Below are 104311 nucleotides of genomic sequence, written 5' to 3'. Positions count from 1 at the left end.
GATAAGGTCTCCCCTCAGCCTCCTTTTCTCCAGGCTAAACAACCCCAGCTCCCTCAGCTGCCCCTCATAAGACTTGTGCTCTAGACCCTTCCCCAGCTTTGTTGCCCTTCTCTGGACACACTCCAGCACCTCAGTGTCCTTCTTGCAGTGAGGGGCCCAAAGCTGGACACAGTATTCGAGGTGCGGTCTCACCAGGGCCGAGTACAGGGGGATGATCACTTCCCTAGGCCTGCTGGCCACACTGTTTCTCATACAACCCAGGATGCTATTGGCCCTCTTGGCCACCTGGGCACACTGCTGGCTCATGTTCAGCCGGCTGTCGACCAACACCCCCAGGTCCTTTTCCTCTGGGCAGCTCTCTAGTCGCTCTTCCCCCAGCCTGCAGCGTTGCATGGGGTTGTTTTGACCCAAGTGCAGGACCCAGCACTGAGCCTTGTTGAACCTCATACAGTTGGCCTCTGCCCATCGATCCAGCCTGTCCAGATTCCTCTTGGTGTCTTTATTTTTTCCACTCTGCAGCTCTAATGCTTGAGCATTTGCCTTTTAAACAAACAAACCCCTACACTACTGTGTGGCTCAGTTTTCTCTTTCCTCATGGAAATGCTGGAAACCCCAGCGCCTGACTGCTGCTGGCCACATCGCGGTGATGCTGTGGAGCAGAGCCATCCCTTGCCACTGGTGGGCTCGGGAGGTGCTGGGGTGTGCAGCTCAGTGGCAGGGCTGGGTGGGCTCCAGCTGTGCACAGCTGTTGTCTCCTTCAACGTGATGATGGCTGGAAGAGCTCCTGAAGTACACCACATCAAGGTCCAACGTGTAATCCAGCAGCATTCAGGGTGGAAGGGGAAGGATAGAGGTTATACATTTCCAGGGAATCACTGATAATGGTGCTGGAGATGGTACTTCCTTCAAAAATGCCCAAAACCCCCCAAAAGAAGTTGGGTGGGAGGAAAGGAAGATGTATGAAAAATGGTGTTGGGGGAGACTGTGCCAGGTTTGCTCTTTTTGTTGTCTAAAGACAAAAAAAGGTGTATGCCAGTACGTTCCCCAGCTGGCTAGCTTGCAGGGAGAGGGAATCATCCAGGAGGGATTTGTTTAAAGTGTTTCTTGAGCTGTGCAGCAGCCTGTGGTGCAGTGAGGTCCCTGGGTGGCCTCCCACGTAGGACCACAGCCTGGGCAGCCAAGCAACTGCAAAACACCCCCTGGGCTCACACCCACCACCGGCCGAAGACAGCACCTTCGTGAGCTCCAGTCCCTGGCCTGAAGTGGGAACGTCCCCCCCAAGGGGTTAAAACCATCCCAACCCGGCATTACCGTACAACCCAATCACATAGTTGATTTTAACAACCTTTATTGAATCACAATTAGCTGCAATCAACACAACTGAGCCCTTTAAGTCAGCTTAATTCCCTTAGCTTAATGGGATTTTTGCTCTTTACTTTGAGATTACTATCCAGCAATCAAGGAGGCAAGAAGTGCCCGAGACACACAGCGGTGCTACGCGTTTAGCAAGGCCACTGTTTACACCCTGCTGAGGCACCGATCCTACTCGATGATGGTGATGGCCTTCTCCGCAGAGATCGCTTTGATCAGGGTCGAGGTCAGCTTGGCTACCATTTTCTTCTCTCCTACTCTTGTTGGAGTGCATATTACTTGAGACTTAATGATCCTACCGGGCTCTACATCCCTAAGGAAAAAGAAAAAAACAAATAGTCCCAGCATGAGTTATGGTTCTTATTTGTTGCTTTTAAATTGTTTTGCTTAAAGAAATAGCCACTGTGTGTTTTTAGGGTGGGTGTTTCCCTTCTCCTGTGACCAACATGCAGCAAGTGGGGCTCAGCACAGTGGTGCTGGCTGGTGGTCCCGGCGATCCTGGGGACCTTTCCCAGACTTCCTCATCCTGCTGAAACACTAAATTCAGCTCTGAAGGAAGTCAGCTGTGTTCACACTGGCTGGGCAGCACCTGGCGTCACAGCAGGAGCGTGGGGAGACCCCCTGTTGTGCCTGAATGCCCTGAACACGCCAACCTCCGCGTGGGTCCTGCTGCTGCACGGACTGTGCCCAAATGTGGCGCGGTTTCAAACATAGCTTGCAAAGGGCCCTGTTACTCCAAATCCCCTAGCTGCTTCTTCAAAGGAAATTAAAAAAAAAAAACAAAAACAAACAAAGCAGAGTCCTGCCACGCTCATTTCATACTGGGCTCATCTCCTTACCCCTCATCAAACTCCGTCATCTTAAATATGCCCAAGCCCTCCACCAGCAGCTTGCAGTTGTTGAGGGGCACGTTCAGCTTGTTCTGGAAGACGAAGGCACAGGAGAACTCCTTGTTCAGTTTGGCGGTTTCTGGCATCTGGTAGAGGAGGAAAGAGAGAAACAAACCCAAATACCGGGGATCAGAGGGGTAATAAAGATGCCGGACCCGCTGCAGGTTTGCTCCTCACCACCAGCATGGTGGGGGATAACTCCCTCATATCCTTTCCACCCTCCTGCGGCACCGTGCGCTCTGCCCTGCCAGCGGTTTTCCCAGCTCTTCTCTCTGGTTTCTCAACAGGTTTTTCCTTCAGGAGGCAGAGTTGCAGGGTCAGAGATGGGCCCCATACAAACTGTCCTCTTTCATCCCCTTCCCTCCAGCAGCCCCTGCCTGCCCATTTTAGATAGGGCAATAAAATCTTCATTTCATGGCTGCTTTCAACCTTCACGTAAAGGCTGAATAGCCAAATAAAATGCCGAGGACTGAGCATCCCAGGAGGCAGCTGTTTGGGAGACCTTCCTGGCAATGCTAACACCACCTTGGTGTTAGAGTGAGCAGGGCTTTAACCCTCGTCCCCGAGGAGCTGGGCTGGCGGCTGTCTCACCTGGAGGGTGATAGGGGGGTACTCGAAGTTCATCGTCATCTCGTTGGTGAGTTTGTCATCTGTTCCCTGGACCTCAGCAATGGTGGTGACGTGGATGAGCACTTCATCTTCCACTGAGGCCAGCGTCTTCATGTACTCATCTGCTGCAATTTTCAGAGGGACCTGCGTCTCTGCAGGAGAGAAAGCACAACTCAGTGCTTCATCAGATGCCCAGGAATTGGGTGGCAAAGTCAGCTCTGGTGGCCAGTGCCCCGGCGCGTGGGATGAGGCATATTTGCTGAGACCATCCAGCTTTGGGCCCGACCCAGGGGCCCCGCGGGGGAAAGCCCCGGCTGGAAGAGTAGTACCCGGCACGCGCAGCCCATGGGACGGGCGGCTGAGCCCACACCATCTCCCTGCCAAGCCGAGCACTGGCTCGGGCTCACATCCAGCGTCTTGGCAGCCCTTGTCCCCGGCTGCCCCGGCACTCAGGAGGAAGCAGAGGAGCGTGAGGTTGGGTACGTTTAAGCCCATGTGCCTTGGGGTTTCTCTGAGGCACTGCTTGCTATAAAATTAGCGGCTTTTGTTTCACTTCAGATTTTATCTTTAATTGCCTGGACAAACCTCCAGTGGTTCAGAAAGGCCCTGGAGTCAGCAGCACTGGAGCCTGAACATTGCTTTAGCCGTGAGGCTTCCTGGCTTCTGGGAATAAAAAAAAAGAAATGCCTATCCTTATCTCTAAATGTATGTAGCTACATTTGTGTCCTACCCTGCTGCATTTTGACAGCCACAGTATACGTGTGAAAATGCTCACTAATCACCAGCAGCAACGATTTTTTTTTTTTTTTTTTTTTTGCGAGAGTGACTCATGCTTGGAATGAGCAAGTGCTGTTAATTATTCATCACTCGTTAGTCTCTTGTTTAGCAAATTTCAGTCACATTGCTGGGGATCAGAAATACAAGCCAGGTTGCTCAAAGATATGCAATGAACAGCAAACAGCTCTTGGGATCAGCCAGGCAGGCAGCCGTGAGGTCGAACTTTGCTTGGGCAAAGAATTCAGAAAATAACACTCACCAGCATCACCACCAGCTGGTCAACGTTAGAGTGGCAAGCACAAGAACAAAAAAAGGCTGAGATTTCTAGCCATCTAAATCCTGTGAGAGATCTCACCCATATGGATGCACCCGAAGCCTGTGGTGGCATCTTTGATGATGCTCACACAGTGAGGACAGGAGGGAGATGCTCCAGCACACCTCGCTCGCACCGTGAAAACGTCTGTCTGCCCACACCGATGTATTTCTAACCATCTTGTTGAAGCTGCAGCAGGGACAGGGCCTTCACGTTTTGGTCCCTGCTATGGTGGGATCCCAGTCTGTAACTGAGACTCCCAAATGCAGTAACAAGAGAGGTAGGTAGCAGGCAGGCAATTTCTGCTCTTTGTGCTGTACAGAGGCATGCACTAACCTATAGTGGAGCTATTATGAACCAGCTTGAGTGAAACCCCAAACTGCCACTGTAAATAGCCCATAGAACACAGTGAGCCTACCAGATTTGCCTTCAAGCTTGACAGTCTCCTTGACATATCCAATGGTGGCCTTGACTTTCCCAGTATAGAGCTGTAGCTGGCAGGAGCTGGCAAGATTGATGGTCCAGCTTCCAGGAGTAGAGGTCTTCACTGTGATGGCCATTTCAAGGGGATTTCCAGGATACAAAGCTCCTTTATTGGTTATCTGAAGCTGCAGCCCAGTCTTGGAGACCGTCTCAGGCTTGGAGTGCTTGTCATCCACGGGCACAATCGATGCGAAGCGTGCACGAGGTATTATTCCTGAAGGGTGTAAGAAGGAGCAAGCCTTCTGCATGGACTCCCTTTCCTCTTTGGAGCCTGGATGAAGAAAAAAGATGGGTGATAGTTGTATCTCAGTCTCCTCACCCAGAGCCACCTTCCCTTTATTTATGCTTCTGCTGCTGAGCAGAAAGAATGTCAGGGCACCTCCAGCCTCTGCTCAGGAGACCCTCTTGGTTTACACTACCACCAGATCTAACTGACAGCAAGTCTTATGAGGAGCAGCTGAAGAAACTAGGGTTGTTTAGCCTGCAGAAAAGAAGACTCAGGGGAGACCTTATTGCTCTCTACAACTACCTGAAAGGAGGTTGTAGTGAGGTGGGGGTCGGTCTCTTCTCCCAAGAAACAAGCAATAGGACAAGGGGAAATGGCCTCAGGTTGCACCTGGGGAGGTTTAGGTTGGATATTAGGAAAAATTTCTTCACCAAAAGGGTAGTCAGGCACTGGAACAGGCTGCCCAGGCAAGTGGTTGAGTCCCCATCCCTGGAGGTATTTAAAAGATGGGTAGATGTGGTGCTTGGGGACATGGTTTAGTGGTGGGCTTGGCAGTGTTAGGTTAATGGTTAGAGTCAATGATCTTAAAGGTCTTTACTAACCTAAATGCTTCTAAGATTCTAACTGTAGCATTTTGGACTGGAAGAATTTCCTGAAGGAGACACTTTTAGAGGACGGATGCTCTTAAATTTTTCAGCCTAAGATTTTCCCGCTCCTTACTGGGAAGGGTTTAACAGTCTAGCACAACATGGATGGATCTGAGAACTGTGGGGAGTGAATATCGGGGGTTTTTTGTTTCCGATATGGTCTGGGGAATGCAAAGACAAAAAGAAGAATGAAGAAATGAAGCAACAGTGAGTCTGACCACTAGGTTGGTCACTCAGCCCATTTCTTTCGCTGTCTGCAAGCTTGCTCACACCCATCCTTAAAGAGCAGCCTATAGGTGTCACTGCGGGCATGAAGATGCCCAGGAGCAGGCTGCCTCCCCCAGGTCTTCAGGCCTTACACAGGGTTTGCCACTGCAGCTGCCCCTGCGGTTTTCTCCTGGAGAAAACACACGTTGTGGGACGATGTACACGGCCAGGGGTCTCCTCTTTGGCACTACTTTAGAGCACGGGAGCAGTCACCTTCAGGGAACTTGTACTCCGCGGTGATGTCTTCCCGCTTGTCCTGCCCCACGGCTTTTGTGCTTATGTTCACACCAATGCCTTTGGTGTCCGTGCTAATCCTGGTGTACTTATCCACGCCGTTCACCTTCTTGACGACCCAGTAGACTTCATCAGCATTCACTTCTGCGTACACAAACTTGCCATCGAAGGGCAAATACACATCCCCTTCTCGGATAGCCTTCAGCGGGCATGGACCACACTGGAAAATACCTAGAAAGCACATTCAACACCATTTGCTTTTCCAAATATGAGCAGAGCCTCCAATTTTTGTTCCACCCTCAGACCCACCCAAGCAGGAATATGTGGCCATGGTAGTTGACTCTTTCACCAACTCAGTGATGAATTAAAAAAACCCCCCTTTATCCCATAGCTCTTTGGGCTTTTTTACAGATGACCAAGGTCTGGTAAGAGCTTTTATGTGTTTCCCCTCACTTCTTAAATAATTTTAAGGTTTGAAAGTCGTGACTTGGTGATGGAGTCAACTGAGCCCAGCCACCTGTGTTTGATCTCCTGGCAGTACTCCATTTTCTGCACAGCCTTGAGGGCTAATGTTTTCTTTCCTGCCTCCAAATTCCCTGCATCTGTGCAGGGAGGGTAGTCACCGATTTTGGCAGTCATTTCTCTCATTTACCAATGAACGGACTCATGACTTCCTCAGGAAAGCTCTACAGAAAGCATCTTTACTGGGGAAAGCTGTGGCACCTATTACTACAGACTGCTTTGAGTCCTCAACTCCATCAAAGAAATCAGAGGACATTGGAAAGCGAAATTAACACCTCTGATTTCCAGCTGTGCGCTCTAACCTCTGAAATGACATTCAAGTCCCCGCAGTGTCCTGCAAGGTTGGTTTTCTGCCTGCCGAGAAACACTGTTCCTCCAGTCCCAGGCTGAGATGGCAGGCGTGAGACCTCCGGCTTTAGGATGTCACTGCCCAAGTGTATGAAGGTGTGCATGGGGAGTATGTGCTTTGCTGACCAGGTACCATGGTTTTCATAAGAAATGTCCCTGCCTCCCTTGGGAGTTGCAGAAGAGCCTTTCTAGGCAATTCCTACCTTGACTTTGCTCCTGAGGGGTTGAATCGATTGCCTGCCAGCCGTCAAACCCTGCCGGCAGGTCCCTCCGCTTCATCCAGACGTCATTCCACACGTGGAAGTTCCTGCGTGCATTTGGGTTGGAAAGAAAAAGAGTGAGCTGTTACAGCCAGAAAAGTCACAATCATCTCCTCTCTTAATCTTTAAATAAGGGCAGGTTTAATGGGGTTTTGCATGTAAGCCTGTGAAACCCCAGGCTTTCTCCCTCTCCCAGGCATCAAACATGAAACAGTAGGGAAATTCTCAAAGGAAAGGCTGTTGGGCCTGGGAAAGGTGACACTGTGGGGCGGTGTGGGGGGTAGGAGGCATTAGCCCCTCCTTGGCAGTACCAAATGGAGTCAAGGGAGATCCCGTTCAGCTTTTCTCCAGATTCATTCAGGTAAACGTCAACTCTCAGGTTCTCCTCTGTATCGTGTGCTGAGTTGAAGTTACTCACACAGCGGCATGGGATCCCCAAGCAGCGCATGACTGTGGCACAGACAGACAAAACACAGGGTCACAAAATCACTCAGGTCGGCGGGTGCCTGTGGAGATCGTCTTGTCCAACCCCTCTGCCCACCCAGGGCCCTCTAGAGCAGGTGCCCAAGACTGTGTCCAGACAGCTTTTCATTATCTCCAAGGATGGAGACTCCACAACCTCTCTGGGCAACCTGTGCCAGTGCTCCATCACCCTCACAGTGAAAAAAGCTTTTTTCCCATGTTCAGACAGAACCTCCCATGTTTCAGATTGTGCCCGTCACCTCTGGTCCTGTCACTGGGCACCACCGAGAAGAGCCTCGCTCTGTTTGTCCCACTCCCTCCAGTCGGGTATTTATACACACGGATAAGACCCCCTTGAGCCTTCTCTTCTCCAGGCTGAGCAGTCCTGGCTCCCTCAGCCTCTCCTTACATGACAGGCTCTGCCACCTCTGGCACTCAGAGGCACAGTAGTTTGGCTTACTAGCACAGTAATTAGAATATCAGAGAAGGGAGACGGTTCACTGTTTACCTGTAGTGAGGACTCCTGCGAAGACCCAACATTGACCATAACAGACTGGCTTCTTCGTGTTGTAATACTTCTGCAAAATCGAGACGCTCCCAACCCAATCCATAGGGGAGGTCCCGCTGCTGTAATTCCCTGACCAGTTCCCCATCAGGACACCGCTGTCGTCATTGGCATTAACCTGTGGCCACACACATGCAAAGGAGAAAAATACAGGGATAAGGCTGAATGAGGCTTAAACACCGGGGTCTCTGCCCACCCTGTGGCTCCTCAGGTGCTCCACAGCCCTGTGGAACCCAGCAAGGCTGCTGGTGCTGGCTGCGGGCTCCTCTGGTTGGAAACTCTCCACCTGGCTATCTAGAGGGAGGTGGCATGGGGCAGCCAAAATGCACTCTGCATCTTGTATCTTAAACCCCAGGGCTCCAAGAAGGGTCCCACCACAGAGAACAGTTGCCCCCTGAAACACAACCCTTGTGTTGACCCTGCCAACGCAGCTGCTGAGGAAGGACAACCACCGGGGCAGCTGCAAGCTTTGGAGGTGGGGAGACGCTGTATTTCGCTCGCCTCTTGCCTCCACCCAAAATGCCTCTGTCTCTTTCCTTGTGGTTTCCCAAAGGAACCCATTTCAGATGTATCCTGAAATGGTGTTCAAGGCCTTGGGGAAAGAAGAGCAAGTAAGAAGGAGGAGGGAAAGCTGGAGAGGCAAAGGACTTCTCTGAGAGAGGCGTACCAAAGCAGACATGGCTCTCGACACCAACACAGGATCCCCCGTATTGCTTATCTTGAGATTACTTTTGTCCAGCAGATACATGCAGGCGTCCAAGATGAATTCCTCAAACTGTTTTGGAGAGAAAGTGGAGACATTTTTATATGCCGCTGTAAAACAGAACTTGCTCAGTCACTATGAAGTCTATCTAAGTACTTGGAGGAAACTATCTGACTGGTCCTAACTTCTAAACTTCCTTATGATATTGAATTCTCAAGCCTATGGGGCTTCCCAAAGCTATTCTCTCCAACGAAGGGCTTAAATGAAAACCCACCTTGGAAGACATAAGCCTGTCTCACGTGTCTTGCAAACACAGTTGAAACCTGACCCAGCAATCTTTACTCTTGTGAGTAGTCCTAAGACACCTACGTCATCTCCCTGCAGCCCTGCAAATTGCTCACAAGATTAATGAAAATTTAAGAGTGCTACAGATACTCAGTCTATTGACACAGGTACAAAATGAACTCTGGGGATTAAAAAAAGTACATAAATGCAGATTATTACAGCCAAAGATTCCTAATTAGCAATTGCTGATAAAGCTCCCTGAGGTCCAATTCACAGAGATGCCAAACATCCAATCCAAAAAAGCTTGGCAGAATATCAATATCAATTCTCATTGCTTAATGGGAGAGTAAATATTAGGATAGGAACAGCCCTGTGGACAGTGCCCTTTGGCCCCTTCATGGAAAAGGCTTCCGCAAGAGCACTTTTGCTGGGCTATCTATATCTTACGTCTTGAAACTGCAGACTTATAAAACAAACTAAAACTGAAAAAGAAAACAACAACAACAAAAAAACCCAGATTCAAACATATTTTGGTGGGGAAGTCTATCTGGATAGGGTGCAGGATGCTCCGTTTGGGTGCCTGTATGCTTTCTACAGGGTGCAAATAAACCTGCTCTTGCATCCACCTTTTATCTCTAGCCTGAGCAAGTTTGTCATTCCACTCCACTGGAGTCATCTCAGAGGCAGCGTGGAGCAACACCCTTCCTGAGAGGGCAGGCTGATTGCGTCCTGCACCCAACAGTTCTCTTTGCAGTTGATGAAGGCATCACTTGAACAATGACCACCTCTGCCAGTGCTTTTCCCCTGTTTTTCCCCGATCATGATGCAATAGGTAAATAGTCAGATGCTTTTTTCCCCCCATCAGCCCTCTCTGCGGCTCACGAGCTGGTTACCAACCAGAGAGCAGGGAGGACTCCGTACGGGAATCTTTCCAACCAGAAATGCTCCATCCCCAATTCCCATGTCCTTTGCGAGGGGTCTCATGATCTGATTATAAGCGTGCCATTAAACCCTGTTCTAAAGCTGTGGCTGGGGAAAACACTTAAGTACACAGATTGCTCTAAGCAGGTGAGCCCTCCCAGTGAAGCTGGCAGGATTATTCAAGCACTTTGAGCTACTCATGGGCTTAAACTGTTTTTAGGTCTGATTCACTGAAACAACTGCCTAAGGGAGTAAGAGGAAATAAGGGTAATAACACCGAGAAGACAGCTGTGTTTTACCTGCCCAAAATTCCAGGGTCTACCGTATATGTTGTATGCAGACCCAACATAGATGTAGCCTGTATCATTGAGCACGTACTCCTTTCTCTTAGCCTCATCATCCAGGAAGACGGCATCAGCTGGAACAAAAAAAAAACCTCAGATGTTAGGTGGTTTGTACACACACTATACAAAGTTTTCCTTGGAAAGCTAAACTGGGGGAGCTGATGGTCTGTAACATTCACACCAAATGATGACCATGTAGCACTCACATTTTTTTTTCCTATTGTGGAAGAATTTCCTATAAGACTAAGCTTTATTTTACTCCTGTAGGTCTATTGCTATATGACCACTGTTTTATTTTAGTGAAATGCTTCTTTCTGAACAAACACTTTAGTGGACTAGGTAGACAGCAGAGAGAACTGGGGGACTGATGCCAAACAACACCACATGTTTTTTTGTCTGGTTATTTTTTTTATCTGGATTTTAAGCTAACCCAGTCATCTCAGTTAACCTTTGGCGTGGCCCAGGGAAACAGCAAGGGGTGACACAGAGGTGCAAACAGAGACGGCAGAGAGATGCACCTTAACCCAGCACTGGGGCCTCCCCAGCCAGGAGCTGGCTCATTGCAATTGCCCAGCACTGGCTCCATGAGAACGCTGCTTGTGATGTTTTAGGGAAAAAAAGCAATGTATGTGGGAAAGAGAGGAGGAAAAAAGTGAGGAAAAGCTCCCCCAGGAACAATCCCTTGGAGCAGTAATTATCACCCCCAGTCGCACGACCGCTCACCTTCACACCAAGGATTGAACAAAAGGTAGACAGCATTATTTTCGGACTTGTAAATGTTAGTCCCAGTCTTGACGTTCAGGGTGTATTTTCCCACCATGGCCCTGGGTGAGCTGGTGACAGACAGCAGGCACTGGGGAGGCGACAAGGAGAGAGGGCGTGACGGACCTTCCGCCGTGGCCAGAGGCACAGCACAAGCACCGAATATGGTGGCCACAGGGATGTGGGGGGGGGAAGAGGGATGGGGCGCATCCTGCGCGCGCAGTGGGGGAGCAAGGAATTAAACAGGGCAAGGCTGCTGCCTGCCTAAAATTTCAGGGCTAAGAGAAAGCAGGGCGGGGGTAGGAGAATTTTCTCTGTCGCTCCCAATGGGCTCGGTGTTGCTGCCCTCCACCATTGCACCGTGTGGGAGCACGGCCCGTGGGTTCTACCTGGTTGCCACTCTTCTTGACAATGGATATTTGCCACCCGCTGGGGTCCTGCTCCTGCTTCGCGTTCAGTGACATCAGGGTCCCCCTGGTTTTCATTGGGCTTTTGCCTGGAAACAAACGCAACAGGAGATGCGGGAGGGTTGCACAGGTCTACAATGACCACGCAGTGCCAGGCGGCAGGAACAGGCAGCCGGAGGGTGCCGGGGCTCTCCCGCTTTGCCTGACGGCCGCGAAGGGGAGATCTGCTTACCGATGCCGAAACGCAGTGCCAGCTTGTCGCTAGCCTTCAGCTCCCTGCTGAAGCTTAGCTGGAGCTGAAAGGCCTGCCCGCGCCGCACCACCAGGTTCTTGATGTTGTACGCATCTGTGTGGTGCAGGCGGGTGTTCTGGCTCTTAAGATAGTCAATCCCAGTGACCTTCAGATCAGTCCCTGGAAAGCCATTAGCAGAGAGGGAGAAAGAAAAAAGAAAAGGGGGTTGATGGTAAATTGCTCAGTAGAGACAGTTTTCTTCTTCTTAATGGAGCCCTGTAAGTCATCAAAACATCTAAGCGTCCAGTGGTCTAGCACAAGTAATCACACCAAGGATCGCCAAAGCTAATGGATGATACAACAGTTTTTATATATATATATATATGTACATATGTATATATGTAGTATATATGTATATATATATACATATGTAGGTCTGGGGCCAGGAGCCAGTTGTGCTGCAGAGGTGTTGCCCATCTGGGGGGATGCTAAATGTGGGGGGCAGTGCTCTGCCCCCCTTCACGCCAACTGGTGCTTTTGCCGTTGGACTCCAGCACAGCTTTGGACTCCAGGGAGAGTCCCTGCCAGGTGCCCCGCTCCCATTCATTCCCAACACAGCAGTTCATTTCATAGGACACAGCATTTAAAATCACCATCTCCCAGGCTGCTCAGCCCTCCTGCCACTCCGGATGGGAGCAGGGCTGGGAAAAGGTCTCGGGGCTGCAGCGTAGGAGCGGGGCTCCAACAGGCACAACCCAGTGCTGTGCTTGAGTAAAGAGTGAAGCCTTTGAGCAAAGACTGAGCACAGAGAAAGCCCTCAGCTTTCAATAAAAATGGGGATTTGGAGATCACTGCATCAGGCTTTGGCAGGGTGCCCAGGTGTGATCGGGAAAGCCAGAGCATGCCAGAACACGGCCCAGCTATATATCTTTGGAAGTGTCTAACCTGTCTTGTACCTGCCCATTAAATATTCTTAAAGGATAAATCCTGTGTAAACAGTAGGGAGTAACAATACCTCAAAAGCGCTTGGCTCATGAGTGATTCAGACGAAGATATGGGAGAGTCAAGGAAATTTAAAACCACTTATAGTAACTTCGAAATTAGCTAATCAAAGGCATAATGGTTGAAGGGATTAGTTCACAAAATGTTTTGACAGATTCGCACGGTACCAGGCAACTGTGCTAACTTACGTATCGACAAGAGCCATTCCTAACATCGAAGAGGCTGAAATCTGCTGGTAGCTGCTGTGGCATGAGAGATGCCACAGGCAGGGCCGGATCCAGGGCAGGCTGAAATCAGTGGCACGCTTCCCCCTGCGACCTGTGCTGGGCAGTGACTGCAGCCTTGAGTAAACTGAAAGGAGTGCCCATGGCTCCCCATGAGATTACTACCTCCATGTGTTTCTTCTTAGTAACTATATAAACCATATTTATCTTAATTACATAACAGTTATCGGCAAATAGAATTAAAATTGCCCATCACCTTTCATTAACTGATTTCATTTTTGAGTGCTTTTTGTTTGCTTGCTGCCTGCCAGATGCCAACCTTGGGCTGATGTTTTGCGCAACGGGTGTTGCGTGTGCATGTGTATGTCAAAAAATTGCAGCTGGAATTGCTTAACCCTCTCAAAAAGGACAAAGGGGAAGTGAGTCTTCCTCAGCATTAACAAATCTCCAGCCATCAAAGCTGCTTGACCTTGTTCCTTACAGAAACACTGGTGCTGAGCTGAGAAGCTACCAGAAAACAGCCCTGCTGATGGCAGAGGGCTTTGGAGGGATGTGGGAGCTGAATGCATAGGATGGCTGTGGGAAAAGGCCTTGGGGAATCCATCCTTCCAGCATTTCCTAACTTAGGGACGGCATTTCCATCCCCTGGACATCACCGATGTTGAGGATGCACAGAGAAAAAACGCAGAGAACAGCTGCCTTGGAATATGCCCTGACAGTGCAGAGCACGGTGCCAAAGACCTCTCCTTGCAAGCGCTGCCTGTCAATTGCGCTGTGCTTACTCCTGTGCAAATACAGTCGCGACACCTTATGATGCAGCTGGTGCGGTGTCCACCAAGAAATGCCGCGGAGCGAGCCAGCGGTGCACCCATTGCCGCGTCTGAGGGGGCTTGGCCACCACCCGCCCTCCTCGGGCAACCCCCAGGGGACACTTTCAGCTTCCTGCTCTGCCTCCTGCCCGGGGCAGGGCGCCCGCATGCCCTGTGCCCCACTGCCTGCAGGCGCCGTGCTTTGCCAACACATTAATTAATGATCTGTAGCAGAGCTGGGCCTGCCAAGAATACGCCTGCTCATGGGACAGAGGCTCGAGCTGCAGGAAGCAGCCCTGGCTGTGCTCGCTCCTGGGGCAGGCCAGAAGCAAACCCAAATCCTGCCAGATAACTTTTTCCTTTTTTTAGAAGAAATTTCAATACAGTATTTTTATTTTTATCTCCTAGTTCCATGATTTATCCCTTCTAGAGCTCCTTCCTACACTTACCTGCTGGCCTCATCATATGCTACCTTCTTGGGAAGATGTTCAGAGCTTCGAGAGCACAGTGATCACCCAGAACAAAAGGGCTTTGCACTGGTAAGGATCTGGGGCCTTTTTTCCATGGGGACGAGGCGATGGGTTTTAAAAAATATATTAATATGGAGCAGAGCATTTATAGCGTGCTGGGCTTCAGTGAGAATAAGGGCTGCTCGGACGGACAGGCGGGAAGTGGGATGGGAACTGTAGTTTTTCAAGAGAAAGCAAAGTTTGGATGCCTGCATTTACTCCTCATCCTTGCCCAACCTCCAGCAAACACTCTCTCATGTCCCAGAGACATGGAAAACAAAATCCTGCCACTCTATGTCTTTCTCATCCCTCTCCATCGCCCCCACCGTGAGCTGGGTGCCCACAATGTCACCCACAGCTGCCCTGCTCGAAAAGCCCAATCCTCCTACGTCCTCTGGCTCTGCCTTCCCTTGCTGGTGGCCTGTAACTGGGGGCAGTGAATCAGCTGAGAGGTCTTTGCGTATACGCTGACTTGTCCAAGAGTGCGCTGTTAGTAAAGAGTTAAGAGAAGTCAATCCAATCACATCCTAAAGATGCTGCTGTCCGAGACTTCCTGGAAAATTTCAGCTCATCCACACCCAGAGCATGGAGGTGTGAAATGGAAGGGCTCGGAGCAGTGTTAGGACGCCCTTCCCCTTGTGATGGCTGTGGACCCCAGCTCTGCTGCAGGCACCACCCAGCCCGCACCCACAGCTGCTCAGCTATGCCCCAAACCCTAGGGGTTTTGGGCATCCTGGGGTTGGGCTGGCCCCAGGAGTGCAGCCAGCGGTGGTGCTTCGGCAGCTGCTACAGGAGTGACTCAGGCACCTTTCTAGGTAGGTGCAGGGTCTTCTGACAATAGGGCAGGCAGGATGGCCATGGGACGGAGCTCAAGTCCAAATAAATCCCCTTTTCAGTTATTTTGAAACTTCTGTCAGATGGTATCAGTGATCACTAAAGAGCAATAATCTACACAACTGAGTAGCCTGAAGGAAAGAAATTCCTTTCACCTTGACACAGAACAAGTTTAGAAAAGCTGCGTTTCTTTCCTATTATCACCAATAGAGCCAGATGTCTGCAGGTTGATGAAAAGTGATGAAAAGTGGGTTGCATTTTTCAGTTGGCTTACCGATCCATCAAAACCAGAATTTGTGCAGCCGGCGCAAACCTATCCCCTGTGAGCAGCGGTGGCACTGAAACACCTTTCCCCAAGCTGTCACCCACAGCAGCTGGAGGGGTGAGAAACCCTCCACCTCCACCGGAGCTGGCATCCTCCCCACAGGAGACCTGCCAAACTGCGCATCTAACATAGGCTATGGTATTGAGCATTAAAGACTCACCAGCGTTATTGCTCATGGTTCTTGTCGGCGTTGCGACCCGAGGTGCCTGTAATGCCAGTAGCTTCCAAGCTCCTGAGTAGCCTCTGCCACTTGCTTCTGAGCATGGAGAAGGAAGACGGGCTGCCCTTTTTATCAGCGTCTCGCTCTGAGGTGTCAGCAGGTCCACTGCCAAGGGGTGGTGTTTGGAGAAAGGAAGTTCCCATGAAAAAAAATGACTACAACTCCCTCTGCACATAGTCAGACCCTGAAAACCAGCGAAACTTAAATCTTGATTTACATGGAAGGTGGATTTGCGTAATCAGATGACAAGTGGACAGACCCTTCACTGACAAACACTGACAAACATGGGCTAGATGAGTAACAAGAATGCACGTATGCCCTAACATCCAGGTTATCGGGACTGCAACTCAAGGGCTAGCTTTACCAAGGCAGCCCGCAAATTTTAATCCTTAGGAAAATAGAGTTCCCTATTAGGACCAGTGTGACTTTATTTGAAGTTAATGAGATTTTTATTATCATGTTAGGGACAGAAACACTTGAAGCTGTGGGCTAAAATCCAGTGTTTACATGCATGGGTTGGAAAGTCCAAGGTACCTGGTGCTGGCCCCTCCTTGCGAGGTCAGGCAGATGCTAGGTGAGATAGCCCAGCAGGAGCACTGAGTGGGAAAGAGGAGAAACAGGCCATGTCTAGCAGGAGCAAGAAATGTGGTGGATCAGGAGCTGTTTGCTGGCTGCTCTTTGCTGACAGCTGTACCAAAGGTCTCTGCCCAGGAGGTGGCTGGACGCCATGTGCCCCACTTGCACGCTGGTCTTTGGCGTGATCAAAGATGGAGAGATGAGTCTACCCCACTGAGGGGAGAGCTGGTGGCACAGGCCAACAGTGACATGGGCACAGTGGCCAGAAAGAGATACAAACATGTCCCCAAATACCCAAAAGTGAAGAGGCGGCTCAGCCACAGGAGCAGCCTCGGCGTGCCAATGCCTCCCTTCATGGCAGCAGCCCAGGGTCCAGCAATGTAGGATTCAGTCTGCAAGACTGGTGCATCTAAATGTAGGATCTCCCTAAACAAGATCTCCCTGTGGAAGCCTTCAAAAACACCAACTTTTTTCCATCAATTCAGGTAGCTAGGTATTTTCTTTAGGAGAACTGTTTCATTTGGTGCTGAAATGTCGGCACAAGCGAGGTGCTGAGTTAGCAGATCCCACCCTTTGGGCACGTCACTGCTTGCTGGCAGATGTATGTTGGGTGTCCTTACTTGAGAGCATGACTAGTGCATTCCAGGGTACCGAGGGTTCAGTACCCATCTATAATCTTGCAGGACATCTGTATGAACATCTGAACCGCCAACGTTCTTAGTAGACAGAGCATCACTCATCATTCAGCACCAGACAATGTGCTGGCAAGTACATATTTCACTATTGAAAAAAACACTACAACCCCAACTTACCTTTCAGCGTTGCTTTTACTCTGCATTTCTTTCCTCCTGGAAGGTGAAAGACATTTTTGTTTAGAACCAGCATGGGAGGAAGTAAAGTATATGTGGAATGTTGGTACAATAACATAATCAATAATACAAGTAATCTGAACATTTATGATGTATATTACTGGTTTCCACTTAATCACAGCAACAGAGTAATCCACTTCATCTGAAGGCACTGAGAATAGCTTTCTAATCCAGTCTCAACCTGTTATATATATATCATTCCATGCCTGGTTGGAGGCAGCTTAAATTTTTTTGGCACAGTAGTCCTACAGCAAAAACTACAGATTTTTGCAAACAGGAACAAGTTGATGTTGGCAACACTTTGCTCCTGAGAAAAATGTACATAGGCCCATGCTGGAGGGTCAGTGGTGGAGGCAGGGCATGTATTCACCAGGAACAGTCACATTTCCAGTCCTATAGCGTTTTGCAAAAGGCTGATTTCAACAGCATGCATGTTCTGACCCTCACTTTGAACCTCAGAGTTCAAGGAAAGAGTGCTGAAGTTAGATGGGTGTGGGTTCTGCCATGCCATGAAGCTACTTCATCTTGGAAGGTGGTTGACCTTTTCACAGGAATTTTTTGTTTATGCCAGCAGACAGCAACTAGCCTTCAGTTCTCCTTTCACTTTGTACAGCTGCTGGTCTTGCCTGCTTCCACGATCTTTTTCTATGCACTGGTAGTGTCTCAATTCGAAGGCACTAAACTTGGCATGTGGTTCAGCGCTCCTACATGAGCTTCCCCCCCATGGCTCGCACAAGCTTGCGAGGAAGGAAGGCCATTGAACTGTAATGCCCACTGAGACAGTTGTTGGCAAGGTCTGAGAAAAGGGATTTCAACTTAAACTGCAGGAAGGTTTTTCAAAGACGTGGTTTCAGCTTGCTTCGTGTTGTCAGCAGGTGATCTTTGTCCTTCCTACAGGTACATCGCCTTTTGTCTTTGCTCGCCAGAGTGGCCAGAGTGGCTGGCTGTGGTTCAGCAGCATGGCCTTTTTTCCTCCTCCTTGGTGAAGCTGTGAAAAATACCGGCCCTTTTGATTTTTTTTCCCCCAAACAACAGTTAATTGCTTCAATTCGTCTCATAAAAGTATACTCTTCTAATTAACCAAAGCAGGAGATGGATATCTTTTTCACAGAAAATCTCCAGCCTATTACCAATGACTTCAGTGACTAACTTCCCAGCTTACAAAATCAGACACCAGAGGCTATTGGCCTTATCTGCATCTATCTGCTACAAGGTAAGTCACCTTATTAGCTGGAAGGTAATAAAATGCAAACAAACACAATCAGAATTCCCCAGTGGCTGCTTCCCTATTTACAAGCTTGCCCTTTGTCTCAGGTTTTGTTTACCTTGTGTATCAAAAATGACAAGAATAAATAAAACTTTCAGAGCATGACCACAGGTATCAACGCCAAGTAGGAAGGGCATGAAGTGCTACCCAGTCCTTAGCTTTACAGTTTTATTCACTTCTGACCCCATGTCTAGTTATGGAGAAGTTGCCTTTTATAATAGTAATGTACTGAGCTACATTTTTTATGACCATCTAAGGCTTCACGTTGCTTCTGTTTTGTCTTTTTTTTTAATATGTCCAGTCAGAGTAACACTGAAAATAAAACACAGAACAAAAGCAACACAGGTTTCCTTTTTGACATTCTGGAAAGGTGAACTAATCCTTCCAGTTGCACTGCAAAGTTGCTCCAAGGTGCCAAGGGGTGAGCGGTGCACCCGCCAAGGTACACACACATACAGCCCACGTCTGGGTCCTGAGGAGCACCACGGCGAGAAGGTGCCTTCCACTGACCACAGCAGGACTGCTCCCACATGTACCATCTAGTACGTGTTGAGTCCTTCCTGAGTTACAGCCTAGGGAATGATAAGTAATGAGAAGTCTTGGGGGGATAAAAAGAAAGAAAGCCACACTGATGAAGAACAGCCGAGGGTCTTGTCCATCTCTTTTGAGCTGGACCTCATTCGAGGTCCTACGTTGGTCCTCCCCTCACCATTTCATTACGCTCGTATCTTGGTCATTAAGAATTTCCTAGTAGTGAGATGCATCTCAGCCACGTAATGACCCTGACATGTTGTGCTGCTGTTACTCTGAAAGGAGTGTTGATCTGATCACTTCTCACTCACGTACTCCAACCATGGGTCATGACAGTGGCCTGTCAGCTACACCCCGAGGGCATCTCGTGTTCCCAGCAGGCAGATTCTCTTCTAATCTTACATGAGCCAACTCGTGGCAGGCAATTGGATGTCAGGGGTTGATGCAAGATGGCCAAGCCCAGGTCTTAACTGATTCCAAGTTGCCTGGCCCCAGCTACCTGGTAATGAGTTTCTCACAGGCAAATACCAGAGAAGTGACTGATGCCAATAAAATTATTACAGAAATTCCGTTGTTTCCTTCTCACTGAACCTTGAAAGAGGGGGTTTGGACCTAAAGTTAAGGATGTAGGTGACTAGCTTTGGGCATTTACCTCCAGAAGGAATGAAAACCATGTTGCTCAGTGCCCAACCCGGCACCACCCAGGGAGTCTGCTCCTGAAGAAGGCAAAACCAAAGATAAAACAGAGACTACAACTACACACATACCAAACGTAGGCTTACGGCCTTGTGATCCCTACTCAGGCAAAATGCTCTTGTGTAGCACTTTCCCTGCCCTGAAAGAGAAGTCCTGTGGCTATCACAGGAAATTCAGGTCTGAGGCCAGGCCACCTTGAAAAATACAGAGCTGCTTTAACAGCAAGCCAAAATGCTATAATGTTAAAATATCTTTTCTGGTTATTTTTCAAGATCTCTTTCTCCTTCCAGGGCTGAGATGCAAAAGGCAAAATTGCAAAACCAGTCTAGACATAGGAAGCAACTATGTATGAAGGTTGAACTTGGGATTTCAGTACTATGACTGTCCGACCTTCAACTCTGGTACAACTGTTGCACCAGAAACACCGAAATAAGTGTGCTCCAGTGCTGAGAAGATTACGTTATGTATTGGACTAAAATGACTCAAGATAAGGTACTTCTGCTTCTCAGCAAAATGCTTCTTTAGAATTTTGTGCAAGAAATAACAAAAAAAATCCCCATCGTTTCACTTCTTCCAGACAGCAGCTTTTTTTTTAATAAAATTGCCTCCTTTTTGAACCTGAGGAACCTGCCAGCGTCTGCTGCGTCCCATGGGCGGGAGTTCCTCCGCTGAATGACACACTGTAGGAGAAGGATGCTCCTCTGGCTTTGAAGCTGCTGCTTGCTAGCTTCCCTTGCGGCCCCCGTCCTCGTGGTAGAGGAGAGGGTCAACAGCTATGCCGGTTTACTTTCTCCATGCAACTCACCGTCTTCTCAACCCCCATTACAAACCACCACTGTCTCTTTTCCACGCTGATCGGTCTTAGCCTGCTAACTCCTTCCTCACACCTTCGTCCCACCCCATCAAGAGACCCACGATGGGGAGAAGGACACCCCCCCCCCACCCGCCGTGCAGTCCTGCAGCCTGCAGTGTGTGCTTGGATAGGGTCCAACGGGCTGGGTGCAGTTACTCCAGGGCTGTATCCACCCTGCTGCCATTGACCCATGAACTAACTTCGAGTGTGCATGTATGACCACACTGACTGATTGCAGTGTGGACACATAGCCACAGACTACACCTAAAGAAAACAATATGAAAAGGTATGAGGAAAAATAAAGCAAAAGAGGGCTGCTAAAAATAAACAGTAAGGGCAAGGAAATCAATAGCGCAAATATTGAATGAGGGATAAAATAATTTATCCATATATTAAAAACAGCTTCAGAGAACATGGAAAATACTGACAGAATACCTTCCCACCTACAGGGTATGTGTTTGGTTGCACAGGTCTGAGTGAGAAAACAGAAACTTGCAGGCCAGTGTCTTCAAGTAACATTTCTTTCTGCAGGAGTGGTGCGACAGCTTCTCCCATCTGTCTGTGTGGGGGTGTGTGTCTATATACATACAGACGCACGCAGTCTCCAGACTACAGGTCAGATTATGCCATGCCGCATTCCCACAAGCCAGCAGCGCGACTGAAATCACTACGTGGTGGGAAGGGAGGACCTTCCTAGACCCGTCGGATTTGCAGGAAGGAGATGGTCCTGCCCAGCGCTGGAGACCCAGCTCATGCACCACTCAGAAGCAGACCCAAAGCATGGTGGCTGCAAAGGTTTTGGCACTCCCCTGGACATGTGCATGTCATGTGCGGTAGCCTCCTCAGTATGGTGGGATTGACTGAGGGCAGGGATCTGTGGTTATTTGTCCTGAAAAGCAACCAAGCCAGCGTTCTCCAGCTCACCCCTCTTCGCAGCACCCAGGACATTGCCCTTCACAGTAGCATGAGATGCTCGCACCTTGGCTGGCAACTGGAGTAGCTCCATGCCCACCAGTGTTAAAGGAGAAGCCACTGCCTGAGCATTCACACATCATTCAGGGAGTCGCACAGACGCCACTCAAGACTTTAACCGCTAGGACCGGAGTCCCTTCACAGCAGGCAGCTCCACTGAGCTGACGGGTGCCCCTTTCGGACTCCTTGCTCACACACGTGCTCACCCTCGAGTGCTTTCTCTCCCCTCAGGCTCGACCCTAGGTTTCCCTGAAGCAGAGTCTCTGATACGATGTACGCCAGACAAATTTATTGAGAGGTACAGCAGTATAAAACAGCTTGAGCTGGGTGCCTCTGGAGAGGGACCCCAAACAAAGAAATCCCTGGGCAGTTATACCCTTACAATTTAAGTTTCCCTCCCCTTACATGACAGTTTGGTCCAACAGCAATATTTGGGTCTGGGGTCTTCTTGTTCCTCGTTGGATCTTTTCTCTGTCTCCAGGTGGGCCGTTACTTTTCTTATCTCAGCCAACAGATGCAGCCTCTGCTGACGGTCGTGGCTACCTTATTTTTCTGGTTTGCACTGATTTCGGGGCTTTCTTTCATGTATGTAAATAAAAGTTCAGCATAGGGTCAGCAGGAAAGGTCACAGCTTGCGGCCTCAGGCTTTAGCAAGCCTTGCTACTAACGCTATGTATTGGATTCCGTTTGAGCTAGAACAAGATTTCTACAACGCGAGGGTTTCTTAGGAAGCATTTTTGCGCAAGGCTGGTTCCTGGCAGAGCCACGTCTGTGAGCTGCCTAACTCAAGAGTGTCCTGAAGGGAACGCATCGTTCAAAACACCTCCTCTCTGGATGAGGCAACAGTGGTTGGCAGCAGGAAATGTGGTATTTCTAATGCCTCATCCTTCCCTGGGGCACCACTCCTTTCTCCCTAAGTGTTGCCTTAACTTACTGAAAGCAATTAGGTTCGAAGTCCTGCCTGATGTTCAGACCGTGCACGTGCACCGAGAGCAGGTCACGGTGCCAAGCAGAGTCGCTCGACTCTTATCTCTTGATGCAAAAACGAAGAGGCTCCGCTTCTGTCAGGGGAGGAGGCGAGCTGCTCGCGTGGCCAAGCCCCAGCCCCAGCTCCCACAGGCAGGATGAAACCCCAGCCCGTAGCAGCCTCTGAGCCAAGCGAGATTGAGCAACGGGTTCAAAATGTACGTGCCTCCAAAAAGCAGGGGTACCATCTGCCACACCCTGCTTACTATCACTCTTTCCAGTCCTCCCCTCCCACCTATTTCCATTGTCACAGTGGAGCCTCTGTGCCGTGCAAGACCCGTGCAGGGGTGAGTGAGGTGTGCATCATCTCCCCCCAGCAAAACGTGAGTGGGAGGCCCAACCCAGGAGCTCCCCGGGCATTAACTCAGCACCAGCAATCCCTCGGGACTCCAAGGGCGTGCAGTAGCCCCGGGAGCTGCTTAAGAAGTCTTGGCAATGAGTACAGCCATTCACAGCCGCTTTTCCTTAAACCCCGAAGAAAAACTGAAACAACTAAAAGAGGACTATTAAACAGTCAGAAACCAAAAACTTTCCTTGGAGCGTGAACAGAGTGGCTGGCTGGTTGCTCAGCAGGGCAAAAAGTGTTCTGTGTATGTCCAGTGCTGCTACTGGATACGGGTTACTGCAGTGCTGCACGCAGCTACGGGATGGAGCACTGCGAGGTCCAGGCTTCCCGGTGCTTTGGTCACCCCACGCTGGGCTGCTGCAGCTGGTCAGCGATGCCCTGCCCTGGGAGCCACCACTAGCTTTGCACACAGCAGGCTGCCTCCTCAACCAGCAAAGGTTCAAGTGCACAAAGCACTTCATTATCAGCAGCTGAGTATGGTGGGGTCCTTCTCCTTTGATAACAGCGCATTTGTTTTCAGGCTATGAATGCATACGCAAGTGTCTGTTATGGTTTCTGTGGTGAGCCAACAAGCCTCTGGTCTGTACGGCGTCTCAAGGAGGAAACTCCTTTCTGTGACACAGTAGCATTTAATGGGAGCTGCCAAACTTGGAGGCAAAAGCGTAAATCAGCTTTAGTTATAGATGGTGTTGCCCATGAAATCCATCCATAGGTCACAAAGTCCAGCCTCCTGCCCCGATGTGATGGTCACCAACGCCAGATCGGGTCAGTTGAGGTCTTGTCTAGCTGAGCCTCGAAAACCTCCACAGGTGGACACTCTGCCACCTCTCTGGGCAACTAACCTCCTGGTGACAATTTTTTCCCTGATGGCCAGCTTGAAACTCTGAAGACACAACCTGTGCCTGTTGCCTCTTCTTGTTCTGGCCATTTCCACGGAGCGGAGCTTGGCTCCGTTGCCTCTCGTAACTCCTCTCCAAGCATGTGCCAGCTGCTATCAGGTCAGCCTGAGCCTCCCTACCTCCAACAAGCCCACATCCCTCAGCCTCTCCTTGTAGGCCTCTGCTATTTTGGTATCCTTCTGCAAGACCCATTTCCCAACACCCCTCTTGAACTGGGGGGAGTCCAGCGCTGGAAACAACACCCCAGGTACAGCCATTGACTACGTCAGGGCCCTGAGGGCACCACCGGGAATGACTGCCCCTGCCTGACTCCCGGGTCCTCCCCTCCCACCCTGCCCGTGGCCCAGGACCCCATTTCAGATTTTACAGGCAAGTTGCTGACCTTTTTTTGGGTGTTAAAGTATCTAGAAACAGACTTGCCTTAGAAAGGGCACGGCAACACCTAGCCCAACAACCACGTTCCACCTGAAGCTAGAAGGTGTTGCTTTACAGTCTAAAATACTTTGTTTCTTCCTCAGGGCCACATTTTCAGAAATCTTGTCTCCTTGCAATCCTTTCCTTTAAGAAGTGATGTGGCGCAACACGCCACACACTTGATTTTTAGAGGCAAACTCCCGGCTCTCCTGGGAAGGCTTTTACCACTGACTTGAGCTCACCCCAGATTTTTCTCGGAGACCAAGCCACCTGCAGGCGCTGCACACTTTGCTGCGGACAAGTGCCCACCCTGCGCGACTCCCCTCCGCAGCTCTCGAACCCCCAAAATGAAGGCTTGCTGCTGCTCTTCTGCAGAAGGCGAGCAGAGCACCTGGCACCACGAACATGTCAGGATTAGTACACGTTTATTCATAACTCCATGGTTTTTCTGTGACAGCCGAGGACAGAGCCATAGCACCGTTCTTCTGGCACGCTGAGTCACCATGACTTCTTTCTTCGAAAACACCCCACTGCTTGCAATATTTTAGTGGAATTGTGTGTGTGACACCCCTGCAATGTGATCAATATTTAATGTCTCTGAAGGGTCAACACAGGGCACTGAATCAAATTCCTTGGAAATTTTAAATATACCAAACTCGGCAGAACCATCTACTGATCTTATTTATCGCATCTACTTCTACTACTTACCACCCGGGCAAACATACTGTCCTTCAAGTTATTTTAACATATGCTGTGACCGAGATGTTGTACAAACCTTGCAAATTTCAGTGGCTCCTTGTCAATGACAAGGGGGACATTTCTCAGGTTTTATGTACAGTTCCTCATCTAATCAATCAAACTACGCTTTCAGGTTCAACTGCAGCTATAACTTTATTTGACTTTGTTCCCTGTAAAGGTATACAAGGTATTGTTTACCTTAGAATATAATACCCTTGGACCTTGTTTATACAACAGATTTTTCAAAACGCTTCCCACCATTAATTCAAGAATACTTACTTCCATCTTCATGAGTAACATTGTGAGTCTTGCTATTAATCATGCACCCGCTTCTTCTACTGTTTAAAGCATTGCCTGCTTGAGGAAAATCTGATGAACAAGATGCTGAAAAATTAGGGCTGTGTTTGAGAATGAGGAGAAGGTGCCCGAAAGGCTCGTTACAGCCAGCGCCTGGGAGACGTGCAAACAACAGCGTATTTCACTGCAATTTGAGCAGAAAGGTGTATCTGAGACTCTTCTCTAGAAACACCTTGGCTCATGTGTGCAAAAACTCCACGCAAGCGCACTACTGTAGTTCCCTGCTGTGGTTTAACCCCAGCTGGCAACAGCACATTCCCGCATAAGGATAACCCACCTTCTGTCCTGGTAAACCAAGGTCTTAGGGTTGGCCATGATCTTCAGCCACCTTACAAGGTCTACCGCATTTGAACCGCTCACTCTTCAAACACAGCCCATTCATTAGTCTCACACCACTTTTTTTTCGTGTGTGTGGGCTAAAATATCTGTAAATATTAAATTTCAGCCACTGAGCTTTGGACAGTGTTTTAATTTGGAAATGCCGGCACCCCTTTTTGAGATCACTTCCAGACACATTTTGGGTGACCACACACGAACCGTTTACCAGAAGCGCACCGCTTTGCTGTACGGCGATTGCAGCCTTCCTTGCAGCCCTGGCCCCACGCTGACAAGCAAGACCGGCAGACATGGGCCAAACCCTGTGTACACAGAGGAGAGGGATTCTGCCGAAAAATGCACCCTGCTCGGCAATCTTTTCCTCCCGCAGGAACCGGAGGAAAACTTGTTTCCGTTCCCACCTTCAAATATTTACAACAGCAAATTTACAGCCGTAGTTTCTGTTCTTCCACCTTAAAAGCGAGCATCACCGAGTAGAACGCGGCCCACACTTTCTGCAGCTGTGCAAACATCTCTTAGACCTTGACCTCCAACAGTAACTGTAATAAAGAAATGTCAGTTTTGAGATAGTCCATGTTAAAAAACTTTCCAAAAGGTTTGTTAGGAGGAGGGGCAACAGCCAAATTAACCAGAGAGGAGAGAGTCTGGTCCTTCTGCTGTTTGCACCAAGGCGGTGACGGCTTACAGCTGGCTGAGACTTAATAACAAGGGCAAACAAATCAGGCTTGCAGCCTTCATTGTTTCTCCATCCTATACGAAGGTCTAAGGAGACTTATGTATTTAGAAATACATAGTTCCTGGTTGTCATCTCCACAGACCTATGAGGGATGCTGGGTCACCACGTCAAGCCCCAGCTTCCCAGGCAGCCGGACGTGTCTCACTCTTTCTATCTGTGCTTCTACCCAAAGAGCTCCGCAGGTGCAAAGACCCATGTCGGTAAGGAGCAAAGGCACTCGGAGCACCCTGCCCTCTTCCCCACCACATAGGCAGCTCCTCTTTGGAGTGGAAGACTTATGAACCCACTGAGGGTAAAGGCCTTGTCCCTTTTGGGACATGGCTGCCTGATGTGATGAGTTAAGACTTTTGAAGCAGAGGACTTGAAGCAAACAGCTCCTGGCCTCTTCAGGGGGACACTGACTTTTCGTCTTTCCGATATGAAGAAGGAAAAGGCACAAACCCCACTCCAGTGGCATTTCCACCCGCGAGTCTATTTTTACGCTCCTGCCAGACATGGCACAGATCTGCCAGTCATGACAAACCTGACAGGTTCTGATACGGAGGTTTGCAGAAATGTGTTCTTAGGTTTGCTGCACATGCCACAACTGTGACTCACTTTCTGTGGTAACAAGGAGACAGAGACAACCTGGCAAGCCCAGAGCAAACAAGTGATATCACCAGCATGATGCATACATTTATAGGCATCATTACATTTCTCGACTAGGACTGCAACTAAAACATTTCCAAGTAAAACAAGATATGTGGGCACGGGAAAGAAGTCAATACCTTAGAAATTATGTTTCCTGACACATGCACCGTGTCAACAGGCATCTCATCCTGAGCACTAAGTAATCACTGACCCAAAATTTAGCTCATGTGTGGGTACCAGCGATCTGGTTGATTACATTGCACAAATGGAAATCAACATCATCCTGAGGTGTTAAAAAAATGTTGCTTGAGAAACTCCGTTTTACCAAATGTTAAAGCAATTGCCAACTTAAGCGGAAGGATGGGGATGTGTTGAATATGGACACTCTCAGCGAAAGCGGCTGCCTGTTCACGCACAGCCTGTTGTATTCTCCCAAAATTACAGTTTGACCCACACACAGCAGAAATGGTGATCAAAAACCCATCCTGCTTAAGAGTTTAAAAGAAAGAGTAGCAATCTTACAGCGAGTAACATGTCAGGAATGGGTAAGTGGGAATTACAGGCATCAGATACAAATGGCAAGTTAAAAGGTGTATGTGACTGATAGGGGAAGCTGAAGGAATTAATTAAATTAATTAAAGGCTCCACAGACTTACAGCTTAGGGCAGGCATGGGGCCATTTCAAGAGGCAGAGAGGAAAGTCAAGAACAGCAGAGCAGAAATATCAGCTGCCTTCAGCATCTACTTATGATTGCTTTTCTATTTCGGGACGGGTCCTCTCATGGAAAAGTACTGATGCACAGGCACCTTCCACAGCCACCATGTTTACTTTCAGCTTTCCCCGAACTGGGAAAGCTCCGCAGCCACAGGGTGTGAAGAGGAGGAGAAGCTGATAAGCCTCTGGCCCTGATTCCCAAAACACTGACTCAAAGCGGACCAGCTCCCTCCGAGGCTGTCACTGCCACCACACCACCGCCAGCCTGCCAAGAAAGATGTGACCAGCTTGACTTTGCAAGTTGGCAGATCAGCAGGCAAGCAGGGGTTAGCAGGTCCGTGGCCGGAGGCAGGCCAGCAAGGGGTGAGCGGTGGCAAGGTGCCGCATCCCCTCAGGCAGCCATCATGCCTCTTTCTTCTCCGCTGGGAACCACACCGGCCGGGGAGCAGCTGTGTGCAGCAGCGTGAGGCCGCAGAGCGTCACGGCGAGGCCGACCCACCACAGAGGCGTCCATGTCTCCCCAAAGAGAAGCTTGCCCAGGATGGCCTGAAAAAAAGACAGAGACAAAGCTTTGCTGGGCCAAGCTGCCCCAAAGCCTCCTGTGCTGCCAGAGCTGCGGGGACTTCTGCTGGGAGAGCCGGTCCTGGAAAAAAACTGCTTGAGGAAACTCCTGTTGAGACCAACAAGAGAAATGGCTGCTGTGGGTGATGCTGGTGACGACCTATGCTACCATCCAGCCTGGAAGCACAGCCAGATTGCGGTGCCAAAGCAGGATTTTGGCAGATGCACTTATACTTTGCTGCCTTCCCAGCACCTCTTGGGAGCCAAACGTCCAGTTGACTGGGTGACTCCAGTCGACAAAAAAAGGGGCCCCACTGACTTGAGTTTTGGACACCACCATGAGCCGGCTGCGAGCTGTTGGAGCACAGAAACAAGGTGGACAGCTGCTGAGAAAAGCGAGCAGAAAAAAACACGCTGGTCAAAAATGCTCTTGTGGTCACTAGAGGCAGTGCGTCTTCACACCCAGCTGGGGTGGCTTTGGCTTGTCACAGGTGAGGTGTTGCAAAGGAAAAGCAAAACAAAGCAAAGCTCCCAGCTCCAGCTCTCACTGGCAATTAGAAAAGTTCAGTAAACTGTACAGCTGCTGCAAGGCACTGCACTGGGCACTGGGCAGCAGTGCCCTTCCTCCTGTGCCACCCAGAGAAACCCTACAGCCCAACAGGCAGAAGAGCTGAGGCCCGATACAATCATTTCATGTCTGCTTGTAACTCTCCCTTTGCAGCCAGCAATGCCAGTTGTGCTGGGAGGTGAGCTATGACCAGTCACATCCAGTGAGACCGTTGGCACATCGCTGCGCTCTTCCACGCTTCAGCGCCTGGGGAAGGCATCTACTCACCGAAGAGATGAAGTTGGAGGCTGTCGTCATCACAGAGGCAGCAGCCGAGGAGGAGGAGAGTCGCAGGGCTTTTGCAAAGACAGTCCACATCACCACATTGCACGCCAACACCAAGCCAACACAGCCGATGCGAAGCAGCACAGTCAGCTGTAGGACAAAAGGGAAAACCCCATGTTTTCTCACTGACCGCTCATTCACCCTCACTATTGGTATTACATGAAGATGAACATATTAAATTGCAGAAGGAAACAGAAACAAGGAAACAGCCCTGGATGGCACGTGACCCTGGCACATCCTGCTGTGAGTCCAGGCTCAGGCCACAAGCTGGTAAGTACCAGGACAGCGTACAGCAGCTGCCATGCCAGAAGCCAAACTCCAGAAAGCTCTCAAGCTCTTGACATGGTGCACATGCAATCCAGTGAAATGCACTTCACGCATCGCTAGATGTATGGAAAAAAGGTAGAATTCAGCCCTGCCAGAGAGGAACACCGAAACTGTATGTGCTGGCGCTGTGTGTGGCCCAGGACCTGTTGGTTGTGAATTCGGGCTGAGACTAGTGTGGTCCCAAACCACTGGTCCTCACCACCTCCCATGACCTGGCCTGCCTTACTGCTGCCGTGAGGGCAGAGCAGGGTCCTCTGGGAAGAAAGTGAGAGGTGAGGGGCTTCATGCCTTATTTCGCACGCTCGCTGGAGAGCAGGTTTACTGAGAGCTCTCTGCTCCAGCGTTTAGTGGCAACAAAACCACCTCTGAATTCAAGGGCCTTCAAGGACAATTAGGTTCTCAAGAAAGATCTCCCTCCTTAGACAACCTGACAAGACATGTAACAGCCTCACTCTGAAAAAAGGGCAGAGTTTTGCCTAAAAAGCCTTCACCATTCACAGTCTGCCCCCACACCCATAGTTTTAGCTGCTGCAGCCATCTCCCTAGCCCCTGGGTGTCGTGTGCTTGACATGATGACACCAAGGGAGGAAATCACAGGCAGAACGACTCTCACAAACACTCAGGGAGCGCACGAGGGCAAGGGAAAGCAAGGCTTTGTCTAAGCTGATAGTGATCATGCCTTCATGGCCCATCACCTCTCTCAGTCCATGGTGGGCTCCATCTTGAAGGAGACAGAAACATAGGTACGAAGCCGCCAACAAACACATCCGAGAAGTGGCACCTGCCCCATGGGAACAGCTGCGCTGCAGCCCCCTGCCAGTTGCCCAAATCAATGGGGGTCACCGACCATGCTCTGCTCCCACTCGGAAGAAGAAATTATTAACTCCAAACTAGGGGAGGCCACAGGGATTTCTGAAGCAAGTGACGTAGCAAGCACAAAGCTAAAAGGGAAGGGCCGTAAAGCAAATCCCTGGTTGGTGGCTTGCGCAAGCTCTCTGCGGCTAACCCCATCCCAGAGAGGGACGGTTCAGGTGTTCAGCCTCGTTTTGCCCCACTTGTGGCAAAGGTCTCCAACTTTATCAGGGCAACGGTAAATGATCCAAAACAATTCCCACCAGTGAAGCACTTTGCTTTCCCACCACTGCCACAGCAAACTCTGCACAGAGGGATAAGAGGGACAACCATACCCAGCTGCTACTGGCCTTCTAAAGAAGAAACCTCCTGCCGTGTTACAGCTCACTGTGGGATGAGGTTTGCCTCCCGGCTTCAGCCTCTGCCTGTGTGACCAGACAGTTTTACCTTGCTCAGGGCAGTTATGTTACACCCACATACACATCTAGTGGGCTGGCAGACTTGGGAGTAAAGACAGGAGAGGGCAAAACAATTCTCTGTGTTTCATCTAAATTCAGTATATTACTTCTGGACCAGAAAGAGCCTACTGAGGTACGCTGCTATGAAAAAGGGCCTTAAGAAAAAGAGATCGTGTTACTGGCTTTAACTACCTGCCTGAGGTGTAGAGAGGATGGAGCCTAGGGTCTTCTCCACGGTGTGTTGGGATATGACAAGAGGCAGCAAGTAAAGATTAGAACAAGTGAAGTGTTGATCTGATACAAGTAAAAACAAAGGTGATCAAACACTGGAACAGAAGTCACGGGCTCTCCAACCTTGAAGATATTAAAAACTTGACTGGAAAAGGTCATGAGCAACCTGTTGCAGAGCAGGGGTTGGACTATAGACCTTCGGAGGTCCTGCCTGACTTGAATTAGTCTGTGAGTCTATCAGTGGTGGAGCAAAGCTGGTTCCCACCATCACAGCAGCTATGCTATCTTCAAAAGCGACCCTGAACCCATGGGTTCATCTTCTGATCTTCTTCTATGGCAAAGCCAGGGAAATCAGCTGCAATGTGCTCTGGAGGTGGCATATGTCCAGCAGGAAGGTTCTCCAGGGAGATATCCAGTCCCTCTGTGTCCTGGGCAAAGGAGTGGTTGTTGCAATGGCACGCAGGCAGAGAGACAGGAACATCCCCAGGTGTTCCCCACAAGGAAGGAGGGAGGTATAAATTCCTTCCTTGCCAAGGGCTCAGCTGAGCCAGCCCAGTGAGTCAAGGATTACTGTTCTGATTGCTTTTCTAAGAGGAGATTAATTTCAGTGTACATTTCAGATAATCCAGAATCGCCCCTGAAGTGGCAGAAGTAATTTTACATGAAGTTTGGCAGGGGAGAGGGGAAAGTAAAGGGAAACTTTTGTTCCAAGTGAAACAACCCCTCCTGGTCAGGCTGCTCTCAGGCTGGGCCATCACAACACATCCTTCTGGCCAGGAAATCCATCTTTGTGCTGCCATCGAGTATCCTGCTACCCTACGTCATAACCTCCTAGAAGCGTCAATACACTTTTAGCATTTGCGGCTGCTTTCCACACTGCACAAGTGATGGCTGCTCTCTTATTTTCAGATTTCTGTAGTTCTTCCTCAAACACAAAACTCCTTGAATTTCTGTCACCTTGTGGCTGCTCTGCAGAAACGCCTTTGTAGCAAGCGTGCAGGATTCAAACAGCGAGCCCTCTGAAACACTTAAGTGTCTACGGTCCTGTGCAATTTAAGCTACTAGGAAGATTATGGCATTTACTTAAAACTCACTTAGTTTTACAGCTAAACTGATTAATTTAGTTCACAATTATCACCTAGAATGGACCTGAAAGAAGTAACTGAAGGAACCAATTTGTCTAGAAAAAAGAAACACAATCACAGCATGGTTGAGGTTGGAAATGACCTCTGGAGATCACCTGGTCCAACCAGCAGGTTGCCCAGGACCATGTCTAGATGGTTTCTGAGTATCTCCAGGGATGGAGACTCCACCACCTCTCTGAGCAACCTGTGCCAGTGCTCAGCCACCCTCACAGTGAAAATGTGTTTCCTGATGTTCAGAGGGAACCTCCTGTGTTTCAGTTTGTGCCCATGGCCTCTGGTCCTGTCACTGGGCACCACTGGAAAGAGCCTGGCTCCGTCCTCTTTGCACTCTCCCTTCAGGTATTTACACACATTGATGAGATCCCCCCGAGGCTGAACTGTTCCAGCTCTTTCAGCCTCCCCTCATAGGAGAGATGCTCTGGTCCCTTCATCGCCTTCGTGACCCTTTGCTGGACTCTGTCCAGTAACTCCATCTCCTTTTTGTACTGGGGGGCCCAGCACCGGACATGGTGCTCCTGGTGTGGCCTCACTAGTGCTGAGTAGAGGGGAAGGATCACCTCCCTTGACATTTCACCTCAATGACACGATACTTTGTCATAGCACCTTAAAAAAAAAAACAACAAATGGGCAATATTTCTATAAATTTCAAAGGAGAAAAATACTCAGAAAAGATGCTGCCAACATTTTCAGTAATTCCACGCTCTGCTTTTCTGTCAGTGCACAGCACAATATTTTGGGGGGGGATCAGGAACAGCATCAGGATTTAAAATTTTTGATCCTCCTTCCTGCCCTCCTTTCTGATATATTGGAAAGGATGAACAGGATTACTGAGTATGGAGTTTTTTCTTTTTTAACCATCTCTAATAATCACACAAAAGTTGATTTTCTTTTGTCCTGATGCAAGGCTAGGGTTTTTTGAGATCTAATTTCTCTTGTGGGTTCTCCTATTGAATTTCAAGTCCATATCCACATTTGCCATACAAATAACAACCCCTGCTCTAGGCCTAAATGGGTCTCCCCCATGTGTTTTTATGCTACGCGTATGCTGTCTACCTCAGCATCTCCCCATTCGCGCTGCCTGTGCCAGAGTTCACCTCTGCAGGTAAGGACACCGCGTGCTGGAGGCGAAAGGCCAGGAGTCCCATGTAACCTTAAGCACAAGGAGGTTTGAGAAACACAACCGAGATAAAGATCATCCCTAACAAACGCCCAAGCAGAGCTCACCCGGTGAGCCCATCGGCTGAGCAGCCCCGTGGAAATCAACCGCTCCACCTCTCCGCTCTTGTCATCAGCGAACAGAAGTAGAAGAGAGGGAGAAGGGCAAGTTATTCGCGAAGCGGAGGGCTGACAACAAGCGTGTGATACCCAAGCGTACTAACGTCCTGCTTTGAAAGCAAAACTGACACAAAAGCACAACAAATGGGCTTTCAGAGGTGGGTTTGATTTGGTTTCAGGCGTTCCCATACCACGCTCGGTTTCTTCTCTTTTACATACCAGCAGACTTGCTCCAGTCTGCTTGCTGTGTTTACAGTACCACACCGCATTAGTCACCCCTCCAGCAGCTACAAGGCCAGGCTCCCTCACGAGTGAGTCACGGCCCGGCTCTCCGCGCCCGCCCCAGTTTCCCAGCAGATCCCTCTGAAGGAAAGCGCAGGGCACCCCCGGGACGGGCATGAGGAAGACCCAGCGCCTTTCCTCCCCGCGACGGGCGCAGTACGCAGCGAAGCCCTAACGCCCGAATAACGCCCGCCGCGGGGACGCAGGCAGCGCGCGCGCTACCTCACGGAAGCCGCGTCCCTGCGCAAGGTTCCCTCCTTCCTTACCCAGCCTCCGGCCGCCTCCCCGCCCGGCCCCAGCGCCAGCTTCGCCGCGGCGGCCGCCGCCGCCCCCAGCAGCCCCGCGGCCGCGGCCGCCGCCCCGCCGCCAGCCGGCATGCCGGGCCCCGCCGCCGCTCCGAGCCCGCCGCGGCAGCCGCCTTCCGGGCCGCGCCCCGCCCCTGCGCAGGGCCGGGCGGGCGGGAGAAGGGGGGCCGCGCTGGGGCTGCGGCGCCGGGGAGCTGAAAGGGGGAGAAGGGGAAAGAAAATTGCACGTGTGCAATGTTCGTTGATATACAAAGGTTTTATTTAAAACAAAAAACAAAACAAAACCCAAAAACCGACAACGTAGACATACGGCACAGAGAAAGGCTGAGGAGAAAGCGGCGTGCAGGGATGAGCAGAAATCCCTGCCTGCACAGAAATGGTCCGGCAACAGTCACACACGACAGACGGGTGCCGAGGAACATTTGTAAGCCTAGAACACGGCAATAACAAATAAAGGCCGCAGGAGACAACAGCTTTGTGGTCCAAGACAAACCCCTCCAGGCTGCTAGTAAGGGGCATTAGTTGCTTCTGATCTCTATTATTATTATTTGTCTACAGAAAAAAAAAACAAAAAACCCTCCCCAGTTTAAGGTCAGGTTTTTACTTCTATACGCTACATCACAGTTCAAGTGGAAACAAATCTGCAGGATTAGGCAACTTGAAAATTCATAGGTAAGCTGGGGGAAATTCTTCCTCCCCTCAGCCAAATACTGCAGAAACGCGCCAGGTACCCTGCCCTTTACTTTGAGACACATCTTCCTCTGCGTTCCCTTTTGCCCCATCGCTTGTGGGCAAAGGTAGTACGGTACAAAGTAGCCAAAAACAGAATTATGGTATTACCAACAGTAAAAAAAAAAAAGCTAAACATACAAGTGTTTGATATTGGTATATAAATCAACATTTTATGTTCCACTAATAAAAAGTTTCAGTTATTTGCAATAAATCTTAAGTGCGATTAAATGAACTTATGCTGTACTCCTAAAGTGTTCTGCATATTTTCAGATCTTGTTTCTTATCATTTCTAATTTTTGTTTGATAAGAAAATGGTTGGAAAATACTTCAAAAGAATTTCCTACAATGCTAATATAGAAGTCTGCTGTATGTTTATACTGGGGAAAATGTTTAAAAAGCATTTTAATTTCAAATAGAAAAGAATACAAAGCCAAAAGATATTTATAATACTATTTACAAGTCTATTACTAAATTCACATTTGTGCTTTACTGAACAAACTTCTATGAAAATTACTTTTAAGCAACCCATAAGTATTAATAGTTAATAAATTTGACAAATTAATCTTGACCCTGTAAAAACACCCTATGTTTACCTAAAAAAAAAAAAAATCACAAAGAAACTGCTTTTTAAAATTCGGCTCTGGTGGGAAATGTAGCATTTCAGAAGAGGGAGAAGCCTGAATAAAAGCACAAAAGGCAAGAAAAATCCAGGTGTGTTCCCAGTGAGAAAGCTTTTCCTTGGCAAGGTACAAAAATTTCAAGGCAGTATCCTCCAGCATCTATACGAAACCAGTTTTTGAAAAATTATAGGAAGATGTTAATATGTCATTGAAAGCTGCCCACTTTGCTGGAGTAAAATTCTTCACTAAAAGTTACTACTAGCAAAAAATCCATGAACTAAAATACTTGATTATTCCAGGACCACAGCAAAAGTCAAGTTTGACAACTGGCTTTTGCTTATTCTGTACACTTTAAAAATATGGCTCTGCAATTTTGTGTCATTATAGCTGATCATGATGTCTACATGTGTCACATTTTTTTGATTCTTTCAAAAAAGCATTTTCAACTCGTAGTTTTTCAGTCTCCTGTAAAACAGAAAACACATGGGTACATTAAGGAAATTATACTCACTTCTTTCATATTTCTAGATAAGTGGTATCTACACTTGAAATGTTTTATACGCTGTGTACCTGAGGAAGTAAAATGGGATGATTCTTGCCTGGGGCCTGTGAGGAGACAGGCCAGCCATGACCTACACAACTGTATAAAATCAGAGGTATCTATTACTCTCCAACAGAAGAGCAAGAATTTTAGTTTTCATTCTCAAAGCTTAGCTCTCTTCCATGTCAGGCCATTACTTCATCTGTATTCTACTCTGCAACTTACCTCGGTAAGTTTAGTGTAATCTTTCTTCAGTTTCACAAGATACTGAATCTTCTGGTTTAGGTTTTGATGACCAAGTAATTTCCCATTCTCCTCAGCAAGAGAGTCAACTTGCTTCCTCAGCAAGTCCATTTCCTGTAATTAATAAATACATTGTGTACCTCTTAACTGTAGCCCCTCCTTCTCTTTTCAGAAGAAATAGCTTCTTTAAAACTATTAACATACTAACATTTAAGTTTGTTGTAACATGTGATGCAAGAGTTGGTTCATTCTGGAAATGCGTATTTGTCTTACTTAGGTACTACATTGGATCCCTCTGAAGGGCAAAAGCACCATTTGATCTGTACTACGAATTGCAAGTTACTTCTGTACCCAGAGTTCCACTAGTGCAGGAAACAGCATTACAAATGTAACTAAACTGTAAGACAAAATATTTTCAGAGCAGTCTTTGATTGCTAATTAATTCAGAATATTGTCCAATTAGCAACAGCTCTACCTCTGCTGAACAAGATTCTACTGTAAAGACAATAAAAAAATTATACATATAGAACCTTTTCAATTCTATCTCTCTCTTCGTATGTTTCCTCCAGTTTTGATCTAATTTCTTCTTTTTCATGAAATGCTTTCAGCTCCAAAGCTCTTGTTCGTTCCATCTCCAGAGTCATTTCAAGACAAGTATTCTCTTTGATTTTGAGGGTATTTTTGGTCTCTTCTAATCTGCCAATATAAAACCACCATATAATATTAAAACCCAACATAAATGGTGTACAACTGAATTAGTAAGTCATCCTTGGACATGTAGGCAGACTCTTCTAAAAATATCCTTTTAAGACAATTTATTTTCCCTAGAACTCCGTGCTAACAGAAGGAACAATTACATTCTGCTTCACAGCTCTTGAGTTTGATACAATCTCTTAACTTGTCGGTGCTTCGAGTTGCTCTTCTTTTTGGGAAGCATGCTGTTTCCATACAAGTCGGCTCATGAAAGAAAACAGAAGCTTCACCTACAAGAACACCGAGAACTCATCTAAAGCCAGATGAACCCTGCTGCTCTTCACGTTTCCGCTAAATCGCTTGTTTGTATATGGCTTTGCCCCAATAGCCTTGTTGCTCAGAAATCTCTCTGAACAGCTCAGAGATGGTGGTCTGAGCTTGTTTGGCCTGATAACAGAAGGAGCACCACTTTGGACAGATGTCTTGTCTGCTGAAAATGTTTTAACTCTGTCAGGCTCACAGAATATTAAACCATGCCATCAAACTTAGCAGCCTGTCTACTGATTATGTAAACTTCAGTAATTTTGCATGTCTATTCAGCTATTGCATAAATTAAAATATTTTTGTCATCAATTTTGTTTCACTGAAGCCTGGTGTTTAAGACCTACTCTATGAAAACAGTATTCATTTGCTGCATTTGTCAAGACATTTTCTTGATGCCAAAAGAATCTTTTTCCTCTTTGTACATTATTTGTTTGTATGAGACATTGTAGCACTGTTATAAAGTGTATTTCAGAGACCAGACGGGTATGAAAAACCAATGCATTGAATAGCAAAATAACCCCTAATCAAGACTGAGGTTCCTGGAAAACTTAGTATAAATTACTTTTGAAATGACCATGTTCGTAAAAACTATCTTCATCCTTAAAAGAAGTTACTTACATAGAAAGCATTCCATTACATGTAAATAATTCAAATATTAGGAGATTCAGCCACTATGAGTCCCTGAAGCAATACAGATTAGGAAAAAGAATAACAGGCGCAATATTTTCAAACTAATGTTCACCTACTAATTCAGTATTTTATTTCTTGAATACTATTCTTCCAAGGTGCAACACACTTGAATTTCAAGGACTACTTGCACAATAGTGCAAACACAATCTAGGAATCCTCTAACAATAAACAGTTTTCCTTGTTCAAGCTGAAGCGCCAAAAATAAAACAGATAGCATAAAAAAGGCAAAAAATTAGATTAAGTTTAAAATTATAAAATATTTACGACATTAATAAAGAAATGAACAGTATTTCAAATTTACTTTGAAAAGGAATGTGCTTAGAATTCACTGCATATAAAAGAATTCAAAACATAGATAATTTTAAACAATTAAAAATGTCCCTTCCGATTTAAGTTTTTCTATGGCTCTACCTATTTCAGGGTATTTTCCTGATATAATGCTACCCTTTTAGAAAATATAGTAATAGGTGCTACTACCACCTACTGATGAGAAAGAGTAAGAACTCAACATGTCTTGCCGTACTGTAAACAACACTTCCAAACTACAGTTTCAGATCTTGGACTTCTCTATTGCTTAAATATACCTTTTTGGTATTAATGAGTTTAATACAAGTCTCCAGTTCAATGAAAAATATTAAAACTTACTCTGCTTTGATTTTCAGCATCTCCTCCACTGCTTTATTCTGTAAGAGTTCAAAATACTAGTTACATTCATAATGTTTAATATACATATATATGCAAAATTATTTGTCACTTAACTGATGCCAAGTACGATCATTGCAGATCGTACCAAAATCATCCTACTGCCCAGTAACTCTCATCTCTAACATTCACTATAAGTTAATCTCTCTGCTATTTGCATGTATTTCCAATTTCACGCCAGCATAAATGACCCACAGCAATATCTCTGCCCACTCATGCGCAGCAGAGCTCTGACAGGGGGTTCTTCTGTCTGGGAGATCCATGGCAACCTCTGCTGTGACCTGAAATTCCCTTTGGCAGAGCCCTGACATAGCAAGTGACACAATCTTCGCTTTCCAACTCTGTGGAGCTGAGTCAGATTTAGTGATCTGAATCTGGTTTTGCTTATTGTGCAATCTGACACCCAGTTCAGACCAGGACAGAAACCTTACGAGGTAAATATTAGGCTCTGTATCTGTTAGAATTCACTAGAAATTAGCGTTTGTTTCACTGCCATGAAATAGGAGAAAACACGTTAATATTTCATAGCAGGGAATCAGCAACTGACTGCTACATGAAAAGGGTAATATACCTTGGCCAGTCGTTCTTCAGCAATCTCCTCCTCTTTCTTTTTGAGGTACTGAACCTCAGGATGTTTCTGATCACTAGGAAATCCAAGAACAAGGAAAGTTTCTCACAAACAGAGTAAACCAGTTGTAAAAACACCATCTTATCCAGATTAAACCAGTAAATGTGTGTAGTTGTCTTGGCACATGTTCATACCCAGCATACTGAACCTCATGAAACAGCTTTGAAAGGTCTTAAAGTTTTGCATTCCAAGAACATGACATTTTCCTTTGTTAGAGTATAGAGAAACTAATATTTTAATGAAAACAATTTAAAATGTAGTAACTATGCAACTGTATGTTAGACAGCTTCAGGATTGAGGTAAATGTTTTATTCGTTCATGATGTTCATGTGCATATAGACTGTAGAAAGCAACTCCTTCCTACAAGACCTTTGCTCAGTGGTCTTGCCAAAGTTAAGAAGGTAAAAGATTTTTCTATTCAGAAGACTTGGAAAGTTTTTATTTTGTTAGCTTTTAAATAAACATGATGGAAGTAAGCAAACACCATAAAATTAAAATAACCCGCAAACCAACACACCATTGGGACCATTTCATTCTTGTAGTGTGCCGTAAAGGAAGAACTTCATTAACAGTTATTGTAATTTGATGCAATTATAAAAGATCACTATCTTCAGTAACTTAAAATCTTTATCAACATACCTAGCTAGGGCGATTTATTTTTCATATCTGGTATAAACAGCCTCAGTCAGAGAGCAAGTGTGTGTATGTGTGGGTGGTTTTTTGTTAATGTTAATTAAATGCCAGCTTAAAAAGTCTAACAACTTCTGAGAACTAAAATAAAAATAATTCATTTTCCTTGTTAAATTTTGGTACCACCCACTTCCAAAATCCACCCAAATTCATCCAGCTTATAAACGGTTGGACAACTGTAACACTTTGTTTACTTATTCTCAGTAGATACTTACATGAACTTTAAAACCTTCAACGTTAGAATCATTGATTATGCTTGAGCCTTTCAAATTCCAGTACTGGTCAGCCTGTACCAGCTCCAAAGCAGTGAACTGAGCCTGCTTCAGCTTAGCATGACAGAGGTGAATGCTGACCTTTCCCGTACAGCTTGCTCTTCCTTGCCCTAACACTAAATACCAAAAGACAGCAAGCACTTGGTCTCATTTTGTATTCTCAAACATCCTCCAACGCAGTCCGAGATATTCACATCTCATTACTTTGTCACACGTGACACCAATGACCAAATCATCTCGCTCTCTAACACTGGGCCGCAAAGATAATGACTACCTGCTGCTGCTATCAGCTGCTCCCATAATGTACGAGGCATGTGTCTGCTGTGAATATCCCCACCTGAGATATCTAAACCTGATTTTCCAGAGAGCATGCAATATATTATTAGCCTTTGGTCTATTCAATCCACAACTCCTATCAACTAACAGCAGCTGGGAATTGTTAATGCTTATCCAAATTATATCCCAAGGTCCCACGTTGGGAATCCAGCAAATGAGGAACATAAAAGCAATGCTTTTCTGTGAAAAACTGGGTCCAAGTAACCTACTCCATAAACTGTGCGAAAAACAAAGCCACAGAATCCGGTTTTCCATGGCAAGGTAACCCCTTCTTGTTTTTCTGTGATTGCCGTTTCAATTCACAGCCCACTGTCAAATGTCTGTGGCAAACAAAGCAGAAGGCCCTGGAGACATCATCATCATTCAGTACTCCACCTGATCTGTCCCACCTAGTAGGCCCTTGTGCACAGAATATTTTCCACAAATGAATCCCTTAATAATTGAAGATTACTGTGTAATACATATCATGCAAGGACAAATTGGAGTTGCACAGACACCTGCAGTTACAACAGCATCTTCTAATTAGAATACTTAATTTTGCAAGTTTAATAGTGTTCTTTTACATTAAATACTTCTTGCCAAAAAGCCAGTTCTATAAAGTGACAACAGTGATACTTCATTGAAGAGAGATAAAAGTTCTGGAAAATATTTTTGATACATTTAATAGGCAAAAAAAGATTAAACTCCTACCTAGCATTAAGTTACTGTTTACTAAATGCCCCTTAAAAATGAATTGTCATTAGATAAATACAACAGGATTATGTGCTGCCAGTTAAGATTTCTTTTCACAAGATGTAAACCAGCAGATTATTTAATTCTTTACAAAATTGAAAACAAAGAAAAAACAAAAAAGGTAAGCCACAAACCAAAATATTTTCTGTCCTAAACTAAGCTGTACAGATTACAGCTCGAACCAAACCTCAGGATATCTCCAATCTGAGGTACACAGCAGCATACCATCTTTTCAGAGGAAGTTCATTCCTTACCCTCAAAAACATGAGGTGGAAAACTGGTTCTATTTGTGTCAATGTTAAAACTTGTGTTGAATTCATTTGGACATTTCCTATCTACGGAATCCATAACTGCACGAGTGATATGGCATTATATAATATACAGCAATGGCTATGCATGTAGTTATTTTACATTCTATTTCCATTTCCTTTCTAAAACTTTGCTGTATTTCAGAATTTGTGATTTAAAGGCAATAAAGTTTACAAGCCAGTAAACAATTTTCATAAAAAAGGCTGAGTCAATCTCTAATTATACAAACAACATGTAAGATTGTATTTCAAATAAAACTGTAAATTTATCTTACTTAATTGCTTCAAGTTAAGACAGGTTTTTCTTTTTATTTTACTTTACCTGTTCTTGCTTAGTCTCTGAGCTTCTACAAGGCTCTGTAAATTCCTGTTGTTCTCCACCAATATCTGCATTTCCAAACGCAAGTTCTCCAACTCATTTAATTGTTCCTAAGCAAGTGAAATTGGAAACATTTTATTTGAAGACCAAATTGCAATTCTTGTTTTCATTTCCAGTTGAACATGTTTTTGAGTAAAACAGAAGACAAAAACTATTTCTCAGGAAACAAGCACAGTTCTCTGGCAAAGATCTACATCACCCTTCCGTTTACAGTTTCATTAGAAACTTGTTTTAGAATAAGTCAGAACAGTTTCATCGGCACAAATGGTGTTACCATTTGATACTCGTGAAGAGGAAACAACTCAGTCCTTGGGAAAACGAGATATATGGACATCTCAAGCAAGTTGTCACCATTTGTTACCAGCCTAGGTAAAGAGAAGACCAAGAACTGCCTTCCTGCTTTAATGGACAGACATTAAAAATGTGAACTCTGTATTCTGTCTTATTTTAACCTTACAAGTTGCCTGTAGAGATTAATTTACAGTACCTTCAGCCTTAGAATTTCATCATTTTTAGCTCTTCGTTCTTCATTCAGTTCATGTACAAGGTGCTCCAGATTTATTGCAGAAGCCCTCCGATCAGCTATTTCTTGCTCATGAGTTTCCAATAGCTTTGCCAAATTCACATCAAAATTAGGGGGAGTTTTTGGACACTGGCAAATTAAGAGAAACAAAACCCACAAACTATTAGTAAAGAACTGTTTCCCCTATGTATTGGTTACATGTTTTAATGCTTAATTGGAGACATATGTTAATGAATTCGTGGCAGACAAATCATCAATAATACATTTAAAAGTTGCAAACAAGGTGAATGCGATTTGACCAGTCTCGATACATTGTCATTTCTGGTCCCAGCCTGAAGCCATGCTGTAAAGTTTACTGGTCCTTTTCAATGAGTTTTAACAGTCATTACAATGAAAATGTTTCTCTCACAAATGCCATACCTGGGGAAATGTTACCGAAGATGAGTCCACAAAGCAATCTATTTGCTTCATTTTTAGTTCATATTCATTCTTCCTCTTCTCCAGTTCTTCTGTCATTCTGTCCAACTATTAGAAACCCCAATTGGAATTAAATTAGCTCATAATACACACAAAATATTAAAGAAAACAGCAGCCAGATGCCTATTTTGAGCAAGCTTAAGTACACAAGTTATTTTAGGTTACCTTAGACTTCACTTTCATAATTGTTTTCTCTATTACCTAATGTTAATCATTCCATAGTTGCATGTAACAAGCATCTTTTGAAAGCATGTATACACTATATACTGTATACTGTGTAGCTAATCTGAATTTTCTTCTTATTGTTGGTATCTGATTTTTTTGCTAATACAATCTACCTTTCAAAGGGCTTGCTAGCACAGAAAAGCACTTTGTTGGCAAACATTACTGGGCAAAACATGATTTGATACACAGATTTTACTAGTATAGACTTAATCAGTTTCCTCAAAGAGAATGTGCTAACATGACAAAAGCACTCTTCATTCTAAAATAACTTATCCTTATTACGAGTTTTTGCCAGCACAAATATATTACTTAGCCCTATGACAGTTAGGACAATAGAGCTAAAATTTGGACAAAGGCTTAACATAGCTATTTGGTCTGCAAAAGCTCCAAACCACTCTCAGACTGCATAATTTATAGAGCTCAACAGTTATCTCCACTACATAATGCTACAGTTTGTGGATAAGTGTTAAACAGAGGAAAAGTAGTCCCCTAGGGTTACGCTGCTTATAACCTCAGGTTGCTCTGTTATTATAGGTACTGATAATTTTACTCTGCTTTCAGAATAAACATTTTCATGATCTCTAAACACCAGTTCCAAAGTATTTAAAAGTTATCTAGCCTTTGTTCAGAAGCTTTTGAACTACTACTTTGCTTTTACAGGAAGGAGCATTGCCCTTCATCAAGAATTCTGCATACAAGATGCTCTAAAATTACAGTAAAACCTTTTCCAGAAGATACAATTAACCACAGCTCCCTCCCAAGGAGCTAATTAGAAGAATTTCCTTGTTTTACCTGTTCCCTGAGTTCCTGGATTACGGCTTCTTTCTTTTTTATGTCTTCCTGCGCACACTGAAGCAGTGAATCATGTTTCTTAGAGGCTTCTGTCAGTCTTATCAGCTGATCAGTGGTATGATGCAAGTCTTCACACAGAAGGTCTCTCTATTTTAAGTCATTGGATGAGTAAAGAAAGAAATGTTAAAGTTATTACTCTAAAGCAGTTGTTTCAAGATGTTTTGTCATTGTTGCTAAGATTGCTGACAGCTACAAGCATCTCCCTTTTCCCTCCACTTCATCATGAATTGTAGCAAGCATTCACCTAGAAATTTCTTATTTTAGCACATTTTCCGTATCCATTGTCTTGGTTGCAGAACAAAAATGAGAACTTTCCTACAGTATAGTTACAGTTAGATACTTGCAGGAAATATTTGGAATCAACCACTGTTTTAAAGTATAAGGTATACTTAAAAAGAGATACAATTCTTGAAGTAAGAATGTATAGATATTAATCCATGCTGAATTAGTGATTACAGCTTTTTTAGTTCACTGCTATTCTGTAGACATCTCTGGATTTATTATGGGATCTAGACTCCCACGCTACCTGATAGGGCATCACACCTATACAAGGTATGTTAACCTAGAAGGAGAAACAATACTTAGTATTTTAAATGCCACCTTGGATTAGTTGTTCTTGTCCAGTCAAGAAAGCATGAAGGAAATTAGTAACTGATGTACAAAGTCAAAGAAGGAGAAATACTATGATTTTATCAGGAACAAGTTACACCCAAGGATAACAACGTAATAACAGTTGTTGCTTCAGTTTTAAAAAAAAAAACAAAACAAAACAAACAAACAGAAAACCCCACAAAAAAACCCCAAACCCAAAAACCCAAAAAAAACAAAACCAGAAAGTGATCCGTTTGGCAGGCAACTCAGTTTAGGTACTCCAGAATGTCAAATTTTGATATGATTATTAATGAAGATAATCTGTTTATTGAATGTAGTGGAAATATATTTAAGAATGGTTCTTGAGAGCAAACACCACTCTGGAAGACTTTATTGGTGCTATGTGATTGGACTAAACATATGTAATATGACAGGTGATCTTGTAGAAATTACTTGTAAGGAGAGGGTGGTGGTTTTGACTGATGGACATGTTCACCAAAATAACAGTGAGAGCAGTAACAGGAAAGACAAAGTTGAAAAAGGAAGATACAGTTTTAAAAAGCAAAACTGCAACTGAATCAACCATACATCCTAGATCTGTTCCCAGCAGGTGGAGCTTTTAGTTAAAATTATGAGTAAAGAAAAGATGTTCCTGAATATAGTAGCAGTGGGGGAAGAGATAATATTAAACATAATATATTCTTCTACCTATTTTAATTTCTCAGCTGCATCATCTGATGTTGCCATTAAATTCAGCTGATGGCTCCTTAGTGGCCTTAACAAAATTAAACCAGGCTTTTAGCATAGGTTTTTATGAAGTAGCTTATAAAATATTTATGTCAAGTAATGTGATAATTTAACAGAATTTGTCAGGTATCTCATGAAAAATTCCTTTAAGAACAGCTTAACTAGCTTTAGTTTGAACTAAAATGAGGTTAGGTTTTACACAAGTATTTTAAGCAAAACCACATCCAATTAGTCTGTTGAACAAATAATCATAATATACCAACATTAATGTTTTTACCTCAATGTTATCAGCTATTTGTCTTCTCTCCAAGGCTTCCCTCAGTTCTTCAATCTTCTTTTCCTGATCCTCTATGATTCCTTTGCTTTCTTCTTTTGCAGCCAGAACAAGATTATACTTGCACTACAAAAAGGATTAAATTTTAGAATATTTTAGGAAAATATGTTAACAAAGAAAGTTGGCAAACATAATGCAAATAAATGTATACCACAAATTTTACGATGACAGCTACAAATGTTTAAAATCTCAGTGTCAATGACTAAAATCAGAACGATAGATCATACTTGCTAAATTGTACAAGCTATGTCATTAGCGATGAGTTGTCAGAACAATGGAAAAAGATTATTAATTTAATATATATTAGCCACCAAAATACATGTTAACCACTAAAATCATTATTAAAACAAAGATAACCGTATGTAGAAATCCGTCTCATCAACATTTTGTCTGTAGGACCTTTGAATTCATAGTTCGTACATATACAGTATCTAAAGCATTCTGTGGGTTGCTCTATCAGTTTGCAAACCAGACCTATTTTAATAAAGAGGATGATCATATTTATTCATAGAGATTTAGTTCTTATGTTTTCAGATGTAGAACATAACAATATCAGCAACAAAAATTCACTCCCTCAAAAATGAATTTACAATTCAGCTTCAATTATTGAGGTCCTAAACTGCCAATTTCTGAGAAAATCTAAACGTGACTGTTAGCTGAGTGTAGTTTACAGGATGTGAATAGGTCCCTTTAGAGACATTGCTCTTTACCCACCACGTGGAAAGAGTTCAGTTTTCAAAACAGCCTTAGGCATAAAATGTTCAGAAGATTTCAACATGTCAGAACAAAGAAGTTTCCTTCTAAGATGCTACAGCAAGTTACGCTGTTTGAGACTCATGGTAAGACATGACGTTGCCTTCCATTTCTGAAAAACTATACAATGTCCTTCAAAATGACAGAACATACATTTATATCCTCGAGCTCTCTTGTCAGCCCATCTATGGACTCAGTTTTGTGGTTAATTGAAGACCTCAGCTCCTGGATCTGTCTCATCAAGTCAGTTACAACTTCCTGTAACATAAAAAAAGTTAATCCTGATACATTGTATATTATATGTATTCTATTACTGGTCTTTCTTTGGTGTACAATTTGTCAATCCCAAATTTTAAACAGCCGTTTGAAAATGAGGCCTCAGGAAATTTGTTGTTAAATCATTGGCTTTTGTTCTAAGCACTTACATAAAGAATTAAATAACCTGCTGTGTTCATTAGAAGAGAAGACTAGCCCTCTGATTTAGTCTCAGGCCGTAATGGGTTTCTAATAGGAGAACATAAGTACTATAAGGTTATGTTTATTTATAATGGAAAAATGCACATTGAAGAAACACCGCTGCACTGACAATACCAGATTCTTCTGACCTTATAGATGTCAAATTTTTGGTTTTAGCATGGAAAAAGCAAGACTTATGAATGCATCATGCTGGATAGTAAACACACCATGTGATTTCTTATGCTTGTTTTACATACAGCATAAATGCTTGTACTATGGGAACTTTTGCTGTTTAAGCCTTCAGAACACCAGAGCAGTCTTTTCATGTAATCATGCTTTGATTTTATTAATAAAGATACCCACAGTCACATTCTTACATCACCTTTCTTACCTTTTCTATTAGCCCATTACGACATGACACTGACTGGAAGGCCCTATTAGTCATCAGGAGAATTATGCATCGTTTATGCATTGAATGTTTTGTCCTGTAGACAGCTTTAGCTTGATTTTTTTTTTTGTTTAACCTTCAGTTATCTTGTGTTTTCACTGAATGCATAGCCATGTCCTACTATCCTGCAGACTCCGCGCCAGTAAAAGGTAGGATTTATTTTACATAGATACACAGCCAGGATTGTCTAGAATCACAGAATTAAAAGTATCATAGAAAGGCTCTGGGCTTTCAACTCTACTACAGAACATAGTTACCCACAAAACTGAATATCAGTAACAGAAATAAGCCCAAACCTTATCTGCATCATTTGTCTTCTTCAAAGAAACAATAAACTCTTCAGCAGCAGCCAGCTCCTGTTCCAATTTTTGCAGTTTTGCTTCCTAGAAGAAATAATAATTGTGAAGGAGAGAATTACTTTTGAAATATGTTTTGTAAAACACAAAGCCATGAAAAAAATGAAAGGAACTAAGTTGTTTACCTTACCAGAAAAATCAAGCAGTATCTTAACAAAACAATCTGAAACTTGGGAACTCTACATTTATTTTGCTGGTAATCTACAGAACAGTCAGTTCACCAATAAAATTGCTATTAATGCACAAGGAAATCTACGAACACACGATTTTGTCATTCAATTCTGCTGTTGTACCTGCTGCTCACACTGTGTCACCATTTCAGAGGATGGTTTCTCCACCTGTGCTTTTTCAAGTATTTTCAAGAGCTCCCTGGAGAAGAAAACATATTTCTAGTGAGAGATATAATCAGAACATAAGAGAGCTTTAACAAGAATCAAGTCATATAAGTTTATTCTTATTTGCACTTAATTTTTTTAAGAGTTCTTTAACTATCACCTTCTCAGTTTTATACAAAAGACTAATGGTTTAGTTACTAGCCATACGCTACTATCAGTAGTGGAACTTTATCTTTGACACAAAGAACTATACTTGTAACGAAGTTACATGTTAATTGAATACATTAAAATGAAGTGTTGTTTTAAGTTGGATAAAATAAAGAAGCCCATTATGTAATTATCTCCACCCATTTGGGGAAAATCACCTCTACAAATAGGATCCCCATCTGAATACAAAACCTAGCATAGGACAAAACCAATGAAGTCAGATGAAAATAAACCCCACCACTAATTAAAACTTACTTTGAATTGTTTTCTTTGTCTTCTTGTAATTGTAATGTTAGTTTTTCATTATGTTCTTTTTCTGTTTTCAGGAGTTTCAAAAGGTTCTATAATATCAAAATATATGTTGTTATAACAAGTTACAATATCAGGTCTTTAGAATAATTTAAACCAAAATAAAAATCTAAACAAACTCCTAAGATGACTGAAAAAAAACCCCACAAAACCTTAGATGGAAATGGAAAGATCTTTAGCTTTGTCCTGGATAAGTTTAAAAGTAAACTCTTATTTATATTAAGCAATCAGCTCTCTCCACTGGCCATTGACAGTGATTTCATATAGCTCTAGTGTTCCTCAATATCCAAGGCTTTAAAGGGAGATATTACAATTTTCAACTGTAGATTAATTTGGGGGGGATTTTTTCAAATTCTAACCAGCAGTTCAAGATATTAGAGTATAAGGAATTTAAAATAATAATTTTCAATCTGTCAGTATTCCTTTAAACAGCAAAAAGGAAAACTTACAGCAAAGTTGCTGAGCAGGCACAGTGTACACTGCAGAAAAGCAGGCAAAATCATTTGCAAAAGCCCTTGAGCAACCTTGCTGCTGTTTTGCAGTCACTGCAGTCTGTCATGCTTTCAAGGACAGCATCAACTAAATTGCAGGACAGTGATCCACCACAAAAAGGCATAGATTATTTTAGCAAGATCACATCCACTGTGAAAATTTTTCAGAAACTGCTTTGTAAAGATAGAATAAGTAAGCTAGTCTTGGCAAGCACTGAGATGAAAGGTCACCAGCATTTCAATGTCAGAATTCTTTTCCAAACCAGTTTCTTATTCCTTTACTAATTAACCCATCTTCCTTAACATTTCTAGAGCAATTTCTTCAGTCGGAAAACCTACTACTTCGTCATGCTATTGGATATTTCTTGTAGCCTGCGATTGCAAAAATCTTGCACTAAGTTCTAAAAAAAGATTCTGGGTATGTGTTTCAAATGACATCACTGGGAAACCTATTACTACTGTGCAAGCTGTTATCGATGATACAGTAACAGGAATTAAACAGTCTGGCTACATAAGTAACTGTATAATAAAGTCCTTTAAAAGCCTTGACTGTCTTACACAAAGCTCAGTTTTCATTGCTTCTGCTTCTTGTTTTCTGTCCTCAAGTTGTTGCTTCAGTTGATCTGTCTCAAACTTCGCTACTTCTTGCAAGTTGTCATAGTCGTCCTGCAGGCTTGCTTTTTCTTCAAGAATCTTTTCGTGTTCTAGCCTGTATTAAAAAAAAAAAACAAAACACACACAACAACCCCACCCATAATATTACGATAAGCCTTTGTTTCACTATAAAAATACTCCAATCAATTGTATTTTATAATCTTCAGGTAATATACAGAGTACAGTTATTTTAGAAAGAAGTGACTGACCTAAATGGTAACTTTTTTTTTAAACTCAGAACCCCTGAATTTATGAAAGGCACAGGAAATTTAAGTGGCATTGGCAGAGAAGGCAGAGTACTCTTTCTGATCCCTAGAAATTATTTACTTCTTACAAAATTCTATAGAAATTTCAGTCACTGTGTCTTGATAATGGTGTTCACCCCTTTTTTTTTTAATTTTTTTTTTTTTTTTTTTTTTTAGCCAGTTGTTGGACAAGACTCTACTAGAATCATCCTGAGTACCTTCATCTGCTTAGTTGATATCTGGGTTATTTATCCTATACAAAAATCTTTATATATTCTGGGCAAGTCTGGGTTATTTCCCTTTAAATTGTTTCCCTGAAAACTTATTTCATTTGATCTTTCACAAAAGTGAAAAGCAAAGAGGGGTAAAGAGAGCTGCTAGACAAGTGTCATGAATCATGTTATTAATGGAGAGTCTACAGAAAGAATAGCCTCCAAAAAGTCAGTACTTCTGCTAACACAGGAGGCATCAATGAAACCACAACATTTAATTTCAGTTCCAGGTTCCCAGTCTCACAATGCATCACGCAAAAAATTACTTCAGCTAAGACATGACCTGCTATATTTAATACAATAACATATTTAAGCTTTCCAGGAAAAACAAAACCAAAAACCAAACCACAAAAGCAAAACCCAACAAAACAAACAAAAACCAACAACAAAACCCAACATAGCTAAGTCATGCTAATTATTAAAAATCTCACTGATTTTCATCTCCCAATAATAATGTCAATTATTGCATACAACACAGTGAGCTTTTCAGGCTTCAACAGTCAAGCTTCAGTTTATTTTTATGGTTTCTTTCTGCTTGTATTTTTAGAGCAGCATCATTACATCGCCTGCTTCATGTGACCAGACTGAGAAGTAATAGTTAATTTTTAAGACTAATTTGGAAAAAACCCAAACAAACTATGCCTCTTCAGCAACATAACTTTTGGAGATCAATAAGCTTATAGGTATATCCTACTTAATGGGAAAATGCTATAGCAAACCAAAATTAAGGAAGCCTCATTTTATTTTCTTTCTGCCAGTTTCACCATGTTCCCCCTTCATGCCTCTGAAAAAGCATGGAAAGAATTGGGAAGAAAAATAAGCAAAGGGCATAAACACAAAATAACAGCTTTAAATGAGGTATGTAAAGTACAAGTTCACATGCAGAAAAGAACTACATCACTGGATGCATCCAGAAGGGAGGTTAATGCATTTTACCAAACTGCCCACATACCTGACACTGTCCAGCTGGAACTGTACATCCATATGTCTACCAGAAAGCTGACTGATTTCTTTCTCTTGCTTTTCCCTAAAGGCACTATACTCCAATTTTACAGCAGACAGCTCCTTGTCTGCAGACTGTAGGACAATGCGCAAGTCATAGACTTCACTTTTTAATACTGTCAAAAACCAAACAAGTATTTTACATGTTATTTGGAAAACTCTGCTAGATACAGGACACATAACACTACAGAACATTCTGGGAAAGTCTCACGAAACTTTACACATTTTCAGTGGAATTAACCTTGAAGGTCACACACCAAAAGGATTTGTAAATGGAAAAGGCCAATGAAACATTGACTTTAAGAACTAAAGAGTATGGGCAGAATCAAAAACATTCCAGATGATATCACTGCATTTCCATAGACCAATAGAGGATCTTCCCTTTATTTTTGGTTAATATTTTCTTTATAAAATACTGTATCTTGTACTCCCTTCACATTCAGAGTGAACAGAGAACAACTTTCAATATTGTATACTGTGCAAGACTGGGCAGAGAAAAGCTATTCTGCAAGTATTAGAGATTTTTTTCTTTAAAAGGAAAAAGATTTTAAAAAAATCAAACCAGTATAACTTTAATATCTTAAACCCAAATAGTGACTTAGCATGTGCTATTGTTGATTCAAAACATTAAGGCACCTCAAAACTTCATATGGAATTTCAGTGTTACATAGACTTACTATCAGTCTTGCTTTGACTGTCTTGAAATTGCTTTTCAAGAGATTTTATCTGTTCAAGGAGCTCCTGACGCTCTTTACTCCAGTCATTCCTTTCGGATGAAAGAAGCTTGAGAAGAAAAGTAAAATTTTTAAATGGAAGGAAATGTAGTAGTGGCTAAGTCAGAGCTGTAACAATAGTAATGTATTAGAGCATTTCATCAGCTGATTATAAATACAAGATGCATTTTTCTTTAAATTTGATGTTTGGTGAACCTGAAATCCATAGAAGTCCAAGAAAAAAAAAATTTCAATATAAGTGAAGACCTTACCTTATCGAAAAAAAGTTCATTTAAAAGCAACCCACAGCTTAGGAGCAGAGATCTACTTCAGAACAGAGCTATCAGAAATGCAACTGATCTGGGAAGAAAGCAGGCCTTATTTCCTTTTCTATGTTAAATCAAACCAAGATTAAGTAAGACTTGCAAATTTTTTTTTAGTTAGTAAGGACGTTTCAGTTCAGATCCAACTGAGGCAAGTAGTATTTTCAGTATTCCAAAGTTTAAAATTTCCTTGTGACTATTGCTGTTTTCCAGAAATCATGAAGTTGGCCAAAACCAACCACAGACATCTTAAGTGTCTATTTGCTATATTGTCTATCTATATTTAAGATCAAGTAAGCTCAGAATCACAACATTTAAAACAACAAAAACAAAAAGCCCAGACATGCAGTGTTATGTTAAATGAAGTCCTTTTCTTCCTGCTCAGCCCTGAGCTATGATGCTACGTAAATTTTTCAAAAGTCAAAATGCAAGTAACACTGCAGACCTCAGCAGACAACACAGTAGTATGAGCATGGTAGATATTGCCTTGTCATATATACACACTCACATATAGCCCTGTATAGTATTGTTCCCTCACCTCCTGCATTTGTGCAGAATGATGCTCCAGTTTATTAATATGCTGCTGGAGTTTTATATTCCTGCTTTCCTCTTCATCCAGCTTTGTCTGCATTGTGCTCAGTTGCTCCTGTGGCACAACAGACACTCAAAATTAGAACACCCATCTTCCAGTTATTCTCACATGCCATATGGCAGTCTGTGCATATTAAATATAAAAATGTCAACTACTTTCTTTTTTTATGGCCTGAACCAACAGAAAACAGAACATTCAAAAATAACCTGGTATCTTAAGTAGCTGATTTTTCCTATTGCTAACTAAACTGCCAGAACACAAGAAAATCCGTCAGGGAATACAAGGACTGAATCTAATAAACACTTAGTTTTCAGACACATGTTTATCTTGGAGAAATAAGGCTTTAAAAAGAAGTTATTCAAAACACACACGAGCTAAAGTCCTTACAGGATCTCTGCACTATGGTAAACATCAAAGAGGGGTTTTGGTTGTTGTGCCAGGGTTTTACATGCACTGAAGTTAGTTTCAGCTTCTAGAGTAGTTCAGATAACTTTGTAGCGCTCTTCTATGTGACAAAAGACCTTCCCTGCCCTTTAGGAAAGATACAAGATAACTAAGGTAAAATGGTGGACAAGCAATATTTGGCAGGTTTCTTCAAATAACGCAGTGTTATACATTAAGCTTAGGTATTGTTCCAAATATAGCTGTCACCAGAGACGTGACGTTTCCTCAGAAACAAGTTATCAGGTTAAAATAGTAAAAGTTTAAATGCCCTGTATTTCTTAAACTACTTATGATATTCAACTCTCAAATCCCTTTCAGTATTTTCATTGTAAATCCTCTTAAGTACAATGTATAATTAACTGTTTAGTGAAGCCTTAAGTATTCATCAAGAGCTTCAGTTTTGCATGCAAATTAAAGTATATTTAGGCGGGGTCCGGGAGGGGGAAGTATTTCATGCCAAAACCCACTTTATTCTAAAGTTACACATACACTTCAGTTTTTATTCAGAACATTCACCTGTGCCACTTTGAGCTCCCCAGCAATGGCCTCATATGCTTGTTCATTCATCTCTGGGGGAACTGGCTCTTTCAAAATGTCATCCATCATCTCTTGGAAATCTTCAGAATGATAATCTAAGATTTCCGGGCTTATTCGCGGCACTAGGCGAGATCTTAGCTGGTAAGCTTTTGTTGGAGTTGTTATGTTCTGTTATAAAGATTACAAAGCAGTCTTTATTTTAACTGTAAAATGAAATTAAGACTTTGTCTGGTATTGTATCTCATAGTTCTATAAGCAGTATAATGAAATAAAATGCTCAAAGTGGTTAGTTCTAAACCACTACACTTTTTCAGATTTGTCAGCTGATTACAGTAGTAGTCATTCAGTAAGCATTTCAGAACAAAAAAGCAGCATATCTGCTTTATCACATATAGATTACATGCCAGAACACTAGTGAGGTTAAGGGATCATACAAATGAAAGTCTATGTTCTCACACAACTCAGGAGTAAGTATGCGTGGTTTTAAAATAAACTTATTCTCATACCTTAAGAGTTTCTCTATGTAGCTTATGTAACTGAGAGACTTCTCGGCGCTTGTGTGCTTTGGTCGCCTCCAGAATGTTTTCAAGATGTTGGTTTGCTTTCCGAAGGGACTGAAGCTCTGATTCCAGTTCCATATGCTTTTTCCTGTTTAGGAAGTATTTTACTACTGTTAAAACCACACCATCAGTATGCCCTTCCATCAGTAAGAATAAGCTGCAGTATTGCCAATGAGCAAACTGAAGCTGAACTCTTGCTCAAATATTGAAATACATTATTTTGAGAAGAAAGCCACCACTGCTGCATTAAAAATTAAAAAAAAAAAAAAAAGCTAAGAAGCTTATTTGTGCTTGCATAATGAAGCAAGCAGATGGATAACTAAACGTGTCAGGAAAAAAAAATCCATTACACGGTAAGAAATAAGCTGAGCGCTCTGCAATTCCTTTTATGGGAAAGTGATATCACCCATACCAATATGGTTTTAAGCTTTAAAAATGTTATCCAGTTATATGAGAAGTCTGAACTGGTGCTTGCCAGGATTAAAGAAAATCCTTTAAAGATTTTTTTTTTTTAAGTGCTGCTCTGTTAAGATTATTTTGCCCTCTAAGAGTACTTTAACTGAAATCCAACAGTTGAGCAGAAATTTAGGAATAATTTTCATTAGGTATTTTGCAGAGCTACATGCTGTTACTGTGATAGCTGATCTTGCTGACATAATTGTAGGGTCAAAGTCTACAGACAAAAGGAAATACCCTATTTCATCTTTTGGCAGTTTAATGCTGTCACTTTCCCTCCTATTTTTAGCATCTGCAGCAAAACTTAAGGAACAGAATAGAACTTTAGTTCTGACTGCTATGGGACAACAGAAAAATTAGCATACATTGATTTAATGAAATTGTTAAATTTTACTCTACTTATTCAGTTACAGCATATAGTTACACTTGCATGTAAAATTAAGCATCCCGTTACTCTGAAACTGGAAACAAGTTTAAAATTTAGTTATATCCATAGGTGAATCCAGAGGCTCAAAAGCACACTTCTGTTTGACTGCACTCCACTAAGAAAGTGTCAGTAATTGATAATAAAAATGCATACATACTATCAAGAAAGCAAGACATGCACAAAACATGGAATGCATAAAATAGGAATACACTGAATAGGCAGCAAAATAAAGTAATTAATATATGAAGATGTAAATAAACCATTGTAACTAATGATACGGGACAACAGATGAATTGCTGAATTGGTAAACTCAGCAGACTGTAACATTACGATTTATAAAGTTCATAGGATTTGCTACACAGAAATCTAAGAATAAAAACACAGATTTGTACAATTGCCTAAGTGAACAAAAAGGACATTACAAAGCTACTTTGCAAAAGAAAAAAAGTGGGGAGGCAAAAATGGAAATATCTTGTGCCCAACGCTTCTAAAATTATGCTCTAGATTCACTGAAATCAATAAAAAGCAACAACGTTAGGTACAAGCTAAAAATAAATAAATAAAAAAACCTGGTCCCTTTTGCCTTCCAGGTTTACATTATGTTTGCTGGAAATGCAATTATTTTTCTTGTATCTCCAGTAACAGGACCTTAATTTTTCAGAAATGGGGTTAATCAAGTTAAGCCATGTATTATTCACTTGCATGTGAATATATATACACACACTGAAGGTATTACTTGGGCCTTTCGCATTGTCTTGTGCTGCCCTTAAGGAGAACAATGACAGTAAATTCTTTATTACATTAGTAGGGACAAAGTAGACCCTTATCTCATGTTTAGATGCCGAAGGAAATGAACATGAATGAACTACTGACACCATGTCTTTGCTCTAATTTGAATTATATCTCGGTTTCAATAACAAGTCTCAAGATAGTGGTACTATTGCCTTCTTAAAAATCTTTGGAGACAAAAAATTAACCAAAAGGTTGGCCAAAATTTTCTGTGGTGCTGGGATTCTACATTTATGGTGACTCAAACTTGCAGTCTTAAAGAGGTTATGTTAAAAAGTACTGTTGCGCTAAAACAAACAAAAACCCCCGAATACCCCCCCAGAACCCATCAACTCTTAGTTCCTGTCACTGCTTCCATCTGTAATACTTCACTTACTGAAAAATACTTGCTCAGCGTGGAAACTAAGCCAAACTCTCCCTGTCCCGTTAAGCAGGTGACTATCAGAATTCCAGGGTATGTGTATCTCCTGCATGTTGTGAAGCACTGTTTTGCATCTTAGCATAAAGAAGAGCTTTTGGAAAGACAAAGAAATCTGCAACAGTGCAGACATGCCTTCAGATTGCATCATGGTTGTTTCCTAGTCTGGGAGTAACTGAGTTCAACAGGAACATATTCTACGTGCGTGCCATTTTTCTTAACCTGGCCCTGTTACATGCAAAGAACATACTTAGACTGTGCATTCAGGATCTGATATTAACTTTAAATAATTACTTATATTGATTTTTAAAAGACATTTAATTGAAGACATTTCTATACTGTTTTGACTCACTTGGTTAGCTCTTTAAATTCTTCATATTCTTGTTTTGAACTTGCCAGTTCACTCTGAGTCTGTAGCAGGCGTGCTTTCAGCCTTTCAACAGATGCCAGTGAGTTGCCTTCCACTGATATGGTGGTGGAATATAAATTATGACCTAAAGAACAAACATATATACTCTGAAATCAGAGTAGCTCAAATATCTTAAGTTTTACTAAAATTAAAGCATTTGTAGGCTTTTGACCAGCATAGCAGCAATTGAGATTGAAGAAAATGGGTATTAGCAACAGTCCACAAGAAAACCAGTAGAATAATTAATATTACTGCAGTCTTCATGACAACTAAGGACAACAAAATAAGATTATGGATGGTGTTCACAAAATGCGCAAGAATCCAAATTCCGTATTGCTGTATTTGCTTGAAGGCCAAGGTGAATAAAACAAAGCAAACCTGTTTTTATCAGTCTTCAGGTATCACTTTGAAGAAAGCAAAAAGTACATCAAGGCAGACAACATTTTTAACGCTACGTTGCACACAACAGAAATATGGTGAGCTTATTTAGCTGAAAAACATTAGCATATCTTTACCTCCAGTATTTTTCTCTGTGGCTGAAGCTTCCAAAAAAGCTTTTTCCAGTTCTGCGATGGTCTGAGCATCAATTTCTTGGGCCTTTTTAACTGACTGTAAAGAACGAAGTCTTTTATTCTCCTCTCTGAGGTTATGGTTCTCCATGGCATACTTTGCAATTCGTGGGTGTTGTTCCATCTGTGATAAGCAGTATTTTATTCAACAGTTTTTATTTTCCAGACAATGCTATACATATCTAGCTGTGGCTGTACTGTCTTTAATAAGCATTAAACTGTAATGGAAGAGGAAAAAAGGTATTCCCTAAAGTGGTTAAAACTGCCCCAATTTTTTTGTTAGTTTTCTTACTCCCTTGGAATCTGCTCTCAAAAAAGGCAGTGGGTTTACATTTTCGGTATTTGTTCTTGTATTGGTAATAAAACAGTTGAAGCTTTTCTTGCTGCTCTTGACATCCCTTTTCAGTTTCAACTTTGAGCTTTGGCTTTCTTAACACTGTCCCTGCATGCCATAGTAATGTTTCTGTAGTCCTTTAATGACTTTCCTGACTTTTGTACTTTTTTTCCCCCCTTCACTTTGGAGCTCAGTTATGAGCTACAGATTCAAGCTGGTCTTCTAATATATCTATGCCTTTTTCCTACTTGTGCTTGGAGGAAATTGTTTTTAAAGATCTGCCTTCTCTCTTGAGCTGCTTTGTTCTTCAAAAGTGCCTCACAAATGATACCACACCTATCAAATACCTGAATAACCCAAAGCCTACTCTCCTGAAGTCTTCAGCATGCACTTTGCTATTTGCCTTCCTCAAGCAGCTCCAGGACAGCATCACCCCTGACTGGCCCATCTAGAATCTGTGTTATTATCCTTCGGAAACCTGTTGTCTTACTTGCATCCTGCTGTCTTTCCCTTTCAACAGATGTCATCGTGATTATAAAGTCTCCCGTAAGAATGAGGATTTGGAGACTTCCCTGAGTTGCTTAAAGGAGACTTAGTCCTCTGCCTACACATCAGGTGGCCTGTAGCAAGGTCCCACCATGACATCATCCTTACTAGCCTCTCCTCTTCTGCAAAGTCACAAGCTCTAAACCCACCCGTTGCCCCTTCCATAGGGAAACTCCATGCATTTGAGATGCTTCTATAAAAGAACCCACCACCCATCCTCTTTTTTCCTGCCTGCCTTTCCTAAAAAGCCTGTATCTACCCATCACAGAACTCCATCACATGAGCTATTATCACAAAAGAAAATTCTTCTAGAAAGGAAAGACCAAAGACTTACCTGTTCTCTGAGTGTCTGCAGTTCCTCCCTCAATTCACTGAGGAGATCATCTTGCTCTTTTGGCAACAAACTTCCACCAGCCTCTTTATGTAATCTCTCCAAGCGAACAATATGGTCTTCACGGAATTTAACTATCATTTTATTGGATTGAATAAATTTCTCCTTCTTGGCACACAGATCTTCTAGTTGAGCAATTTTTTCTAATAAATTCTTCGGAAGCACATACACAGATTCGTGGAAAAGCGACAGTTACACTAGATGAATTTTTAAAGTGCGCATACCACACACACAAATCATGCAAAACTGGGTTAACAAATTTTGTGAATACACAGACTATCATTCATTTGGAGCAGATCTGTAGAGAGCAACAGCTCATATCAAGACGACAAATTACACACTATATTGCGAAAACATTACTTAGAAGCTCCAATATGATCCTCTAGACTAAGTACTCAGTTAAGCACATCAGATGCACCCCTAGAGCGCCTGTTTCAGTTAATTTTCTTCAAGAAAAAAAATCCATTTTGGATGATTCAGCACTGCGTCATGACATGAACTAAAGCACAATAAAATGGGGATGACAGGGAGGTTTGTTTCAAAAAACACAATGTTGATCCAAACACTCAACGATGCACTCAGAATTAAGTAAAACAAGTTTGTTATTATGTTCAAATTTTTAATTAAAAAATCCAAATAAACAACCCACCCTTAAAACTAAACATACTATGAAAGCTATCCTATGGCTTGTCTGAATTTGAAAGATTTGATCTTAAATGTCATTTCACTAGTTCCCTTATTAACAAACTTTATCATCTTCGGACAGAGTATTTTTATTCGAAAACACAGAAAAATAATGAAGAGAGTCCGTTTCAATATGCTCACTGGTCTCTCATCAGAGTACAGAGAATGCACTTAGAAATCCTAGTGCTTTCTTACCTTCTTTTCACCTTCTGATTTCTCCCAGAACAACATTGCTTCAAGAAAGTTGTTCATGTAATTTATGTTGTTCTTCCCTTTTTCCACAGCACCTGTAGGTTAAGTCAAAGAAACAAATGCCATATTTATTAAAATACCAGTTAACCAGGTTTTCCTACATACATAACGTGACAGTTGTGTAACGAAAATTTAAATGAATTCTTCGAACAATATAATTCCTCTAAGATCATGTGCCATACCCAGAGGAAAGAAGTTTAGACTGTATTTCTTAGTCACCTGCAAGTGCTGATAAAGAACAGAGTCAATATAGGTAATTGTGTAATTAACAAAGTTGTTCAAGCATTAAACGGCTTTACAGTGAACTTTTATTAGAATAAAAGAATCAGTTTGTTCAGCTGAGTATATCTATAAAATGCAAAACCCCTCTGAAATTAATTAGACAACACTAAGCCATTATTGGCATTATTATTACAGTTTGTACATATTAAAAGTGGACTAACTGGTTTATGAGAAGGAAATTCAGGAAAATAAGCATGAATTAAGTGGACAATTAGTGATTTAATCTGTCCGCACAAGGGATTAAATGGGCTTAACTAATCCACTTCAGAAATTAATCCAAAATAGCTTTCCTGAATATCCTCATGCAGGCAAGACTACTTATTTATAGAATACTAATCACCATAGTATCTAGGTGCATAATAACTACCATATTGTAATTTAATATATTTAAAAATGCCATCATGTTTTTAGAGTAGCTAGTAAGCAGATTTCATATTTGTGTGATTGAATATTACAAACGTGATTTAACTGCATAGACCAAACACAGCTCTAATACATTAGGTTCTGCATAAAACCTCTCTTCAGCGTTTAAGCATCATCATTTGCTTTCCCTCAGAACTCTATCACAAGTCTAACAACATTTTTGAGCCCTCTGTCAATATCTGTGTATTCATGGACAGTGATTCAGTGTCCCACATAATCACTGACTTGTTTTTACTGGTTAAATATGTATGCTCACAGAGAAGTAATTTTTCCTTAGGAAAACTCAACCACAGATGCTTTATATTAGACAGGTCTTTCTAACTTCTGTAGTAACTTCTATTGTTGTATCTTCTGTTTCTTGGCAAGTTCAGGAAAGAGTTGACTCAGGATCACAGTAAGAGTTAAAGAGTTACAAGACCAAGTTTAGTACCTTGTAATCAAACATTATAAGGTAGTGTATTTCAGTGAGAAGTATACATAGTAGAAAGCTATGCTGGGAGCTATGTTGCAGATACAGTGGTCTAGTGAAAAGCTACTGGAAGGAAAAAAAAATTACATAGTGATAAAAACCCCATTACCATCTTACGTTGAAATCAATCTTTTATCGAAAGGTAAACATCCTTCTTAGGATCTTCCTGAAAGGGCAAAAGGGGAAGGGGGGGGGGAAAGGAAATCCAGTCCTGAGCTTAAAAAGAATGCGGATTCAATGGGCATTATCAACACCTTAGTGCCTTCCCTCCAACCTAAATGTACAAGCAATCACATGTAAACTCTTGGTTACTCAAAGGAATAGGCAGCATACCTCTTATGAACTACAAGAGTATTCTAGGTATTCTATGATAGAAACATAGCCCTGTACACAAACTTATGAGATGAAGAAAATAAAATCACGTTAACATTTCCTGCAAAATATTAGATACAAATACAGGCAATGGGATCCATAAGACATGCAACCTTTGTAGGTCAGTCCCCACAACAACATTAATTGTTTAGAAACTTAATGAATTACATAAGGTTCCAACACTCTAGGCTAAAAAAGTAGCAAGTTCTCTCTCCCTCACTCCCAGCTCTCACCTTGTGATACAGAAATATCATGCATAGATGGTACTGAAGTAAGTTGAGCAAGCTGCTCTTTCAACTTCTTGACCTCAGCTTGCAGCTGGCTCACATTTCCTTGTGTGTCTTCATTTACCACAGCCTTTTAGAAATACGTTAAGAGAAAATTAGGAAGACGTATAAATAAAAAAATCTTATATTTTATAGGATAAAAGAAAAGTCAAAGACTGCAAAACAACAAAACTGCTGAGAAGTTTTCCATCTTAGGAAAGGAAGAACTTGAGGGTAAAGCAATGTTCAATTTACTGAGAAACCAGTAAGCTGCACTTTAGCTAAAAATATTGGTTAAAAAATTTAATGCTTTCTGCAGGATTTCCTCTGGAGCTTTTTCACCAACAAAGCTAAGCAGTATACGTCAAAGGCAGTAGTTTCCAGCCAGATGCCAACATACTTTCAAAACCTTCTCATGAGAACTTACGTTTTCGGAATTAACATATATAAAAACTAGATGCACTGAAATACTATTGCATCTAATTTTTTTAATGACAATTTTAATTTTTAGTACAGATTTACTTTTTCCAATGAAGGGCTTAGAGAACAAGCAATAAACACACACTATTATCAGTCATTACCTAGTCCCCAGCCATTGTACTCTATTCATAATTACAAGCAAACAAGTCCTTTTCAAAAATCATGTCATACACATTTAGGAAAGCAAACTTAGGATTTTAAAATAAGTTATATTCATTTAAATTAGTGAAAGCACAGGAGTATTCCAATGAAGCTATCCTGTTTGCAGATGTGTAGTTTAAATAAGAAATTGTTTGTTGCAATAATAAAGACATTGAGTAACTCTCTTACCTTGTTTTTAATCAACTTTGCTCGCTGAGCAAAATTAAGGGTGGACAGTGTTTCACCAAAACACCTGGATCCTGGATGAACATTTGCGATTATACATGTTTTTGCATTACCACCAAGGGAATCCTATTTATAAACATAGAAGTTAGCTTTATTTGCATGTTCTTGGCTACAGCAGGAAGCTATCCCCTAAGAGCTACTGTGTATCACTTTGAACAAACTGCAGAAGGGATTTAACAAATCTCCATGCTACTTAAGTTTCTGAAATTTTATTTCAAACATGGGTATAAAGGATGTGACTGTAAATAAAAACTTTATTTGGGTTTTCAAAACCCCGATTCTATGTTACTAATCAACAATTTGAGATATTTGTTACACCTGAACAGGGAGAGAAAAAAACAGAGAAAAAAAATCAGGGAATAAAGTAGATATTTCACTTTAATCTTGGTCATTAGCAGATTCATATTCGCGCTATTTTGAACATCATCTAGCCTGTTGATTGTTTCAACCTATCTTCTGGTGGCAATTGCCAAACAAACAAAATCACAAAACAGATTCTTGACCAAGGATGTGAGAGGAACCTCTCCCTTCTACATGCATGTCTTCAAATACCTCCATGCTGTTAGAGAAGTAGCTCTCAAATCTCTGGAGAAGGCAGCAGTTTTACCTAAGACTCTGAAAGCCTAATACTACAACATAGCCCACAAGCCTCAACAGCATTCTCTCTGTCTAGTAGAAGTGGCCATGTCTGTGGACTTCTTGGCGGTACAACCACCTAAAAAAAAAAATAACTACTTGAAGTAACCGCTCACATGGTTACGATTCTCTTCCAATTTCTATGTATTTTGGGTTGCCTTGGAAGAACATAATTCTTCAGAGGTTCATGATTCTAAGATATACATAGAAGAGGGACGGAATGATTGGGAAGTTTTGCTGTGATCACAATACTGTGTTGTAACACAAATACTGTATTATGTACAAGTACTATATTATAATACAAAAATCTATTACAGATATTATTCATTACTGTTCACAGAATTTCAGCAAGTGCATACAACAAATCTTTGACTGCTTCCACCTTTTTTTTCTGTTCATCTTGAAAAGAGCCTGTAATCTCACAGGTAGGAAACTGTAAATTTATCTAATTCTTAACATCATACCAATACTTAGCACACATAGGCTAGTTTTGGAAATCCTGTCAAATATTTCAACACATCTCTAAATATTACATTGTGATACACAGTATTTCCCAAATTATAGGGATGAAAACATATTCTTCTTTTCTTTAAAACTTGCAAATATGTAAAAGGAGATTATGAGCGTAAATAAATTTCTTGTCTTCAGTTAACAGCAATAAATCGACTATAAGTCTGTTTAGGTAAAAAGATACTTTTCAAGCTTTCTTCCACCTGCCCACTATTGAAACAAATTTTTAATGTACCTGAATTCTGCTTTTTAGAGTAAGAAAACCAACCCCAAAAAATATTTTTTTTCTACACCTCAAGTAGCATATAAAATCCGGAGGATATATAATACCCGTAACAGAAAAGTGAGCTTGGAATCCCGGTAACAAATGTGTCTCTGTTTTCCATTACCGACATCAACAAGTGCTGTGATTACTTGGCCCAGGCAACTTAGTGATCGATTTATGTTACCTGCTTCCTAAAAAAAAAAAAAAAAAAAGAACAAAGGTGAACAGATTTGGTGGATAGAACAGGGCAGTGCATCTGAAAGGAGAAAGATGCCAGATATTACAGAACTAACCTTCAACCTCAGTCCTTCTGTATGGGTGTCTTTCTGTCTCTCAGATCCTGCCAAGTCTACCAGGTTGAGCAGGGAAGACCGAATGTTAACAATGTCATTGTTTTTCTCCATGGATTCCACTGTGATAGTGAAAACTGCATGTGATCTTGAGGATTCTCTGTTCATTGAGGTCGATGCTACACGACGGTTTCTCCAGCCCATAGTTAATACCTAAGCATGAAAAAGACATCAAATAATATCAAGTATCTCAGATGGTATCCAGTGTTCACATACAGGTGACATAAACAGTAGTAAGCATATTTCAGTGTAACAGCTTTCAAAAATCTCAAGGACTTTTTTACTTTTTTCCAATAGAAGTATTTCAGAAGTGAAAAAATATAGCTACGGTCCAGCTTAATAAGAACACTAATTATAACATTCACTTCTTTCCTCCAAGAGTGCCATTGCTGTTTGAAAGCATAACATATCCAATACTGGTGTACGTTAGCAGTACACAAGGAAAAAAATATTTAAAGTCACAATAGTACTATCTGTGTCTCATTCATGGAGAAATAAACCTGACAATTTCTGGAACACACATGCTGCCTAATTAGCAGAAGATACAGTTTTCTGTTGATATTTCAGAAATGTGTAGGGCAAGCATTAGGGAAAGATTACTGTAATTGCAGTTCATATTTTCTGAACTCCAGAACGATATGATTTCTTACATATGTGGGACAGTCAGGAAGCATTGCCTAGAAACAGCTTTTTACACTGTTTTTTGGAGGATGGAGATAGGGGAAGAGGGTGTCACAGACACTGTGCAAAAAAATATGTGCTTCAATCAAAGAGGAATATTTACCAAATAAGCATCAAGATAAATAGTCCAAACATTAAGAAGTGACAAAAAATACCTGGTATGCTTCAGCAGCAGATGACAACACCTGTTCAACAGCACCATCAACAAAGACTCCCTTCTTGATGTGTTCTCTGAGAAAGAGTCCAGCCGAAGCAGAATCTAGCAAGTCAAATATCTGCTCATTGTAGATTTCAATAAATGAGCATTTGCAGAGAAAACTCTTTCCACTGCCAGCCTGAAAAACACAGTGATTTACACTATAAACAGATTGGTTTTATTAAGTCTGGCAGCGAGTATCTTTTTATACATATCTAAAGCTACTAGTTTGCATTTATATTCTGCATACTATACATTTCTGATGCCCAAACAACGACTGACACCCAGAAACCTAGATGCATTTTTAGACTCAAAATATAAGCATGCTTGTGTCTGAAGAAAGCATACTATAAATTGGTAGAGTACTAGACACAAGCGTTTCTCGTTAATAAATTTGATGCGAGACAGCAATAATCCTGGAAATTTAACTGCTACACACTAGGCTTACCAAACAGCCTTAGCTATTTTTAAATGTGAGACGTTACTTTCACTGTAGTAATAATAAGTATAAAATGAATGTACCTTTTCTTTTTCACGTTCAATTAGAAAAAATAAGTATTCAAAGCTCCGTGGAATTACACCTCTCAGACTGTGCGTGAAATTATCAGAATCAGATGGTCCTAAAGAGATTTTTAATTTAAAAAAATTGATTAGTACTACTCAAGAATAATGGTTGATCTTTTCAAGATGTCATTATAGAAGACTTCAGCAACCAGGTTTTAGTCAGTTTAAGGCAAAACCACAGAAGACATGCAATAAAATCAACTTTTGAGATCTAAGATAATATTCCATAATCAGATTTATATGTAGTCTAAACTATGCTTGTGAAAGTTTATTTTACCTGTCCATAGGTTATCTAAGTCTAAAATAGTATAATCTACTTGGACTTCCATAGAAAACATGTACAGATGTGCAGGTATGTCAATACAGCTACCTTAACTCTGATTTCAAGAACCAGAAAGATGGGGTAGATTTGTCTCTATGTTTAATTAATTTCTGTGTAGTCCTTGAAAACATGTCAACCAAACTGGTTTTGGTTATTTCAGTAACTTTCTAATGTCAAGTACAACATTAATGCATTTAAAATCACCACTGTATGAAAAACAAGATTACAAGGGGATCCCTTCATACAAAGAGAGGCCTTAAATTCCTAGTTGGGTAGGAAGCAGTTATTTTGAAAAGCTCACTATATTTTAATACAGAAGACCCTTGCATACTAGAATATTTTTCTACAGATGCAAGGGATATCAGCCAAACGGGGAAACCAGTAGAATATTCATTTTTGAGGAAATTTACTAGAAGTGTTTGATTTAATTGAAAAGCTGCTCTCCTGTTAAAAAGAGGAAAAAAAAAAAGCTCTTCAAAAAGATGGAGGAGAATACCTATACTTCCCTCTTTTGATATAAAGCAAGAACACCTGCACTGAGCACTACACCATTTCTTAAACTTTAAAGTTATATGCAGGAAGACAAAAATCCAAATCATCCCTGGTGTTTAAGCAAGACATTTCAACTCAAAACAAACAAAAAAAAAAAACATTAAGAAACTGCTGAAAGATTAAACTCTCTCAACCACTTACCCATCATCGTAAAAGTTTTTCCTGATCCAGTCTGGCCACTAACAAAAAAAAAAAGTCAGATAAAGCTTTATTCTGGCTCTGAATTTTTCATTAATCTGCATCTTTTAAGGAGAACTCACAGCTTAAAATGAAAAAAAAAAAACAAACCAAAAACACTTCTTCTAAACTAAAGATAAAAAGAGACAGAGGGAAGCTGAGAAATCAGTCACCTAAAAGATATAAAAACAGAACAGCAAATTTGGCCATGAAATTGTGTTAGATAAATCACTTTTTCTCTCCCCCACGACCCACAATTTTCTTCCTTCTTTCTGTTGGAAAGGCAAATAGTGGTGCTTAGCATTAAAATGAAAGTTTTCAAATATATACATTAAACTAATTTTTGGGTCAATCTTTTGGGTTTTGTGTCACTTAGTAGTGCACATAAACCCAAAAAAAAGAAAAATACTTTTTAAGTTGAATATAACCTTTTTTTTAACCAGTCATTAATCATGCTAGAGAAACTTCAAGGCAATTTCACCTCATTTTTCCACATTTGTATATTGTAACAAAGTAGACTTCAGTTTTGCAAATGCTGTGCTAGGTTAAAAAACCCAGTAACGTTTTGATTAGATCAGTCCTTCAAGTTAGCGTTTTTGAGCAAAGTGCTTACTCAGTTTTCAAAATGAAGAATATTGAGAGTTAATATAATGATATTCATGCTACCAGTTGTGGATATATTTCTACCTTAAAAACATTTTGAAAGTTAAAATTATCATTCATGAGTTTTCCCACAGGCAGCTAAGACTCACTAAAGAGCTGAGCTGGCCAAATACCAAGTTAAAGCAATTTTCATCCTATTTTACTATGGACATACTGAAAACAACTAGCTTTCTCTTTAACAGTACAATAAAACTTCTAGTTTTTAGACAAATAGTAAAATACAAATGAGTTTACAATACACATTATTGACCTTAAGTATTAGAAGCATAACACCTACAAATAGATTGCTCCAAAAGAGGAATAAGAAGTACTCCTCAATATTGCAGGAACATTCCCTATGTTGTGCTACACTAAGGAAGCACTTTCACAGTTTACGGTAACATTAAGCAGGCTCTGGCACTTAAAACCACAACTGCTTATTAACACAATCTCCTCAAATGTTGCAATTGCTATGAAATACCATTAAATGACTTACTATGCAAAGATGGTTCCATTGTAGCCATTCATACAAGATTCAACAATATTTTTGGCCACACTTGAGAATACTGACTCCTGCGGACAAGGGAAAGAGAAGGCACTTGACACCAGTTATTTACATATCTCTTCTATCAGTGTTTTCTATGCCATAACTTTATAACTTATAAAATTGATGCATTCATTGAAGTTAGACATGTATCATGACCCCTGGAGCTCTCACAGCAAAACAATACATCCTAAGTCTTTGTGACATAAATCACTCCCTCTGAAAAAATTTTATTCCTTGTTGATAACCGAAAGGCAAATAATAAAACTCAGCATCATAATAACAGCTTTCAAATATATATCATATTAATTTTGGTCCAGTGTTTTTGATTACGTTATATGGTTTATTCTATCAGTAGGTCAACACTGAGCCTATGACACTCATCAGATCTAGTTAACTTTCAACATTTGCCACTGCAGAATGGCATATTCAACAAATCTGCACAACTGTTAGCCTCATCTATTTTCACGTATTTCTCTTAGACCTGCAAGAATAGCCTAGCTACAAATAACAGCCTACAGTGGGTGGGGTTCTGGTTTTTTTGTTTGGTTTGTTTTTTTTTTTTTTAAAACAGAAGTTAATGGAATTGAAGTCTTGGAGGAATTAAAATTATGTTCAGAATTTCAAACACAATATTATAAATATTAAATTGAAGGATTTTCCTTCCAGTATTACCTGTCCCAGATGAACAACACATCTGTTTAAAAGGCAGATGTATAAGAAGGAAATATAATTAATAGCATATAAACTTGTAAGTTCCTAATACACAAATCACATCTGCTGCTGACTGCCAGCTACTTTTATGTTTGTCTCAACAGGAGCATTTATTTTCTGTCTATGGTGCTACTCTAACATTTACATATAGAAGGTTCAATTTTAATACAAACTTTAAAGAAATTACCAATTAAAAATACATTAAAACTATTAGACATCAGAATTTAGTGCAACGTTTCTGTACTATAACTACATATTACCACTGCAAAAGAATAAGGCCTAAGGCATTACATCTTTAGAAAGGTTTAGTGTAGCGGTTGCCAAAATTTGGGGGAAAACTCCAATACTATTATGAGATTCTGGAAGTTATTACCTGTGTTGTTTCCATATTTGCAACATAATCAAAAGTGAAGATCTTTGGCTCAGGCTTCGAATGCAGACGGATGGTATTTGATGAAAGAACAGATAAACACAAGCCTTGATCTCCATCGGTTAACGCAGTTCCCTCTGAAGGGGGACGTACCCTTACATAAACTTTGATAGCATCACCTTCAACGCTAAATGAATATTTATGCATTAGATCACTATTAGATTAAATCACAAAAATCAGATTAAGCATGTGAAGTCATACAAAGGTGTCTCCTGAAAATACACTACTTCTAGCTGTACACATCAATTCATTACAAGTCAAAGATTTACTAAAGGTAACAATGTGGCAGATTTAAAAACAAAGAACATGAAGTTAGTGGAATTTATTGCTGTTGCATCTAACTTCAGCTCTAAAAGAACACGTTTCACAGGGAACTCGAGATATATAACCAGTGTTATAATAAAGGTTTCGATAGTTTCTAAGACTTCTAAGGCTTCAAGCATCCTTCTTACTACTGGAAGTTATAAAAGACTTTACAAATGGAGCAGATGATGCTACATTCCAGCAAGAAAGTTACTAGCATTTTTCTTTGCTGCTTACAAGAAGGGAAAGAACAATCAATTCTTGATCCATGAGTCCAATAAAGTATAGCAACACCTACATCTAAAAGCTCCTTAACCTATTTCATCACATTTATCAGTGGATGCACCAGTAAATTTAGCTTGAACAAGCAACTGTGCACAACTACTATATTAAAGCTTTGAGGAGTTCTGGCATAAATACCAATATATTCTCTCCCAAAAGGCAGTTATAGCATGAGGGTGTTGTAACTATTATTAATTTTTACTTTTGGTAAACAAGAGAAAGGAACAGAATAGTTTTAAAAGTGGGGGAAGGACTTCATGACTGAAATGTGCAGTTGAAGAGTGGCAGAGGAAAGGGCTAAAAAAGAAGAGGAAGCAGCTGAGAAAGGGAAGATGTTATATTAGATTTAAGACACACCACACTAACTTGTCAAATATTTTTTCATTAGATAATATTATTCTGAGTTGTGGCAGATACTGTTTATATTTGGAGGAAGGCTTTTGGTTTTAGCTTAGGACTTCCTCACAGAATTGAGGTTCCTCACGGAGTATCTCTTCAGAGAAATTCTAGAGTCCAGCTGCAGTTAGTGGACAAAAGAGAATTTACTGCATGGCAGCATTCCAAGAGGAATCTGATACCTCAGAACAACACTTTTATTAAGAGAACATTTTTTTTTTTTTAAACCTGTAAGGAAGTTAGGAGAGAAAGGCAACAATCTTGTGCAGGAAAACATTGAACGAAAAAACTTTAAATTATTTTAAAAAGTTATACTAGGTTTTGTTTGCACTTTTTATACAATGTGATTATTCATACACAGGAACTGGCCAATGCTACTTTACCTAGGTGAGTTCAACAAAGGAAGTGTAGAGTCACGTAAATCTCCTACAAAATAAAAGTGGAACACACACACACAGAAATTAAACAAGATAAAATTATTGCTCAAAAAAATCCATTTAAATGGAAAATACTGTAAGCAGTACTGAGGGAGACAAATGGAGAGCCTTATAAATATCCGTTTCATCCATAAATCAGAACTTCACAAAAATATTTAGTAACTATCTTCCTTTGACAGGAAGTTTGCAGTTTCTTGCAAAGGTAGAGAAAGCTCCAGTCCTGCAATACAAGCATACACATACTTGTATATGCACATGCAATGAGTAGTCTCTTAAATTAATGTATATAAGGTTTTGCAAATGTTTTTGAGAATTAGAAACATGAATGTTAGTAGTATTATGTATTCCCATTATATTTTAAAAATTGCTAACTCACTGCAGATAAAACAACAGTACAGCATGAAATAGTTTTACTCATGTGACTGCAAAAACTCAATTTCCTAAACCTGCACAACTGAGTAACTACATTACTTTCACTTTTATGAAGTAATATTGAGCACTCTGTAATACATAAAGCTCTCCTATACATATGAGCATCATTTTGCACAGCTTCACATTTCAAGGAGATGGCACATGTTACCCCATAGGTAGATATGGTGACTTGTTTTTTACTTAAGGGTGAATCTGACATGAAATTATTTCACATAGGTTAGTCAAAATATTAACTAAGTAACAGAATCAAACTTAAAAAATAAGTAAAACGATAACGAAGGATGATTTACCAAAATATTCCAATACTAAAGACCTTATAAAGTCTCTAAAAAGTGCACAGGTTCTATTGTAGGAGGATCCCTTTAAAAGTAGGATTAATAATGATGTGCAAAGGAACTAACCTCATTAACATTCATGCTATATAAATATCCTGCTGCTGCTATGCGAGCCTACCTGCTTTGATTCACACAATAACATTTGAGAGATGTGCTAACTTCTAATTCAGTTATATCAGGTGCACAAGGTATCAAAACGAGCTGGGACAACAAAAGCAGTGCATTTTAAAAGTGAAAATCAGACTGATAGATACTTGCACAACCTCTGCCTTGGGAAATGACCGCCTCTCAGCTAACCGTTCTTAGCTCGCATTTTAAAGTGCTGCTCTCACTTGAACGTTTGTAAGCGACGAGTTACAACCATCACTAATTAAAACTCGATATAATTACAGAAGACGAACTGATAAACGCTGGACGGCTGAGAGCAGCAAGGTTTGTAAAGCCTTCCCGCCTGGGAGGGCTGCTTACACATATCAACCACGAGAAGCCCTTGGAGACACCGGTGCCAGAAGCGCTTCTGGAAGTGCCGGGGGTCACCCCTCTCCACCCCTCCCCGACACCACCGGGGGCAGCGCGGCTGCCCTGCGGCCGCTCCGGGACCGCAGCCCCAGGGCTCCGGCCCCTCCGTGCTGCACCGAGCACAGCCAACGCGGCCATACCCCTACCCGACCCCGTTTGTTCTTACACCTGGGCGATACTCGCCCCGCAGGCGGCCGGCCCCAGAGGGTAGAGCCGTCCCCTCAGCTGGCCGGGGGCACGGCCTGCAGCGCGGCCTCCCCCAGCGAGCCGCCCCGGTCCCCGCCTGCTCCCCGCACAGCGGGGAAACATCCCTCAGCCCCTGCGCGGCCCCACGGCCACGCCGTCCCCCCTCACCTCTCACGCCGGGAGCCATGATCCTCGCCGGCCCTGCCGAGCCCAGCGCCTCCCCGCCCACCGGCCACCGCTCCAAAATGGCGGAACGTTTGAATTTGGCGCTAAGAGCCTCCAGCGGCGTGGCCCCGCCCCCTCCTCGAAGCCAGCATGGGCGCGGCCATTTCGCTCTAACTCCTCCTTCCCTGCTCCGGCTTCTCTCCTGCCATTGGCTGACAGTGCCTTCGCCTCCTTCACGTGACGGGGAGAGTTACGGGAGGGAGGCGGTGTGTAGCTGTGTCCCACTAGGGCCGCCGTCCTCCGGCGCCCGCTGGGCCCGGAAGCGTGCGGTGGCAGGCGGCAGCGCGGCTGGGTGGCGGGCAGCGGCCATGAGCAAAAGGAACCAGGTCTCCTACGTGCGGCCGGCCGAGCCCGCCTTTCTCAGCCGCTTCAAGCGGCAGGTCGGGTATCGGGAGGGGCCCACGGTGGAAACCAAGGTAACGGCCCGGCCCCGCGCTCGGGCAGCGCGGCCCTCCCCGCCCCGGGCTGCCGCCGGCCCCCTTCCCGTGGGCTTGTGTCGGGGCCCTGCTTCCCTTCCCGCCGCCGCCCCCGGGCGCTCGCCGGGGGTGGGAAGGGGCAGCGCCCGCTCCACGGGGGCTCCCCTGCCACGATGCCCCCCCTGCGGCCTAGAATGAAGGCGGGGAAGCAGCACTTACAGGATTTGCCCCTGTAGGGCAAGGGGTAACAGTAGTTACCCGCTTAAAATTAACCGAAGCTGGCTTTGCAACTTGTTTTTGTTTCTGTGTTGGAGATTCAAAATAACAACAACAAACATCCAGTGCCCCTCCCCATTGCTGTTTTTAATAATTGCAGTCGTGGTGATTGTGGTGCCCTTCGCAGAGCAGCCAGGGCAGACCTGTCAGCACCCAAGTGGTCTGTGGGGGCAACGGGGGGAACAGGAATAATAAAAAAAAGAGTGTTTTAAGAGTATAGTAAAACAAATGTATTGGAAAGGGGTTAACATCATCTAAACATCAAGTCAGCAGACATAGGCTCCAGTGTGATGGCCAGGAAGGCAGGGCAGGGGCAGTAGGGTTTGAGCCAGCTTGTGAAAAGGCAGCCTTTTCTGAGGGTGTTCTTTTTTTCTGTGTTTACAGTGTGCTTTTGCATGTGTTTCCTAACTGTAAGGTTTTACAGGATGCCTTAAGAAAGAGGCCCATCGTTATTTGTGAGGAGATGGAATTTGAGATAAAAGTGTGCCTTTAGTAAATTTAGTACAAGCTGTTTCACTTCCTGAGGAAAATTGCATTTTGTCTATCTCTTGGTAACTTCAGTAGATTATGGTAATGCTATCTATACTTTTCCTTATAAGATGAAGTTTTCAGTTCCTATAATATTGCCAAACTATGCTGTTGCACTGAGGTTTCCATGGCAGCAAGTTTATTTATATAAAGTTTTATTCCAAATGATTCTTCTGTCTCAGACCACAAGTTTGAGAGAGTGGGAACAGGGACATAGTCTTCCTTGTGTCAGTAATGCTTACAATGATTTGGTTAGGCAGCTTTAATAACAAAGCCACCATGGACTTCCTTTCCCTTTGCACTGTTTTGAGTACAGCATAGAAGATTCAAATTTGGACCTACGCATTTAACATTTTCTTCATGTTGCATGACAGGCAGTGCTTGTACAGTAAAAATAACGAACAAAAGGAATAAATTTCTTTGGAGTGCCATTTGGACAAAGTGTGTTGGGAGGCCCTGGCACTGACAGCTGTGCCAGGTCTCCTCACTAACCTTACTGCAAAAGTGAAACCAAGGAGTACTAGCCCACCCTTAGCTGTTGTGATTTAATATGGTGATCAGAATTGCTTTTATTTCTCTCCTGTCTAGAGAGAGCAGCTTCCACTTGCAGATGATGATAGTGAGAACGGCAGTGACAATGAAGATGAGCAGCCTCAAGTGGTAACACTGAAAAAAGGAGACTTGACTGCTGAAGAAGCAATGAAAATTAAACAGCAAATCAAAGAGGCCTTAAAGTCAAATGAATCAGGTGAATTTCAAGCTACTAATTTCTTGCTTTGTATAGCCAAAGAGAGAAAACCCGTAACAGGGAGCTTGATATTTGCTCATTTTTCTACTGCTTAATACTACCTTTGATTGGTTCTTTTGAATTTTTCAGCTAAATAATTCAGACTTGTCATTCCTAATCTGAAGTCATTGAGTACATATCCAAGCTGTCTGGCTTTTGATAGTGTTGCAGTTCTGTGCTTCTTGATTGTGCATCGTCCTACTTCCAAATACCACCTTAAGTCTTTTTCTTTCTTTTCTTTTTTTCTTTTTTTGTTTTGTTTTGTTATGATGTATCATTGTCCTAGTACACAGTCTTTTGACATCACCTGTGATAATTTTTGAACTTATTAATTAGTTCAGCCAAATTTGATGGTGGAGTGGATGTCTTAAAGGTAATGGTATGAGTTCATGAAAGAGTGTCTGGGCGGAAGGAGGAAACTCAGGTTAGTGCTTCAGTAGAAAGAATGGCAGGTGTGTAAGCTCAGTAACGTGTTCACTTAACTGGTCCATGTTATTACTTGCTTAAAATCATCCCTAGTATGTGTTGTGACTTGCAAATACATTCAGCAAAACTAAATGGATTAGTTGAAAATAACAGATGATACAATAGTGCCAACAAACAGTAAGGTATAGAAAAAAATGTCTCTTTGCTACAAAGAATTAGAAAGATTTATTTAAGTTATTTAACAGGCTTTTCAAGACTGGACAGATGGGAGTGGTGTAGGAGAGGTTGCTGCAGTTAGACAATAAAGACATGAAACTATAGCTGATGAATACAGTTATGTTAAGAATTTCTGTCAGTATTCATCATTCTGATATGGTTGACATAAATGCTTTGAGAGTCCAAAAACTTCCATCATCACACAGGATGTGATGAAATATAGCTTTATTTTTATTTTTTGCTGACAGAAGACATGACAGATTAAAGGTAGATATTACTGTCTCTAGTGGAAATGTCTTGACAATTAAGAATATAGAACTGGATTCTCACAAGTATAAAACAGAAAAGTGATTCATAGAAGCTGCAGACCTTTTCCTCGATTAGCCATTGTAGCTATTTACAAAAGCTGTAAATTGAGTTTAGAGCAGATTGAGAGGCTAGCACACGGCTATCAATATGACATCCTTAGCTTCTGTCTTTTTCTGCCATTTGGATTAAAAATTCAGGTTTGTTGGTATAAATGGAGAAGACAAATAACAGTAGTGGGAGAAAATACATCGAGAATCTTACATTTTTGAAAAGCAGATTGATGAAAAATTCTTAATTTTTATAATGTAGGTTAGCTTGAAACTAATAATACTACGTCTGACTTGTTTCTGCAGGTAGATATGTATATGTAAGGTGTAACCAGGTAGTGGACCGAGGGCTGTGTTTATATAATTTGAACTCCTCTGAGAAAATATTTTCAGTGTGTGGCTTACTTCCTCGTCTCTTATGGAACTGTAATGCATGTGCTTGGTGTCGCAGTTTGTAAAGTTGTCACATGATTTCTTTTCAAAAATGGGATCACCCTCCTAGTATTGGGAGAAATTTCAGCCTGTTGGAAAGAAATGGCATGATTCTTTCTAAGCATTGGTTTCCTGTTCATATAAGCAGCTTGAATTTTGAATGATCACAGTAGGAGGAAAAATGATTTTGTAAGGCTGGGCAAAAAGAAGTAGTTGTCCATGAGAATCTGTTGAGGTGGAGTCCATGCTGTGAAAAAAGTCCAAAAGAGCTACCAAGTGGAATACACAGTATGAAATGGAAGTGTATTTGAATAGAGTAACTGAACTTCTTTGGTGGAAAAAGACATTCCTAAGACATAATTGTATGTAGTGAGGTTGGTCGTATTGAGTCCCTGTAGGACTTTGGCACCTCTGCTTATTACCCCTTCAGCCCTTCAGTAATAACTTGCACTTGGAGGAAAAAACCCCTGCAATAGTAGGTAGCAGAAGTGTTGAATCACTATGCTCTGGGGACTGCTGCCCTCTGTCCTACATTATTGTGTTACTATTCATTCATCTGCCTTTGCTGTTAATATGAGATCTTGGCCTCCTTTTCCTTTTTTTGGCTTGTGGGAATAAACAGGGTAAGTGCTACTATGTTCCTCTGCTATGGAGAGGACCTGGTGTGAAATTTTTAATGAAGGTGTGGATGACTGCTACAGCTTGCTGAAGGCTTTTTCGAGTCTTTGTCCATCTTTGCACTGTCAGTCTGACGTCTAGATTTAAATTCTGGTTTCTAGTCAGAGGCAGGTATTTAGACAGCTGCTTACTTCCAGGTTAAGAGAGTTTTGAATAACTTGTTAATTTCTTTTCTTTTTTTTGGATAATTGTCAATTCTGAAAATGGGAAGTATAAAGAAAGTTTGATGCTGCGTGATTTGATCACATTTCTTGTTGCTTTGATTTTTATCCCAGAGTTGAAAGTGAAATTAATTTAATGGGTACTAGAACATAATATATAGCCCCAAATCAGATCATTAGAGAAATTATATGAAGCTGAAAAGGTAGCAGAGAAGTAAATTTTCCAACTGATAATCTTCCTTTCCACCATGCATCAATGCCGAGGCACTTTGATAGATCATAACTAATGTGCTGCTAACTATCTGTTGTGAATAGAAACTGTTAGTTTTTAAAAACATGCAAAGTACTCAGGTTTGAGGTTCTGCCTTCTCCTCTTTTATATCTGTAGTGATTGTCTTCATTTGAAGGTCCTTGTCTTCAGGCCTTGGTTTGGGATATTATTCTAGGATTTTCCATATCTCATTTACATCCTTTCTCCTTCATTTTCTTCTGTAATCAGTTTGACACGGCTACACTTTTTTTATTTTAGGCACCAGCAGTTCCTGTGACTTGCATTTTCTTTTACAGATGAGTAATGTTTTTGCATTAAAAACAGCTGATTAATGTCCTAGCTGCGCTTGGTTGACTCCTAAGGCAGAACAAAATTTAGTGAAGCTTCTAAGTTGGCTTTTGCAAGTATAGTCACAGGGAACTTTTTTATTTAGGACTGAACCCTTCCTATATGAGAAAACACCATTCCATATTGAAATATTTTTCTCTATGTAAGACTGACTTAGAGGCTTTTTAAAAAGAAGGCATTTGTTTATCAACAGTCATTTTACTTAATATTTTTATGCAGCGTTTTATAAATCGTTACCATTGGTTCAGAGACAAAGAAAAATGGTCTTATGAGAAATTAAATTTGCACAAAAGAAAAGATGCTGATTACTGCAAGATACTTTATCCCAGCATTCATTATAGTCTATGGAATTGATTTTTCTACTGCTTTTCTAGTTCATCTGGCCTCTGGCACACTCTGATACACATAGATGACCAAATTTGGCAGAAGGTGTCCTTACTTATTCAAAGTCTTTTAATATTATTCTTGTCTCATTCTGTATGCTGGAGTTGGCAGAGGACAAGAGTGGAGAGGCAAGGAGAATACAGTCCATGCTGTCTTGGGTGTTGGAGCTCTTTCCTTAGCTTAAACATATCACAGAGTTCATGCTGCTCTTCATCATGTGAACAGCAGGAATCTAAACCAAAGCTAATTTTACAGTATTTAAGTAACAAAAACTTTCCCAAGTGTCCTCATAAATGATTGAGACTGAATATCTGAGCAGGACTGGCCTTTTTATCTTCATGATACCAGTGTGCGGAATTCCTGTAGTAAATGCTTCCCAAGGCATGCCTAGAGATGGGTGGCCCGAAAGCACTAGAAGGAACATCTGAAACTGCTGACCTGAACTTCTAACCTTAGAAACCATTAAGCAATTTGCCAGGTTATCATAAATTTTTTCCAGCCTTTATCATTGAATAGACATATATCTTGAAATATTGTTTGCGCTGCTCCTCCTGTTCTTCCTGCCAGTTTCATGGCGGTTGCGTTTCCTGTTGTTGCCTCATTGACCCATGCGGACAGAAACTGCTGAGAAATGGTGCTGCTAACTACACAGATAACTACTAAATAAAAAATACAGTAAACTGAAGAGCAATGTTTCTTTTTCAGACCCTCATTTCTGCTTCTCTTGTAATACATAACTTGCAATTAAAAGAGAAGAAAAAAATTTCTGCATTTGTGGCTTCTTAAATTGATGTCACTGGTGGAGTGAGTTTTCAGCTCAACGTCTGATTGTGCCCCTCTTAGTCGACCAGTGTAAAGGTTTGTGATCCAGGTAAAAGCAGCATTGACTAAGAACAGTCAGAATTTGAACTGCTAGTGTAGTTTTTTGACTCTCTTATCAGAAGTGGATTTTATTATTTCTCCTGTAATGCTTTTATGTTGGTTGTATTTTACTTTGTGTGTTTCGGTGTGTTTATCAGAAATCCTGCTTTCCGTAATTTGTAACACTGATACAGTCTTTTATCAGGCCTCTATTTCAAAAGCTACCAACACTGAAATTGTTTCTTCATTCTCTTCTTTGCATTGCTTAATGCAAGTCAGTTTTTGGAGGTCATCGATAAAAACAAAAAAGACAGCTGACACAGCTTTACCTGCTGGAAAAGACAGTCTTAACAAATCACCACAAATTTCTTGAGCTGCTACATCAAATTCTTTCAAAAAGCAGAGTCGGTCTGTTCTCCCTCTTTCCACAAGTTGCTTAGGTAAGACTAGGCCTGCTGTGTTTCTTCATCTGCTTCATTATTTGTCAAGCACTGCCAACACATCATAGCTCTCTGAAGTTGGCCTGGGCTTCCTGCTGAAAGGAATGTTCTGGAGCATATAATGAAATTTTGACAGTGTTTAACCAGGCCAAGAGCTAAAATCTTTTCCTTTGATGCAGAATGATGTGCAAATAATATTGAGGCCCTGGAGGTCAGAGCTAAGCTAGCTGCCATTTTGGTGGAGTTTTTGAGCTTTGCTCTATTTATGCGCTTTGCTTACTAAGAGTTTAAATTCATATTGCAAATATACCTATCAGTTTCTCCATCTAGTAGACAAGATGAAATGATTTTGTGCAGTTCATAACGTGGGCAGCAGGAGACTTGGGGGTAAAATTGAAATTTCTGACTTCCAATTTTACATGGAGTTTGAGTACGTAGTTGTTTATCTGATTTATTTTGTGGATGTGCTTTTGTTAGGTTTTTAGGGGTTTGGTTTTTCAATTTACCATTCTAAGAAAATGCAGTAATTGCTCTTTAAAAGAATGTCCAGTGAGATTTTTTGACGCTCCTCATGCTTATGCAGTAGTTGGTTGCTTTGAAGTCCTATTTCCACAGCTGTACTGGTACTGTATGCAGTCTGTGTGCTGACTGGCCCAAGTATATAGACAGTTGGGTCTGCTTATATGTGAAATTTTTCTTATAGATGCATTCCTTTTTTTTGCAGAATTTGGCTTCTATCATGTGTCTTGGATCTTGTTTAAGTTAGAAGATATGGGTTTCCAAATAAACATTCTAGTTAACCAATAATTAGTAAGGGGAATTATTTTATATTTAACTTCAGAGCCCAAAAATGGAGGCAGTTATGTGGAAAAATATTTTGAATTTTTAATCCAGCCTCTGAGAAGAATGGTACATAGTGCATTTCGATTGGTTGGGTGTGATATGTTTTCAGAAATAGTTATTTTTCTCTGCCAGAATAGGCACTTCCTAAACTTCTGTATCCCATGTACAGCATCTAAACACCTAAGCTTTCCATGCAGAATTCACAACGGATCCATTGACAAGTATGCTTATCATATCTACAGTTTATTATTGCTGGTAATTCCTTGAAACTGTAATGCTTTTCTAATGCACCAGTACTGAAATATTTTCCCCAAACCTGGTTAGTTATTTTCTGCATAGTAGTATTCTCTCATAAACTACTGCAGAAGCATGCATTCTGTAGAAGTCATTGACAGAATGGGTGCTTAGTTTTTTAAGCTAGGTTTCCTCTTAAAAAGGGTCTGTGAAACTTAAGGGATTATACGTGAAGTTTCCTAATGAGGTTGATGGTCTTAATTTGTACCACACAACCCTTAAGACACCGGATTTAATAGTTGTATTGTTTGGAGTCTGCACCGAAGAGTGTTTCAGCCAGTGCTGTGCATGATAACACTGAAATGTTAAGTCTTCTGCCATAACGCTTATGAACTGAGGAAAAAATTCATGGTAAAGACAAAAGATAGTTATTGGTTATAATTAAACAGCACATAATCTTGTCAAACACATGCATATTGTTAGGAAATTTCTGTTGAATAATGAATTTCACAAAAGTGCTTTAGGAAAAATATCTTGCACAGAACCTATGGTTCTTTAACATCCTGTCACATATACATTATAAAAATTGCAAACTACTGCAGCATGAGCCTTTGTGTCTGATTCATGACTTTACAGTTACACTTTTTTTCCCAGAAATACTGCCTTGATGCTGTTACTTGTGCAGTAGCTTTTCTCCTCTGCCTGATAATCCTGGAAGGGACTTCTCTTGTTTTTAAAATTGTTATTTGCTCTAGTACATGCAGAGGAGCAGAATTAGTCAGTTGGAATAGTTTGGTGATTTTGCAGGTACAAAGAAACCCTAAAACTTTCATCCTATATGATAATAAAAAGCAGGTTTGTGACCGGGTAATCTTTTTAGCTGTCTCAGCAGGACAGGGTATATTAGAAGAAAAAGAAAAGCTTTGTCCTATATATGTGCCATTTTGTTCTTTAAAAGAGATACCATAATTTGGAAATAAGTGCATTTGTTGTCACGGGTTTTACAAATAGTGAAGTGGAATTAGAGCATCCTATAAAGTTGTCCTCTCCATTTTGATAAGTGGATGCGGCTGGATTGTATGGGAAAAGCTCTACTGCTCACAGTCTCTTCTAAGTTAAAGCTCTGGTCAGTAAGAACCCATTTCTAAGAGGAACTGCAGGAGAACTGTCTTCAAGGGCTGGTCTCGATGGAGCAGATGTGTGTGCATGAAAGACATTCATCGATACAGACTTTGTGGCCAAAAAATACATTTTCATGTATTCTATCAGAGGTCTCGCCGATCTTGGTCCTGGGGAAAAAGCAAAGATAATAGCGAAGGTCTGTATGTGTGTGTGAACATGTGCAGATGAGTTCTGCTTTTACTTTCTTTGTTATAGATGGTGAACCAGAACCTGCTGATGGAAAAATTATGTTCAGGAAACCAGCCAAACGTTCATCAGAGAAGTTTTTGGACTTCAATGTAAGTTCAAGTAAGAAGATGAAAGAGGCAAAGAAAACTAAGAGAGAAGCAACTACTCCTCAGAGTACATCTAAGCAAGTAAAAAATAGCAGTCTTCTCTCATTTGATGATGAGGAAAATGATGATTAGGAGTTGTATTTTTTTATATTTTACTTACCCTTCTAGGGATCTGAGTAAGATTGAGTGTTTTCCTAGAAATTGAAGCATGGTATCTTGAGTATTCTCTTACTTCGTTATAGTCCAACTAGAGAAACATCGTATAAAACTAGCCAGAGCTAAGTCTTTGCAGTTCAGATGGAACTGTATGAACAGTATGTCATGTCTTTATTTTAAAAGAGAATTTAACCATGTATGTAAAAGCTATTTGAGGTCACAAATGAGTAGCAAAATATGCCTGTACATATCCAGCTTATATAAATTTTCAATCAATACATTTTAAAATGTACTCCCTTACTAAAAATTCATTTCCTCTGTATTTACTGGCCTTAGTTGACAGCGTGTTTTTTACCTGTTATTGTTGACTTGGCATTCAAAAGAGAGAGACTTCATTGTGTGGAACAGAGACCGAAGCTTTCTGCCTCATAGCTTAACAGAAGTTTGCACTAACTTTTGCATGTGTGGTTTGGCGGATTAGCTCTTTGCAGAGCCCTTGCAGTAAGTGAGCCTGCAGTTGCTAAAATCCTGTAGTCTTAATCCTGTCTTTGGTGAATGCAGTCTAAGAAGCATCAAATTAATTTGAATTGATTGTGCTAGCAAGATAAAAAAATTTTGATTGTAGTTCATGGTACCAACTAATGCAAAAGAAAGATGCCTCGACCCTTGGAGATTGTGCACTTTGGTTATCACACTGATGGGCTCAGTGGTGAGGTTTTTTTGAAGTATATTTGGGTACGTTCCAGTTGGGTATGTATGTGCTCATAATTATTTGGGATCTCAAACAGCTTATTTTTAAAAATGTATTTCATCTTTAAGCTGTGGAAAAGCATTATTTTGGTTTTCTTCAAGTAGGAAATTGTAAACAGGAAATGTAAGTTAAGAAATGTTATAACTGTGATACGAAGTTTTAAAATTTTTCAGTTGCCCATGTACAGTACACTGAAGGTGACCATTTCTGTACCAGTTATGTAACAAGATGTGCTGAAATTCAAAATAACACTGAGAGCTGATGAAATTTGGGAGAACAAGGTGGTGGAAATGGGACTAGTGACTTTGAAATTATTTGGAAGTATGGTGTGTTCTGTATCCATATTTAAGTGAGACCTGAGACTTCTGCAGAATTACAGGGTACAAGGCAATGAAAGCAGTTCTGCTGCTGCGTGACAGGACATTCAAAATTATTTGGGCTGTAAAGCTTCATTGAGGAGCAAATTTGGAGTTGCTGTGTGAAACAGCTGGTTTTAGTTTGTTAATCTGGTATTAAACAATAAATTATGTTTTCTATAAGTGGTCCAAAGATATTTTAATGAAAATTTCAGTGCATAAAATGGGATTTTTTTTGTTACCTGATAATGAAGCCTCTTATGACTGCTACCTGTACATACCAACTTCCTGCAGCATAACATCAGATGCAAGTCTGCATACTGTTTCACACTAATTGCCTGAGTGCATGTTACCCTGATTTTGAAAATGAATAGATGTGTTTTCCTTTCAGAAAATTAAAACCAGACTTAGAAAGGGATATTAAAGTCATGTTGTAGCACTGGTCTGATATTAGAACTGCCAGAGAGGTGCAGTGTGACAACCTGATTATTCCCATGAGGACATGTTACATTTGTAAATACCTAATTTGTCTGTATTCTGCATATATTTAAAAAAAATCAAATGTAGGAAGAAGAAATATAGAATCAAAGGTTCCCAGGGATTAATCTTTCCATTTATTTTGTATACTTAAAACTTGTTTGAATCCATTAAAAATATATATATATATACACACCCATGAGAAATCTTGTAGCATTACAGTATACTGAAGGAATATTTGGGCATATTTGAACAACTGAGTAAATTCTCTGACTTGCTGAGGCTCATCTGAAAGGATGAATTAACCATTGACTGCTTACTTAAACTTTTCTGGTTCTGTTCGTCAGCACAAAAATATACTTGCTTACGTTTTTATTGCACACACACTCTTCACTTTAGCTGTAAGGCAGTTTAGGAGACATGGCTATCAAGAAATAAATGCTTGCCAAGGATCAGAGGGAATTTGGATATACCTTAAAATTAGAGAGGGCTTCCCAAATATGCAGCTGATTTGGCATGTTCAGAATAAGATTGAGGTCTTGTTTGAATCTGGTTAGTAATTGGATTTTAACAGAAATTACTATTTCTAGTGAAAGACTTGCGAGACTGAAGTCCAGTAAAAAGAGGGTTACCTCAAAATATTGGGTGCAGTACTTTTGCTTAATCATGCTCCTTGCCCTACAACTTCATGACAGCTGTCTGGAACGCAAATAAATTTATTGGGTTTACTTGGAAATAATACAATGAAAGGCATGTTGTTCTTCAGGCAACACAACAGGGGAAAGAAAGGTGGATATGGAAACCCAGTTTCTTTCCTTTATTCTGACTGTGATTTGTACTGCTCTGACCAGGAGGAGACCTTTGCGTTCATTGTATTTCACTCCCAGTTCACCTAACAGTAACTAATTGGATATATTTATTAAGAGGTGTGAGTGATGCACAAAAGCATTTTAGTCAAGTAGTCATGTGAAAATTCAGTGTTCTTAATGTGACACACCAGGAAAATTACACACGCCATCAACTCCCCATGAAACCTGTGACTAAAGAGAAAAATTACTTGTTCATTTGGGAAAGCAATGTGAAACTGTCTTAAGCAATCACCTGCCTTAAGCAATGGGTCATGGAAAAATAATAATCGCAAGAACTTTCTAATAAAGGGGAAGCCAAAGTGAGCACATGAAACATGGGACTAGGACTCAAATAGACAATTTTTCTGGCTTTTTCTTTCTCTCTCTCTTCGCTGCCCCCATCCCCAGTCCTTTTCCCCACCTGTAGTGGGGAATGTATATATTTTTTTTTCTTGTGGAGCTTGCTCAGCTAAGTGTGAGAGAAGCGCTGTGGAGGAGCAAGGTGAAAGTAGCTGTGGCCTGTTACCTAATATGGGAATCTGGTACAGTTTTTGTTAATACAATCTTTGAGATCTCCCAGTTCATTAAGACTCCAAAACATTTATTGATGGTGATGTTAGTTCTCGCTCTTCTTAGCTGAGCAGTAAGCTGGAACAAACCTGGTGAACTGTAGTAGCATTGCAGCAATGGATGATTACAGTGGAGGCTTTTGATGTTGCAAAGGTGCTTGGATGTCGTCAGGAAAGGTGAGATGCTCTGTCACCTTTCTCTCTTTTGAAGAAACAAGATCTTTCTCTAAATAATAGGAATCAAGGTGAATCATCAAGAATGCATTATTGAGATAGAAATTGCAAAGATGTGGGACAGAATGAGCAAGAAAATGCATGTGTGGGCAGGTGGTCCAAGAGTTCCTATCCTTGGTTATATTTCTAGCCTGTCTGATAAGGTTAATTTTTATCAAATCAAAACAGATCTGTTGGACTGCAAATGGTCATTTCATTGGCCTAAACAGGAAGGGATGAGTCAGAATTCTATTCTGATAGTTTTTGTGTCCAGCACTTCTCCAGGAAATATTATTTGGAGGATCAAAGGCTGTCTTTTGCAGACACTGAACAGAAGAAGCCTGTATCTAGCTGTTTTAATTGCACATTTTTTTAAGTTTCATCACAGGACTTAATGTCTTTTTTTTTACAGTGCTTCAGTATATAATCCTGTTAGGAAGCTGCAGATTTGTAATGAAGCAGGAAGTAGCAATGTCATCGTTTCAGCTGACTGTTTCCCTTGTGCTGTAGTGTATTAACTAAGTAATGCTTCACTTGGCTGTGTAGAGCCAATTGCATTCTCAAGGACGTCAGGCATTCCTGAAGATGAGTCATTACCTTTGGTACAGCACAAGAGGTATCATATGCAGTCTCAGCAAGCGTTTGCCCACTGAAGTTGGTTAATAGCCTATAGCCTTCTCCTGTGGCAAGATGCCATAAATGAATCCTTTGTGCATTCAGCAAACAGAAAGGCTGGTGTATCAACTGCCTCTTCATTATCATCCCTTTCTTCCCATTCCTAGAGCGAGGTGTTAATCTGCAAAGAGATTTTTCATGTCGTAGACCTCCCCTCCCGCCCCACTTCCTTGAGAGCATTCCAGAGGCAGCAGTCACAAGGGTAGCCATTAAAACCAGGGGAGAAACACCACAGGGTTTTACGTGAGTGACTGCAGCCTCCTGTAGACTTCCTCAAGATTTTGAGAACCTACAAAATCTCAGAGCCAGCCCCTGGGAAGTAACTTCCTCCTGGGGAAAATGGATGGGACCAATCAGGAAAATGACGCAAGATTGAATTCTACAGTGTTTACCCTGCTATCGCTCCTTATTTTTTGTTGGAGGTAAAGCAACAGCTGGCAAAAGCAGTTTTTCCTCTGTCAGGAGATGTAAAGTGGCTTTGGTGCCACTCCAATCCATATGGCAAAGGATTCCTTTTCCTTGACTCCCATGGCAGTCCTCAGCGCAATGCCTGATTAATTAAGGCCATGGGCAAGAGGGAGCTACCTTGTAATAGGCAGAAGTTATTAGAGGAAGGTGTTGTCAAGCCTCCGTGGGGTAACGGTGATCACTGCACACTTTTAGTTTTGATATCATAAAAGAGTTGTTCCCTTAGGGACAACATAGTAACAACAAACTTTAAAAGGGCAGATTATAAAACTAAGAGGAAAATAGTTAACAGCAGGCTGAAGGGCAAAGAGAAGTACTTAAAAACCACAGAGATCTGCCTGGAGGCTATTTAAGAACATTGTATTAGAGGCACAGATGGTTTGTACACCTCTGAGCAAAAACATAGCGTATGAGGAAGAATGAAACTCACAGGGTTATGTGGGAGAAAAGCCTGAGTATAGAGAGGTTGAAAACGCATCCCTTAAAAATGACGACTGTCTGAATGACAGACTAGGAAATGTTATCAGGAGAGTAGAAAGAGCGGGAAAGCGTCAGTGCTAAGAAAAAGACTACACTGAAAAAAAAACACCGAAAAGAGTGATTCTAATACTGTTCCGAGCCCTTTGCTTTTGAAAACTGGGCTGCTCCAGATGAGACTTCACCAGAAAAACAGGGATGCTCTTAATCTGAGTTAGCTAGCACAAACCAAAATCTCAATAATGCCAAAGCAGTTTTAATATGTGACTAGGCCAAATTTAAGAGTAAAGGAGCCTATTCAAACATAGTTTCTCTATACTAGGACTTTAATTTCACCTTTTGTTAGATTCAGTGCCAAAAATGATGTTTTTAATCTTTGCTGAAGAAGGTGGAGATGAAAAAAAATCAAACACTCCTAAAAACTCTAATTTTAGTAAAAGCAAAAAGTGTGCATTTTTTCTAGTACAGCTTTGGGCTGAGAGGGATACTCTCTGATAAGGATGTAGTGAGATTTGCAGAGCTTTTTTGCACGAATGTGTAATTGGGCAGATGGAGCGTTTTGTTGTCATGTATCTGAGAACAGGAACACACTGATTATAAATTAGAAGGGGAACATCTCAAGTATCACAAATCTGATGATGTGTTCAAAAAAGTGTCCTTGTGAAATCAATGAAAGTTATTTTCTGGTTTAAAACCAAGGAAAGGCAGGGGAAGGTTAGAACAACTATTTTGGCAATAAAAATCTGATGCACACAGTCTCAGTGGGACTAGAGCCCTGGCATCTAGGCTGTTTTATTCTGCCCTGTTAAATTGAAACAAACAATTCAGCTGCCTGAGTCTCTTCTTTTCTCCTCTGACGTGCCAACTATCTCGAGAGAAGAGATTAAGCATTGTTCTGATCAGTGCCACAGCAGCGGCAGCAGTTTTATAATTTAAGGGCTGCATAAAATTTATGGAGCACTGAGAAGAGCTTAAATCAAGTTTATGATTTTCATAAATTATTGCAGGCACATGATATTTGTGTAGAAAGCCAGTGGTGTTTGAACTGTTTATCCAATGGACAACAACATTCAAAATAGGGATTTTTCAAAGGCACATGTGGGAATTATGCATTAAGAGTTTGATGGGAGTTAGAAGGTTTGTTCCTTTGAGCTACTTAGTACCCCACTATTACTTTTTAATCATGCCAAATTGTTTCAAATACTTTTGGTAAAAATCAAAATTAGAAGAAGGTCAAATTCACAGCAATTTTTAAATTTCATTGCTATTACGCTTAATGTGCTTATAAACAGTGGGGGGCTAACTTGTAATTCTATTTCAGGTGAAAAACCACTTTGGCACTTGAAGAGTTAACTCTTTTCTTACCACAGTGTAGTTTTGGGTTGTTGTTTAGGCTCCATTACTGTGAGGAACCTTGTTCTGTCCCTGCTTAAGGGTGTTCCTGCAAACCACTCCAGCTGCTACAGAGAAGGATCTGCCTGTAGACCAGAAAGAGAAACAATACCTGGTTCCTCGTCACACATTTCAAGATTATATACTACAAATATAATTCCATACATTACAGATACGATGAATAGAGATTGAACTTTCCTTCCGGACAGCTAGCCAAGGTGGAGCTGATAAGATACGGTTCCCATTTCATCCTATTTGGGGTATAATTGGTGCTTGAAAGAGCCCTCCCCTCACTGGGCATTATGCCCATCAGGATGCAGAGAGGTTGGAGACCTTTCATCATATCGGGATGCCTCTGAGCTATAATATTCGGTGCTTAATTTTTTCTGTTTTAAACTTCCCCAACTCCTCTAAAAAGAAACCATTGTGTTTCAGATTATTGCAGACTGAATATGCTAAACATGATATTAATGGGAAGAACCATTACTGAATTCCTCTGTGTTGGATGGGCAGCTTGGGCTAAATTATTTTCTGATGTTACTCCATTGCTCTCAATAAAATTATACTGATAGATACATGAGCTCCTTACTAAACCTGAACAAGGCAGTCTGAGGTGAATAGGTTTAAGTTCAAGGAAGTGAAGCGCTGGACACGTCAGGATCTTGCCACTGAATTCCTATAGCCAACAACATACATAAATGATGGGAGCGACTGACTCAGTGGTCATTCTGCAGGAAGGCATCTGTGACTGCCGTGAATTAAAAATTGAACACAGGCCACGGTGTGAGGAAAGCTAATGCAATTTCAGCTCTATAAATAATGTGTCATGGAGAAGAAATGTGAAGTAATCCTACCTTACTTATTCTCTGCTTCAGACTTTAGCTGGAGTAATGCGCCTACTTTTGTGCACTATACTTCAAAAAAGAAAAATGTGGACCAATTGGAAAGTCCAGCAGAAAGTAGTGCTATTGATCAGAAGTCTAGAAAACATGACCTGTGAGGACAGATTGAGAGAAGTGGGTTTATGCATCTAGAGAAAGGAGATGCAGGGGAGGGAATAAGAATGTGATACCCGTCTTTAGATATGTAAAGCTTGCTGCAAAGAGGAAAGTAATAAATTGTTCTCTGTGTCCGCTGGGAACACAAAAAGAACTAATGGATTTAAATTGCAGCAAAGGAGATTTAAGGCAGACATTAGGACAGGCTTTCTAGCTGTAACAGTAGTGAAGTACTGAAACAGATTGCCTGGGGAGGTTGTGGAATCTTCATTGCCAGACGGTTTTAAGAACAGGTTAGACAAACATCTGTCAGGAATGATTTGGGTATAATTGATCCTGCCTTAGGGCAGAGGGCTGGACTAGATGACCTCGCAAGGTCCCTTCCAGCCCTATTTTCTGTGGTTCTCTCATTAGGAAGGCTGATGTGATATTCCTAGGACCTCATCATTCCTTTTAAAAGCAAAAACATGCTGTAGCGATGCCAAGAGTTAAACTGACAATATCTGGGAAAATCCAAAGCTTAAGGTTGATACCCCACCCTTAATTATTAACACTTGAATGTATGTAACACTTGTTCAAAGGCTAAATACTTGGAGATTACACAACTGAGTCTTTTATGACCAGACTGTGATCTTTGCAATAGCATAAGAATCTGTTTCTTCTAACGTGTATTAATCTTGCATATTGCACCTTCCATTTCGTCATTTGAGTAAGTAGCAGGCATTGGTCTTTAGCATCTAACATATTGCAGGTGGGGTCACTCTCATTTCGCATGCCATCACACGTTCGACCACATGCTGTGCTTCCACTCACTCACTCCAGAGCTTATTCTTCCACTCCAATTTATCATGACGCTAGCGCTCAGCTTCATTGCGTGGCTGTGTTTAAATCACCAATACCGCTGTTAGTGTGGTTGGTACACTTCTTTCCATTCTCAGACACTGGATATTCCTCCTGCTGCTTTCTGCTCACATGTTCTTTTATTCCTGTTGATAAATTTCATTTTCATCTGTCTTTTGCTGCTTTCCCTTCAAGCTGTGCTTGCGTTACAAACCGGTTCAGCAGTTTAGCAATTGGATTGCATCCAAATATTACCAAATGCCACATCTTTTAATATCAAGCAGAGCAGCTTGAATTTTCTTCCTCAGAGTGCTGTAAAAGACACACTGGCATGTTTTCTGTGCAAATGCCAAAAAAAAAAAAAGTAGTTTTAACAAAAGATGGGGGTGTGAAGCAAGCTGAAATGTCTGTATTCCCAGAATTTTGTGTTTTCCCTGATTTCAGGTTTTAGTTCATGACCCAGCTGCTGATTTATGTAACTCAGTGGAACTATGCCAGTTTCAAGCAGCCAGGAATTTGGCACTGTCACTTTGGTGACTGGTGGTACCTTAGTGTTCAGCGATGTGACCCCGTATGTTTTTCTCCCCAAAGGCCATGCCTGGCCATTGATGATCACAGTTATTGCCAAGTCCTCAGGTTCTAAAAAATCCTATCAAACCATGAAGTGGGGTTATCATATACATATACACACACACACACGTGTGTGTGTGTATATATATATATATGTATGTATGTATGTGTATATGTATATTATATACTTGGTTTGAGTTTGGCCTTTCAGCGTTCATGGCTTTTGAGCTCTTCTCTACAGCTACATGGAGAATAGAACCTAAAGTAAAGATAAAAACAGAGTAAAACTGGGCTTTTCACACAATCACAGAATGCTTCCAGAAGCTGAGACCTGAAAAAATTCAACAATGAAAGCTGGTAACATTATGACTGGATATTTGGCCATTAAATTGTTTTACTGCATCCAGCAGAGAGAAGGATACTATCAGTTGTTTTTCATAATGATGAAATGCTTGTTGGGGTGCTCTTAAGACACCCTTTCCTCTATGTATTTTCGATATTCGCTTGTTACAGACTGACCATATTCACTGAAGCTGTGGGTACTGCATGAGGTTTGCCGCAGAGGAGGACTTCCCTTGATTGCTGTGGGCTTTGGATCAGAGTCAAGAGTAGCCTCTGCCATGGTTGCCCATCTGTTTCACTCGAGACTTGCCCTTCACATGTTTTGGAGATAGATGGACAAACAATGCAGATATCCTGGTGCATCCAGATCATGGCTACCTTCCTTGTCTTTTTTGTGCATTCTCTGTGCGTATTCCTCAGCTTCTGCTGTGGTTGTGTAGGTGGGGATTAAAGTGCAGCTCTGGGTCAGTGCTCCAGAACCCGTGTGCCCTCTAAGTTTCAACTTAAGATGCATTGGCTCAGCACAGGTCTTTGTCTGAGGGCGGATTTCCCCCACGTCACTTGTTTCTACTTTGGGCGTTGCATTGCTCAAAACACTCATTTGCTCTCCCCTGTGGGTACAGTCCATGGCAAAGCATCACTTGACCTTGAAACGCAGTTTCATTCATTTTGCCCATTGGTTAACACTGAGAGTAAGATGAAGGTAAACCTTGTTATTCGGACACTGCGACAGGGATCATTTTCTGCTCCTGTCACATGTTTTCTGGGTAATACTGGTTCTTAATGTCTTGTTTTCCCATATTGGCTGTTCACCGTATACCATAGCATGAGGAGAATAATAATTTTTTCCTACCGCTTTTATGTCTAACTTGCCTATTTACATATGGTGGCAATTTTTTTGGATTGCGAGTGCCCCAATGCATTTTTCCTTGTACCTCTTGGGCCATTTGCTCTTTAGTTCCTCCTCCCCGCCTATAGCCTCAGAACTGAGGCTAACGTGTCACCCAGCAAATCTTCCCCGCGAGGAGGGAAGGGGCCTGTTCATTGCACCTCCTGAGCAGAACCAGAGCGAGCATTTGCCCTGCAAGCCTGTTTCTCAGATTCAGTGAGGTAAGGTGTTTGCATCCTGTCGCACCTCTGCAAACCTCCTGTGTTGTCCTCTTTGCCCTCAGCTTTGGGTTGGCACAGGCAGAGGCTGAAAGTGCCTGTGAATGCTGCTCCACCATTCCCCCACCTCTTCTGAACCTCTAAGGAGTTCAGAGTCCACGGTGGCTGCAACACCAGCTGGATTTGGGTTTTCAGTGAGTTAGAGACTTTTATGTGTGGATGCTAGCTTTTTTAAGGCACCTTTCAGTGCTTGATAGCCTGTGTAGGCTCTAATAAATAAATGCTTTTATCTCGGGTGTTGGCTTTAGTGCAGTCATTCAATACCACACGCACAAATACATACCCATGGATCTTGTTGAGCTGTGTGGTTTAAAAAGCCAGTTCCTGGGTGATAGTTTGAAGGACAACACTCCTGCATTATGAGTTTACACAGCACCTACCCAGAGGAGCCCTAATCTGTGCTACAGACTCTGGAGTGCTACTTTAGTACGAAAAATAATAGTAATTTGTAAATGAATCAGGGAGATTTTAAAATCAATTTTCTTCAGCAAACAACAATTATTGAAATGGTTGCAGGTATCGCTGAGGACTGAGTGTATAAAACGCTTCAAGATACGGAATTGGATTCTATAAACATATAATTCTTTTATCAATAATTTTTATAAGCAGGCTGCTTTCTACACTCTCCCTTTTGCCAAAACTCTCCCCTCTATTATATACTGAGATCATTTCCCTCTTGGATAGCTGCGGATTTGTTGGTATACAAATTAATTTTGTTATTGACTAGAGCGAACATTTGGAGGATAAGAATGCCATTGCTATTCATACCTAAAGGTAATCAATACAGGTACAGAGGAATAAATATTTTCTAACCGAGTAAGCATCCTCTCTAGCGTTATTTCCTTTTTCTACAACGGACAGGACTGTATCCTGGCTGCTGTACGTGTCAACAAAGCAGTGAGAGGCAATAGCATTTACAGCTTGTTACCAAAGAAGGATCACGAGAGAGAAACTTCTCTCCTGGTCTTGCTTCTGACCATGTTCCAGCTCAGAAGTTACTCACTCATAACCTATGCCTACTCTTTGATTTCAGTGGCAGTAATTATTTGTCCGTCATCAGTTTGTTACCCACAAACCAGTGGAGAAGAAATAAATCCCTACGTGAAGTGGCCTGACATCTGCTTGGGAACGGCAGAGAGCAGTCTGTGACTACAGCGTTTGAGAGAGAGGATGTGAGGGGATATTACAATGAAGTGGTGTGATTTACATCGGCCTGGGACCTGTCTGCAAAACGAGTCTTTTTAGCACATAAAAAGCAAAGGAAAGGGGAAAGAATAGCAAAAAGTGGTGCCGTTTGCCCTGTTCTTGGCCTATTCCCCTGGCCAGCTCCAGCTACTCCCAACCGATAGTTGGTGCCGTTTGTGGTGTCTCAGGCTTTTCTTGCTCAAAGGCACCCAGGAGATTTGCACTCGCCTGTAGCCAAATTCTGCCTTAATTTACACCTGAAATCAGTCAGGGGCTGAGAGAACGTCAGAGATGAATTTTGCTTTGCTTCAACCGACTGGTCCTTTCACGGAGCGGGAGGGAGGAGGCCGCCGGGTGCCCCGCCAGCCTCACGCAGCACCCTCCACAGCGCCGAAGCGATTTTGGGGGCCCTGTGTGGGCTTCGTCCCCTCGGCTCTGTCGGCTGAGCGAGGGCCGATGCCAGGGGCGGCGGACAGGCAGCGGTGGCCGCGGCTGCCCAGCTGCTCCGGCGAGCCCGGCTGCCCTTCGCAGAAAGGCTTCCTTCAACGCATTCCCTTCAGCTAACAACCCGGCCGAGGCCGCTGCGCCGGCCGCCCTTTCCCGCCGGGGCGTCGCGGTCCGGGCGGCGGCGGCGGCCGATTGCAGCGCGGCGGCGGGCCGGCAGGTGGCGGCCGCGCCTCAGGCAGCGGGGCGGGGAGGCCGCCTCGGCGGCGGGGCGGGCCGGGCCGGGCCGGCGGGGCCGGGCCTGTTTTCCCGGGGGTTGTCTCCGGTTCTGCCGTTACGCGCAGCCCCCGGCATCTGGCGCTCGAAGAGCGCGGCTCGGCGGCGCTGCCGGCCCGCAGGACCCGCGCCGGAGCCTGCGGCCCGCCGCCCTTCCCCGCCCGACCTTTCATCGCGGCGGGGGGCCTGGCCGGGAGGCAGCGCGGGTTTCCTTGGGGCTGTCAGCAGAAGAGTTGCGTGGCGGAAGGCTGGGGTTTTAGCTTTTTTTTTTCTTTATTTTTTCCTTATTTCCCCTCATGTCTTCCCTTTTTTCTCTTTCCCTCCCCCCTCTCCTACATATCTAGGGTAACACCTGCTGCTCGGGTTTATATTTAATTTGGGATGAGCGAGGAACAAAGTGCTCCGAGGGGCAAAATACAGCGATGCCGGCCTCTGGTGACACAGCTGCGTTTCTTGGGTTGCCGGTGCGGGCTGCCCGTTGGGGGCTGCACCGTGGGGCAGCCGTCGCAGCCCCGGTGCCCGCTGGTCCCCATACGGTGCTCCCGGCCGCCGCACTGGCTCCTGCCACAGGCTGTGCCGCCGTGGGCGAGCGGGAGCCGGGGCCCGGGGCGCCTCGCTGAGGGTGTCGGGCCTCAGGGCTGGCTGGCCCCGGGGTGAGGATGGGGATGGGGACTGGGACGAGGCACGCCAGGGCTCGCACGCTGCTCTGGCCGCTGACCTCCACGACCCAGGATTAGTGGCCTAATTGATGGTCAGCGTTGGTCGGGGCGGATGGGCGATTAACTGCAGGGAGGATGGGGGCCTGCCTGTGGAGCACCCAAAAAAAAGACCAAAAATAGGGCTTAGCGGGACAGCCTTAAAATTCAATGAAGAGAAAACATAGTGGAGAAGATTCCCCTTTGCGACACAGGGTACTGGTTATGGGCTGTATCTTGCAGTTGTTACACACAGAGGTGGAAGCTTAGTCATGTGGAAAGTCGCCACTGGCTTCAGTGGCAGCCTCTGTAATCAGCCCCACAGGGTGTAGCACAATTCTGTGTGCCGCTGTCGAAACTTTAGTATCATCAATGTCTAAATCTTTCAAGTTCTCTTTGATTTGGCTAGCTCTATTTGCAGCACCTGCCATCTATTCACGTTATTTATGTCTTTTCTCCCAGCACAGATGTGCCCAGAACTTTATTAAGCAAAACAAACCAGAGTTGAATGCTTAGGCTGAAGTGCAATCTGTAATGCAAAAGGAAAGGCCCTAGTAAGGTGTGATTTCTAATATGTCATGAAGTGCAGAAGAGTTCAGGTCAAGTAATCAATATTTGTGGAATTGCAGAGTAAAATTTCCAACTACTGAATGTTTGATACAGGGCTGTTTAATCATTAGACCTTGTATACTTACATTGAGCCTGTATGCATAGGTGATGTCTTAGAAAGGCACTGTGTGCTGGAGACATAAAAGTAATTCTGGAGGTGAGTTAGGTTTTCTGCTATCTCTGAATCTGACCTGTTACGGGAATAGGATCCATGCACACATCAGGTAATGAAACAAGCACAATACGATATGGGAGAGGAGCTCATTTAAATGGATCTGCCATTTGGTGGCTGCCTGACTACTCACAGCTTCTCCTCTGAGTGCCAGTCCTTTCCTTTCTGAAATGAGGACAGTAAGATAGCTGTCCTTTTAAAAACATTATGAAACCTCTGGTGAGCATTTTCACATGCTGTTTTCTCTTTGTTTTGCAATTGTATTTTTAAATAGAAGTGGGCAGCAACAGATTTTGAGCCAAACATTTATGTTAGACATAGGTCAAAAGCCAGTCCTATGTGCACAAGGTCCACCTTTCTTCTTAAGCTACTAATTTCATAACCTTGAACGCTTTTCAGAGACCTCTGTAGACTTAACTGAATAAAACCAAGGGATGAACAAGTAATTTTATTTCTCAAGCAAATACATATGTCTGTATTATTTACCACAAATGTCTGAAGTTAAGCATCAAAATTCTTGTTTGGCATCTGAATATCTATTCTCTGTGCTCTCATCTTTTTTTAGGTGGTAGCTTTTTAGTTTTCTGAAGCAGAGGCCAGTCCTTTCTCCATGACAACTTCCAATTTCTCAGCAGTGTGCGCAGTGCAGGGTGCAAGGAAGGTAAAGGAGACCATCTCACCTGCACTGGGGTTGCTTTGCTGCAGCAGAGCAATTTCTTTAAGCACTGTCTCTCTTGAGCTTTTTGAGGCGTTGAGCAAAGGTTCCCCAGCCCCACAGTTGGCTGCTGTGGTCCTGCTGATGGGGTTACACCAAGACAACATTGAGACTCATGCCAGAGAGCAGGGAGAGGAGAGGAAGAAACATGATCTCTCTCTAGACACTTTTATTCTACCCTGCCTTCATATCACTGCCCCTGGGAAGCATAATTTCTGTGTAGGCTGTCTGTCTTCACCCGTGAGGGAGGCTGACAGCGGTAAGCCAGATGCCAAGGCAGCAGAGCCATCACTGCTCGTTATTCCTTGAGAAGGATAGGGCCTGTGGGAATAGCTATGCTGTTGCCACTGAACCAGCGCAGGCCGGCGATGATGCCAAGGCCACTGCAGTGAGGTCTCGCTTAAAGCTGCAGTTTTACCTTCTCTCCTTTCTCTGCCAGCGTGGGCAACTGCTTACCTTGCTTGTGCCTCCAGTTGGCCCTCTTTATACCCCCAGTGATGACAAGGGACTCCCAAGTGAAAACTATTACAAATAAACGGGTATAAATATCTGTTAAGACTTACAGAAAGTAATGCTACTGGTAATTAAATTGGCAACCCCATCTGCAGTGCAGCTGGCCAGCGTTAGCTTCACTTTACTTCGGCAGCTGTGTCCACGCTGTTGCAAAGTGAAACTTAAGTTCCCCTTTGCCTGTGAGGCGGGCACTGAGCCTGTAAACGTAACTCTTTGAAGCCAGGCCTCTTTACGTGGCTAAGCACGTCTAACGTGCTCCAGTGCCACCAGGCACAGACGGGGAGCTGGGCCACAAACTAGCTGTGGGGGCAGCGGAGCTCACTGTAACTAAAGTCACTCCAGAAGCTGGTCTTTCAGAGAGGTCCAGATGAAACCAGAGAGGCTGTTTGCTCCATGCAAAATAAAGGTTTAAAAGCTCAGGCGTCCTTTCTAATCTATAGCGTGGGGGTGTGGGGGTGTGTGTGGTGTTTCTGATGGTCGTATCATGGATATTGCTCTATTTCAGGAAGTCTGAATGTGGGGCAGTTGTGCCCCCCCCCCCCCCCCCCCAGTGGGGGATCACAAACAGGTGCCAGGGTTTTATGACCATCCGGGCCTTCTCAGGTTGCGAAACGGGTGGGGGAATCCCTTCCAGATCCTGCCCAGCTGGGAAGGGGATTCCTGCTGTGGAAAAGGCTGACAACCCAGCTCTGCTCTAATTATAGCATCAGAAGGAGGCAATATTAGAGGTACGGATGATGGAGGGTATTTACTGCCCCCCTCCTTTCTCCGGGAAGCACTTTCTGTTCTTTGCACCTAGTTTTAGCAGCTCAGGAGTACTGAAAGCTCAAGAGCTCCTGGTGCTTAAACCAAAAATGAAACAAAGAAAGAGTGAGAGAAGGTTGATTCAGTTTCTTGTATAACAGTCTCCACCCTTCAAACTCCGGGATAAGCGTTTGCAGAATGAGACCCTTCAGTGAAACGCAGGCTTTGAATTTCAGGCCCAAACTTCTCCCACCATATGCAAAGACTTTGTCATCGCACTGAGCCTTGTCATCACATCTGCTTGATCAAAGCGTTCCTGAACAGAAAGTGGGGGTTGCGATTGCCAAGCAGAAAAAAAAAAAAATAGTAGCTGTATGCCTTATCCAAGCCCGTCTTGGTCTTATGGCCGCACTCACAATAGGTGCCGCCTTTGCCTGCAGAGCCAGTATTTAACACCTTTGTTTACAAAAGCTCCAGATAACCTCCTCTGCAGGAGGTGCTACAGAAAAGCAAGAGTCTCTCCTAGCTTATTCAAACAGAGCCCCGGGGTTTCTGAAGAATGTACAGGAAGCCCTGTCCAGGAATTAATATTCCCACCGTCCCTTACCTATTTGTCAAAACTTAATTTTGTTTAATGGGGTTTTTAAATCCGCGCAGTCTTTTCCACATCCCTTCTCCTCCACCCTGTGGTAGTTCGTTCCTGGACTATAAGCATTTGCACTGGCCAAACGTATCAGTGGATTTAAAAAAATGAAACAGGTACTTTACATGTAATTAATTTAGTGATTTGCTCAGCTGCTGATTCACGTGCATAACCTCAATTAACATTAATGGGAGTTATGTAGGCATGTCAAGGGCAGAATAGACCCCTAATAATCTAACATGGAATGTTATTACATTACTGCTGTAATTATATCCTGCACACACATCATTTCTACTTTGCTTCATGAACTGCTCTTCAAATGCGGTCGCTACTCATCTGTTATGCTGTATGCATTAATGCCGAGGTTACGCTAAGCGTTATCCTTCCTTCTTCATTGTTCTGCTGCCTGTCCACAGCAGATACGTGTAGCTAAATAAGTAACCAGGCAGTTGGTGTTTTGCAAAGCTACAAGTTTTGTTTTTTCAAGGTGATATTGGAAGCCAGAAACAATCATAAAAACAACAAACCTCAGCAGAACAGCATGTCATCTCTCCTTCAGCATGTTATTTTTATTTATTTTTAATTGGAATCTGAGCAAGCATGTCTGAGACACCTTTAGGCTCACGGTCAAAGAAAGTCAGGCGTCCATGAATCATACCTCTCAAGGAGGCGTGGAAACGATTCTGCTGTTCCAGAGGTTTTTTGGTCTTTGTTAAATGCTTCCTTTTTCAGGGGGGATTGAGAGAGGGTGAGTGGTCCTCTCCTGGTGCACCAGTTGGATGTTACTGGAAACTAAAGAAATTGAGAAAAATGAACATTATCTAACTAACTGGTACAAATAGCAATTTTCAGGTGGTCTAGCTTAACACAGCTGGCTCAGTCTGTTCTGCCTCTTGTTCTGTCCAGTGAAGTGCAACTGCTTTCCAGTTTTGGCTGTGGGATATGTTCTGCCTCTGCGTTTGTACCACCGCTCTCTGAACTGTCACATGCATTTCAGTATTTTTGTCTCAAGGCTCTCTCCTGCACTTCTGCAGAAGATAAGGCCTAATACATTTCCGAGTATGTGGGTTACTGTTCAAACCTGCGTATTTGTAGCAGCACAGTCTATCTCTCTGCAACTCATCGTCAGCGCCCTGTGGCCATCTTGCCGTGACAATCGTGCCCACTGCCTGGGGTATGATGCTGTGGAATCAGAGGTAAGCACAGTACGCCTGCACCTTTACAGGATCACACAGCTAAGCCACATAGTTCAGATTAGCTTGGCAATTAAGGGGTAGTGAAAAGCAGCGAATCCTTAATGCTGACGGACAACATGGCACTACTTACTTCATGAAAAGGGAAAAAAGAAGCACTTGCAAAAACTTGAACAGTGTGAAACAGCCAAAGCCCCCAAGTTAACGCACTTTTAATACAATCACCATCAGGCAGGCGGCGTGTTCCTGGCTGAAGGTACTGGCTGATACCAACATCCACCAATCGCTTATCGAGGAATTTGGTTTTACTACTTCTGTTTGTGTAGGCCCTAATGTTTGTTAAAGTGTTTGCTAAAACGGAGCTCTGTTTCCAAGGTAACAGCTACCTAACTTTATTACTAAAACTGCACTAATTCAAACAGGGATCTGAACAAACAGATTCATGTTAATTTCAAGCTCCATTAAAAACACAAGGAAAAAAAAATCAATGTTTGCCAAATGGAAAAAGAAAAGAAATCAATAAAGAATTTTTATTTTCAGCCTTTTAAGTGGGGTTTTGTAAACAATAGAGGTTAAAAAAGTAAAACTACATGAGAGCAGTACACAGCATCCTTGTAAGCTGTACTGTAAACAGGAGAACAAAAAGATTCAATGATAATTTAGGAATAATTATTAGGGCTGTAAAACCTTGAGAAACAGAGGCACAGAAGTAGAATGACCTGTCTCAAGCCATGTGCAGTCAGGTCTCCTAACATCTTGTCCAGTGCCCCTGGGCTGTGACTCAAGAGCGATGACCAAAAGCCTCAGAGAAGAGCAAAGGTGTGATTGTATCACGTCCTATATTACTCTAAATAGTGTGGGCGACAGCAGCTGTGCCTCTGTTACCGCCGGGGCTCTAACATTTGCTAGCAACCAACATACAAACACTCCAGGGATCTTGGTTATGTGGTTTGATTCCTAACATATGCCAAAGGCCCCGCTGCCCCCGTTTTCCCCGCCGTCGTTACCCTTGCCGGGAGAAAGGCAGGTACGCTGGCACGTGCTACGGGCACACTTGCAGTCTGCTGCGTGGGCACAGCCAGCGGCATGCTGGCACAGTGACAGCTGGGACTGTCGGGTGACACGTGCTGCTCAAAGGGGTCTTGGGGATGGGGAATCGCTTGCGGTCGAGACACCAGCTAAGCACTTGGGAGATCTGCATCCCTCTCCTCCCTGCTCTGACCCTCTGTGCTACACCCCCCACCCCCCCCCGCCCTCTAAAATGGGGGTCAGAGGTCTCGGTTTCCTGATGTAATTTTGAGGCTAAATCCATTATTATGGGCAGCTATGTGGAAGGCAGCAAGGCTTGGAGGACGCCGAGTGAGCTGTTTTTGAAATCAGGCCTTTGCATGGTAGCTCAGCCATTGGCTCTTCATGCTTTACATGACATTTGTCTGACACCAGAAGCCCCCATTCCTTTCCTTTCAACTGAAGGCTGTCTTGGCAGGTCCATGAGTTTTGAAGCTGTTTGTTAGAAAAAGATTTTCACAAGGAGTAACAATGACTTTTCCCCTTCACTGGGCTATATCTTTTCCAGTTTTCCACTGTTAATAAATATTCTCATCTCCAAAATGTAGATGGAGGAGAGAGAGGTATAGAGAGATAGTTTTTCTGAATTCTCCACACTAGTGTGTTCCCTAGACAAAATATTGTTTTGTTGTTTAAAAGATTGAAAATAAGTGACCCTAACCTTCAAGTGCCTTAAGTGCAGGTACTGAGAGTTCCTGATGGAAGTCAGTTGTTCAAGGCCCAAGTTATTTCATTATTTTCAAGAACAGGATGTTTCATTCCTTTCTCTAAAACATTAACTACTGACCACTGTCAGTCTCCTTGACGAGTGAAATTTTAGATAGGTGTGTGATAGTAGATTTTACCTTCCCGACTAGAAAACAGTGAAGGTAACATCACATGCGTGCCTCTTGGGCAGAGCTCTACCATGTGAATAGCACATGATCTAACTCAATGGGGCTCTCCAAAAAAAGGAGGTAGGGCACAGAGTATGTAGCCAGTGCTTAGACCCCAAGCATCTAGTTTTTCGTCTTTACCTTCTTGGTACCTGTAAAGAAAAAAATCTGAGATTGAGAAGATGAAAGGCAAAATCTGTTGGGTGTACACCGATAAGGTCTATCTGGTAAAGAAACAGTGCAAATGGGACAAAACCAATCTATGGCACAATGCAGTAGTTGATTTGTAGTTATACTCCTAAGAATTGGAATGCCTTTCAGAACACAGTAAAAGACATCGCCAAGTAAAACCTGAGTGCAGCAATCCTTTGAAAGAAGGGACTGATGACCACAGAAGTCTCTGGCAACATTTGAGATGATTTTTGTCAGGACAGCTGGTTTCTCCTCTCATTAGTCTTTTGGAGAGGCACCCTTTATTAAAACGGCACGATACCCCTTTTCCTCCCTTCCTCTCCCCCTTCTCTAGCCACCTCACTAGTATTACATTGTTTGCCCTGTATTCTAAATGGCATTTACTTTAAATCTTCTTTGATTCAGTTACTTCACCTTGGCATCCCATCAGCTGGCAAACACAAGTAATGAAGTGAAGGGAACATAGTTAAGTTGATATCTTAAATGCACACAAATCCCACATGCTGTGGCAACAACAAAATGAATAACAAACACACTGCATGAAAATCCTCTTAAGTTCCTTTTTTTCAATTCCAGCCTTGCATACAACAGGAGGAACACCTTAAAAAATAATCCCTTAATATTCCTGAACTAACAGCCTTGGCATGAGGCACAGGATGGTCGTCTTATGCTTCTCTGCATATCTCAGACAATCACAGCTGCTGCTAGTAAATTAATGGCAGCAAGGGGGTTGGGAGAGGGAGAACGAGGAGAAAAAAGGGAAGTGGAAAGCCTCGTAGGTGGCCTTGTCTCCGCCAAAACTAAATATTTTCATTGGAGCTTTTTCCATTCAACAATTGGCAGCTTTATCCAGAGGCCTTAAACAGACAGAAAAATTCTTACTGTTGTAAGAATGACTGCTCATGGGATGCAGCACTACCTGCTAAAGTACATGAATGAATATCTGTTTAATAATAGAATTGTTTTCTCCTAAGGTGCCTTTCTTCTTTCTTTTCTTTTAAATTCTTGCCTGCTGGGTCTGCCTGCTTCCCTTTGCCCTAGAAATTAAACCTCGGTACTTTCTTTTTGCAAGATTTATGCTAGAAATGTTGGCTGGTATTTCATTGTCAGTCAGGGTGTGATTCTGCTGTGACATTTCCAGCTAGATTTTTATGGCAGCTGCAGTTAAACCAACATCAAGCATAAAAACAAGCATTTTTTTTTCCCTGGCAGAGTTCATTTACATCAGTGAACCAGACTAAAAGGTGCACTACTACCCAAAGCACTTTTGCCTGGTATTATTTACATCTGCCCCAGAGGGCTTTGCTAGGATGGATGTAGCTGGACTGCCAGTAGCTGAAATGGGGGGTGTGGGGGTGGGGGTGTGTGTCTGTGCATGTGTGCATGGAGGGTGGTTGAAGTGCAGAGTGAATAGTGAAAGAAAAAATGAGTTCTAATATGCAATCTGTTGTTCTGGTGCTTGGGTAAAAAAAAAAAAACCAACAAAAAAAAACCCCAAAACAACAAAAAAAACCCAAAAACCAAAGTGCTGAAGTTTGGAGAGAAATTGTCAGGGCATCCTGACACGTTGAAGACCAGCTGACTCACACTGTCTGTTGGATTCAGTGGAGGTGGCTGAAGAGGCTGCTGACTTCTGCCTGCCCACCTCACTTCAGCCAGAGCTTATTGCTGTCAGAAGCAGGCCATGATAGAACAACTGACCGGGTTGTTCCTCAGCTGTGCCAGGTAACAACCTACCATATTAATTTGATTGAAAGCAATTGTTCCCAACAAAGGCTTTATTTGTAACAGTCCTGTAAAAGAACTGATTTTCATTGTCAAAGCTTCCAGCCTGCTCTGGACTTTTCCAAATGGATTAGAAGGGTGGACAGAGCATGCAGGAAGAGTACTATTAAGCTAGAAAGTGATTTGATAGCCACAGTCAGTACTTTAATCAGCAAGGACAGTTATCCTTGGGGCTGAAATCCGTAGTGCTAATAATCAATGGCCAATGGCTCTTTTCTTCACCTCCATCCCGCCTTAATGAAAACAGAGCCCACAAAATCAGTGGTGAAGGGACATACATAGGAGGAAAGGAGAAAAAAAACATAAGGACATGCCAGGCAGGTCCTGTGGTGGTGGGAGGGAGGGATGGATCCTGGCCAAGCAGAGGGAGAACAGTGGGAATGGAGGCATGCAGGGCCCCAGCATGCAGGAGACTAGGAAGACCCTGAGCAAGGAGAGTATGGGAACCTGCAATCAGTGGGCTCCCATAGTTACGAACCCGTAATCTCAGCCTGTAGAGTAGAGTGGAAGTCCCTCATTTACTCACTTCTTAAACTTATATTTCCCCCTTCTCAGAAAGGGTCAGAAGTGGTGCTAGCAGTTCAGGACTGTCCAGCTGCAATGCCTTTTCCACTGGAAACTTTTCCCAGTTTCTTGGGAACGTCCTCTGTCTCCCTTTTCCCTCTCTGGCACATAGTCTTTGCATTGTTAAATATTGATGCATTCTCATTCCGCAAGGTTCTCTGCCACTTGAATTTCTTTGGCCTTATATGTTGTTCTCTCTTCAGTGCTTGCTTTCAACCTCTTCGGACCAAGGGGGAGAGCGGCAGTAGGGGGAGACTGATGTAAATTAACCATCTAGTGTAAATCAGTATAACTCGACTGACTACAGTGAAGCTGCACTGAATTACTGTAGCTGGGAACCTGCTTTGTCGTGTCTCCCTCTTCTGTGTGTTTTATATTGCCTGTTGTGAAAAAAAAAAACAAACCACAACAGAAAACCACCCTGCCAAAACTCCAATTCTTTCTGTTTTGTTCTCCTAGGAGGTGCAGCTGTATGCTAATAGTCTACTTCTCTAGTGGGAAATAGAAAGGGCTATAGCATGCTTTGATAAGCCAGGAAGCAGACTCTGACGCTAGTGTGCAAGGAGAGAAACATACGGAGCTTTTTTCCTCCTCTTCTCTCCCTTGCATCAATTTCACACTCTTTTAGTTCTGTTGACCTCCATGGAGTCCCTCCTAATTTACGGCGCCATAAACAAAATTGGAACGATGCCCTGTGAAATGTGCAGAATTGTTTTCAGCTCACACCGAAGAACACGGCGTGTTCCAGGGATTTGCAAAGGCACCTCTCTACTTGGTGAGTTTCTTGCATTATACACCTTCTCCCGTGCTTCTGCTGCTCTTACTGGCATGTTTTATTTGGATGCGTAAGAGAGATGCAGACAGCAATGCAATCACATGGCCTGCTGCTTTGGAAGAATCTGAAGGAACTCGGTTTCTGCTGTATTTTCTTCTAAACAAACAGTTGGAAGTTGCATGGTCATGGCTGGAGCAACAGTCAAGCCATCGACTATGCCGATACCCTGAGGATGGGTTTGGAGTTACCGTTCTGCTGATTAATTTCATGCCATGGGTGGACTGGAAGCACTTTACTTTGCCCTGTGCCTCCCTGTGCCTCAGTATATGTCCAAGGTGTGCCATTAATCAGCCTGACTATATGGGCTGTTCCATCTTATTGCTTAATTAAGACTCATCAGTAATTTACTTGAGATTAATACCTATTTAGATGGAGCTGAAGTTTCATCTGTTTGGGGGATGAGTTATTGAACTGCATTATGTGAAGTAAATCAATAAAATATTACTGGAAATGAGAATGACTCTCCCTTGCACTTCAGTCCTTTCACCAAGCTCACAGACAAAACTCACTTAAGGGAGGCGTTCACATTTACAGTCAGCTTCCCATCTTCCAGTTAGATGTG

The 104311-nt window shown here is 42.4% G+C and overlaps 4 protein-coding genes and 1 long non-coding RNA gene across 5 annotated transcripts; 2 read left to right on the top strand and 3 right to left on the bottom strand.

Annotated features, from left to right (window-relative positions):
* Nucleotides 1-1331: 1331 nt before the first annotated feature.
* On the bottom strand, nt 1332-17896 carry TGM4 (transglutaminase 4). The gene is made up of 15 exons (XM_009464515.2): nt 16940-17896; nt 15492-15656; nt 11629-11808; nt 11379-11485; nt 10951-11080; nt 10183-10301; nt 8642-8749; nt 7918-8092; nt 7259-7397; nt 6891-6994; nt 5797-6048; nt 4379-4714; nt 2853-3022; nt 2211-2347; nt 1332-1684 (listed from the first exon to the last, which is right to left on the bottom strand). Exons 1-15 carry the CDS (start codon nt 17079-17081, stop codon nt 1543-1545), a joined length of 2406 nt encoding a protein of 801 aa, XP_009462790.2. The 5' UTR covers nt 17082-17896; the 3' UTR covers nt 1332-1542.
* LOC148057580 (uncharacterized) lies at nt 13900-20313 on the top strand. Its single transcript, XR_015707306.1, has 3 exons — nt 13900-14202; nt 17894-18209; nt 19781-20313. It is a non-coding gene; the product is annotated as an uncharacterized LOC148057580 (long non-coding RNA).
* Nucleotides 20314-24872: 4559 nt separating this feature from the next.
* TMEM42 (transmembrane protein 42) lies at nt 24873-33940 on the bottom strand. Its single transcript, XM_087769202.1, has 3 exons — nt 33802-33940; nt 28909-29055; nt 24873-28058 (listed from the first exon to the last, which is right to left on the bottom strand). Exons 1-3 carry the CDS (start codon nt 33910-33912, stop codon nt 27915-27917), a joined length of 402 nt encoding a protein of 133 aa, XP_087625328.1. The 5' UTR covers nt 33913-33940; the 3' UTR covers nt 24873-27914.
* A 132-nt stretch (nt 33941-34072) lies between these two features.
* KIF15 (kinesin family member 15) lies at nt 34073-71877 on the bottom strand. Its single transcript, XM_009464513.2, has 35 exons — nt 71772-71877; nt 70078-70120; nt 68657-68840; nt 67522-67598; nt 66348-66385; nt 65291-65388; nt 64728-64907; nt 63835-64044; nt 63607-63732; nt 62074-62196; nt 61231-61354; nt 59395-59486; nt 58459-58668; nt 57191-57368; nt 56619-56760; nt 54123-54264; nt 53596-53784; nt 52582-52689; nt 51685-51790; nt 50958-51123; nt 49393-49543; nt 48290-48375; nt 47786-47861; nt 47433-47519; nt 46386-46490; nt 45423-45545; nt 43748-43894; nt 42674-42778; nt 42218-42382; nt 41674-41780; nt 38957-39029; nt 38329-38366; nt 36507-36672; nt 35959-36090; nt 34073-35657 (listed from the first exon to the last, which is right to left on the bottom strand). The coding sequence occupies exons 1-35, from the start codon at nt 71788-71790 to the stop codon at nt 35574-35576; spliced, it is 4200 nt and encodes a 1399-aa protein (XP_009462788.2). The 5' UTR covers nt 71791-71877; the 3' UTR covers nt 34073-35573.
* Nucleotides 71878-72006: 129 nt separating this feature from the next.
* KIAA1143 (KIAA1143 ortholog) lies at nt 72007-82878 on the top strand. The gene is made up of 3 exons (XM_087769088.1): nt 72007-72244; nt 73637-73796; nt 80863-82878. Exons 1-3 carry the CDS (start codon nt 72137-72139, stop codon nt 81072-81074), a joined length of 480 nt encoding a protein of 159 aa, XP_087625214.1. The 5' UTR covers nt 72007-72136; the 3' UTR covers nt 81075-82878.
* The last annotated feature ends 21433 nt before the right edge of the window (nt 82879-104311 follow it).

The sequence above is a fragment of the Nipponia nippon genome, unplaced genomic scaffold (assembly GCF_047370975.1).
Source record: "Nipponia nippon isolate SJK-2023a ecotype South Korea unplaced genomic scaffold, ASM4737097v1 scaffold_1, whole genome shotgun sequence".
NCBI classification, from domain to species: Eukaryota; Metazoa; Chordata; class Aves; order Pelecaniformes; family Threskiornithidae; genus Nipponia; species Nipponia nippon.
Note: the sequence above shows the minus strand (reverse complement) of the source record. Positions and strands in the feature narration are given on the sequence as shown.

Excerpts from the sequence above, each read along its gene's own strand:
- TGM4 (XM_009464515.2), bottom strand. The coding sequence starts at position 17,081 with ATGTTCAGATTACTTGTATTATTGATTATGTTATTGTACCAACATTCC. Across the intron at positions 11,081-11,378 it reads TCAAGAAGAGTGGCAACCAG|TGCCTGCTGTCTGTCACCAG; the intron begins GTAGAACCCACG and ends TCGCCTCCCCAG. Across the intron at positions 2,348-2,852 it reads ACCCCCCTATCACCCTCCAG|ATGCCAGAAACCGCCAAACT; the intron begins GTGAGACAGCCG and ends CTCCTCTACCAG.
- TMEM42 (XM_087769202.1), bottom strand. The coding sequence starts at position 33,912 with ATGCCGGCTGGCGGCGGGGCGGCGGCCGCGGCCGCGGGGCTGCTGGGG. Across the intron at positions 29,056-33,801 it reads GGGAGGCGGCCGGAGGCTGG|CTGACTGTGCTGCTTCGCAT; the intron begins GTAAGGAAGGAG and ends TTTGTCCTACAG. Across the intron at positions 28,059-28,908 it reads CCTCCAACTTCATCTCTTCG|GCCATCCTGGGCAAGCTTCT; the intron begins GTGAGTAGATGC and ends TCTTTTTTTCAG.
- KIF15 (XM_009464513.2), bottom strand. Across the intron at positions 47,862-48,289 it reads GACAAAGAAAACAATTCAAA|GGAGCTCTTGAAAATACTTG; the intron begins GTAAGTTTTAAT and ends TTTCTTCTCCAG. Across the intron at positions 38,367-38,956 it reads CTGAAGAACGACTGGCCAAG|AATAAAGCAGTGGAGGAGAT; the intron begins GTATATTACCCT and ends GAACTCTTACAG.
- KIAA1143 (XM_087769088.1), top strand. The coding sequence starts at position 72,137 with ATGAGCAAAAGGAACCAGGTCTCCTACGTGCGGCCGGCCGAGCCCGCC. Across the intron at positions 72,245-73,636 it reads GGCCCACGGTGGAAACCAAG|AGAGAGCAGCTTCCACTTGC; the intron begins GTAACGGCCCGG and ends TCTCCTGTCTAG. Across the intron at positions 73,797-80,862 it reads CTTAAAGTCAAATGAATCAG|ATGGTGAACCAGAACCTGCT; the intron begins GTGAATTTCAAG and ends TCTTTGTTATAG.